Source organism: Zootoca vivipara, chromosome 4 (assembly GCF_965207765.1).
Source record: "Zootoca vivipara chromosome 4, rZooViv2.hap1.1, whole genome shotgun sequence".
NCBI classification, from domain to species: Eukaryota; Metazoa; Chordata; class Lepidosauria; order Squamata; family Lacertidae; genus Zootoca; species Zootoca vivipara.
In genome coordinates this window covers 72,212,015-72,336,953 of record NC_142587.1, presented here as the reverse complement: position 1 = coordinate 72,336,953, position 124,939 = coordinate 72,212,015, and the positions used below count along the sequence as shown (strand labels likewise).

General features: G+C 42.4%; 4 protein-coding genes and 2 long non-coding RNA genes across 9 annotated transcripts; 3 read left to right on the top strand and 3 right to left on the bottom strand.

Moving 5' to 3' along the window:
* Positions 1-4,929: 4,929 nt before the first annotated feature.
* Positions 4,930-47,692, bottom strand: LOC148685999 (uncharacterized). The gene is made up of 3 exons (XR_015949791.1): positions 47,542-47,692; positions 43,801-43,844; positions 4,930-5,064 (listed from the first exon to the last, which is right to left on the bottom strand). It is a non-coding gene; the product is annotated as an uncharacterized LOC148685999 (long non-coding RNA).
* Positions 47,488-58,182, top strand: RMP64 (ribonuclease MRP subunit p64). The gene is made up of 9 exons (XM_035115032.3): positions 47,488-47,829; positions 49,758-49,912; positions 50,668-50,744; positions 51,592-51,723; positions 52,462-52,539; positions 53,849-54,210; positions 55,372-55,439; positions 56,541-56,797; positions 57,675-58,182. Exons 1-9 carry the CDS (start codon positions 47,730-47,732, stop codon positions 58,087-58,089), a joined length of 1,644 nt encoding a protein of 547 aa, XP_034970923.3. The 5' UTR covers positions 47,488-47,729; the 3' UTR covers positions 58,090-58,182.
* Positions 54,212-62,725, bottom strand: LOC118084913 (transcription initiation factor TFIID subunit 13). 3 transcript variants are annotated; one of them, XM_035115036.3, is made up of 5 exons: positions 62,654-62,725; positions 62,337-62,415; positions 60,553-60,650; positions 59,997-60,205; positions 54,212-55,061 (listed from the first exon to the last, which is right to left on the bottom strand). In XM_035115036.3, the coding sequence occupies exons 1-4, from the start codon at positions 62,678-62,680 to the stop codon at positions 60,035-60,037; spliced, it is 375 nt and encodes a 124-aa protein (XP_034970927.1). In that variant the 5' UTR covers positions 62,681-62,725; the 3' UTR covers positions 54,212-55,061; positions 59,997-60,034. The 3 variants fall into 3 exon arrangements, with proteins under 3 accessions (XP_034970927.1, XP_088524910.1, XP_034970926.1); XM_088668784.1 differs by lacking the exon at positions 59,997-60,205; XM_035115035.3 differs by lacking the exon at positions 54,212-55,061 and having other exon boundaries at positions 59,227-60,205.
* Positions 62,726-65,037: 2,312 nt separating this feature from the next.
* GTPBP8 (GTP binding protein 8) lies at positions 65,038-71,707 on the bottom strand. Its single transcript, XM_035115038.3, has 7 exons — positions 71,581-71,707; positions 69,945-70,374; positions 68,120-68,218; positions 67,449-67,579; positions 66,678-66,777; positions 65,356-65,474; positions 65,038-65,253 (listed from the first exon to the last, which is right to left on the bottom strand). The coding sequence occupies exons 2-7, from the start codon at positions 70,278-70,280 to the stop codon at positions 65,175-65,177; spliced, it is 864 nt and encodes a 287-aa protein (XP_034970929.1). The 5' UTR covers positions 70,281-70,374; positions 71,581-71,707; the 3' UTR covers positions 65,038-65,174.
* Positions 71,708-80,190: 8,483 nt separating this feature from the next.
* On the top strand, positions 80,191-100,661 carry CD200R1 (CD200 receptor 1). 2 transcript variants are annotated; one of them, XM_035115039.3, is made up of 7 exons: positions 80,191-80,558; positions 85,005-85,112; positions 85,968-86,276; positions 94,641-94,886; positions 97,557-97,668; positions 98,448-98,505; positions 99,882-100,661. In XM_035115039.3, the coding sequence occupies exons 1-7, from the start codon at positions 80,396-80,398 to the stop codon at positions 99,966-99,968; spliced, it is 1,083 nt and encodes a 360-aa protein (XP_034970930.1). In that variant the 5' UTR covers positions 80,191-80,395; the 3' UTR covers positions 99,969-100,661. The 2 variants fall into 2 exon arrangements, with proteins under 2 accessions (XP_034970930.1, XP_034970931.1); XM_035115040.3 differs by having other exon boundaries at positions 97,609-97,668; positions 99,882-100,063.
* Positions 100,662-100,663: 2 nt separating this feature from the next.
* On the top strand, positions 100,664-101,290 carry LOC148685998 (uncharacterized). Its single transcript, XR_015949790.1, has 2 exons — positions 100,664-100,806; positions 101,198-101,290. It is a non-coding gene; the product is annotated as an uncharacterized LOC148685998 (long non-coding RNA).
* The last annotated feature ends 23,649 nt before the right edge of the window (positions 101,291-124,939 follow it).

The window sequence follows — 124,939 nt, the reverse complement described above, 5'->3', positions numbered from 1 at the left end:
GCAACCGCTGGAATCCAGAGAGATCTGTCCACATATATCAGGATTAATGTGAGCCTTTTTGTTGCTCCTTAAATTTAAGTAATAAAATTTAACCACCTCCCTTTAGACTGAGATAGTGTTTAAGTAGTCACTGGGTGTCTACCCAGATATATGGCCGTGCAATGTGCTGCCTGTGTACTGTGCTAGTTTTAAAGAAACACAAATGAAAAACCATACAGGAAAGGACTTAAAGCAGGGGTACATAGAATTTCCAGTAAAACGTCTTTCCTGCATACCATAACTTGTTCCTTCAAAAACTCACACTGTATCCAAATACCAGTTTCCCTAATCAAATTAAAATGCAACCCTGTATTTATTTATTTTCTTAAAACAGTTTTGACTTAGCTCTTTGGTCCAAATAAAAATACATTCAGAACATGATTGAAAATAATAAAATTGAAGTTATTAAAAGAGCGGCAACACAAGATCAGCACTACGTCAGACCAACATGGCTACCTACCTGTAAGCACAAGATCAGTCTTACAAAAACTGTGGGAAAGACCCTCCCTAGAAAAGGCAGAAAGATCAAAAAGGTCAGTACATATAATAATTAAAAAAAATAGTATTTTGCCTTCTTGGGGAGAGTGTTCCATAAGCAGAGTGTTACCAATAGAAAAGGTTCAATCTTGAGTCACTATTGATAACTTCTGCGATTTGGAGGACTTGGAGAGGAGACTATTTTTCTTAATGAGAGAAGATTACCTTAATAGTGAGGGTGGTTTTAACACAGATAGCTCCAAGGCTTTTTTCCCCAGCCAGAACTCACCGGAACTCAGTTCCAGCACCTCTCAGTTGGGCGCCATTGTCATTATAAGAGAATAATGAGAGGCATTCATGGTGAGTTCCAGCACCTCTTTTTCTACAAAAATAGCACTGGATAGCTCTGTTATGATTATGATCATTATTTAGATATCTTACCCACCCTTACCTACCCTTCACTAGAAGGTCCCAGGGTAGCTTACAGCAATAGAAAAATACCATTTAAAATCAGTTAAAACAGTTTACAATCCCAAGACTAGGATGCATCCTAAAAACACATATATCAGGTAGCATCCTAAAAACACATATATCAGGTGTCAAATTCAGACAAAATGAAATATTTTATTAAAAAATGTATATCAACAGTTGCCATTGCTGCTGAGGGATAAGGAGTGATTGCTATTTACATACTGTAATTAATTCAAATATATGTAGATTGCACAGAGCCATTTAAAATAATAATAATATCATAGCAGCTTGGATAGGGGGAAAGCAATCTGATCATGCATGTATTTCAAAATGAGCAGGTGATCACTCCAAATTCCTACCTTCTTACTGTACCTAGTTTCGATCTTTATATTTTGCCCTTTCCAAGCCTACATGGTAATCTCTACTAACCAATCACCTGTCTGTTTACTTTTTTCCTTAGGCTCCCTCCCATTTTTAAAAAAATAAAAAGGAATTGGATTTCCAAGCTTTTCTTTCACTTTTCACCCTTTTCCCGAGTCTTTGATGTTAATTGTCTGCCATGCAGGAGCACTCCTTAGCTGATTAAGTCCAAGCTTCTTCCCTGGTTTTGTTGACCCATGAATGGGGGCCTCTCCAATGCTCACTGGAGTGCACTATCATTACCCTCCTTTACCCCCCCCCACCTCATTTGACTTGATGGATTAATCCCACTGTATAAAGAAAAGTGGTATGGGAGGGGAAACTGAAGCAGCATGAATTGAAGGGGGGGGCAGAGGAAGAAGGATATCCAGCAAATGCTTGACTGCTCCTGCTTAAAATAACACCATTTATTTAGGCAGGTCAAGACACGCAAAGCCATATGAGAGGCTACTACTGAAGATCAATATTGATATCATATTTATATTTGTAAGAGGCTAGAATGGATTTTTACTAAACTCAAAAAAGTTCAACCCCACCTCCCATCCCATAAAACGTAGAGATCTGACACCCATGCTTTTTGTTTCCTCTTCCTCCTTTCCTCACTTCTTTCTACCAAACCATACATAAAAGTTTTGATCTGGCTATTCTGGTCTTTGTCCAGGCTTTTTAAAGTAAAGTGTGGACTATATGCTAGTGGCTACAAGAGAATGCACATTCCTTCTGGTTTATATATGGTGAGGTGACCAGATCTGTACAGGCAGCAACTGAATCAAGCATGTCCAATTGACGCTTGACCTTGCATGCACACATTGCAGTACTGTAACCTGGAAGTGGCCACAACTCCTGTGAAAATTGTGTGTTGCCTGTACACAGTTTTCTAAGAGTGGTTGCACCATAGACTTGTGCAACGGCATTCTGATATTGGCAGTCTCAGTTTCAATCCATTTCCTAATGATTCCCAGTGTGGTATTTGTTTTCCATGTTTGGACAAGTCTTCAGTTTGGACAGGACAGTTTCTCACCTTTAATAGCATCGTTAACTCTGCTTCTTAACCATGCAGGGTTCCTCTTGGCCCTAGTGGTACCTTTCTTCATCCATGGTATACCTTCAAGCTGAGCTTCTAATATTGTGGTTGTAAACAACTCCCAATGATACCCTTCATGGCCGGTATCCACTGATGGCATTACCCTCAAGGAATTTGTCTTGTTGTTTAGTCATTTAGTCGTGCCCGACTCTTCGTGATCCCATGGACCAGAGCACGCCAGGCACTCCTGTCTTCCACTGCCTCCTGCAGTTTGGTCAGACTCATGTTGGTGGCTTCGAGAACACTGTCCAACCATCTCGTCCTCTGTCGTCCCCTTCTCCTTGTGCCCTCAATCTTTCCCAGCATCAGGGTCTTTTCCAGGGAGTCTTCTCTTCTCATGAGGTGGCCAAAGTATTGGAGCCTCAGCTTCAGGATCTGTCCTTCCAGTGAGCACTCAGGGCTGAAAGAATTGATAGGTTTGATCTTCTTGCAGTCCACGGGACTCTCAAGATTTGTCTAATCCTCTTTTAAAGGCATCCAAGTTGGTGACCCATCAATTTCAGGTGAGAGCTTCAAATGGACCATCTTCCTGTAGCTTTCACTGAATCTACTGGGGAGTTAAACCTCAGAGTGTCCTTTCAAAATCCTCCACCAAATAATATGGGCAAAGGGACTGAAGAGAAACCGAAGCTCAGGAAGACTTCAACCAGATTCCAAGTCCTGAAAATGCATTTTCATTTTACAGAGTTGGCTTTATTTCTTATACAGATCCCAGTGTGGTTCAAATCAAAGCTATTGCTCCACCCAGCATACTACTGTCTTCCCTTCCACACCACCACATAAAGGTAATACCACTACAATATTAGCTGGTCCCCAGTGCCCCATCTCCTTCAGCCTTATTACACAAGTCCATTGGAATCCCCACTCCAGTACCATTCTCGACTACAAATGACTATCATTCCTGAGCCAGAACCAAACCCAAGAGTCCCCGGGAACTTCCAGACTGTCTCTATTTTCAGGCAGGATTCAATCACATACCAGCAAATTCATGTTGCACAATTTCAAGCTGATTTGGAACTCTTGGGTAGGGTTGGGGAAGAGATTTGATTTAGATCACATTTAATGGTGAGCCTACCTAATTCACACTTGCTAAAACAATATGCAATCTGTAGCACAGTAATCCTTTGAAAGCTGCACGTCTCTGAATTCTGCAGTGCAGTTCTCCAACCAAGTAATGTGTACAAAAATGCATATACTAGGTAAACTGTGAATTAAAATGTATCATACAAAACACATCAGAGAAAATTGGTTGCAAAAATATATGTATTAGGAGAGATTGCCATCAAATGCTGATGTATTTTCATGTGGAGTCAGAAAAAGTCACAAAACAATGTGGAAATGTGAAGAACTGAATTTAAGAGAAATTGAAATTGACAGATTCACCCATCTCTGCTCTTGAGCAACAAACTTGGACTTTTAGCAATAAGGAAAGTGATGGAAATGCACTGGAAAGTGTGGGATAAAACTGGCTTTATTTGATGCCATATAACCTCACCACAATAAATAGCTGGCATCATCTAACCTCCCTGCAAACTTGTGGAAAGAAAGTAGGATGAATTTTTTTAAAAGTATTTTTATTAAAGATTTCTTGAATTACAAAGGTGTGTGCAGTGTCTCTCATATTGTTACATGTATCATTTTTGTAAATCAGTTTCATTTGTTAAGACACTAAGAAGAAAGAGGGAAAACGAAGTAGATAGGTGGGAGGGTGGATGGGGGTGAAGTAGGATGAATTATCAATAAATACGTTGCCTGGAAGTGCTCCCAGATGTACTGCTGCAAATCAGATAGAGATGCTTTGCATTTGACCACCCTCAAGTTTTAATTTCAAGAGGTGTTGCTTTTCTCATCCCTGCATGACAAGCTGCACTTGTCAAAATTCTCCCTGCCACACAACCATTAAAGTTTTAAGGGGCCCCATCCTCTCTGGCATTTGGTTACCCTGCTACCAACCACATCATACAAGCATGGCAAATTTGAGTGTGGGTGGTTTTGTAGTTCTGACAGTTGCTCCATTAATACTTTCACTTATGTTGCTAAGACTGTGGTCATCAAACTACTTAACTCCAGTGACCTCTTTGGGACTATTTAAAATAAAGTGGTTTGAAGATTGCAGCTTAAATCACTTTTCCTACAGATCAGTGGTCAAACAAGTTTTCCACATTTAATTAGGTGTTTAACCTTTTCACATATTTAGCTGCAAGCTCAAAAGAAAGAAGGATTTGGACATACACTTCACTTGCATGGCCTACAGTAAATTACATTTTATTTTCTAAGTAAGCCTTCAGAACAACAATACCTGTGCCTGGTAAAGGTCTCACATCCAGCAGTACACATCAAGTCGTTTGTCTGACCCTGTTTGCATTTTCTGTTTTGTATTTGTCATTCAAAATCAGCAGAGAGAAGTGAGCAGTTTCTCCGAGGAGACTTCTCTCTCTTTTCTTCCCCACATTCAATGACATTCACTCTCTTTCTGGCCCCAGGGCATTCTGTTGCTGTTGGCACTGCGTGGCCTTCTTCTCAGTCCAATTATTCAGTCAAATCTGCCAGATGTTCCAGGGCCAACTGGCTCTCTGAAGCAGAGAGAGAGAGAGAGAGAGACTCCTTCAGAGCAAGTTGGCAGATGATATTGTGTTTCCAAACACCAGGAGAGAGAAAATTCTGGCTTTGCAAACTAACTTTAGCTGCCACTATAATGGATACTTTGCCAAGCAAACATAAAAATAACTTTTTTGTCCTCTCACAGATATGGTACTCAGGGGGCAAGTGAAGGAGAATGGGCAAGGTGAGGAAAACAAGTCGCAAGGGACTTGAAGTGATTTGGGGTTCTTTTCAAACTGCTGCCATGTTCTCAGCAGACTCTGCTTTGAGCCATCTTGCAAATTTTCCCTTGGCACTATACTTATTTTCATTAACCAGTTCCAACCAGTACATTTGGAAACCGGCATAAATTGCTTTTCTCTCAATAGAAGATTACATTCCAGACTACCTGTTTTTGCTTGTCTGTCTCCTCTGACATTGTGCATGTGTGTGTGTGGCTCAATGCATGGATATTATTGCAAGCTCCCCAGGACCACTTTGCAGGGTCAACTTATTTGTGGATGGGTTAACATTGGAGAACTGCAGTGTCTTTTGTAGTAAGGGATATATCTAATACCATATAGATTGGGCAGGCAGAAAACAAGAAAGCACACATGGGCAGTGCTTTCCCCAAAGCTGCATCAGTTCTGAACCAATGCAAGAATCTCGGGGAGCTTGCTTCTCCCTCTCCAATCAGCCCCCACAAACTGAATCCCCGCCAGACTGGTTTCAACTCCACTCTAAAAAGTTGAAGTGGGAGAGACTAGCCATTGATCAGTTCCTTATAATTCACTATATAGTGTCAGAGTATAGGAAAGCCTTGAGAAAGGGCCATTTTGTATAACAAAATGTTTGGTTGTGACTGAAATGTGTCAAAGGCACTGAAACGGGGTTCGAAAGACACAGATTAAATTATTAGCTCTGGCATTATAACTTGCCTATTTCACGCAAGTCACCTATTCTCATCAGAATATGATCATTCCCTATTTTCCCCACGTCATTCCACTTCAAAATATTGTAGTCTTGGAACAAATGTCTCCCCACAGATGTCTACTAAGGGTGACTAAGGAGATCGGGGTTAGTAAGTCACTGGCTATCAATGCTGAGTGAATAAGAAGTTGGCTTCCATCACTTGGCAGGATTGTAAGGGTGGCTCGGTTGAAGACATGCGCCATATAAGTGTGCATCTGCCGACTAGTCAGCAACACCAAGCACAGGTGTGAGCCACAATGACACTGCTATGCATTGAGCGCTGGTGGCTAATTATGTGGTTGCACAGTACTGATCACAATTAGTATCTACGTAATAGATGTAACAAGGCCTTCAATCTCAGATGGGGCTGAAATAACTGCTTTTTTTAAAAAGCCCAAATGATTAAAGGCACACTCAAAATTATATGTATAGACTGGAAGAGATTTTAAGTAATCTGCTTTAGTCTCCAACACTAAATTTGGTTTCGTTGGACTAGGCAACAGCCTATAATTAATACTGTACTCACTGTATTAATAATAATAATAATAATAATAATAATAATAAATTTTTATTTATACCCCGCCCTCCCCAGTCAAAAACCGGGCTCAGGGCGGCTGACACCAACAGAACCACAATAAAACATAAAAACAATTAATTAAAATACAGATTAAAATACAGTATTAAAATTTAAAGTGCAGCCTCATTTCAAGTAGGCCATAAGTGGCTGACACCAACAGAACCACAATAAAACATAAAAACAATTAGTTAAAATACAGATTAAAATACAGTATTAAAATTTAAAGTGCAGCCTCATTTCAAGTAGGCCATAAATCCAAGCCATGAGGGAGAAAAACACAGGGGTCAGGCTGAGTCTAACCCAAAGGCCAGGCGGAACAGCTCTGTCTTGCAGGCCCTGCGGAAAGATGACAAATCCCGCAGGGCCCTGGTCTCCTGGGAAAGAGCGTTCCACCAGGTTGGGGCCAGTACGGAAAAGGCCCTGGCTCTAGTAGAGGCCAATCTAGCCATCTTATGACTCGGGATCTCCAGAATATTATTGTTTGTGGACCTTAAGGTCCTCCGCGGGGCATACCAGGAGAGGCGGTCCCGTAGGTACGAGGGTCCCAAGTCGCATAGGGCTTTAAAGGTCAAAACCAGCACCTTAAACCTGATCCTGTACTCCACCGGGAGCCAGTGCAGCTGGTAAAGCACTGGATGAATGTGATCCCATGGCCGGGACCCTGTAAGGAGCCTCGCCGCGGCATTCTGCACCCGCTGGAGTTTCTGGGTCAGCTTTAAGGGCAACCCTGCGTAGAGCGAGTTACAATAGTCAAGCCTGGAGGTGATTGAGACAAAAAGGACATTATTGGGTAAATGTATCTGGGTAGGCTTTCCTGGGTAGCAAGTTTAGTTTCAGTTTCCACCTTCCCTGCTTGCTTCTGTTTGTAAGGTATACAGTAGATCACATCTTACATTGGGATTCAGTTGCAAGGGTTCGGCATATACAGTACATGAAAATTGCATATACTGTAGATGTTGTGGACTGGTTGCTGGGGAACCACCAAGAAAAGAAGGCTCGGGCTCAGAGCCCGTGGAGTGGTGGCAGGACAATGATGAAGGAGAATATTGGGGGCGGGGGAGGTGTTGGAAGCTGAAGAGGTAACAGGGTTTAGTGAGCAGGAAGAGGCTGTGCCAGAGAACAGTCCAGAGGCAGAGGCTGAAGCTAAAGCAGGGGAGTATGGATGCCAAGAGGCAAAGAAGAGCCAGGCTGGTGAAGAGTCATGGGTGTCTCCCCTCCTGCTGCAGCAAGCTCACCTCCCCATCTCCCAGAACCAGAAGAGGCATGGAAAGAGCGGTGGAGAGTTTGGCTTTACACAGGCACAGTTTCCGATTGCTTGGAAAGAAGGCAACTTCGACAGCTGCGGGGAGGTGGGGACTTTCAGTCTTGGTGACTGATCCATGAGGCAAGACCTCCCAGGGATGAGCTACTGTGCTCATTAGGCCTGACACTCCAAGTCTGTACAGATCATGTTCTTGCTAATAAAGAGTTAACGCCAACTTGCACCATGTGATGTACTGCCAGCATTCCTATCAATATCCAAACCTTGGGAGCTGCCCTTGCTTTTTCATTCAGGCAACCCAATCAGACCTGGTGCGAAAAGAGCTATAAAGCTCTCTGCCTTGCTTTCTGGGTAAGGGCTGCTCAGCACAAGTTCTGGGAGGCTAGGGATGTTCATGCAAGATCTTGTGGGAACTCGGATGGCCCCATGATATCTCATACAAGCACTCCAGAACTGACATGTGAAGTAGGCCATTCTCTCCAAGCAAGTCAGAGAGCTTAAAAGCTCTTTATGTGCCGAGTAACCCCAAGTCGACTTGGTGCAAAAAAGAGTTTTTAACCTTGCTTGGATTTAACTTGTACAATTTCAACCAACCATGTATGGTTGAAATCATGCAATCCTACTATAATTGCTGATCATTTTAAGTCTTACAGCCATGTCTGTCTTCCTTGGAATAAGATGAAGAACCTACTCTGCAACAGCTTCCCCTACACTACCTAAGTGCTGTAAAAGGAGATAATGATATTTAGGATCTAGGTATAGTGTTTTCCACAGATACAGAACAGTAATAATCAAGGTTCATTACAAGTGCTGATGGGGAAATAAATACTGTAGTCTGCTAAAGCAGGATGAGAGCCCTCAAGCAAGTAGGTCAGGAATAGGCAAACTCAACCCTCCAGATGTTTTGGGACTACAGTTCCCATCATCCCTGACCACTGGTCCTGTTAGCTAAGGATGATGGGAGTTGTAGTCCCAAAGCATCTGGAGGGCCGTGTTTGCCTATGCCTGAAGTAGGTCATGCTGCAATACAAAGTAAAAGGCACAAACCATTCTGAGCTGGAGGATAATCACTTCCTAATGCCCACAAGCCACATTATTACATCAAATATGATTAACCAGTTTTTAGCCATTAAAACAGTGATAGGTCCTCCAAACATCCATGGACTACAACTCCCAGTGGGGGGTGATAACATTTTGATTTAGTAGGACTGCAATTTCTAACCATGCTGCTTTCATCACAATAGGACTTGGACAGAAAGTGTGCTATTAGACATGTGCAGAGTACCATTCACACCTCACAAAAAAACCCAATTATTTTCTTCACATCTATGGACAGTGGAAGAGCTTCTGTGTAAGAGGGCCCAAGTATAATTCTCAGACAAGATTGACTCTGTACCTCTTATTTAGAAATTAAGCCATTCCACATGACATAAGTTTTTGAATTAATTTATTGTTTACACATCTGTTGCAAAAAAAACCCCTAAATAAACATACAAAAACTTTTGAAATGTGAGGAAACCTTGCTTCTAGTTGCAGACAGTTTTACTCCAACCAAAACTCAATCTAACGTTTCATTATCCAAAACACTTCTCTCCCTCAAGGTCACACATAAACCACTAAACTAAACAAAAAATGCTCCTCGAAGTAGGAAACCTAGGGAAAAAACTGACCTTTAGGGAAATAGCTCTGGGCATGTTCATAACCAATGTATGATTCTCATATACTCCAAGGCTATCATATCTGTTGTCCTGGCTGTGCCGGATAACCCTCATAACAACAGCTGGAGTGGGAGCCCTCCTCGTAGGGCTGAAATTCAGGCAGTCCAATCAGTCACATGGTTTTTCAGTTTAAGAGATACATGGAAGGGACCTCTTTGCCATTTTGGATTAGGATTGGCTGAATGGTGCAGAAATCGGGCTAGCCAGAAGATTGACAGGAGATTGACAGAAATGCTTCTGTAAGTTCAAGGAAGTATAAAATGTGGGGGGACGGGACAGGAAAGTGTGTGGTTTTGAGATCTGAAGGAGGAAGATTTTTTAAAATTGCTTGGCATTTTCAGCAGGAGAGCAGAGCCCCAGGAGCCGCACCTCTGGACAACTCCCATTATCTCCGACCATGCTGGTCACGGCTGATGGAAGACAGAGTCTATGTGGAGGAGGGCCACAGGTTACCCATCTCAGTATCAAAATAAGATCATCCAGATATTCTGGTGTAGATAAAGTTCCAGTTGGTGATATCCAACTAGTCCAAAGAGTTTTAACTGTACAATGGAACTTCCCTTCTCCCTATGCATCATCTAGCACCCCCTAAATTGTTCTGGATTTCCCTGCAACCCTTCAGAGCAGATTTATGGGGGGCGCAGCAGGTGCATAGAGAGAGGAGAAACTGAGGAAGTTCTTTTGCACAGCTAAAACTCTTTGTGCTATTGGAACTGTTTGGTTGGATACCACCCTGGGTTTCCATGTCTCATGCTCAAGTACAATTGAGTCTATGGAAACAAGACCCTTTGCTTCCACTGGTACAAGGTAGTGGTTAGCACCTAGTGGTTATTCAGACTATCCTATCCAGCACATAGTCATTTCCAGTGGATAGGACCAGAGACTGGCAGTGCAATCCTATACATATCTACTCAGAGGCTGGACCTCTTAAGTTCATTATGACTTACCGCCAGGTAAATGTGTAGGATCGTGGCTTGAGCCTGCTGGTTAATCCAGCAATGTCAAAGAGACCATTCTGTCCGTGAGAATCAGCTAAGCTCCGTTCTCATTTTATGCAGCATTTGGCCAGAATAAATGTACTGTGCTGATTTTGGAAGTGAAAAATCAGCATTCAAAACTCTTGCCTACGAAGCTCACAGGGTGGTTTTGGGCAAATCACAGTAAAAACATACTGTGGCCCAAGGCCTAATTTAAGGCAGGAGCGCAAGAGAACAGGCAGTGCTTCCTCCACGTTAAAAAACAAAACAGAACAAGCCTCATTACAAATGGAGAGCTAACACATGGAGATTTTAATTCACAAGTTCATTTAAAAATTTGACCTTCCACACTGCTGTCTGAAAGCGTACAGTCCATTTATCACCTCTGCACACTTACTACCTCATCCCTCTGCATGCGTAGACAAGGCAGACTAGAGGCAAAACCACACCCAACGGAAAGGGAGCTGTGAATGTACTGCAGTGCGCACAATAGTTGCCCTGTGTCATATTTTAGAGTTGATTTGCAGCACACTTGCCAAAAGAGGCTGGGCACCACCAATTTATTATTATGTGCATGTTTAGACTGTGCTGTTCTTGCAAACTACCGTGTTTCTCCTAAAATAAGACGTGCCTCTAAAATAAGCCATGGCACGATCTTTTAAAGGCAAAAAAATGTAAGACATCCCCCGAAAATAAGACGTGTTGGGGGGGGGGTACCGGTACCTACCCGACCCAGCGGGAGCCGGCAAACGAAGCAGCGCGCGCCGCGCCGAGCCCCAGCACAGCGGGAGCCCCAGCACAGCGACACGCAGAGCTCCGACTGAACGGGCCCCAGGACCCGGCAGCGGGCGGCGCGCGAAGCCGCAGGACCCGGCAGGAGCCGACAGCAGCCCCAGCCATGCCGTGCTGCGCCGCGTGAAGCCCAGGGACCCAGCAGCGGGCTCAGCGGGCGGCGCACGAAGCCGCAGGACCCGGCAGCAGCCCCAGCCGCGTCGCGCCGCACCGCGTGAAGCCCAGGGACCCGGCAGCGGGTGGCGCGCGAAGCCCCAGGACCCGGCAGGAGCCAGCAGCAGCAGTGGGCTCAGCGGGCGGCGCGCGAAGCCCCAGGACCCGGCAGCGGGCTCAACGGGCGGCGCGCGAAGCCGCAGGAGCCAGCAGCAGCCTCAGCCGCGCCGCGCTGCGTGAAGCCCTTAACAATGCTGTACCATGCTTAATTAAAAAATAAGACATCCCCCGAAAATAAGCCGCGATGTATTTTTTAAGAGGAAAAATGAATATAAGACGTGTCTTATTTTAGGAGAAACACGGTAGCTAGCTGTGAGCAAGATTCTACACAGGCATATATGATGTGATAAACTTTTCTTAGCGGCTTTCAGCTTCTTTCCCCTTCTTCTGTCAGTTTGCCCCTTTCTACCTCTTAAAAGTAAAAGCAAATGGAATTATTCCCCTCCCCCAAGCCCAAACTTGCAATGCCAAAAATTTCTTCACCACCAACAACTAGATGCTTTCTGTTTCTGTTTGCTTTACTTCCCGGTATTATTTAAAATTGTCTTGCTCTGGTTTAATCAAATTAAATTTGGAACACCTTCCTCCAAGACAACACGATCTGGTTAAAGGGGCCTTCTTGCCAACAGAATATTTTTTCAAGAGCAGGTGTTTAAATGACAAAATGGCATAACATAACGTGATCTGTTAACAACCATTGCTTTTCCTTTTTGGGGGGAGACTTAGAACAACATGAGCTTTGCAAGATCCATGTTTGGTGCTGAAAGCTTCTGCTCTTAATTTATTTAAAAGAAACGAACCCTTTGAAAATCTCTGAGAAAACAATTGCACTCTCCTTTCAACAGTACTCTCTCTCTCTCTCTCTCTCTCTCTCTGTGTGTGTGTGTGTGTGTGTGTGTGTGTGTGTGTGTATGTATGTGTTTTGAGGCTGAGGGGTGGGGTGGATGTAAGATTAACTGTGGAAAGGGCCAAATTAAAAAGGAAAGTGTTCTCTCCGTCCCATTCTCTCCAGGTTTCTTATCATTTGCTTCCTTCCGGGAAGCACACCACAAAGCTGTCCCCGCTCCAGAGTTGTAAAATAACAGGTTTTCTGTTATTGCCAAACTGCAGTGGTCTGGAGTCCTGTGAAGCGCACAGGGCAGCCTAATTAGGCCCATCCTTAATGAGCAGTCCCGAGTCTAGTAGACTTTTCAAAAAGAAAGTGTGGGTGGGGGAGAAAACCTAGCTCAGTGTGTGTAAAACAGATATTGGAACACATGTCCCTCTCAACCCTTTTCCATCCTACTCATAAACCTACCACAGCTTTGGAGCCATGTCAGGAGGGCTGCCAGAGCAACATTTCAAAACAAAAGACCATTGAAGAACTGCAGAGTTTATTTTACGGAGCTGTTGTGCAGCGCTGAAATGAAGGTCTTTATGGAATATCTGGTCACCCCTAGAGCCAAGCACTTCTTTTTATTTCATTGTTCTTGTTGTTGCTGCTGCTGCTGCCATTTAATATTTGAATTTGCACTATGGGAAAATGCACGTTGGGGTTTCCGTTGATGTTATTGTGTGAGAATGTGTATTTTCATGTTTTTGTGATGAACTTGCCTCCCTATAATTGCTCTTTTAGCACTTGTGCATGCCTGCTTAGGCATGTGTTTTTGTCTTTGACAAGAAATTCTGTCAAAACATCACTTCAATTAACGTGCAGGCAGCGCTGCAAAGGTGACCAGATCAAAACCAGCCTACTCTTATGCCTTTACTAGCAGGCTGGTCTCCAGAAGTCAGCATGTAAAGCTTTTCACAGCATGGCAATAAACATCACCTCCTGCTAATGTCTGGAGAGCAACCTGTTGTTGAAGACGCAGCTTTGGAAAGTCACACAGTGCAATATACCAAAGGGCTCTCAAGGTCTTGTTAGCCTTGCTCCTATGAGGCTTACTGGCTCTATGAGAAGATAGGGAGACACTCCGTTGCTCATCAGTTCATCTCCATGCTGGAGAAATGGCAGAGATTGAACTTAACGTGTTTTGATTTGGCTCTTAAAGGGACATGTCTTCCTACTAATTTAGACTGGAGTCTGCCCTACTGCAAAACAACAATACTAAATGGTTCCTGTAAGTCAGTACCACTGTTAATGTATCCAGGTGGGGCAAGCCAAAGCTTTGCTAGACAGCAGTGTAACATGGTGGAACAGTGGAGCAGATCCATCTCTCATGCCTGGGTGGAAAGTGGGGGGTAAATCTCTATGCCAGCGTTTAGGCCCAGATCAGGATTGTTGCCATCCATTCATGGCAGTGGGAATGGCTTGGGATCCATATGATCCCCGGCTAGATCATCTCCTCCCTATTTTGGAACTTTCTATGGGCTACTGTCAGGGATGCAGGTGGCGCTGTGGGTTAAACCACAGAGCCTAGGGCTTGCTGATCAGAAGGTCGGCGGTTCGAATCCCTGCGACGGGGTGAGCTCCTGTTACTCGGTCCCAGCTCCTGCCAACCTAGCAGTTCGAAAGCACATCAAAGTGCAAGTAAATAAATAGGTACCGTTCTGGCGGGAAGATAAACGGCATTTCCGTGCACTGCGTTGGTTCGCCAGAAGGGGCTTTGTCATGCTGGCCACATGACCTGGAAGCTGTATGCCGGCTCCCTCGGACAACAACGCGAGATGAGCGTCGCAACTCCAGAGTCGGTCACGACTGGACCTAATGGCCAGGGTCCCTTTACCTTTACCTAATGGGCTACTGTAGATCAGTCTACATCCCAATTCCAAAGAAGGGCAGTGCCAAAGAATGCTCCAACTACCGCACAATTGCGCTCATTTCACACGCTAGCAAGGTTATGCTTAAAATTCTACAAGGCAGGCTTAGGCAGTATGTGGACCGAGAACTCCCAGAAGTGCAAGCTGGATTTCGAAGGGGCAGAGGAACCAGAGACCAAATAGCAAACATGCGCTGGATTATGGAGAAAGCTAGAGAGTTCCAGAAAAATGTCTACTTCTGCTTCATTGATTATGCAAAAGCCTTTGACTGTGTCGACCACAGCAAACTATGGCAAGTTCTTAAAAGAATGGGAGTGCCTGATCACCTCATCTGTCTCCTGAGAAATCTCTATGTGGGACAAGAAGCTACAGTTAGAACTGGATATGGAACAACTGATTGGTTCAAAATTGGGAAAGGAGTATGACAAGGTTGTATATTGTCTCCCTGCTTATTTAACTTATATGCAGAATTCATCATGCGAAAGGCCGGACTAGATGAATCCCAAGCCGGAATTAAGATTGCCGGAAGAAATATCAACAACCTCAGGTATGCAGATGACACAACCTTGATGGCAGAAAGTGAGGAGGAATTAAAGAACCTTTTAATGAGGGTGAAAGAGGAGAGCGCAAAATATGGTCTGAAGCTCAACATCAAAAAAACCAAGATCATGACCACTGGTCCCATCACCTCCTGGCAAATAGAAGGGGAAGAAATGGAGGCAGTGAGAGATTTTACTTTCTTGGGCTCCTTGATCACTGCAGATGGTGACAGCAGTCCCGAAATTAAAAGACGCCTGCTTCTTGGGAGAAAAGCAATGACAAACCTAGACAGCATCTTAAAAAGCAGAGACATCACCTTGCCTACAAAGGTCCGTATAGTTAAAGCTATGGTTTTCCCAGTAGTGATGTATGGAAGTGAGAGCTGGACCATAAAGAAGGCTGATCGCCGAAGAATTGATGCTTTTGAATTGTGGTGCTGGAGGAGACTCTTGAGAGTCCCATGGACTGCAAGAAGATCAAACCTATCCATTTTTAAGGAAATCAGCCCTGAGTGCTCACTGGAAGGACAGATCGTGAAGCTGAGGCTCCAATACTTTGGCCACATCATGAGAAGAGAAGACTCCCTGGAAAAGACCCTGATGTTGGGAAAGATTGAGGGCACAAGGAGAAGGGGACGACAGAGGACGAGATGGTTGGACAGTGTTCTCGAAGCTACCAACACGAGTCTGACCAAACTGCGGGATGCGGTGCAAGACAGGAGTGCCTGGCGTGCTATGGTCCATGGGGTCACGAAGAGTCGGACACGACTAAACGACTAAACAACAACAACAACAATGGGCTACTGTTAGTGGAAACCCCACCAGCAGTACCTCTGCTGCTGGCACATTTAACAAATGGGATGGGAAACTGTGGAGGCCTGCAGAAGCCAGTAGGGCTAAATGGATGGTAGGGAGGAAGAAATTCTATTCAGTTTGTAGTTAAAGGTGAACCAACCTAATTTAAATTTTCTGAAATGATACATTGGCTCCTCAGTGAGCCAGGAAGCAAAGTGGGGAGGTAAAGAAACTTGATTAACTTGGGCCTAGATAATTTATGGAGGTAGCTATGACCGTATGGAAGGTGAGAGGAGGTGGAGGGAAACGAAGAAGAGAGTTGGCAACTTAAACAACAGACTTCTTTTTCTAAAATAGGAAATGCTAACTACATTGCATGCTGCCTTGGTTCTAAGGCTTGCACTGAGAGACACCATCCAGATCTTGAAGGAAGGAAGAGGAACTAACGTTTTTGCAGGTTCATTTAAAGCTATACACTGGCTGTTACTGATCTGGTGCCCCCCTGATATTTGGATGACAACAACTCCTATCATCCCCAGCCAGTGTGTGGTGATGCATAGACAAGCGGTGGCCATTTGGGGTGCGTCCAATTGATGCATGATCACCGACACGCACATCCTTTTGGACCCAGAAGACGGCGGAATGTGGGCGGAATGGGGCACACTCTCTGCTGATGTGCGCAGTGGCCAAGAACATGCCTGTGTGAAATGGTCTCTGCTTGTACATACCTCAAGAACACATGGCAGGATCCTGGCCATACATCATGGCAGCAGGCCCTGCTCCTAACTTGCACATGTTCATTAGGAGAATAGAAGTTCTCTCTCCCACTGCTCTCTCATATGAAATGGGGAGGCGGGGGATGCAAACAAGTGCAGTGCAGAGGTTGGTCCAACAACATCTGGAAGGTTACCAACTCCACACACCTGCCTCCTTAATGTCAGAATTCCAAATAATAGCTCTCAATGGCAGTGAACTTTAAACAGCAGGACCGGGGAATCTGTGGTCCTTCATATGTTGTTGGACTTCATTATGTTGTTGGATTTCAATTCCCATCAGCCCCAGCCAGCACAGGTTATGGTTAGGAATTATGGGAGTTGTAGTCCAGTAACAACTGGTGAGCCAAAGCTTCCCCTGCCCTGCTCTACAGGGGATTAAATTTTGTGAGCAGAAATAAGCTCAGTGTAATGATGCATATTGAGTACCAAAGAGAATAGCATATGAAAAAATATTCATTTCCCTCCTTAAGTGGTGGCCTAAATCTTTTGATACTAATACATTGTCAGAAGCCCTTATTGAGCTAAGTTGGCCTCAACGTGGCTTGGATAAAAATGAAGTAAATATTAAGTAAATATAATTAATAATAAAATAAATTCCAGGCTGGTCAACAAAATATCAATACAAACTAATTCACACACAACATATAAATATGACCAATAAATAATGTTTTTTCTATCTCTTTATTCTTCTGCCTAGAGTGAATACTTTCTCTTTTTCTGATTGGTGTTAACCATGGTTTAGAATTAGACATGCAGTGATGCCATGTTTAATGCCTAGAGGTATCATAACTATGGTTTGAAAGCCTCTTGTTTGCATAAATCCTTCAAAACTTTGTATGGTAAAAGTACTTATGAAACTACCCAGAGGCCTCCCTGTTCATAGATCTAAGGAGTAGATAGTTTTTTTAAATAAAAAAATCTTATATCTATCTAGTATCTATTAAGATGGGTTTCTGTCCACTTCTCTCTTTTTTTAATCATGCATCCATACTAACGCTAGATGTCAATGACTTATGGCTGCTGCTGACCTTGGCTTGACTTTGAAACAGTAACGCAGATGTGAAAGTGCCAAATGAAAGTGGCTCTTTAATGACATGAGACTAGCTCAAACTCTGAACACTGGGTCTCGGCATTTCTATTTGTTTTCTTACTTGAGAAGCTCAAGGCTTTAAAGCTAACCCTTGAAAGCAATGCATTTCTAATCACATAAAAGTGTCTATGAGCTGAAGAGGCAATAGGCACTTTAATCTTTGCATATCCCTTTCTTTCTTCAAGTATCTCTCCCCGCACCCCACTCTCACACACAACTAACTTACCTCCCTCCACCTTCTATACTATAGTAGTATAATACAAGAGAGTGCGTGCGGGGGGGGGGGGAGAGACAAGGAGGACTGCCTACCCGCCCCCATGCTGAGCCCAAGGAGACTTTGTGAGAAAGCTCCTCTCCATCTGCAGTCCAGCCCGGTGGGAGTCAATTAATTCTGAATAACCTAAACCGACAGAGGTATTTGCATTCACAACCTGACTGATGACCGTATAAAATTGATTTATGAATTGAAGTGCTTCCCCACCCCTTATCCTCGATTCAGGCCATAATTGATTATATGTGCTGCAGCGAAATTAAAGAAAAGGGGGGGAAATTAAATGAAAAGAAAAAAGGGAGGCCCCACAGGCACTGCTCTATATTCTCAAGGTTTCCCGGGATTAGCTGTTCCATTCATCACTTATCATTTTTTATTTTAAAACTTGCTTCCCATCCCCAGCTCTGCAGGCCATCCTTTGCTTTGGCAGTTGTTCTTCCCACTTTAAGGTGCTGCTTGGTGCAAAACAGAAAGAAGAACTAAAGGGCAGGTATAACAGAACTATCATGAGGTGTGGAATTTGGCTGGCTCATGGAATAGGAAGAGTACTAAATATTATATGCTTAGAATGTGTCATGTGTGTGTGAATGTTGTGGGAAATATCTTCTATTCCTTTTTTTAAAATAAAAAAGTCCTACAGATCCAGCACTTATTGTTTATTGTGCCAGGGGCTGTGGGGATATGACACAGACCTAGCTCAGAGGACTACTTTTTAAATTGCTGCCAAGTTAGAGAAGCAGACGCTGTATTTACATAGTAGTTGGATTGCTCTGTGTCAAGAAATTGCTGGTATGGCTTCCTTGCCCCAACTTATTCTGCATGTCTGTCACTCGTTGTTTAAGAGAAGCTATCATTATCTGTACTGCAACAGAATTGTACTTTTTTGCCACACTGAAGCAGCAAATTGCAGTAACTCATGTTGTCTATCTGCAGGCATGCATACGGTAGGAGCCAACTCCTAGGGGCTGAGGTACCTCTGCTCCTAGGGGCTGAGGTACCTCTGCTCCCCAATAAAATATTTAAGAGCTACTTTCCCCCACAAGTTAATGGGCATTGCCATTCAAATGTGGTGTGTGTTCTGCGTCTTGTGATCGATTAGGCAGCCCCCCCTACTTTAATCAAGTTGGAACCCCTGCAGGCATGCAAAGTTTGGACACCACATACACACCAGCAAACCAAAATAAAAATAGTATGCAATCACCTTTTATTCCAGAATGGAAGGTGTAATGACAACACAGGTCTGGTGAAGCAGGCACAAGGGAACACAAATTTTACCAGCATATAGTGATCATGATGGTCAAGCTGGGGGTTAACTCAATATATCTGTTACCATACTTTCGTAGAAACATTCCAAAACAGTGCACCTTGAATCACACACACACACACACACACACACACACACACACACACACACACACAGAGAGAGAGAGAGAGAGAGTAGCCTAGCTCAACTATTCCTGACATGAAATGCCTTACCAGTATTCATATTGGAAGGTGAGGATCTAGTCCTTCAATTATATATATTGATGTGCAACTGAAAATAATAATATGCAGCTGTGCAAATAAAGCAGTCTTCCAGATGTCATTGGACTCAAACTCCCACCATCACTGACTATTGCCCATGCTAGCTAGGGCTGCTGGGAGTTGGAGTCCATTGCTGTTTCTTAACATCAGAAGTCCATTGCATGTTGCTGAACATCAGAAGGCCCACAAGTTTCCCACCAGTGAAATAAAGTATGCAATTTGCTGTTCATCTATTTCTACATCCTGTGGTTACACGCTAAAGTAGAATGGAAATATATGGAGTTTACCAGTTACTTATTATTTTGCAACAATATAAATGCCAGATTTTGTACTCCCCTTTCCCAGGTGATTGGAAGAAGAACAAGGAAATCATAGGGCACCTGCAGACTGGATATGGTACAATAAACAGGAATGAGACAGAGTAGATTATAACAAAATCAGAAATACAATTATATGATGGGAAGGCTATGGAATTAAGAAGCATTGGAAACAAATTCACGGTATTATTACAAAGATAACAGGTTGTAATCTTCAGATAGACCCAATTACAATGCTTTTAGGTCAAATGAAACATCAGATTAAGAGAGAGGAGTTTGTTTTAGTTTTACTCATAGCTACCTGTATTATGTTTGCAAATATTTGGGAAAGTACTGTATTTTCCCGTGTATAAGACAATTTTTTTATTATTAAAAATGTTAAAAATTGGGGGTCATCTTATACATGGATAGTGCAGAGGGGTGGGTGGCAATTGGTGGCAGCCATGAGCAGGAGATTGTCAGCGGCGATTGGCCAGGTGATTGGTGGTTGCAGCAAGGCCTGCTGGCGATTGGCTGCTGCTGCGGCAATTGGGCGGTTGATTGGTGGCTGCGGCAAGGCCTGCTGGCGATTGGCAGCGGCAGTTGGGCGGGTGATTGGTGGCTGCTGGTGGCCAGCGGGCAGACGATTGGTGGCAATTTCCCCCCCATTTCCTTAATTTGGGGTCCAAAAAATAGGGGTCGTTTATACACAGGGGCGTGTTATACACAGAAAAATACGGTACTGTCTACGTCTTTGAGAACTGACCAATGGCTGAGCAATAGCTGAGAAAACCTGGGACATGTTGATATTGAATAAACAATCAAGGGAAGGGAGAACTCAGACAATGGAGAGCTTCCAGAAGAATTGGGCTATTCTGTGTAGATTTAGCATTTGCAAGATTACCCTTGTAGTTCAGGTGAACTATCTGCCCCTCGCTCAGGTACTATTCAAACACTGTTTAAATAGGAGCTCACTGGCAGATAAAAAATAATAACCTGTATATGTGAATTGTACGATAGCCATTTTTATATTTTTAACAGCAGCAGTACAGTGGTACCCTCCGGTTGCAGACGGGATCCATTACGGAGGTCCTGTCGGATCACGAGGTTTCCGCAACTTGAGGACTGCTTCTGCGCATGGGGCAAAACCTGGTAAATACTTCTGGGTTTGCCGTGCGCGCATCCTGAAGTTTATGTAACCAAATGGAGGTTCAACTGTATTTTGTAAAACAACATTTCTCAGCTACCCATTTCAAAATTAATAATAATAATAATAATAATAATAATAATAATAATAATAATAATAATAATTTATTATTTATACCCCGCCCATCTGGCCGGGTTCCCCCAGCCACTTCAAACATTCATAGTTTGAAGAATCTTCAAAACATGCTAACTGGGAATAAAATGGCCAAAAAATAAAATAAATGTTTGCTGGAACAATCCACTGACATAAGAGCATGGGAAACCTGCCAGCAATCTCTGTCATCCTTCACTACCCCACCTCCCATCAGTCCAAATCTGAGTGTGTGTTTTTTGAATGTTTGAAGAAAAAGGCATTCACCTGCAGGGGATTTTCAACCAGTGAGGTCTGTCAGAAAAAGAGACTCAACAGAAGAGCCAGCAGAGTAAAGAATATGAGTTTGAGATGCTTTCTTCAGATTTCACTAACTTTAAATGGAAATCCCATCTGCTTCTTCGTTAGGGTGCCAGGATCCCACACAGAGATACTGCAGCTGACAGACAAGAAGTGTGCATCATGCATTGTTTCATAATTTTAGAGAAATCATGTTTCCCAGAAATAATTTTGCCTCTTAGTCGTCTCACCCCCTATCTCTGTAACAAAACTTGGGGATTTTGGGGGGGGGGGAGAGAAAGAGTTTAAAAGACATCCTTTATTTCTCCCACAGCTGCCCTCTGAGCCTCCCTCCCTCCTCTTTGCTCCAATGCATGCTGGGTAATGCCATGTATTCTTAGACTCCCAATGGCCCCCATTACTGTCAATTAGTTACGGAATGCTACTGGGATTCATGCCTGACAGCTCCGGCAAAGCAGGAGAAATGGTCTCAGTAGGGAGCAAGGGGCCTGCCTTTTTTCTTCCACAAGAAATACCTTTCTCAGCAAGGCTTTTTAACGGCCGCCCCTGCCCCCCATCTACACACGTCCATACACATGTGTGTGTGTGTGTGTGTGCGCGCACGCATATTGTGCTCAATTGTGAGAACTCTTGGTACAGGAGACTCCAAGAAAGCAGACTTACTGCTGAAATAAAAGTACCTTAAAGCCTCATATTTTTCTTCACCGTGGCTAACCTAGTAAAGAGCTCTTGTCACAAATACCTCACCCTGACCCACCTAGATATATCACATTTCTTTCCCTCAGTTTCCAATCTTTTTTAATCCTAAAAGCAAAGGGAAGTCAAAACTATCTGTGCCAAGTTTTAGGAGAGAGGGACACAGATCACAGCAAAACAGATTCCCTGCAGCTGTGCACACTTTTTAGCACTGGGACCTTTTGCAACAGAATGTAATTTGAAAACTCCACTGAGGGAATGGCAATGTTCCTGTGATTCTACAGTCACCAGAGTAAACAGTCTTGTAAATTAATTTATTAATTGTGGCCAACATAGCTGTGGATAGTTCTAGGCTCCCCAAGCTTATCTAATCCCTGTGTACAGCCATCTAAAGGTCAAACTAGACAAGATGTTTAAAACATCACTTGGAATTGTGTCAGTGGGTTGTATTCAGACTAGAGTTGCTATGTTTTTGCTGGAACCAAATCCCATTGCCCTCAATGGGGCTTACTTCTTAGCAGAGCTGTACAATTTAATAGAAGAACTGAGCAGCTCCACTAGTACAAGAATTTTTAGCTGCACAATAGAATTTCCCTGCCCTCTCCTCTACTGTACCTGTGCCAGTTCAGTCAACAGTGGCAGACTTTGGGCTTTCAAATTTCAGTGGTGTGCTGTGCCCTCTGACTCTTGCCTTCCATTCCACATCACTGTTGCAGTGCCTCCTCCGGCACCCTCTCATCTCAGTGCCCAGTGTGAGTGAACCGGTCACGCTCCCCTAAATCCACCTCTGCCTGTGCCCTCCCCAGAAGCCCACATAATCTGCTTCAGAGGGTTTTTTGGGGGGGGACACAGAACAGATTCTGACACCACACAGGGAAAAGAGAGGGCAGGTAAGTTACATTGTGCAGCTAAAAGACATTGCACTAACAGAACTATTCAGATGGATACCACCCTATGTTTTATAATCGGGGTGGCTGGCTGGTCATATTTACACATAGTTACAGGTGCTCATTTTCCTATTTTCACTCTAAAATATATATTATACTTACGTACAACAAAATGGTGCCACGTAAATGCCATGTGTTTAGCAGCAGGGCAGCTGAAGCAAACTTTTTAATACTTTGAGTTAGTGTTATTTTGGTGCTGGAACTCGCCATGAACACCTCCCTCATTCTCTTAGAATGGCAATGGTGCCCACCTGAGAGGCGCCAGAACTGAATTCTGTCAAGTTTCAGCAGAAAAAAAGCCGTGCTTGTAGTAATGATGGTCCTGTGATTTAAATAAGTCAAAAATGCAAAGTTACACATATTCTGCAATTTATTTATTTTTTAAAAAATCAGCATTGGCATTTTTTTGCTCCAGTATAGTAGAAATGTGGACGCTGTTTTAAAGCAAGGAATGGTAATATTATCTGTGTGCTACACAACTGATGTACTACACATGGTCATCCAAAGGGGAGGGGCCTCTAAGACTACTGCATCCAAGGTCTAAAATTACTTAGTTGCACCACTGAAACTTTCCCCAGTATGGAACTGCAATGATAGGGAAGATTTCACATGCTGAATTTCCTCTCGCCATGCACTAGTTAAAGGCACAAGGGCATCAATCCAGATACAGTCATACTTTGGGTTAAGTATGCTTCAGGTCGCGTACTTTCAGGTTAAGTACGCAGCGGACCCAGAAGTGTTTATTTCTGGGTTCCGCCGCGCCCACGTGCGCAGAAGTGTTCTTCGCGCGCACACGCATGCTATCGCTGCTTGGGTTAAGTACTTTTCGGGGTGCGAATGGCACCCCGGAACCAATTAAGTACTTAACCCAAGGTACCACTGTAGTGACCTAAAGTGACCTGTTTTGAGGTTCATCTTGTCTTCCTCATTTCTGAACAATATGCAATAGACTTTGTCTACAAGCAGAAAAGGGAAGAAAGAAAAATGGCAGGGCTTTTGCACTGCAGAGTTTCTTGCTGGAAGAAGGGATGAGAAAATGGGAACATTTATCTCATAGCATGCTTGCAGGGAGTGAGGAGAGGGGGAATATACTAGTCACATGATTTCCAAACTGCTGGTGGGGGTGGGGAAGTAGCTGACAGGAATGTCAGGGCATGAAAAGGCAGAGTGGCCACTTTTAATTAACTCCATTTCACCAGTCTAGAACAGTACCAACCACCACTATCCTGAATCCCACCATACATTCCCCCCCCCCACTCAATAAATACCAGAAGTTTCTTTAAAGGGATAAGCTGAGAGACTTTTATTGCTGATTATAAATATATCACCAATGGGGGTCAAGGGCCCTTGCTCTCCCTACTTTGGGGACAGGGGTGGGTAACTAATTGCCTGGGACTGCCGGCTGCAGAGACAGCCGGCAAATTGTAGGAGAGAGGGAGAAGGGTATGGAAGATATTATTTAGCGTGAAATGTTCCCACAGCAGCAATTTCAATTTGCCAGTGCTATTAGCACGTGACGTAGTGTGAAATGTGCAGGCAACCCATTGTGTGTTTTTTCTCAAGGCGAGAGTGTAACTAACATGTGTGTCCCTATCATACATCAGGCTTTGTTTCTGTGTATGGACTAGTGCCAAGAACAGGAGGGAGTGAAGGGGGCCCAGAGAGGATGAATTTAATCTTCTAGGGAGAAATTCCCCTTCTCTTTTCAGTCCCCATAATATTGACGCCTTTGGGACAGACCTTCAGTGTCCCTCCACAGCCATCTGTTGTAATGGCTTTTGAGGTGATAAATTAAGAGTGGACTGAAGACGGAGATCCCACAAGTTTGAGGCTGATTACAGTGACAGGTTCTATAATATGCTTTGCATCTTTTGTCCTTTTGGAGAATAATGTTTGGGCACTTCGAAAACTAGTTTTCATTGTGCTAGGTGAATATTGCTTCTGCAGTTCCTCATTTTTCACTCATCTTCCTTTCTGCTATCCCTCCCAGTTACTCATGTTTTCTACAGGCCCAGCTTGCGCTTCGCCTCAACGTAAATTTGCCCTTTGGCCTCCCTTGATTAACTGTAACTTTTTTACTTAATCCCAGTGATCTCTCCTGTGTCCTTGACAAATACTGCTTGATACATAAAAGTTCATTAATAAGGTGGCCATTTTTACTGGTAAGAGGTTTTACTGCTGGTGTAGGAGCCTGTAAGTTTTTGAGGTACACATAACTCTTCATTAAAAGGTACACAGAACTCTTTCATTTTATCAGTTGAGATGCACCTGGTGACATAGCATTAGAGTATCCAAGTGCACAACATTACATAAGGTAGTCCTCTAGTTGAAGGACTGTCTGGTCTGAGGCTGCTTTAAAGATAAAGAACTGTAAGAAAGTAGAACTGGAATTTTGAAGTTCCACTTCAACAATTAGCACCTGAGCAACAGACAGAGCAAACAGGTCACCTGATCACCGTGGGTGGTATTCAACTAACTTTTTGCACTAACGCAAGAATTAGTGCTAGTGCAAGGGGTTTCCTCCTCCCCACAGTACACACCCAGTGCTGTCTCCAAAAGAAATTTGGTTTGTGGGTGTGGGAGAGAGAGAACATTCTGACATGCAAGGAAAATAAATTCCTTGCACTGATGGAATGTTCACCTTAGTGCTACAGTGAACACAACCACACTATGATAAAATACATTGCTATTTAAATTATAGTACAGGTAAAGGGACCCCTGACCATTAGGTCCAGTAGCAGATGACTCTGGGGTTGCGGCGCTCATCTCGCTTTATTGGCCGAGGGAGCCAGTGTACAGCATCCGGGTCATGTGGCTAGCCTGACTAAGCCGCTTCTGGCAAACCAGAGCAGCGCACGGAAACACCGTTTACCTTCCCACTGGAGCGGTACCTATTTATCTACTTGCACTTTGATGTGCAGGAGCAGGGACCAAGCAATGGGAGCTCATGCTGGCCACATGACCCGGATGCTGTACTCCGGCTCCCTCAGCCAATAAAGCGAGATAAGCACCGCAACCCGAGTCGTCCGCGACTGGACCTTACGGTCAGGGGTCCCTTTACCTTTTAGTTTCTACATTATATTTGAGCTTTCATGCAATGTAAAGGCCACTTCCAGAAAACTATGGTAATGAAATACAGTGCAAGTTTAGAGCTCATTCTTAGGGAAGTTTTTAATGTTTGATGTTTTATTGTGCTTTTAATAATCTGTTGGGAGCTGCTCAGAGTGGCTGGGGAAAACCAGCCAGAGGGGCAGGGTATAAATAATAAAATTATCATCATCATCATCATCATCATCATCATTATATTCATGAAAAATTCCATTTACAGCTCCCTTAACCTCTAATATTGCCGGAATAGAGTGACAAAATTTGGGGAAGTATACCAGCATACAGAGTTCTTTCTTGCTTTTTTCATAGGGGGAATCATGTGGATCATGCATGTGTGGAAAGGGTGAGGGAATAGTGCCATTGTTCAATGACATTTGTCGTATCATACCACACCCATTAGTGCATATCAGTCCAAAAGCCATAGTTCTATAACAGAACAGGAACTGCAGTGTGACAGACAAATGGGACAGAAATGCTAGCATTACCATCAGGAAAACTAACACAATATTTCCCATATCTGAATGCACCCTTAAGCTTAGGTTTCTATTTCTTTATACTTCTAAAGTATAGAGGATGGCTGAGTATTTTGACACTCAAGAGCAGGACTGCTCAGCTAACATTTAAAAAATGGCAAACACCCACAAAAACGGTAGAACTGCTTCCAACTGATGTTTCCTCTATTGGAATGAATATGTGGAAAATGTTTCTTTGATGTCTTATCAAAACTGGTGACTGCCACTACTAGCCAGATTCCATTCTGCATTGCAGGGGGTTGGCCTAGATGGCTCTTGGGGTCCCTTCCAACTCTACAATTCTATGATCTACTAGTCAGGAGGGGACTGAGAGAAGCATTAGGAATGGAGGGATCTGCCAGTTTTGGTTCTCTCCGTTTCGTGTTTCTCCAATCTTAAGTCCTCCACAGATTGCTTAAAAATAAAAATCCTTATGAAAATTCACCAGCATTTTAGCATTAATTTCTCCTCATAAACACATATTTCTACACTGTTTTGACCAACATACAAATTTTGCAAGCAATTTCCCATGGCAATATCAGTGACCCTTAATATAATGCAAGAGACATGCACCAATCTTCATCTGGCAAACGCTAAAGATTATAGGTGCTTCTAGTCTAGTATTTATGGTTAGATTGGTGCTTCTTACAGGTGCAAGGGGTTTTTTGTTCTTGTTTTTTGCAGTGTCCACACCACATTGTTGGGATTAAAATACCAACCCACAGTCCCCATTTTATGTATTTATTTCATGATATTTGTATACCGCTTGATTGCATTAAATCTAATCCAGATTTATCCTTTCTGCAGAAAACTCAGTTAAAACCTGTTGCTAATGACCTGTTGGCAACATCTGAATCTTCAATACTAAACCCTGGCCTGGAAGCACCTTATAAAAGCCTGTCACCTCCACTCCACCTACATTACCCAAGTGTAAAGTCTTGCAGCAGGTGGAAGGGAAAGTGCTGAAGAATTAAGTGCCTCTATATGTGACAGGAAGAAGGGGAGGAGGGATGTGGGTGGCAATGGCGGTGAAATAACTCTGCCACCCTTAAGTTCAATTCCATCTGATCACACTGAATAAAAAATTCAGACCAAAGAAAACACTTGTTGACTGAACTGTTCTCCAAGTTCTTTCAAGCTGGCTTTTTTGGGGGTGTGTGTTAAAAATCCCTCCCAGATTTCTTATTGTAGGAAGGGGGAAAGGGATGTGGGGGAATCTGAGTGGGGGAGGGAGGGGGAAGATTGCATACTTAAAGTTGAAATAAAAAAGCTCCCTTCTATTGACTCCTGAATGGCAGAGATAAAGAGAACCACATGGGAATCATTGTTTGAAACGAGAGCTCCAGAGCCAGGCCTCCCATTTCCCATTATTGTGCAATTCCCCCCCTCCCCTCCCAGGTCCTTACTCTTCCTCCCCATCCTCTGGGCTCTGGCAGCCCCCAGCCCCATTTTCCCTTGTAAGTCCCAGAATTCCTCCCCCCTCCAAAAACTTGCACAGCCTCAGGCCCCTCAATTTAGCTTGAAGCTCCCATTCAGAGTCACTGGATTGGGTTAAATCCCTTATTCACCCCCCTCCAATTTGCCCTCATCAGCTGAGCTTCAGTTCAGATCCCACAAAACAAAACACAACAAAAACCCAGCCGTAGAATTGATGGATCTTGCAGAAGGGGGACTCCCTCCCTCCTGGCAGCTCCTGCTGTTGCCGCTTCTATTTTCCGTCTCTTTCCTTGTGTGTGTGTGTGTGTGTGTGTGTGTGTGTTGCTCTTCAGTTAACAAGTGTGCACTCTAAATATGGTACCTCCCCCATCCTATTTATTCTTCTCTTTTACATCAGTTAAGACTTCGGGGGTGTTCTGTCAACTTTCTTTTTACACCTGGCTGCTTTCCATAGGCCATGGTGAATGTAGGGTGGTCGCAGTGTTAGAGATGGGAGCCAGAGTGTGTGAAACCAGACTTTTGGTGGTTGGGAGGAGGGGCAGAGAGGAAGTTTTCTGAGGCAATAGAAGAGATAAGAAGGGAAATACATCAGGTGGCACAAGAGACGAAGGTCAGCTTAGTTAACAGGCTGGGTCAAAATTAAACTACATTTTGCTTTTGCTAATTCCTTCAGATTAGGAGCATTCTGTTTTGACTCTAATCCTAATAGATTTAGGTTCTCATTGGCTAAAACTTAAGACTGATTCCAAGACTGGCAGATTCTAGCACCACCCAGTACTTCCTTTTCCACTGTAAGTTACACATGGAACTGAAATTAACTTACCACATATGGGCAAGCGGGGGTGTATATATATCATTTTTTCACATAAGTGGGTGTGTTGCAGCAGCTAAATGGGCAAGGAAGGGGATATTATTATTAGCAGACCGTTTGACAATTTTTCAAAAACCAAATTTTAAGATTCGCACAAAAGCACTTTTTAAAAAAGTAAGCTGTTATTGTGCAATAACTGCAACTGCAAAGATTTCACTGCCATTTATGAGCTCCCATAGAAGCAGCATGGGGAAAATCAAAAGAAAATATGACATGTGAATGTTGCATAACAAGTTAATGCACAAACAATGACAATTGCAGAATAAGCACTTAGTCTGAAAGGACCCCTGGTATCTGGATTTGCTTGAGATGTTTGCTTGATGAGAGTGAATTTCACTTTCTCTTCCACACTCCAATGTGTTTCGATGTGATATTCTCACAAATGTTTTGAGGACTGGACAGTCTGGTCCACTTTAGCTGAGATTAAAAGGCCCTAAACAAAATGTAGGATTAATAAAATGACCAGAATAGAGGAATAGTGCTGTGTCAAAATACAACAGCAAAAATAATATTCACAGAGCGCATGAGCCACAGGTAACTGCACACCTGAAATCAGGGGTGGCCACAAGGTAAATTGGGCCTTATTTATTGATTTGCAGCAGATCAGCAAGGATTTTGACTTCCAACTGTTTAACAATAGGAACAGGAAAGAGGGCATGATCTCCCGCCCCTCTAAATCAGATTAAGATGAAGAGATCTTCTGTTTTGCACCTGGCTCTGGTTGTTAGATTTCAGGGTTTGAGTAAAAAACCCGAACTAGATCCCACAAGCATGGGCGTAGGCAGGGGGGCAGGAGGGGGCAGCTGCCCCCCCCAGAAGCAAAAAATTAATGTATTTTACAGACCATAACCAGCACTTTTCCCCTCCAAAAACTGAAGTGGAAAGGGCTTTGCTTTAGCAAGAGCAGCTAAGTCTCTGCTTGCTGGGGGGGGGGGGACACAGCTGTAACAAAAACACATCAAATAAATAAAGCAAAGGGGCTACCAGTAGTTAAGCAGTTAAGACAATGGAGCATATATCCCCAGGCAAGATTCGATAGCTGACCATTTCACCCTATTGTTCTTAAGTGGGAGTTGTTAATGAGCATTCAGGAGCATTAAGAGTTCTATTGGCGATTTAATGAGGGTGCAGACTCAGAGGATTCAATTTGACTAAGGTGGCTCTGCAAGGCTAAAAAGAAGTGAATAAGAAAGGGGGGGCTGTAGCTTTGACAGACACAGTGATGTTTATAAAAAGCAGTGGTGTTCCAGTCTGCCCCTTCTCCTGCATCTGTATACTGTAAATCAGGGGTGGCCACCTCCCAAGAGACTCTGATCTACTCACAGAGTTTAAAACTGGGGGTGATCTACCCCCTTTTGGGGGGTTCAGGTCAAAGCTGTTGAGTTTTTTTAAGGAAGGGAAGCCCTGTTTTTTGGGGTTTAGGTCAAACTTGTTGAGCTTCTTTTAGGAGGGAGGGAGGCCCATTTTTTGTTTAGGGCTTCAGGTCATAGTTCAACTTTTTTAAGGGAGGAGGAAAATTTTGGGTGAGCTTTTTTAGGGGTGCCAGTGACCTACCAGTGATCTACCACAGACATCCAGTGATCTACTGGTAGATCACAATCTACCTGTTGGACGTGCCTGCTGTAAATCAAGCAGAGAGAAAGCTGCTTACAAGGTTCCTGTACATGCAGAGTTCCAGCATCACAGCGTCACCCAGAGGCACCCACAAATATGAGTTATCCCTCTCTCTATTTCTTCCTTCCTTCCCTCCCTCTTCCATCCTTAATAAAATAGGGGGGGCAGATAAGCCCCACATAGAAAGCCCATCAACATGGGGGGATGACTCTTTCAAATACGGTATTTACCAGTAATTGGGGGGGGGAGGCACCTAGGCCTCTAGGAGTTGGCTGCTATGCCTAGGAGTAGGACAATTCAAGAAAGCAGAATGATGCATATGCTATGGTAATATATCAATAGAATCATAGAATTGTAGTCGGCAGGGACCACAAGGGTCATCTAGTCCAACCCCCTGCAATGCAGGAATTTTTTCCTAAGGTGGGGCTTGAACCATGGTTGAAATATTATGCTGATATGCAGCAACGCCTCGGAGCCGTCGTGGCTGCGGCCGTGCCTTGCCTCGCCCTCGCCTGCCCTGCCACCCCCTCTCGCCTGCCCGACCCTCCCGTCCTCTCCAGCCAAGCAGGGTAACCGCCAACGCTGCCAGCCCCAGAAGCACAAGGTGGCCGCTGCCGCCACGATGTCATCAGGCCCGCTGGCCCTGTAGCCCCGCCCACATTCCCACTTCGTGACCCCTCCCCTCCCGTGCCTTGGCCCCGCCCCTGAACGACCATGGCTTGCCCCCCCTAGTTTTGATCCTGGCTACGCCCCTGCCCACAAGCCTGAAGCCTGCCCACCTCTGCCCTAAATCATAAGGCTGTTGACTACTGATCAAACTACACCTTTCTCTTCCTTCCAGTGACCTAGCCTTTTCCAACCTGGTGACCTCCATATATTTTGAATGCTGTTGCTGTTGTTGTAGTTTACTCGCTCTTTACCTTAAGGTTCCAGGGTAGATTGCAGAATTAAACACAATATATAAAACCGTTTAATCCAAAGCAAAACATATTCTATGTAACTAAAAACAGATACTATCTGATAAAAGACTGTCTGATAAAAGAGCCTCTTTGATGTAGTTTTCCACCTTACTTCGGCGCTGTTTCTGGGGCAGTTCAGTAGAGCTTGTTTGATGGAATCAGAGATGTGTCCACAAAGTTCAGGTATGGCTGTTCTGGCAGTGCTGATTCATGGTCACACTTTCTGCTTTGTGCCTGAGGGCTGGAGAAGGATCTTGCTTGCCACCAGGGAGTGATCTGTGTCGCCAATGGCACTGTAGTAGCTCTGTGTGACATGAACAGAGTTCAGTGACAATCGCCTGGTGACAATCAAGTCCAGCTGGTGTCAGTGGCCTGACCTTGGATGTCTCCAGGACAATTGCTGTTTTGCCTTGGTAGATAAGAATGTGTTTGTGATGCAGAAGCAGTGATACGAGTACAGCTCAGGCAGCCTGTCTGTTCTTGTTCATGCTGCCAATACCAAAGTGGCCTATGCAGTTGCCCCATGTGTTATTATTGTCCCCAACTCTGGCATTGAAATCTCTCAGCAGAAATGGTGTTTGCAGGCTGGGACCCTCCTGACAGCCTGGTCTAGTTCCTCAGAGAATTGATCCTTGGTCTGAATGTCAGAGCCATAGCTGTCAAGTTCTCCCTTTTTTAAAGGGAAATTCCCTTATGCTGAATAGGCTTCCTCACGAGAAAAGGGAAAACTTGACAGCTATGGTCAGAGCACATAATGGGACTGTAGACACTCAAGATGTTAACAGGATCAGAGGTGGTTGAGAGGTGGAAGGATAGCAGACAGAAGAAAGTTCCACACTGAAACCTACACCATGAATACATGGGTTGTGCATCCACAGCAGCGACCAGAGGAGGAATGACCACTGGGAGGAGCACAGAAAGAAGCTTCATGGCACACCTGCATTAGCACAACTGGATCCCTTCATCTGCCCCACCTGCAACAAAACATGTCTCTCTCATATTGTTCTCTACAGCCACAGCAGGCGCTGTAACTCTCCCAACAGTTTGACTTTATCTCCAAAGGCACACTCTTCCATTTTCCTCTGAGGCAGATGGATGCCAACCAACAATAAAAGTGCAGTTGTCACCATCACGACTTCTGCAGAGTAGTCTCAGGAAAGATCTTCTAATGCAGAGATCCTTCAAATAGAAGTCGGAGATCTAGATCAGACATCCCCAAACTCGGCCCTCCAGCTGTTTTGGGACTACAATTCCCATGATCCCTGACCACTGGTCCTGTTAGCTAGGGATGATGAGAGTTGTAGTCCCAAAACAGCTGGAGGGCTGAGTTTGGGGATGCCTGACTAGTTATGACCCTTTGTCATGGAGTGCCTTGAATAATCAAGTCCTTTGCAAATGTTCTACCTTCAGGGAACATTTTCTGCACCAAATCTGCTGAGGAGCCCTTCAGTACTTGCCACTGATCCCCTGTGCACTGCATGTTCTAAGGCACACAAGCCAGTGTGCACAATTCATTAGCCAGGGCAGCTGGGTTTCTTGTTGCCCCACGTGAACTGTGTGTGTTGTTCAAAACATACCCAATGTTTTCCTGCACTTGTCTATTGATGGGGAACATGGATAGTGGTGGTTAAACCATCTTTGAAGGAATCCTTAGTAAGCTTTCAAAGAAAGCAGTTTTAAAACAACTGATCTAGGAAGCAAAGTACTGGCTTTCCCAAAGTTACAGCAACCAAGAACTGGTATTGAGTAATTAAAACCTAGAGATTTATTCCTGCATAGGCATGAATACAATTGTAAATTTACACTGAAATTTACTATACAATGAATCCTTAATAAGTGCCTGATCCTTGGTTCCTGGAAAGCAGGAGAAATGCCATGCGAGGAGCGGATTCTTTAATATTCTGATCTACCTGCACTTATTGTGGACCACCCTGAGATCTTATAATGAAGGGTGGTATATGCAAGTCTAACATATAATAATAGCTGTAGTACTTCCAGAAGATAACCACTAGGGAGTATCTGATCTCAGAGAAACTGACCATATGACAGATGCAGCCTGGCTACAAGAGAAGCAGGAAGGGCAAATGATAGATACCTAGAAAATGAGACAGAAGCAGGAGAAGTGTACTAAAGGGGAGGTGAACCCCAGGGATCGTTATTGCATGGTGTCTGAACAGCACTCATTGGCTAAAAACACTGAACAACAGGTACAGCCAGGCTGACATATTGCACAGATATTGCTTTGAAGGGTGCCTATGCATTTTTGCTTCATCACTTTTTCTCTAGGAGTGGTAGAGTCTGGGTGTGGACTCAATATACAGCACCCCTGTATCTGCCCTGCGAACAACATCTGCATGAGCGCAATTTCCCCACCCATATACTGTATTTTATTAAGTGCTGCGTGGAACCTCAGTTTTACTTCAGAAAAGCAATACCTCACCGGTGCTCTAGTGTAGAATTTATTGAAGGCAGAGACAGCAAAGCTTTTTAAAGAGCCTACAGGAAATCCTGTTGGGAGGATCGGATGCTGTTACATGTAGGTCCTGCTTTTGTGCTTCCCATTGGCATATGGTTGGCCCCTGTGAGGACAGGATGCTGGATTAGTTGGCCATTGGCCTGATCCAGCAGGCTTTTACATTAATTCTATTTGCTCCCTCAGGATAGCGCCAACATCTGTAGAAACACCTGTCTTGTTCCAGGGGATTAATGCCTTCTGAGCTAGCCTGGATTGATTTCATCCCTGCCAGAGTTGCACTTCAGAATCCAGGGGACTGAGCTTTCCGTCTCAGCTGACGTGAGAAGAATTTACCTGGAGAAATCTGATCTAGAAAATATCTGTCAGGCCCCATAATTTCTGTTCTGCTTATATGTGTGCTGTTAGCAAGACCACTAGCTAGATCATTCACTTATGTGGATGAGAAGTCTTTGAGGAATTCCATTGCTTCAGCTACCATTTGTATAACCTCATGCCATTTTAACATTTCTCCATTACACTTCAAGTTCTTTGGCTCAAAGGCGACCCCACCATCTAATCATCTAATCATCTCGACTCACATCAAGACTGTAACCATACACGCTTCTTTCCTTTGGCTTGTGTGATTTTCCTGTCAACCAGCTCCAGCCGTCTGTTGACAAACTCCAAGTGCCTTGTCTGCAATCTTGGAATAAAGAGACCACTTGAATCTGGACTTTTATGCAGCCAGAGCCCTCGTAGGATTGTCTGCCACTAATTAATTGGTGTCTCCCCATCACGGAATCCTTGCCATACATGGAGATGTGTGGAAAAACTCAGAAAGAGCTTTACTTGAAGGAACAGAAGGTTATTAAAGGCAAATGAAACACAGGCTGCAGCAAGCATTTTTTCCCCTTTTGCTGCTTCTGGTTGCAGTTGCAAATTGAATAAACATCTATCTACTTGGCTGTACTGACAGAGTTTCCATCTTGGGATCTTAACAGGCTGGAAGAGGGCTGCTTTTTAGGTGATATCTCCCAGCTTTGTTATGTATCTGTATGAGTATACATATGTGCTGCTGCACTGCTCTTATTCAAAAGTGGAATCTTTTTCATCCGCTGCCAGGCAATTTCTGGACAGAGATCCCCCCCCAAAATTCTCTCCCTTTCTCTCCCTGCACTTAATGTAAACATAGTTCTGAAAATGATCTGTATAAATAGGATTTAATGGGATTTTTGACATTGTAGGAGACAAGGAAAAAATGAGAGCATAATCCCAGTGCTTTTATCTGGTTCAACTCTTGATTAACTTGAGTTTTAAAAAAAACAACCGAAATAAAAATATTATTGCAAAATTTCATTTATTTTCTGGTTGCTTGGGGACTCTGCTTCATAAACTGAGATACTTTAAAATATTATTATCTTCATGAAAACACATCCACACACACACACACCACTCAATAGATCCACATTTACCTCTTTCAGTTTCAATAAGGCTATAGTTTAGTGGTAGAGCATCTGGTTTGTGTGCAGAGGCTCCCAGGATCAAACACTGACTTTTCTAGGTAGGGATGGAAAATATCGCTGTCTCAAATATTGGAGAGCCACTGCCAGTCAGTGTAGTAGACCATACTGAGTTAGATGGACCAATAGTCTGACTCAATGCATGGCAGCTAGCTGCCTATATTCCAAGGGTTGCAAGACCTCCAGGCTTTCCTGCCCCCCTCTATGTGGCAGATGAGAAGCTTGACTCTCAAGAGGATCTAAAGGAAAATGGATTTGGTCATAATAAATCAAAATTTGAAATTGAAATATTTAATAATTAGAAATATTGTCTAAAATGTACAAATTGCTGTTGGAATGGCACTTAAAAGATGAAGAGGTAAAGTTGGTTATGATACATTGGGCCAAAGACTTTGGGTATAACATACAGTTAAAAGATTGGGAAAAATTGTGGAAAGAAGGAATAAAATTTACAGCATGCAATGCCTTGAGAGAAAATGTGATGAAAATGATGTACTGTATAGATGGTATATTACACCAGTGAAATTAGCTAAAATGTATAAAATAAGTAATAAATGTTGGAAATGTAAGGAAAAAGAAGGAACTTTTTATCACATGTGGTGGGAATGTAAGAACGTAAAAAGCTTCTGGGAAATGATATATAATGAGCTGAAAAAGATGTTGAAATATACATTTATTTAAAAAAAATCCCAGAAGCATTTTTACTGGGTATATATATAACAACCATTGTGCATGCCACTTGCAAGCTTCAGCCTGGCAGGTGCTCATTCCAAATTACAGTACAGACACTCTGGGGGACCTGCCCTCCTCCACTCCCCTCTCCCAATTAATCTCCCTTTCCAGAACCCACCCTGTGACATCACCAGGGGCCAGCCCTGGTTTCAGGTTTGGGCCCTGAAATCTCTGGGTCTGGGATCTCCTGACCTGGCAAGCCTATGTTTTCTTGGTTTTGATCTTGCCATTGATAGTGGAGTGACAGAGCCATGGTAGCAGTTTCAGATTACAACACCCTCAAGTGTGGCACGAAAGAAAGGCCAAACTAGACAACATATGAAAAAGGAGGTTACAATTATAGCAGGAGGGGGTCATCAGGAATGCACTTTGTGCTGTCAGGGCCTTTGCTGGGTAGTTCAAAAGCCCCAGGGAATGGGTCTATAGCAAAAATGTGCACAAGAATTACATATGCTCATTTATATTGTTACGGATTTGTGGGTGCCCTGATTCTCCCAAGTTTCTGGGTGCCCTGACTCCTCATAGATTCCTAGGTGCTGAGGTTTAATCAGTGTTTTGAGAAATAAAGTGAGATGATAGGCCTTGGATTTATCAGTGTAAATATACAGACCAAGTTTCTCTTCCAGACCAGGGCATCACCCGAGGAGGAAATAATGAAGGAGTACAAAGGTGCTGATTAATACATCAAAGGAAGATCCTTGAGTCTGGGCAAATGGGGGTTGCAGTGGACAAAGACGTATTCTTGGTGGGCAGGCTGAGACAGAAGGGGAGTTTTGCTGGGCAAGGAGTTTTGTGGCAAGAAGATGGAGGAAGTAAGAGAAAGTCATGCTGGGAGGAAGAGGAAGAAGCCATCACCATGAAGCACAGGCAGCATGGCTGATTCATCTGCTTGCGGATCCGAGCCGGCTCCTCTTAGGAGGGCAACAAAGGACACTATTGTGATGTGAATGCTACCGTGTTTCCCCTTTTTTAAGACACCGTCTTATAACTTTTTTCCCTCAAAAAAACACACAGTGGCTTATTTTCAGGGGGTGTCTTTTTTTTTTAAAAAAAGTGCTGGTACAACTGGGACCCACTGGCTCAGGATGCTCGGTGCTCTCTTCTGCACATTGCTGGGCGCGTTGTTGGCGCTGCCAGTTCCGAGCGCCTGCAGGGTGGGGTGGGGGTGGCAGTGCTTTAAACCCCCAACCCTGTAGAAAGCAATGGAAGTTATGGACCGTAACAATCCTTAAGAGGCACAGGTCTTAAAAAACCCCTGGTATCACCCTTGAAGCACAGCCTTCCAAAGTCAGGGGGGAAGAGGTCTGTTTAGACAAAGGAAAGGATCGGGGGTGATTCTGTGCCCTGGGACCCACAGAACTACTTTAAAAATCCCAACCTGGGGGGGGGTCAAACAGTGAAGCCCCATAGCCCTGTAGCAACAGAAGGCACATTCTGAAGCACCCGAGCTGTTCGGTTCCATAAAAAATCCAGGAATTGTAAAATTAACAACAATAATGGGGGGGGCACTCTATCCAAAGAGTTAAGAAGGAATGGGAAAGTGTTGAGTTATATATGGAAAAATATGGAAAGGAAAGTTAGTTAAAGATAAAAAATAAATAATTATCGCAAGGGGAAAAATAACATCATAAAGGGTAATAATATTAAATATAAAATAGACAACACAACAGAAAAAGCAAGTATATGACTAAATGAGATCGCACAGGAGTGAGGGAAGGGGGAGAGAGGGAGGGGGGTAAGGAATGGAAGGAGGCAATGGTTGGAGGAGGGTATAGGGGGATGAATTAAAGGAAAATTAAGACTGAGAAGCGCATGGTTTTTGTTTTTTTAAAGATGCAAAGGCTTGCAATCAGCCAAAGTATAGAGCCCAACTTCCAGGAGACTGCGATCTACTTGCGGATTTATAAACTGGAGGTGATCTACCCCCATTTTATTGGTGTTCAGGTCAGAGTTGTTTTTAGAGAGAGGAAATATCCCATTTTTGAGGTTAAAGTAAAAGTTCCTGACCTTTTTTTTATAATGAGGAAATGCTGCTAAAACTCCGTTCTTCATTCCACGAAGGGGAGAGGGGGCGGGGCCGGGTGCTCAAAGACAAAAGAAATGGAAAAGGAGATAGCGATCAACTCCAGCCTCGCATTCATGCAGCCGTCGGGAGAGGCAGGGGCTGCAGCCGAGTGCTGCTTCACAAACAAACGGGGAAAAGTGCTTAGAACCCAGAGAATCCAGCTGAAAAACACGAAGCAGCAACAGCAATTGCACACACACCATCCCAAGCCAGCACAGTAACCAAGTCCCAAAAGCAAGAAAGGACTCAGCAAACACTGCTGCGGCCGGCGTTGCTGCTGCTGACTCGGGGAGCTCAGTGATCTCTTCCGCACAGCGCCTATTACTATGGCTTATTTTCGGGGTACGGTTTATATTTCTCAAATGCTTAGAAATGCTGCTATGGCTTATTTTATGACTACGCCTTAAAAAGGGGGAAACACGGTAGGAACTCTCTTCACAGTAGACTCAGATGTAAATATGTACTGTATAAATAAACCATATTTCATAAAGACACTGCAGCCTCCACTGTGCCTCATTTTTCCAAAGACATGGAGACTGGTGGAACATATCCTTCCAATGCTATTAATCTCAGTGCACATGCTTAGTTCTCCCATTGGAAATCACCAAGACTGCTCAAGCACCCACATTTAAGATTATGTTTGCAGTATGCAATGTTTTGAGTCTTGCAGTGACTCCAACTGCACTGTGGCATCCTCCCCACCATAGTTTAAGAGTGAAATCTTGTTTTGCAAATAGCTATATATATGGAGCAGATTGATAACTAAATGCATTTAACATTCTTCCTGTTAGAAACATCTGCATTCCAGCACAACATTTTGTGTTAATATTTTGATATGGTAGCTTTAGATTTTTCTATGGGTGGTGAGACCTAAGAAACCTATACTTCCTTTAGAAAACACTTTTCTGCCTACTCCCCACTCCCATGTTTCCATGCTTTCTTTGTAACTGGCACAATAAGTGGTTACGGGAGGAAGCCACTCACAGCTTTTAACAGCCATGGCTGTGTGTTTGATTTATCTCCATAGATTAGTTTGACAGATATTGTCTCATAAAAACTCTAAAGAACAAAAGAGCCTAGTACCATTCTGGGGGAGCTTGTTATGAGCTAAGTAATTATGGGCAATACGAGGATCAGGCCAGAATGTGTCCTTAGAAGCTGTTAGAAGATAAAGGAATGGGAAAATAGAAATTACAGCTTTGCACTAAGGGGAGGAAACTATTTCTGTAACAAAAGGATATTGCGTAGACAATATAATTTTATATATAATTTCTTTTTTTCCTGTCATCTGTCAGTACACATTGCCTATCCTCAACAGTGTGATCAACAACATTTTTCTTACAGTTACAGAATATACAGAGCCCGACAATCAAGAAATGTGAATATCCATTGCGATCAGACAGGCACCAATTATGGTGGTGTTTCTGATTACAACTGAAGACACACCACCTGTTTGTCCAGGTTCTCCCTGGCCATTAATAGCTGTTCCTTGATGATTTTGCTTAGAGTGGTATTGATTTGCTAGCAATTGATTTTCATTAAATACTGGTGTGCTTGATTATGCAATGAATGGCTTTTTGATGTTTCATGTTTGTAAACAAAAGCAATATAAAATTATAATCATATTGCCATGTTAATAAAAGCCTCCAAACCAGGAAATTGTCCCCACCCACTCAAAACCTAAGTGACTAACAAGGATATTTGAGTGCTGCATATTTACTTGACAACCCAACTTCATACAAGATTGATATGCTCCATTTCGTGCTTCTTTCTGCATGCTTTAATTCATAACACCACTGCCCCCTGTTTAAACAAAGCTAATTTGGAGGATATTATTTCATACTGCAGTCCTCCCATCACTTTTGTGAAGTTACCCTATGAGCACAGATAGGGGACAACTACCCCATTTCAAGTCTTAATAGATGATCAGTTTATGGAGCAATAAATGTCCAGATGTTTTCTATGTGTTGCAGCTCATACCAGGCATGCTGCCTTGCTCCTGCAACAGTGGGTGCCCGGGGCTTGCCAACATCACCTTGGCATGCATGCATGATGCTGACACGCCTGGCTCCTTCATTGAAAATTTGTGGGTGCCTGGGCCCCCACGGCCCCACATAGATGGTGCCTATGGCTGATCCCAACATATTACTTCCTTTGGGTTTCTGTTGTGGTAATAACATTTCCCCAAGCATTAGAACTACATGGTTTTTGTCACTGGGAAAATGCATTTCGTATATCCCGTGCCCCCCCCCCCGGCTCAAGGAAAGGTAGGAAAAGGATGAGCTTCAAGCTGACAAGAAGAAAATTGTAAAATTTATCAATAACAAAAGGGTAACAACAGTCTAAGACGTTGCTTATTCCATTTGCTTATTTAAACCCTCCATGCTGCCATATTGAGCCTTATCAGTTCTTAACTGACAGAGGCTGAGGTCTAATGGTACCAGCTCCAGGCCTAGAAGTCCTTTCACTGCTGGAATGGGAAGAATGGCCTTAAAGTCACTGGACAGTAGTCAACTAAACAGTTTCCCCAGCCCAAGGAAGTTTTAACTCCCCACATGCTCCTTATGCACTCCATAATTCTGTTCTGGAGGATTGGGGGAACCCCTGGAACAGATGCAGGAGTTGCAGAGAGAAGAGAGGGCAGAGAAGTTCCACTGTACAGTACAGCTAACACTCCTTGAGCTAGTTACAGGTAGGTAGCCGTGTTGGTCTGACGTAGTCAAAACAAAATAAAAAAATTCCTTCCAGCAGCACCTTAAAGACCAACTAAGTTTTTATTTTGGTATGAGCTTTCAGCATGCACACGAAAGCTCATACCAAAATAAAAACTTAGTTGGTCTTTAAGGTGCTGCTGGAAGGAATTTTCTTATTTTGTTTCGACTCCTTGAGCTAGAATAGGTATTTAGTTGGATGCTGCCCCCTTCTTTCTACCATCAGGCATTGGTTGAATGGAAGAAAAGGAATATGCTATGGCCTTAAATTGTGTCATACTTTCTGGGAAGATGGAGGCTTAGCAATTAAGAAGCTGTATAAGGCTAAGCTGTGGGTGATGCACTTCTGTCAACACCACACAAAAGGAAAATACATACATTACAGTGTCACTCACACGTATATTCTAAGAGCAAAAACATCATGAAGTAAAATAATTTGGTTAGAGCCTTTCATTCAGTTCATGTTACTCTGTCCCCATTTTAGTTGCTATAGGAGTTCTCTACTGCGGCTGCCCAGGAAAGGGCACTGGAAGAGCAGAGCCTATTAGACTGGTGTAGCATACCCTCCAACATTTCTCAGATAGAAATAGGGATGTCAAATTCCATAATGATGATTTTACTGTTTATACCCCACACATCTTACTGGGTTGCTCCAGCCACTCTGAGCAGCTTCTAACATATATAAAAACATATAAAGACATTAAGCATTAAAAAAAAATCCCTATACAGGATTGCCTTCAGATGGCTCGGCAATCAGATAACTCCATATCCTCCAACATTTATCCAATGAAAATAGGGACATCCTAAGGAAAAGGGGGACATTCCAGGATCAAATCAGAAACTAGGACAGCTTCTGTAAATACAGGACGTCCCTGGAAAATAAGGACGCTTGGAGGGTCTAGTTCAGGGGTCAGCAAACTTTTTCAGCAGGGGGCCGGTCCACTGTCCCTCAGACCTTGTGGGGGGCAGGACTATATTTTGAAGGGGGGGAAATGAATGAATTCCTATGCCCCACAAATAATGCAGAGATGCATTTTAAATAAAAGCACACATTCTACTCAGGTAAAAACACCAGGCAGGCCCCACACATAACCTAGAGATGCATTTTAAATAAAAGCACACATTCTACTCATGTAAAAACACTGATTCCTGGACTGTCCGCAGGCCGGATTGAGAAGACGATTGGGCCGCATCTGACCCCCGGGCCTTAGGTTGCCTACCCATGGTCTAGTTGTATACTAGAACACAAGGACTTAAAAGACTGACATAATAGTAGTGTTTGCTGCCATCTTGTGAATTCATTGCGTCTGTACAGCTACACAGATAGCAAGCTCATAAATGCAGCTTTGCATAAAAGGGCACAGCCTCAGCCACGATAAGTATCAGAAGGCAAAGGCTGTTTAGAAAACAAGCTATGAAATCTTGAGGCAGTGGCTCCTTTCCTATTATAGAAATGGATTGTGCTGGACTCCTCCTCCCCACACCTAAGCAGTAGTGTTAGCAAGGCTTACTTAGACTGTTGGGTAAGAATCCCTTTATTCTAGCAGCTGGTCAGCCCAACCCTGGATAAGAACATCGGTAACTGCCTTTACAAAGTCAGACCATTCATTCATTAAACGATTATTCACACTGACTGGTAGCAGCTCTCCCAGCAGGAGTCTCTCCCAGTCCTATCTGGAAATGCTGGGGAGCTGAACTGGGGAGCATGTGCTCTACATCACAGAGCAACAACTTGCGCCCCCCCCCCACACACATATGCAACACTGGGCTGCGACAAGATATTATACTCAACTAACTAATGGATTCCACACACACACCCCAATGTGGAACCCAGAGAATTAAGGGGTCCATGAGGTATTTAAGAAATAGTGGGTCAAATCCAGAGGAGATCTGGTAATGGCAGGTATGAGGGTGATACAGAGCCACGTTCAGAAGTTTGCCTATAAATTGCTGAAAAGCAATACTAGGAAGATAGCTATGGCCCAAATCTTGGTTGTGGGTTTCTCAGGAGGTACCTGGCTAGGTCACTGCAGGGAACAGAATGCTGGCCAGCAGGTTGGTTCAGCAGAGCTCTTAATAATATAGTTCCTCTGGTCTTATGTTCAGGAGTAACCTTCCCTTTCATTGAGAAAGCATCAATATCACAATCTTCATCACTATAAGAGAGCTGAAAATAATGGCAATATATTTCACATCTGGCAGCCAACGTACCCTTTTGGTTTCAGATAGTACATGGGTAGACGAGTCTAAGAAGCCCGGGACATGAATTTTCCCGGCCCTCTAGCAGCTATGGTGGCTCATTTAACAGAAGTAATGTATTGACTCTGAAAGTTAATATACACCAGGAGGCTTAGTTTGGTCAGAATTGAGTATATGCTTCAATATTTTGCAAGCTGACATGTGACTGTGGATCTATCAATTTTGGTTTCTTTCAGTTTCTTTCCCATTGTTCCAGTCTTAAATTCAGTTCTCCACATTTCCACATGAATTTGCAATTTTTTAAAAGTCCTCTCAAAAATGCATTCAGTTGGCATTTGTTAGTAGTAAAGTGATTTCTAATTACTGTAACAAGCAATTAATGGTTTTATGTATTATCAACCCAAAAGTGGAAAAAACAAACCAAGTCCAGCATTTAAATTAATCTCTACCAAATAACTGCTTGTGGGTTGAGTTGGTTTAAGATGGAGAATGCAGGCCAAAGTGAATTTTATCAAATCCAGGCAACTACCCAACTTTGATGTTCCCCTCCAAGACATCTGTACAATATAGGACTTTACTTGTGACTGTTTCAAGTTATTTATCTTAATGTAGCATATTCCTCCACAAAAGTGCTATCAAACTTATAGTATATCTCTTCAGTAATGAGTGGCATTAGTAAAGTACAGTACCTAATGCATGGGTAGACATACTATGTCGGAACAGAAGTATATACAGAGAGGACTGCATTCAGCGCCAGTCTTACCTTATCTTCCAATCTATCATTTGGTTGTTATTTTGTGTGACTATCTGGAAGAAAGAGCAAATAAAGTTTTAACTCCTATGCTTTTAAACATTAATGCATGTTCAAGGTATGATTAATGGATAGAGCCCCAAGTTTCTTGATAAAATACAGAAGAAATCTGAATAAGATTCCATCTTTGGCACCCAAGATCAGCAAACTTTTTCAGCAGGGAGCCGGTTCACTGTCCCTCATACCTTGTGAGGGGCCGGACTATATTTTGGAAAAAAATATGAATGAATTCCTATGCCCCACAAATAATCCAGAGATGTATTTTAAATAAAAGGACACATTCTACTCATGTAAAAACACCAGGCAGGCCCCACAAATAACCCAGATATGCATTTTAAATAAAAGGACACATTCTACTCATGTAAAAACATGCTGATTACCGGACTGTCCGCGGGCCGGATTTAGAAGGCGATTGGGCCGCATCTGGCCCCCAGGGCCTTAGTTTGGGGTCCCCTGCCCAAGATAAATAGTGCAAGTCCAGTAGCCCATCAAGGTATACAGTATAGGACTGAAGTTGTATAAGGGTAGATAAGCACTCTCACATACAAAACAAGAGCGTGCTCTTACACAGACACACAATGTGTAGAAAGATCAACTGAAGAAGAAGAATGTCCCTCCCAGCTGATCAGATGAGGAATCTGATAATTGGGGAAGGGGTGATTTGCATATTCATTAGAGTGTTGGGCTGGGCAGAGATATTTAAACCTCTCTGCCCACCTCAGTGCTATGCCTAATTTTTCCCTACTTTTTTGTCATCGCTGAAATTTTTGGGTTCTTTGGGGGGTCTGACTACATCAGACCACAGGGCCAATGGTTAGGCACATCTGCTGTACAGCCATACAATTATAAGGGACTTCAAAAGTAATCTAGTCCAATTTTCTGCTTATGCAATTGTTTGATACCGATTAACTTCCAAAAACTAATGATCTGCCATTGGAAGAGATATCACAGCAAGATGAAGAAACCAAACTGAAGATCTCCACCTTCAGTTTTTGTTTTTTTTTAAAATCTCCACCTTTGTTCTTTTAACCCTCTCCCCTCCTGCTGTCCTTACTCAGGACTATTCAACCAATAGCTAGCCTATATCCAGATTAAATAAGAGTTAAAGAGCCTTGCATGAATTGGCCCATAGTTGCATTATAAATTACTAGCTTAGATATATGTTCATATACAAATGAAGCTTACGGCATTGTACCTGGAGGAGCTATCACCATTATTAGTTATTAAATTTATATACTGCCCTTCATCTGAAGATCACAGGGTGGTTTACAGTATAAAACATAAAATACATAGCCTATTGAAAAGGCCATTCATTTGCAATTAACTTTGCTCTAACTTTTGTTTTAGCAGGGTTTCAAATAGATTTTTGTTGTGCAAGTTTGCATTTCTCATTTTAGTATTGCAAAGGGAAAAGAATAAACCAAGCTAAAATAGACCATATTATCACAATATTAACTCATTACAAAAATGAGTGTGTATCTGAAGAAGTGTGCATGCACACGAAAGCTCATACCAAAATATAAACTTAGTTGGTCTTTAAGGTGCTACTGAAGGAATTTTTTTATTTTGCTTCGACTCAGACCAACACGGCTACCTACCTGTAACTCATTACAAAAAGTTACCTATAGTCCTTAGTCACAGAATCAGAGTACTGTATATTCCTGCGTATAAGACTACTTTTTAACCCATGAAAATCTTCTCAAAAGTCAGGGGGTCGTCTTATACAGCGGGTTGTATTTCTTATATTGTGAGTATATACCAAACTCTATATTTTAACTGGAAAAGTTGGGGGTCGTCTTATATGCCCAGTCGTCTTATACGCCGGAATATACGGGTAAGTTTGCAACAATTTCCAATTATTCAGTTTTGCATTCCATCTTTCCCCTTAAACTTTCTTTTGTTTTCTTTTTAAGAATAACAACTCAACTAAATATTCAGAAATCCAATTAAGCTTGATAGGATTTACTTCCAGACAAAACAGGTTAAAGCTATACAATGATAGTACCATAGGCATTATGAAAATAGAAACTCATTTGTAAACCTGACAGTGTAACCGAAACAATTTTTATCTTAATTCTTACCAAAGTTACTCTGTAAAGTGAAGGAAACAGTACCATCAAAATGGATGTAGACATTATCAACATCTAAGATTATCATTCTTAATGCGGAATCCAATCCATGAGCCATCATCTGTTTCATTTTATAACAACACTGGAAACAGATAGCCCATGCTTGTTCCACACTTAAAGGCTGCTCATAATATCTCCTAACTTCAGCTAATAAGACCTTAGTGAAATATTTTCTATATACCATTACATTTAGTGGTTTTCTCTCATTAAAAAAACAACCCAGCAGCTTATGCTTTATAGCTAAAGAAGAAATGCTATCCTCAGAGCTCTTTTATGAGCTCATAATACAACACCTTCAGGTGTGGCTTTTTTGGAGAAAATGGAGCTATCCTTAAAGATAAAGTAACTGGCTGATCTCATATATTTAACCAAACTTTAATTTAAAGTCAAAGTCATGTATTGGTTATTGCACCAATTCCTTATTATATTGGTCTGGACAGAAATCTATCTGTATTATTGTCAATATATTGGCTAAATCATATTAAATATATTGGCTAAATCATATTAAAATTAGATCTTAGTGAAGCAGGCCAAGATCTTTGCTTCTCCTACAGAGCACCAAGAAATTTATAGTGTGTCAATGATTTTATGAGCGCCCAGCTTATAAAAATACATTCTTGAAAGTAATCAGTTTTCATCTTGATGTGATGGTATAACTGAAGTCAATACGTGAACACACATGTGAAACTTGCCTGCACTAATCAGTATTAGTTGGTACTGCACATATACTGGTATTTTAAACTATTGCGGCCTGCAAGTTTTTTCAGGATCAGTTTGTATAAATTTGATTTGGGCAGCAGAAGCCAATGTATCAGCTCAAGTGTACGGCAAATATATTTTTGGGAGAAACAAACTGCCTCAAACTAACTCAGCCTTTAGTTACTTTGATGCAGCCTGTTCTTAGATCACAAACATGGTGAATTGTTTGCTAATAGAGGGATCTGTGCTTTTATACTGTTATGGGTTATGAAAACTTGACTTCCGTTTTACAGATAGGTCACCATTGTTTTACTTGACAAATGTGATGAGGGATCAGAGATATAACAAAAAGCATGTGGAAAACAACCTTCTGGAGTCTCTCATCTGCCTTGGCAATGTGACACTCATCAGGCAAAGCCTAGCAAGAAGTGGAGAAAAGGCGGGACCTGAATGTAAAAAAACCCCAAATATTAAAAACTGCCTGCATCTTTCACTCAAGCCTAACGACGAGAGGGATATGCCCTACATTTAAAGCACATTTCTCTCCCCCGCAATGAATCATGGGAACTATCGGTTTTTTCCTCACGGAGCTACATTTCCCAGATTCCTTACCAAACTACAATTCCCAGAATTTTCGGGGTTTATACAGCCTCTGGCTAAGGCGGTGCTGCTTAAGGCCCTTTTACGAACAAAAGAAAAGCTCTGCTCGATCAGATTAAAGGCGCATCTGGTTCAGCATCCTGCTCTTTAACCAAATGCCTAAAACCTGATGGCCTGCTTTCGGGTCTCTCATAGGCTGGCCACGGGTGCTGGATGAGGGGGAACGTGTGAATCAGTCGACGCGTGTCGACGCCTGCAGCCTTACAAGCGCCCTCTGTCCTCTTCCTGGTCACCAAACAGCTCCTGTCTTCGCAAACCACCCGCCGGGCAAAGCCTCACGGTTGGCGCGCTTTTCCCGGCGCGCCTCCCCCCGCTCAGCCACGACCTTGCAAATAGCTTTGCCTCGCCGCCTGCCTGGGATTTGGTTTAGTCCAGCTCCACCTCCCGGACAAGATGGCGGCGCCCAGAGCGAGCGAGGCGGTGTGGAATCGCTTGGAGGTGCCGTGGCCCGCGTGCAGCGCGACGGTCGCCGTGGCGGCGCAGCACTCGTCAGGTGAGGCGGGGGGGGGGGCGGCGGACCTACTTATGCTCAGAGAATGTGGTTCTTCTCGGTAGAGCTTAGCTCGCATGAAAGTGTGCCCCTTTTTGGTTTCAATAGGTGGAAGTTAAACACGTGCCTTGCTCACCTCTTTTTAAAAAGCATAGCTTTGGCTGAATTTTGCTTCTTGGGGGTCTTTTGTTTCAATCATTCCAGTGAGAGGAAGATCAAATTAGTTAACATCCATTAGTTCACATTCGTGGGTTTTGTTTTGTTTTTGGTAGTGACAGGGTCCTTGCATGCTCCAATTGCACACATGGGGTAAAGATTAAGGTGCAGTCCTGTGCTTAACTGAAGTCAGTGCTTTCCCGTTGAGTTGAATAGGCTCGTGGAAATTAATAATTGAATTGTAGAGTTGAAAGGTACCACGAGGGTCATCTAGTCCAACCCCATGCAATGCAGGACTCTCTTGACCAGCATGGGGCTCGAACTCAGGACCCTAGGAGTCTCATGCTTTAAGGGCTGAGCTATCAACCTAAGTTGATCCTAATAGATCAGGATTGGAAACTCAATTTACGGTCCTATTCCACTTCCTCAGAAGCAAATTCTGCTATACTAGGACCTTCTTTTTGAGTAAACATGCATAGGATTAAGCTAAAAGTTACCTCTTTCCTGCTTTTTGCCATGTCTGGTATGTTGTTAAAAGTGGGTATGCTATTACACAAGTTATGCATGGATATGTGGGGAGGAGAGTTCTGTCTTTTGTTCTACTGTAATTTGAGGAAACATGATACAGAAACTTAAATGGTGAAAGTGAGTTGATAGCACAAGTAACCTGGATAATGGTGGTGTGGTGTGGTGGTTAGAGTGCTGTAGGACCTGGGAGACTAGGATACAAATGGCCACTCAGGTATAAAGCTCACTGGGTGACCTTGGGCCTGTCATTCTCTCTTAGGTTAACCTAGTTCACAGGGTTGTTGTGAGGATGAAATGGGTAGAAGTGTGTATTCCACATTGAGCTGCTTAGATATCAATGCAATACAGTACTTAGATATCAATGCAATACAGTACTACTTTTGAATAAACTCCAGAAACTGCATGGTTGGCTTCATTACCCCCAATAAAGAACCACAACCTCTGGACACTAGTTTTTCAGTGAGGTTTCACAATTGGAGTGCAAGCAGTTGAAATACTGTAACTCCTTCCTGCTATGCTGTCTTCACAAGGCTCATGATAGGAGGCCCATTGGTTTTGTGGGCCTAGGGTGTTGATGACAATTTCAGAGACTGGGATGGTGGTCTGTGCAGAATAATAATAATAATTTTATTATTTATACCATTAAATTATTATTTATAGCATCTTGCAGTGATGTACAACAGAGTTGCTAATTGGACTTTAAGTTCTGTAAATTGATTCGAGTAAAAATAGTGCTTGAAACTGATGTATTAATTTCCATGCTCAAATCGGCAAAGGGGAAAATATTTGTTGTTGTTCTTTAGTCGTTTAGTCGTGTCCGACTCTTCGTGACCCCATGGACCATAGCACGCCAGGCACTCCTGTCTTCCACTGCCTCCCGCAGTTTGGTCAGACTCATGTTGGTGGCTTCAAGAACACTGTCCAACCATCTCGTCCTCTGTCGTCCCCTTCTCCTTGTGCCCTTCATCTTTCCCAACATCAGGGTCTTTTACAGGGAGTCTTCTCTTCTCATGAGGTGGCCAAAGTATTGGAGCCTCAGCTTCAGGATCTGTCCTTCCATGAGCACTCAGGGCTGATTTCCTTCAGAATGGATAGGTTTGATCTTCTTGCAGTCCATGGGACTCTCAAGATTCTCCTCCAGCATATGCACTTGCTAGAGCTAAGTTAGCAATCTCTTGGGAGTTCTGAACGGTTTAGGACTTTAAAGTACACAGTTTCATATATACATATTTGTTTGCCTTTTCCAGTGAAAAGCCTTTCCGCTGTTCTGAAGGGGTGTCATGCTGTGGACGTCCTTCTGAAAGACAAAGCCATGGTTGCAGAACAGACCCTGCTGCATTCAATCATGTATAGTTTTCACTATCAGTTGAGTCACCATAGGTCATTTCGGTCCCTCAAGCAGGTAAGGTTGGGAGTTGTCCGGAAATATATTTAGACTGGGGGTGCTTAAGGAATTATTTGGAATGCAGTCGTCCATAGAAATCCACTGCTTCCATTTTGTATGTGGTGGTCTGATGGCTGTTTTATATTTTGTCTTTTTGTGTGTGTGTGTGTGTCCGTGTCCCCAAAAATTATTATAAAAAGGGGTAACAGCTGTGTTTGCTGCTGCACTCATTGAAAATGGGGCTGTAATAATAATAATAATAATAATAATAATAATAATAATACCTTTATTGTCATTGTACAACCTGTGTACAATGAAATTAAACGAGCCTCCCTCCCTGCCAACCCAAATACTCAATATCATTCCACTCTATGTGCTTATCGAACAACACACCACACATGTTATTTTTCGTTTAACAGCCCACAAATAGAAGCTGTTTTTTAGCTTGTTTGTACAGCTGGTTATACTTCTATATCTCCTGCCCGAGGGTAAAAGATAAAATAGGTGATGGCCAGGATGTGAGTCATCCCTGAGAACTTTTCTCATAAATGCCTCCTGGAGCAATATAGTTTTATTAATGTGCCATTACTCGCAAGGAGACTGTACATGCAGTTCCATGTTCCCAGTTCTTTTACTGTACCTCATAAAAAGCCTTTTCCATAGTTTAATTCAAGGAGAATACACATGCTATGACAGATTGTTCTTCATATAATTCTACATGCTTACTACCATGAATCAAGTCAAAATTTCTTCTTTCCCTCTTTCCCTTTCAGGTAGAACAGTGCTTGAAGCGTTTAAACAGAATGAATCTGAAGAAGCCAATTCAATACCTTATTCTTCTGGGCCCCACGTAAGTGGCATAAGCCAGAACATCTCACTTCTCTAGTTTAGATTTACTTGGTTATTCAGGAAAGTACGTCAGCATATTTTAAACCTGCTGGAAACTATGGGATTCAAACCAGCTGAAATTCAAACACTTATTGGGCAACAGAGTGTCTTGTTGGATCAATCTATGCTAGTGGAAAACAGTAGAAGCTTTGAATCTAGTCTGAACTTTTCAATATAGAATGAACAGATCTTTGTAATTCAAAAACTTGTATTAATTGAAGTCAGTCCAACAGAAGGTACCATGCCTTGCCTTGTCCTTTTTATGTAACCAACAGCACAGTCATAACCAAAAAAGTAAGTCCTAGTTCAAAAGAAAGTCCTAGTGAATTCAATGAGACCTACTCCCAACACAATATATCAAGCCCAGCACAAGATATCAAGTTGCAAGATTATAGAAGCAGCTCATGGCAAAGCATTCTGCTTGTAAACCAGTTAGTATAGGATTCTGTGAGGCAGGGGTCGGCAAGGTTTACCTCGCCTGGGCTGGTTCACTCCAATGGAGATCCCTCCGTGGGCTGGAGCATGAGCACGCGTGCCCACAATTTCTGGCATCTGCACAGACGCGATTTCCGGTGCCGCGGTAGCGAGGCTCTGTGCTGGTTTAGCACAGCACACAGGGACTCCCCAGTTGGGTGGCCCGGTTCGGGGGCGGCTTGTGGGCTGGTTAAACGACCCCCGTGGGCCGCTTGTGGCCCATGGGTCTTAGGCTGCCGACCCCTGCTGTGAGGCCTAGACATACCAGCATTAAATATTGCGGGGTGCCAACACTTAACCACACAATCTTCTTCTTGTCTCTTTATTTTCAATAGAAACCAGAAACCAGAAAATCCAGAAGAGGCCTTGATTCCCAGTCAACCTGTGATAGAAGTGATATTAGTCAAGATCTTGGGTGGGTGCAAGCTGTTGCTGCGTCTGCTTGAATGTTGTTGCACAGCTTTTCTGTATCCTTCTGAAACAGTTTGGAATCTAATTTGGAGGTTCTTGCAATTTCATTTAGTGGTGCAGAATGTCACAGGATATACCACAGATTTGTTAGGGAAAACAGATTTGACGACATTTCATTTGCTTCTGTTAAGAAGTCATTTTGTTATGTATTTTGTGGTGAAGCAGTCCTTTGTGATTCATCTTCAGCATGTTGGTAGAGCACAAGACTCTAAATCTCAGGGTTGTAGGTTTGAGACCCACACTGGGCAAAAGATTTCTGCATTGCAGAGGGTTGGACTAGATCAGGCATAGGCAACCTCGGCCCTCCAGATGTTTTGAGACTACAATTCTCATCATCCCTGACCACTAGCCCTGTTAGCTAGGGATGATGGGAGTTGTAGTCCCAAAACATCTGGAGGGCCGAGGTTGCCTATGCCTGAACTAGGTCATGCTCCCTTACAACTCTACAATTCTATGATTGATTTTATTGATTTTTTTTATTGAGTATATGCCTCCAAAGCAGCATATAATCCTCAGTTTTTTTAAAAAAATCTTAAGGCTCACTACTCACTGAGTTCCACTGTGTGTTCATGCATAAAGTGTTCAATAAGTTCAGTCCTAAGTATATTTGATTGAAAGGAACATGCAGGAATATGTGTGTAGGATTGAAAGTGTGTGTAATTTGGGTTTCTAGCCTCTTTTGTTAGCTGTCCAACCTTAGTTGTTATCCAACCTTAATCAATTTTGCTCATCAGTTTGTCCCTTAAGCATCTGTGTTTGCAAGAGTACATATTGTTGAATACTGTGGTTTTGGGGTTGCTGAGCCGATTATGGTATGTATACCTGTAAAACATTTTAATTCTTTCACTTCCGCTTGTTCACTTCAATGTTTTTAGCAGAGCATTGTCCCTGCTAACACCAGCAGTGCACACCCTTCCCATTACTTCCCTATTGCATATGGAAGGACCTAGAACAGATGTACAATTTCTGTAGTACTAACAACACTTCAGTAATGATTGCGAAGGTGTGTGTATGGGGAATCCAACTGGAAGACCAATTGTATATTGAGGAGGTACCGTAGTGATTCTAACATGGTTACCCTTCCTGCCTCTGTTCCTTCCCCCTCCCTGGCAGCTGTTAAGTTTTTGAAGGTGTGAGAACCTTCTCTGGTGTCCTAATCAGTTGGGAGGTGGTGAAGCCCCCCCCCCCCAAAAAAACAGCTGCCTTAACTAGTTAGGGAGGTTAGTGCTGGGGACCTTCTTTAATGTTGGAAATTTGTTACTGGAAAGTGAGGCATTGGGAGGAGGTGGCTATAAAAGCAGATGGTTTGGGCAGAGTTATTTAGAAGCTTGTGCACGGACTGATCGGCCACAGGGCCATGCAATCTAAGGCTACCTGGGGGAGTCACTTTGCCACTTCTTGAAGGCTTCCAAGTACCAGATAGAAGTGCATGCCTGCTATGTATATATTGCTTGCTGTTTAGGAACCAAATCTTCCTCTCCTCACCCACTCGTGTTTTGTACTGCTTCTGAATGTATTTTAAAAGAACCACCTTGCATTTGGCAAAACAGTGTGTTCCCGTTAACTGACCTGACCAGCTTTCTTCTAAACAAGTAAAATTTTCCAGAGCAAATATAATCCAATAATACTAGGGTTGTGGGGTTGAAATGGGAGAAGCAGCATTTTGCTTGTAAACCATTGATAAAGCAAACAGTGTAGTATCTGTGACCTCAAACATTTCCCTGGTTCCTCTGTCCACCTCTGCCTTTGATTAGGTTAAGGTAGATTCCTCCTTGCAGTGCATAGGGCTGGTGGCAAGTGCTACACATACCCTGAAACAAGGCAGAGGCACTGCCCTTAGGTTTACACATTGAAAGAGAAACTAAGGAAGGAGGTAAAACAAATGGTAGACGAGGGAGTACAGTTTGATAAAGAGCAAACAGGCAACGTAAGTGGTATTTAAATCGAAGCAGGGGCAGGTTAATGGTCTTTTCCATGGTGGCGGAGGTGCAGCTAACGGGGGTCATTTAGTCCTTAGACTGCTGTCCATTTCGTTGAAGGGAATTTACACAAATTCCAGATGTGGAAAGCAGGTGCTGTGTAACGGATATAAGTGTTTTCATCTCATCATCTTTGCCATAGGATCATTTATAGAGGTGTGTTAAAAAGCCTCACTTCTCTATATATCAGGCTATTTGAATTGCTTCGGGAAGTTTCAGAGACTCATCCAAGGCCTTACATTAAAGGATTTGACTTTCCTTCTGATATATATGAATTTCTGGGGACCACTTATTCAGAGATTGAAAAGAAAATGTCCAACAAAACATTTGTAATGAAAAAGGCTGGACCTGGATGGATGACTAGACTTTTCCCAGGAAGCAAAGCTGTATCTCAGTCTCACGCTTTGAGTGCAGCTGTGCCTACAAAAGTAAGAAAGAAGGTTATGAACGCTCAGAAGACCATTGATATTGGGAAGCCAATTCTGATAAAAAGAACTAACCAAGGTAAGAGACAATGGTCTCCTTATTTATTTATTTATATTTATTTCACAACATTTAATACACTGCTTGCTTTTAATAAAACTTCCATGCGGTTGACAAAAAAGAGAGAAAACATTATTGGTTAAAAATTAAAAACTTTTTTTAATGTTTAAAATCAACAATATGCTAAAACAAGATTAAAACACATGACAGCTTCTACATGTCTGGATTGGATTGCCTAAAGAAAATCATTTTTAGTCAGGTGCCAAAAGAAGTACAGTGAAGGTTTCTGATGACAATAGACAGGATTTCCGAAGTGTGTGTTGCTACACTAAGAGTTTGATTTCTTATGAGTATGGAATGAGTACTGTATTATGTGGGCATCTTGGTCAGGTGCTGCTGAGCAACAAGGTGGCCAGTGAGGGAGAGATGAAGGATGGGAAGCCAAGTTGGTCTCATTGGGGATTGGCCATCCTCATGTCTGTAGTATAGCACAATATGCAACTTACTGTGCTCTAAAACTTGCATTGAGTTGCATGGGAGGTGTCTTCTTAATTTGTTGTTACAAATTACCCACACTTCATCTTAATTAAGATTAAAACACATTATTACACAATATTAAAAAGTTTAAAACAACTTAAAATTACAGAAATAAGGGGAGTCCTTAAAAATATGCATCTCAAGTGTCAAAGGTAGCAGGGTAAAGAGGTGCATCTTCAGCATCATCCGAAAGCTGTATAATGAAGGCACCAGACACACCTCTGGGAAGAAAGTTCCACAAATTCCCTCTCCTGGGCTGCCCTCTCCCCTGAGCTTCTGAGGGTGGTGGAACAACCAAGAGGGCACCTTCTGCTGATCTTAGCAGCCAAGCGGGTCTGTAAGGAAGGTATTCAGTGCCTAAGTCATTTAGCGCTTTAAACAGTAACATTTTGGCCTGGAAATGAACTGGCAACCAGTCCGTTGTGCTGATTGCATGGGCCTCATGCCCCAAGATGCTCTGGAAATAGCTGACGACTGTATTGTGGAAGACCTCTGATATTCCCTAGACTTAACCTCAGTAAAATGCTTAGAATATAAATTAAGATCCACTGATTGAAGAATAATTTTGTTACGAATAACTCTGCTTAGGATCATAGCCAAGCTCTTTTTTCTGTTATGACATGGCAGCTGTGCCCTTTCTTTCAGATCTTGGGAAGGAGTTTGCGTTTGATGTCAAGAGCTTATGCAGGTTCCCTAACCCTGCACCACGGGAGGTTTGTTTTTTTCATTCTGTGTTTGTCTGTCTTTAATATACTATGTTTCTGTGTGCTCATTTTTTTCTCTTCTGGGCAGAAAATATTACTGTGCGACTTTCTGCCATGCTTCAAGAGGTGCACCTTTCAACATAGGTCCTTGATGGTTGGGTACACTTGTCTATAAATGTAGCTTTTACATGGTGCACTTGTGGATCTGGATTGTACAGTGCTGTAAATATATACAGTACAGTGCAAAAGTATATGCAAGGTAATTGATTGTTTTGGAATTTGCCATGAATATGTATAATTTAATTTGTCCACCTCTTTTGAAGATGGGAGGAACTAACACAGTGATGCTATGCAAGCTTAATGAAAGCCAGTTGCACTGAAAGCTTTAGAACTTCAGCGGCTAGAATCTGAATAATTTCTCTGGGAAGGGTCATGGCTCAGTAGCTGACCATATTCTTGTAGTTGACCAGAAGTTCCAAGATTTCTCACAGCCTCACTATTAATGATATTTTAAATTTGAAAGATCTCTGCCTGGAGCCTAGCTGATTTTTTAAAAAAAATAAAATTAACTTTATTAGATTAAAATGCATATACAAAATAAAAACACATAAACAAAATAAAACATTAAACGACACAACACTAACAAAACACTAACAAAACTCTAATGGCAAATAAAAGTAATTAACCAAATAGCTAAATAGCTAAATAATAATTCAGCCTAGATGAATTGTTGCTCATCAAAATAGAAAACACTGTACCAGTATCATATGTCCAGTGAAGTTTAAAACAACGGCTTTAAACAGCAGATGCGCCAAGAAACAATTTTTGTTATGTATTGCAAGGAACCACTGTTCAAGAAACACAATTATAAAGGCCGTGTGAGCTTGCAAAGTAGCAAAACATTTGGGGGAGCGGGTATCCTGGTCAGCATGTAGGACAAAGATAACCATTGGCTTAAAAGAATATTTAACATTCATTTGCTTCTATATTCTTTCTAGACAGGTTCCTTCTAGTCAAGGATACAGTATGTAATCTTAGAAATATGAGTCTCTTCATTGAAGATACATTTTTTCTCCTTTACTAATGTCCTTCCATTTTATTTTATTTCAGAATACAAAAGTCACAGTGAGGTTTCCTGGGTCAAAAAAGAGAAGTACATTGGTTTCTTCTAAATCACTGAGGTCCCAGCATCTTAAATCTTTTGTCTCCAAATTTCAAGAAGCACACACCTTCAGAGAACTCTGTGACACACTCAGAACAACAGTTCTGTGGTGCAAAAGCAATAAACTTGGGCCAGAGGCTTTTTTCTTGGGAATGAAGCTTTTGAAAAGTAGGCGGTTACAGCATGTGGAAACACAGGGTTGCAGGTTTGTATAAATGGCAGTGCTGGATTTCTGGGGTAGCAATTGCAGAAGACTATTCTGTGCTTACTATCTTCCTTCCCAGTTCATGAGAAGGCTGCCATAAATGGTGGGAAATGATATAAGGTGCAGATAACTGCAGGATAGATCACTGCCACAGCATCCTGTGATTTGGCACTGTTAGAAGCATAATGCAAAGTGTGCTATGTTGGTTTCCCCTAAACTACTTGCAGTCTATGCCTACCTAGAACTATTATTCTATTCAATGGGTTTTTATAAGAATATAATTTTATAAGAATATAAACCTTGGAATTGTGGCAGTGAAGGAAGGTATACTCGTGGTCTCCATCACTAGCTGTGAGACCAAGGTGGTGGGAAACCTTGACTCACAGGAGGAACATGCTTACTTTCCTCTTTACTTCCCATTCCTTTCTCCTTTTGTATTGGACCTATTGGATAGCCCCTGCCCACAGGCTCACAAACCTAAACTTTTAAAAGAATTATATACTTGTAAGTGCCTTACCTGTCCAACCTATGGACAGTAAATTTATTACTTAACAACATTCATAATGTGGTAGTTACTCTTCCTCAGTCTGATATTTAAAATAAAACCAAAGGGGCAAGTAGAAACATATTTTGGGGGCCATGGTGTCAGTCAAGACTGCAGTGTATTTTAGATTTTGATAATGGACAAAGCTGTTCCAGATGAGCAGACTAGCTTGTGCAAAAGATCCTTGGTTATGCAAAATAATCTACTTGTGCTGTAATGAAGAAAATCCCTCTTGTCAGCTTACTTGGCATTAAACTTTAGAGTGATTACTTTTGAGTAGGCACAGCAAAAATTTCACTGTTAAAGTTGCTAAAATTTATCTTTGCATTCCAGCTTGCAACGGAAACTTGGCTGCATTAAAGCTACTCTCTGTAAATATCTCACGCTTTCAAGCTGCAGAGTGAGACCCAGCCAAAGACTTAAAGCACATTCCCACCCACAAAGACAGATGAAATGCTCAAGGAAATCAAGATGTGTTTCAAGGAGTGCACCATCTTGCATTGTTCCCATACAAAGAGGCACTTCTATCCATTTTAAGGGCAGTAGATATCTTCCTCTTCCTCAGTGCTCTAGCTCCCTGTCTCCAGTTTGGGATGCTGACAACGGTGGTACTACCTACAGTGTTGAAAAGCAATCACATGGCCATCCTTCTGACCTTGTGGGGCTTGGAAGAAAGCCTTCCCATAAACAGAAAGCCACAGAAAATGAAGATGATATTGATGACATTTTTAAAGTAATTGGCCTATAGCATTATGTTCCATTAAACTAATTTAAACTGTTCACCGAGTTTGTGTTGAGAGACGATGGGCGTTACCTACTTAAACAGAATGCATCAAAAACATTTTTTCCTGATTTGAAGTTTTTTGCAAGCATTATCATTACATAAGGTTGACACTCTAATTGTTGTTAATACCGGTAGTGGCAGACTATTAAGCAAAACTAAGCTTTTGTATATAAGCAGCAGCATGCATTTAGCTGCTTTGCTACATTTTGTACATGGAGTGCACTCTCATTCCACAGGGTGAATGTCTAGTGAAAATGCAACACCTTTAGGGGAAAAAATTGTAGGGTCTTACAAACCCATCCAAAATAGTACAATGGTAGGACTGTGTACACACTTTGTAGCCAGAATGCTGACTGATGGGTGGGAAGCAGAATACCAGCGCAATAAGAAATGCACATGCAACCTGAGCAACATTGCACTGCAACATTTGCTTGCATCAGCTATTTCTCAGTCTTAGCACTCCTTAGAATATGCGGGGACAGAACTGAACCTGTACTGCCTAACTAAAAACACCAGCTACGTGCTATTAAACTCAAAGCAGGTAGAAGCAGACCAATCCTCAAAACTATTTGGTAACTAGAAACTGCTGTCAACTCAGCTTCTGCTCAGGTAGTTGTGTTTAGCTAATGCGGTGCATAGTTAAGTTTATATGTTTGTTTGTTTTTAAAGCAAAAGTGCTGGTGTTTGTGTTGGTGTGCCTGCTTACGACTACCCAAATGTGTCCAAAGGGGTAAACTCATGTTAACATAGTCCAGGGGTCAGCAAACTTTTTCAGCAGGGGGCCGGTCCACTGTCCCTCAGACCTTGTGGGGGGCCGGACTATATTTTTGGGGGGAAATGAACGAATTCCTATGCCCCACAAATAACCCAGAGATGTGTTTTAAATAAAAGGACACATTCTACTCATGTAAAAACATGCTGATTCCTGGACCGTCCGCGGGCCAGATTTAGAAGGCGATTGAGCCAGATATGGCCCCCGGGCCTTAGTTTGGGGACCCCTGACATAGTCAAAAGCTGAGGCAAGCCTATTGGCCCTTGATCCCCACTGATGTAGCTTCAAAAATTGTATTGATACCCTTTCAGAAAAGTACAGGAATCATCTTGGTTTCTCCCATTACAAGAAATGCATGGGTGAGAGTGTTTATTCATATTCATTAAGAATTCCAAATCACTAGTATTTACTGTGAAATAACATTTATGGGAAGCAATTCATAAATTGAATCAGTTATACAATGTGTATCTTAACTAAGCAACACAACAACAACCCTTAAAAAGCAAAATTGTTCCAGTTACAAAGTTTCCCTCTCTGAATTAACATTTACAAAACAATTCTTACACTAGTTTGTCTTCTAGTAGCGGCAATATCCAAACATGTTAGCACCTGTTATGGGCCATTCTCCCTCAGCTGAAAAAAAAGTACAGATACAGTGTTTCTTCCACTTACTCAGATAAACAAATAACACTGCCTATGATATATGCCTCAACTGCCAAACTGCAAGTAGCTCTGATCTCTTGACATAATTGCCTGTAGCTTTCACTCCTGTGTTTATAGAATGAGGCACCTCATTTTGGAGTAAGTTCCTGTGATGTGTACAACCAGCAAGATGGATATTTTTTCACAATGTTGGTATTAACTAACCTAGAGCTATGTACACGTTTTCCAATTTTCACAGAACCTAAAAGCCATTGTAGAATTGCCACTTAAGGTATATTTGGGAAAAGAAGGTAAATCACCCACCCACCCTCAAACTGCAGAGATTTGTTCCCATTAGTAAAGTACTACTGTAATTGTCCACACTGTCATGGGGAATGCAAGCACTTCACTTTGGTGAATCCTTGAGGACAACACAAGTCAGGAAAATGAAACGCACCATTCTGCACATACCACCCATCTGCATCACATGAGGCCTTAAGATCCATAGTTTGCTTCATCAAATGCCTTTCTGGCCCGTTTCAATTCTTCATTCATTGTTAGCAAGTCTTTCACACGAGCAAACTTCCGTGGGTCTTTACGGATCAGGAAGACAATATCTTCAACCTGTACTCGACCTTGCCGTCCAATTGACATTGCTTTGTGGGTCTATTGGTAGGAAAGAATTGATCAGTCGCATACATTCTAAGAGAGGTTCAGTACCTGTACCATGGATTTGACCATGTGTTCTTTTGAATGTTTGGATTTCTTCCCTTGCAGAAATCTGTATCATGAAATGAATTGTAGTAAACAGCACTAAAACACAGCGCTCATTATGATTGTAGCATTCTTCATTTATTCATTCATTTAAAGTGGGCCTTATATACATCTTCCCTTCAAGGCTCTGCTCTCTGGTTTTCAAGTAATACACAGTACCACCAAAAGCAAAGCTCATATCCCACAGCATCTGCTTCACCCAATTTGTAATCTCATACAAGCAAACAAGCAAGACCTACCATTTCTGTGATGAATTCTATAACCAAGTCTTCAAGAATATCCACTGACTCTGTGTAAGGATTCTGGTCATCTCCAAATCCATACATCATACATCTTACTGTAGAATGAACAAACGCCCACAGTGAGATGGAATGGAAGCACTCTAGAAAACTTAAGACCTATTCACTATGTTTCTCAATAAGTGTGACTCGGCACACACATATTCTTCCAAATTGTTCAAGCAAGCAGAAGCCTACATCTAAGTTTCTCAACTAATTTTTAAGATGCAAATATTCCCCACTTGGAAGTATAGGCTGGATGCTATAGGGCTCTTAAATCAAAACACTGTCACCCTGTTGATGGCACTATGCATACTTTTAAGGACAATGCCCAATAAGGTGGTTTTTGAATGGAACCTTGATGCCAAGAACTGCAGAAATTATGTGTAACTCCAGTGAAAAGCTGCATGTCCAATTATTGATCCCAAATGAACAATACTAGTCAACAGATCTCTATTCTGTTCTGGTTATATTTAATAAAGCTTAGACTGTTTTGCCAAGTATGCTTCAATGCAACTGGATACTGTCCAATTAGTAGTTGTGTGAATACTGCATTACTGCAGAAAAATGATATTCCCTTGAAGGGAGTCTTCAAGAAAATGGCATCTTTATGACATTTATTTAGAACCCGAATTGAGGGCATTCAGCACAAGGCCATTCTTCCCTTGGGAATGATAGGCTAATGCAGGGGTGTCCAAACTTTTTCAAAGAGGGCCAGATTTGATGAAGTGAACATGTGTGAGGGCCGACCAAAGGGCCGACCTTTTTTTAGGATTGAAGTGGTTGAGCTTTTATTAGGATTTTACCCCGGGAAATAAACTGCCACAGGGACCGGATTAAACCGACCGGCAGACCAGATTGGCCCCTGGAAGGGACTTTGGACATGCCTGGGCTAATGTGTGCTTCTCTTAGCACGTTTTCCCCTTGCGTCCTGAGATCGAGTTTCTTCAAAGCCCATGACACCCATCAACTCCTGCCTGGAAACCAATGTCCCCACTGTGGAAGGACGTGTGGATCCAGAATTGGCCTCCACAGTCACTTACGGACCCATTGTTAAAATCATGTTTATGGAAGACAATCTTACTCGGCTACGAGTGATCACCAAAGAAGAAGAAGAAGAATAGAAATGTGTGCTTCCTAACAGCCACAGAAGAATGCAGCAACAAGGTCAACAAATACGGATGTATTCTAAATGCAGATGTAGCATTCTAAATCAAAATCTGAGGGAGAGTTTACACATACATATTAATCTCTAGAAAACATCAAGATCAAGTGTTGGAGCATGTATGCATGAAATAATAATTTCAGATTAAATACTTTTTATTCTACCTCACATAATTTCACACAATACATTTTAATGGAAATAGTTCACATATTCATCTATGAATCAAGTGGCATCAAATGGCATGCAAAAATGTGTGAATCAGCCCTTAGTCTCAAGCTGGGAATGACACGAGAGGGTTTCTACTTCTATTGATCCTCCAGTCCTTTCTGGAATTTAACAGTGATATCAATATTCAAAAGGTGGTTTATGGAGGTGAGAAAGGGGTCCTTTAGAAAGTTGGAAAATGTGAAGTGGTTAAACCTTATAATAGCATGAAACACAGGGAGCTGCCTTACACCAAAGTAAGATCTTTTAGCTCAGTATTATCTACACCAGGGGTGGGGAACCTGTGGCCCTTCAGTTGTTGGGAGTCTAAATCCCATCAGCCCCAGCCAGCATGATCAGTGGAGCCCCAACTTACATTCCTTGGAGAACAGCCTCTTCCTTTTCCCCTGTCCACCATCTGAGCCTCCTCCAGCCTCCTCAGTATCTTCTTCAAACTAAAGGGGGGGGGAAAGAAATCCCAAACAAGGATGCAAGAGAATTACAAACTAGGAGTAAACTAAGCTAGATTCCCATATTTGATTTAAGAGCTGAAAGAGCACGCAGCCCCGTGCCCGCTTCGTCCCCTCTTTCCCCGAAGCCAGCAAGCGCCTCCTCCAGCCGCTCATGGGAGACTAGAGCGGGAGAGGCTCTCCAAGCGCGGCCAAGACTCCCACCCCGACCTTCCCTACTCACAGGAGGGTCCTCTTCTTCGTCCGCCATGACGGCAGCAGCCACCTTCCCTTCCAGGCTTCCGCCGGTATAAGCAACTCTGCGTTGTTATTGGTCGCGTCAACGGGCACTCTTGAGCATGCTCTCTCGGAGCTAATGAAGCTGTAGACCTTGCCCTTTTCCAGTTCCTTCGTTCCGTAGCTCTGAGGAACGCGAAATGGGAGTTGGGGGGTGGGGTGGGATATTGTCTGGAAACAAAGCTGGCAGCACGCGTGCGCAGTCGGAGCGACTGAAGTCCCTCGCCCTCTTTGGAAATGGATTTGCCGTAATAACCCCATTCAAAGCGCATGGGGAGTTTGTTTCTGGGGCAAGATGGGCAGGGTATTGGATAAAGCTGAAACATATTAAACAACCAATTCCCGCCCTTTGTGAGTAGCAACGGACGGTGCAAACAAGGAGCCTCGTGGCACCTTAAAGATGGACAGGTTTGCAGCAGTACGTTTAGAGTCCACTTCATCAGTACGTTCAGTATTCAAACCGGATATGCTACAATAAATCTGCTAGTCCTTAATGTGCCACAAGACTGTTATTTGTGGTGTCTTTGTAACTTGTTTGCTTTCGAATATACAGTTTTGAGTAGGAAGGAATAAAAAAGGCAGTGATTGTGATATAAGTAAAAAAAAACTGCTCCTTTTCCCTTATGGGGTACCCAAGAGCCCATATACTGTAGAGTCCTTTTATAGGTTCTCTATCAGTAGGAGGAAAAAACAGAATATTGAGAAGCAAAGCAGCTGGTAAGCCTGATCTTTATTAACTGTTTCAACAGAGTGCTTACCCACACACAGGGGGGAGGACCCAGAGCCGTGCGTGCAAGCCCTTATATAGACATTTTAAATTGCCCGCCGTGGAGTCCAAGACCACCCCCAGAAACTGCACACATACATCACAGAAAAGGCGGTCTACAACAGAAATCCGAGTGCGTTGTTTAGCTCCTGTCTGGCAAGTTACCCGATTGCATTATCTGGGTTTTGGTCACTCTTTTGTTATTATAACTACTTGATTCCTGAATCTAGGTCACAGGCTCACACCCTGTTCATATCTTGAATGTTCCCTTAAGACAGGATTTGTGAGGAAAGAGACAATGGGGAGGTTTCCCACTTTGACCTTGCAGAGAAATATTTAAGGTCAATTTGTTCAGGACCTAATCTGTGGGGTTTCAGACATGTTGTTTATATATACAGTTATGATTTATTTATTTTTATAGGACCTTAAAATTCTTATAACGGATGGTCCTGAGGCATGTCTCCAATGCAACAGCAGCTCCTTACTGTTTTCATTCCAGGATGCTGCTTGCCAGCTAGCAGCCAACCCATGTGCATCAAGCATTTATTGACATCAGTTTGCTATAGTGTGAGAGAGATATGCGCTCAGACCTCAGTCTCTTATTAAGCTCAAGCAGAGGGAATGGTGCCTTGCCCCACTACTGGGGCTAAATCAGCATAGCAAAAGTAAGGTGATTTATGTAAACATTTCTCACAAGTAACTGGGGAGCAGCCACTTTGCTTCTTAATTTTTTATGCAAATATTTATGCCACTTTGGGCTCATTTCCCTGCCTCCTGCATAATGATGTATCAAAATACTTGCTAATTGAGGGTAAGACTTCATGAAGGGGACACTAGTCCGGTCAATTTAAGATTATAATTCTAGTTACAGGTAGGTAGCCGTGTTGGTCTGAGTCGAAGCAAAATAAAAAAATTCCTTAAAGACCACCTAAGTTTTTATTTTGGTATGAGCTTTCGTGTGCATGCACACTTCTTCAGATACACTAGAAACAGAAGTGTCAGACCCTATATATATATATACAGAGGGTGGTGGGGGTGGGTGGGAATGGGTGATGGGCTGATGGGAGTGGTAAACCTGTAGATGGCTGTTAATGACTGCTGATGGCTGCAATTAGTCCTGGTGCACCTCAGCCCAGGACTAATTGCAGCCATCAGCAGCCATTAACAGCCATCTCAGCCCAGGACTAATTGCAGCCATCAGCAGCCATAAACTTAGTTGGTCTTTAAGGTGCTACTGAAGGAATTTTTTTTATTAAGATTATAATAAATCTGTGACTTAATTAAAATGCAGTGGCAGCTGGGCCATTTAATATGTGGCGAGATAAAGCCACATAAATGCTTGAACAGTGTTGGCGATCAACTGCAGAGTGGAACTTGCACTCAGTTGTGAGCTGATCCATGCCGGTTAGGATTCCATTATATGCTCTCATTAAGTTTCTCTATCTGGACTAAAGAGAAACACATATTGCTTCTAAGCGTAGACCTTTGGTGCTAAAGCTCTGGTTCAATCAGTCAAGAGTGAGAAAATATGTACACTGTGACATAATTAGCTGAAGCTGTATAAATAACTTAAATAGCATTTATTATACACAAATTATTCACAAAACTTGGGAAAAAGAGAAGTGTACAGAGCAATAAATCTTGTCTCTTTTATTGGAAGAATAGTGAAGACGAGTCATTAAGATTTGGGAATGAAGTATCATCAAGTGGATAGGGGAAGATTTCCAGTAACGTGTGCTATAAAGCATCTCAGCATATGGATTCCAAAGCAGTACAAAGAACTGTAGAAACAACAAGAAAATGTTATTTGATGAGAGTGGAGCATTTGCATTACATGTGCAGTTCTATTTCTGACTGGGTAAGAACCCCTTTTCAAGTTTTACCTGACAGGAAAGAGTTGAGGAAAGCACACTTGTGTCTTTTTGTTAACAAAGTCTTGAATCTCTATCACATTCCTTGTCATCCTTCCTTTTGATGCTTTGTCAATTTTAGTTAATACAATCTGCAAAAACAACAACACACACCCAATATTTTAAACATTGTAGAGCAACTCTTAAAGAAGTCTTGAATTCTTGGTAAAGTCTTTCAAATTTAGCTCTCAGCTTAGGTAAGTATGCTAACATTGTTGATGCATCTTTTTACTCTACAAAACAATTTTAAAGAACCCAAATTGTGTATTTTGTTCTCTTCCAACTTTTCCTCACTCCAGTTTTATACTTATGGAGACTTCTGTGCAAGGGGAAAAACCAGGTTTTCATATTTTCCTTAATAAAAAGAAAAGGATGAGGCTTAGTGGGAACGTTTTAAGAGTCAATGGATCAGACCAATAACTTAGTACTGTATATTTATTAATTTCAATATTTATAAGCCTTCTTTCAATTTCTAAATCTACAAGACAAATATATTTCATTTCTGAAGGTAAACAGAGATCTCCATATCTTGTTAATCTTCCAGTATAATGTTTTGGATTACTATTTTATGTTGGATCCAGAGGATCTATGTTAGGGCTAAGCAACCTGGTTAGGACTGAGGGCAAGGTTGGAAACCTTTATATTTTCAAATTCACAAACATAAAAGCTAAAACAGTATACAGTATTGAAATAAAAGCTAGGAATCTAGGATTCTAACAAATATCAATGCACACATAGTGAAACTTGGGGTGTTAATAGCATACCTTCAGTACACGATAAAGTTGCTTTAGTTTTTAATCACCTATGTTCATAATTCCTAAAAACCTTGCCCGTGTTATTATTTTTTCATCACAGGCTTTTAAAATCTCCTAGTCAAGTCTAATAGTTTCTACTTGCAAGTCATTTTTAAAACAATTATTCAACTGATAATAACAAACAAACAAACAAAAAGGACACTAATGTTAACTGGACAAAGGTATAACTTTGGCGGAATGGTGAATGACATCCATGTTTGTCCATGCACCTGCACTAATGACTTCCTCTTCCTTTCCTTCCTCCTAGAGCCTCCAAACATGCCTAAAACTTGAATTGGGGACCCTGATGAGCAGATTGGAGGAGTTTCACATGGGGCTACAGGAAAGAGGAAAAAAGAAGAGGAGCCCCATTTCACTTGCAAAAGTCTGCTTACATGGCAATGAATACTTCCTCATTTCTGCTACATGCCTTTTTAGTCCTGCTAGTTCAATATATTGACTGCTCACTGCCTTTATTTTTAAACAAAAATCACAACTCACAACGTATGGGATCCCAAATTCTTCCAACATTTCTATAGCAACTTTGTCCATTTCCTGAATTCCGACCAGGCCGTCCACTAATAAGAATGTCCGTTTCAGACTAGAAAATATAAAACCACAGCTCACAACTGTGCTTTGCAGCAATATATATTCTTTATCTGCAAATCCTAAATCTAGCCCAGGAAACCATTATACAGGCAACAATTTGGTCATCCTTTTCTACCTGCTGGGATGATACAGATGACCACACTATCGTTGGGTGAATGAGCTTATTCTGGGGCAGTTTGGTCATTTGTATGGACTCCAATACATCCTATGCTATAAAGCAGGCAATCAGTAGGCATCACAACAATTTTGGGTGACCTCTTTTTGCACAGGGTTTTGTGGAAACTTTTGCAAGTGCTTCCAATCAGCGGTGCATTTGGCCAAGCTGGAGGTTTACCTGCCCTACACCTGATGCATATAAAACAGCCTCATGGGCCAAATGGGAAGGCTCAGTGGGCCTGATTAGACGTGAAGGCCAGAGGTTCCCCACCACTGCTATAAAGAATGGTGCAAGACTATGTTAAAATAATATTTACAATTACTGTGACTGGCTCAAGTTTAAATAGACGCTGCATCTAAAAGCTATTTCACATGCCTTAGTTATTCTAAGACACTTCCCCATTTTGTTATAAAATGGGATGTTTTTAAAATAATATTGCTTAACCGAAATTATTTCCCCACATTCTGTGGAAAAGACTGAAGTGAAATTTCAAGCTGTTATCTTACTTTGCACGGTGATTTAAATAAGGCTCCACCATCTCTGCAAAATCTGTGGGTGATCTGTAACCATAGCCTGGCATATCCACCAAAGTAAATAAATTCCCCACTTTGAAGAAATGCAGTTTCTTAGTGTGGCCCTGGAGCGGAAAAAATGGGAGGGTTAGGGTTGTTTAGTTGTTTGTTTCAACTGTTCCAAAGGAAAACGGGGGTGGTTTCTCAGTTAAGATGATGAAATGTCCCTGTTCCTCATCTAGCCAGTCCCTGACATGAAAGCATATGTAAGTATCATCGGATGGCTGTGGAAGATTGCTGTTCATACAGGGTTTATAGCACAATTTCTCAACACCTGGTCATCCAACAAGGGAGTAGAGATCCAAGAGCATCTGGGACAGCAACCGCATTTCCGGTATAGAAATACTAATTTCAAACTCACTGTGCTAGGGGAGACATGAAAGCTCTGAGTACATACCCTTCTCGGTTCTCTCCTTCCAAACTGGATCTTTTCTACCAGTTACAAACAATGTCACAATATATGTCACAGAACAGATGGCTGTATCTGACTAGTCCATTTATTTCAATGGGTCTGCTCTGAGATGCAACCCAGGAAAGAGCCTGCTTTTAGTTGGGTTCAATTAAATTCCAAAGTCAATGTAATAAAATCTCTGAATGCTACTTACTGGATTTTTGGAAACTCTGACTTCAACATCAGGGGACAATGAAAACAGAGCCTTTATTAAGGAGGATTTTCCAACATTGCTTCTTCCTAAAAAGCAAACCTGTGGGAAGAAGTTACAGTTATTTCACATTTATCTTTCTCATCCAATGATGTGTATTAAAGCAAGGAGTCTTTATTCTCTCTGTTGTTACCCTGAGCACGCTGCACAGTTCAACAGACAGGCCCAGTTACACCAAATAATACATTTCTCCAGAGAATATGGATTTCTTGCTACAACTCAATTCTCTTTTGGATTAAATAACTCTCAAGATCTACGAAATGTGAGGACAACTAAAAGAAAAGAGACTATCTGTTCCTTCTGGAAAAGAGACCTTTCAAATATTACAGAATCCTCAGTTCTCCATGGACAAGATTTTAGCAGTCCCATTTAGGAGAATTAGAATGAGGAACGCATATTCAAACTATGCCACTTTGAAAGGTTTCTTGACTTTTCCAGAAGTTTACATCTACAAAGGAATAATGCGGGAGAGCAACCTGAAATTCTGCTGCTGAAATTATGAAAGTTGCATTTATTTGGCTTGTCAACTTTACAGACCAAGTTTAAACATGCTTACTTGAAAGGAAATGCCTGATGTCAACAGAATGTATTTCTTAATAAATACACTTAGGACTGCAGATTGTTCCTGAATTCTGAAACTAGCAGGACAATATTGAATATTAATTGATTTTGATGGTATTCACTTTCCCAAGTATGCTTAGGATTACTTAAACAGATATGATTTACATATATTTGGATGCACCTTTTATTCTGATGTGTTCTCCCCTCCCCCTTTTTTAAAATGGTACTTTTCCATTTCTTAGCACAGGTGCACTGGGGAAGCAGTGAGAGTAAATAAGATCAATGTATGTAATGCAAAAGGATGGGGACTAAAGGATGGACCTGGGGATTAAAAGGAAGAACAGGGCGCTGTATTGAGTGAAACTCCCTAATTGGAAGGCTGCTCAAATTCCCCCTAGCTTTAAGGCTAAATCCAAAAGCATGTAGCTCAAGAAACACTGGCACAGTCTACACCTGACCACAGCTTGTGCCCCTGAGTAGAGCTTTCTCTTCAGGTTTTCGGGGGGGGGGGGAGTGTGCATGCACACGAAAGCTCATACCTATGACAAACTTAGTTGGTCTCTAAGGTGCTATTGGAATGATTTTTTTATTTATTTTTTGTTTCAACTTTGTTTCAACTTTTATTATTTTTGTTTCAACTACGTCAGACCAACCTATCTGTCTTCAGGTTTTGTTACAGAAAAATCAGTGTCACACCCCATAGTCAAATTCAAATGGACTTAACTGTCCAGGGGTCATTTACCATTTTACCTTTTACAAAAACATCAACACCTCATTTAAAATATACTAATTCCCCACACATAGTGACCTAGCATGGCAGTTATCAGTTATATTTTGTTGGAAGCTGCCCAGTGTGGCTGGGGCAACCCAGTCAGATGGGCAGCATATATTATTATTATTATTATTATTATTATTATTAACATCATTGCCACTGCAAACTTGCTGGTTTGGGCAAACAGCTGCATGTACGAAATTCTCCATCATAAGGACCAGAAATTCTGCTTTAACAGCTGAATTCAAGGCCATATTCTGCAATCAAAGCAAAGTAGGTTTATACAACCCATAGCTTTAGCAACTCCCCTTCCTTTCTCCCCCACCCCACCCCATGACATTTCAAACAATTCAATTTATTCTTCTTTTCCCATAAGCACTCACATGGCAACTGGAGTTGCTCCTAAGGATAAAATTTGCATTTCATTGACCTCACCTCAGGCTGTGACAATTGTGGAGCGTGATCCATTCGGACAGCCGAAGTGAAATAATCAATGGGGTGCCACTGTGTTGAAATGAAAAATGCCTCTGCATCTTTGATTTCATTGTGGTTAGGATTGAAAATCTGGAAGGATGACGTGTCCACGCTAGAGGCCATGTATCTTGCCATTTCTTGGAGAGGGAACGCAACTCCAGTAAACTGTTTTTCATTTAATTGCAAGACTTCTGAAAACGAAGCATGCTTTATGGGGCTGCTTCTGGTTGCAAGATGTCTCCTCAGAAGGTAGCTAATTGTTAGAAGTCTTCTTGGTTTTGCTGTCTGGAGCACCATTGTGCCTGGATTTTCAGCAGCCACACAATCAACTCAGGCCCTTCATATTTTTAAAAAACAAAAACTTCTGTTGTGGGTTCTTGAGTTCTGACTGCTGTTTTAAAGAGAAATAAGAGGAGGATTTAAGTTATTGTAAAAAGGTAAAGGGACCCCTGACCATTAGATCCAGGCGCGGACGACTCTGGGGTTGCGGCGCTCATCTCGCTTTACTGGCCGAGGGAGCCGGCGTACAGCTTCCAGGTCATGTGGCCAGCATGACTAAGCCGCTTCTGGTGAACCAGAGCAGCACATGAAAACTGCGTTTACCTTTCCGCTGTAGCAGTACCTACGGTATTTATCTACTTGCACTATGACGTGCTTTCGAACTGCTAGGTTGGCAGGAGCTGGGACCGAGCAACGGGAGCTCATCCCGTTACAGGGATTGGAACTTCTGATCAGCAAGCCCTAGGCTCTGTGGTTTAACCCACAGCGCCACCTGCGTCCCACTAAGTTACTGTAGCAATTGCCAAAAACACCACCACCAACACAAACACAAATTCATCCCTCAGTGCATTAATCCACTGCTTTCTTTCAAGACTTTCAGCACAGGTGCCAGACAGAACATATACACATGGTGCAATCCTCCACATTTCTGCTCAAAACTAAAAATGCAGTCCTTTGCGTATGTGGTCAGAAGTAACTCCCTCCAAGTTCAGCTGCACTTATTCCCAGGTACATGGGACTATACCCTAAGAAGAAAATTATTATAGAAACAGGGCCAAGCACTGGAAAATTAAAGATTCCATATGCCCCCCCCCCGCCCCCCATCAAAAATCCACAAATTGGTGGGAGGCAACATTTTCATGGATGTCAATTAAAATATACATGTAAAGTTGACATGCATTTCAATATGTATTTTTATAATATATATTTTCAACTGCTGATTTTATTTATACTTGGGGTGGGGTGGGGTGGGGGGAGAGAAATAAGTCAGCGTGCTTTATAGCCATCTGCCATAGATGCTTTAGTTGTGATTCCTGCAATGCAAATACTCTTGGGGTCTTGGACTCTTGGGGTCCTTTCCAACTCTATGTACGGAGTACAAAATTCTGTTCATTTAATTAAAAAGGGGGGCTATTTCAAGCCAATGGAGGAAGTTGGCACCCACTCGCTCCAGTGGCGCATTTTCCAAAGTGCGTGCTCACCCGCCAACCCGACAGCAGCAGCCATAATGGGAAGCTGCGCCCGAAGACTCGCGCTTTTTTCTCCGCACGGGAGACTCTGACTACTTAAAGCCACAGCTGCTGACTCCCCCACTTACCTGGGTATCTAAGGCTAGCCCCACTGAATTCAGCAGGACTTACTTCCAAGCAGACATGCTTAGGGCTTGCAATGTACGCCAGCGAGAGCAGCGCATACGCCGTGGTCTTTCACCCGGAAGCCAGGACGATCGCTCCGCCTCCTTCCTGGTCTAAAGAACCGCGGATAGTTAAGTCACTTAAAGGGTAAGCTCCTATGAGTTGCTTTTAGGTCTCCCCTTCGTCTGCTGCTTGCAACGGGGCGGGGAGTTAGTGCACGGCTGCTTTGCAAGCGCGGCAACAAAGTCAAACGCTCAGCCTCAGGGCTGCTCCCTGCGCTGTGAGGAGTGATCACTGCGGACCAGATCGGCGATCGCAAGGCAATGCGGTCGCTGTGGCTTCAAACTCTTTTTTTAAATTTAAATAGCTCACCATTCCCACAGAGTCAGCTTTCAAACAACATGAATGCGTGCATTTGCACCTACTTTGTGCCTGCAGGGAAGGAGGCAAGACGACGCAATGCTGCCAAATCACAGTCCGGCCGGAGCGGGGTGGGGGGCCTCCACGATGGAGAGAATCGCTTTCATTCCCGCTGTTGAGAAAGAAGAGCACGTGGCGTCAAGCCGTTGTCTGTACATACAGGAATTGTACATTCCTGTCCACACAGGAATCTTACTTGGAATAGGCTTTGTTGAACACTTGAGGCTTACTTCTGAGTAAACATGCTTTGGACTGCTCTGACTGCTAGGTCTGCAAAAGGACCACTCAGACTAGACGTTCTCCTTGGGGAGGGGACCCCATAGCTGCCAAGTTATCCCTTTTTTAAAGGGATTTTCCCTTATGCTTGTTATAAGAATTTTGAGGTCATATATATATATATAATAATTGTTCATAAAACATGTACATGAATGTACAGAAACATGTCTGAAGCAGCACAGGAAAACAGGCCTGACTGACACCATTTTGACTCTCTCTGACCAGGTGTTCCTCTGCAAGGAAGAAGTGGGGTGGGGGGAACCTTCTCATTGTCTCAGGAATTAAAGTGATAATCCCTGGCATCCTAATACCTGACTGCCAGACAAAAGGGTGTGATTAACTTGGCTGGGAAACAGGGAAATGTAAATATCTCTCAATTTTGTTGATTAGGTTTTGGGGGCAGGGGGCAGGGTCCAGGATGCTCAGATTACTGCCACCAGACCTCCCCTTTCATGATGTAATCTAGGGAGAGGGGTCTTGGGCTACACCCCTTCTGTGACATATGGATGATGCTTCTGGGGGGTGGGCTGAAACCAATTTCAAATCTCTTTTTAAGGACAAGACATCTTTGTTTGGGGTTCCTTCCTTGTTCTCCTGTGTGAGAGGAAGGACCCTGTTGCAACAGCAAAAATAAAAGTGCCTTGCTTCGCACGTCCTGGTTTGGTCTCTGTTATTTGGTGGGCAGGAGACGCTTAAACTTTGTCTGCTTGCCAGGATACCTGGACTCTTCCTGGGTCGAGGATCCACTTAATTCTAGGGCCGTGTAGCTCTGCAAAATTTTTACAACATGCTGAATAGGCTTCCTCGCGAGAAAAGGGGAAACTTGGCAGCTATGGGAGGGGAGCACCATTCTGTGTCTCCCCCCCCCCCCCCCCGGTCATTCTCATGCAGCACTGAAAAGTGCCAGGCGTTTATTTTAGTTTCTGAGGGTTTTGGAGCCTGCTGCCCCATGGTGCTGGACAGGAGTGCCAGCTTTGCCCTGGGACCATGGGTGCCATGCAGTGTGCATGGTCCTGTCACTGAAATTTGCAGGTGCCCAACCCCTTCAAGGGGAATTTGGTGGGTGCTTGGGCACCCAGGGCTCCAGGGAGTTGGTACCTATGGTGCTGGAGTAGAAGGAAATGGTGAGAAGAGTAAGGCTGGCCCAGGATATTTTGGCACTTAAGATGGACCCCAAAAACTGTGCTTCCCTCCCTGCTATGGAAGAAGGGCTAAGGGAAGATCTACGTCAGGAAGGGGGGGGGCATACCAGCAAGGCAAACATACTTGGTACACTCTGACCATTAAAACATTGCTGACAAAGAATTGTCGAAACAGGGCCTTGTCCTGGGATTTTTTCCACTGGAATTTATTTTTATTTGCCTATTATACTGGAATTGATTCCTATTTGAATTCATCATTACATAAATAAAACCTTTTGAAGATTTATTTGAAATTCATCTTCCTCCTGGCCCGAGTTCTTGCAATTTACTGTTTATTTCTGGCCTCAGTGAATCCTGCCACCTGAGGCAGGGACCTCACCTTGCCTCATGGGTGGGCCGGCCTTGATCAGGACAGCATTAGAAGCTGAAACGTGGAAAAATTGTAAACCACATTGCTGCAAAGAGATGTGTTGGAGAAACCTGAGGACCATGTTTTTGAAATGAAGTCCCAGCATCAATATACTTTTACAAAACCCTTCAGAGTCAGAACCCATCAGTACCGTAACGAACCACAAGAAGCGTCCACTGTGCATTATTTGAGATATGTCATGTATCTCCAAGCAGTAACGATACAACAAGCAGTTCTTGCTTTCACCATCGGGTGGCAATAAAGGTACATGAAGCACGTTGCTGTGTAGTCAGTCATTCAAAACCGGGAAGGGGATGAAGTTGAGGACGATATTCGGTCCTGCAACAAAATGTTTCTTGCATGTGGAGCGGGGGTGGGGAGATATTGAAAGCAAGGGTCATATTCGCTGCCTCATTTCCAGCTTTCAAATCCCCAGCTTTAGCTGGGATTCTTGCATTGTAGGGGGTTGGGCTAGATGACCCTTGGATTCCTTCCAACTATGATTCTATGAAAACACTACTTTCTCAGGTGTTCTCCGGTTTCATAAGAGAAAGCCATCCCACCTGAGAGCGACAGCTGTGCTTGTGCTATATCCCTCCTCACCTTGTTTTCATGGGACTGCCTGCATTCACCCGCACATTGTTTTTCTTCCTTTTCTTGTCCACGAAGCTTTTTTGAACTTTATGGAGTTCTGCAAATCTTGGACTTACATGCAGATACCTTCCTCTTGTGCATGGCTGGTGCTGTTTGGCTATGTAAGTATCAGCACTCTCCCCGGAAGCTGAGAAATAGAGGAAACAAGTAGGGCCATGCCACAAAAGGTTGCAGTTGAGCTCTGGTGTTCATGCATTACATGAGCCTGTGGCTCGGGTTTAAAAACAACCAAATGTTAGTATCAAACACAGGAGTTCATCTTCTAATCATATGCATAAAAAAACTTTTCAACTTGTTTTTTAGATATATATTGTGTTTACAGCATTTAAAGGTGCCACCTGACTGCGTGTAAGACTTCTGCATGCAACTGAAACAAACAAACAAACAAAATCCTCCCAGTAGCACCTTAGAGACCAACTAATTTTTTCATAGGTATGAGCTTTCGTGTGCATGCACACTTCTGAGAACTGAGTTCTTGATATGGCATGCAAGGAGCTCTGAGAAAGAATGAAGTGGATTGACCCTTGCTGCAACCTGAGGAGTATGGAGCATAAAGAATTCTAAATAAATACATACTGGAAGTGCGTTAAGAAGTGGTGGGATCTAACTAAAGTTTGCTGAAATGAACATTTCATTTAGGAGCCATAAAGGAGCAGCCACCTAGCAGATGTGCAGCAGCAATTTGAGAACAGAAACTCTTACTTGTTGGCATATATTTGTGGAAAGAGGAATTTTGTCACCAGGTCACTGTTGGCATTTATAATGTTTCTCATCGTTGGCACATACAGCTTCTAACTATGTCATAAGCATGACACTGCAAATATGGAAAGTGAGGTTTTAAATAGGGGAAAGAAAGAAAAACAACACCCCGCCCAGAAATAGTTTGGGAATTTAGACTGTTTCGAACACACTCTTGTAAAAGTTCCTTCCGTAAGAGTCACACAAAAAGAAATTCTCATTGAGGCTATCAGCAGAGTGGGTGTTTCTCAGAATAAGCAACACACATTAACTTTTCAAACGCCTCTGCAAAATTTTACCTCGCACAGGAAGCCATGGTAACTGTTGTGTCATAAGCTTCTGCTCCAGTTAAGACTGGGATCTAGCTGCACAGAATTTAGGCTGTAAATTCTGCTTCTAAAATTTCTCCCTGCTGGCCAGTTGCAGCTTCATCCATTCAATCGTCTGGAAGGTTATGGAGTTTTAAAAATTATAAGCTAAGATTTCATTCCTTGTGATTAGGGATGGTAAGACATGTGCTTATCCACACATATTGTACCTTTCCTCCTCACTTCCCAGGCATGGTTTGTGCCTTACTGCTCCATGTCTGAGTGCCTTTTTGTGCTCCAGAGCTTTCCCCACCCAAACTTGCTCTTTAAAGCTGAATCAGAGCAAACAGCAACCTGTGGGAAACCCGATTTGCCACTTGCTCTGAGTCAGCTTCAAAGAATTTTTGCAGGGAAAGCTCCGGGGGGGGGGGATGGGGAGGTGCTTGGACATGCCTGCTCTTGATGGGGTTATACTGCCTCTGAAGGAGCAACTATGCAGCTTGGGGGTACTTATGGGTCCTTTGCTGTTGCTTGAGGCTCAGGTGGCCTCAGTGGGACAGAGTGCCTTCCATCAGCTCCAGCTGGTGGCCCAGCTATGCCCCTATCTGGACAGAGGTAGCCTAACTTCTGTTGTCTATGCTCTGGCAACTTCTAGGTTAGGTTACTGCAACACATTATACAGTGGTACCTTGGGTTACAGACGCTTCAGGTTACAGACTCCGCTAACCCAGAAATAGTACCTCGGGTTAAGAGCTTTGCTTCAGGATGAGAACAGAAATTGCGTGGCGGCGGCAGCGGGAGGCCCCATTAGCTAAAGTGGTACCTCAGGTTAAGAACAGTTTCAGGTTAAGAACGGGCATCCGGAACGAATTAAGTTCTTAACCCGAGGTACGGCTGTATGTAGAGCTGCCTCTGAAGATGGTTCGGAAACGTTAGCTGGTGCAGAATTTGGCAGCCAGGTTGCTCATCAGGGCAAGGTGGTTTGAGCATATTACACCAATCCTAGCCCAACTGCACTGGCTGCCAATTAGTGTCCAGGCCCAATTCAAAGTACTAGTTTTGACCTATAAAGTCTCAAACGGCTCAGGACTGCAATACTTCAAGGACCGCCTCTCTCTGTATGAACTGATCCAGACCTTGCTATCACCATCTAAGGCCCTTCTTTGTGTGCCTCCTCCATGAGTGGTCCGGAGGGTGGCAACACAAGAACGGTCCTTTTCTGCAGTGGCTCCCCGTGTGTGGAATGTTCTCCCCAGGAGGATTTGGCTTGTGCCTTCCTTATATACCTTTAGACACCCAGGGGTGTCTCTTGTGGGAAGGGATGGGGGGAGGGGGTTATGGGTTTGTGGGTTTGTGGGTTTTTTGTTCTTGTTTTAATAATGTATTTTGTGTTTTTACATTTACATGAACCGCCCTGAGATCTATGGATAAAGGGTGGTATACAAATTTAATCAATAATAATAAATTTAAAGTGTGTGTACCTGTGCCACAAAAGGTAAGTGTGCATAAGCCCCAAGTTTCAAACCTCACCAGAAGCTTTTCTTTTAGGAATACTAGGTGCAGAGATACCCAGAGACCAGGGGAGGAAACCTGTTTATGTATGCAATGACAGCTGCCCGAATGACGCTTGCTCAGAAATAGAAAGAAGATACAGTCCCAACCAAGGTAGAATGGCAGATAAAATTAATGGACTATGCTGAAATGTCAAAACTTACTGGACGAATAAGGAACCAAAAAGAAAGAACTTATAACAAAAATTGGGGGAAATATGTGGACTAACTGAAAAACTATAGTAAACATTTAAATTCATTAGCAGGATTAATGAAGAACAAGAAGTTAAGTATATTTGTTAAGGAAACTTTAAGAGTCTAAATAATACTTCAGAGATGCAGTAAGAAAATTACGACATAAGAAAACCACAAAAGGGGGGAGGGAAGTCAAGTGATATATTGTTATTGGATAGTTTGTGCCATTTTAATGATTGTTGTAAAATTGAGAATCGAAATATAAAATTTGTTTTTAAAAGAGAAAATAAGTTTCAAACCTCATCTGCTAGCTAGCTCTTATGCATGAATGGCACTCAGAAAACAGCTGCCGTAGAAACAAGAAGAGAAAGAACCGCATGGTAAACATTTTAAATCTACAAATAGCATCTGTACACATAAGAGGAACCAGCCAGTAAGTCCAGTATTACTCTGACTCTCCTGCCTAGATCTGAGTGGTGTTTGTTAATGCTGTGCTTGCAACTGAGGTTAACACAGCCACCATGCGGTAAGCTTTTTGTGTGTGCACCTACGTACTGCAAAATTAATAGTCACCTATTTCCACCCACACATGCTTCATGACCTCACCTTGTAGTTTCAAACTGAAACTGGCAATTTGACTATGATCCATATGCTAACTGACCAAAGCTCAGTTCCCACTTCTGCACAATTCACTTAGGAATAGAGGAAGGTGCCTGCTTGGGGAGAGGATCGCCTGACGTTGTAGGATACCAGGTGACTGACAGGTGATTGTGATTTGCGCAAAATGATTTTGCAGGCCAAATTTAGATGTCTGGTGGGTCTATAACAAGACCCATGGGCCAGAGTTTCTCCACAGCTGACATAAAACAAGACAGATATCTATAAAATTGATTTCGATTTTAAATTTTGTGTTAATCAACATGCCACACACCCACAATTAAAACAGACCACAGCTGACTCCAGGGCACCGCAGAGTTATTTACATATGTCTTGGGAGACAATGGAAGAGTGTGCCTTTGGGGGTGAAGGCAAACTGTTGGAGAGTTACAGCACCTGCTGTGGCTGCAGATACCCGGAGAATGCCCAGTTATAGGAAGAAGAAGAAGAAGAGTTTGGATTTGATATCCCGCTTTATCACTACCCTAAGGAGTCTCAAAGCGGCTAACATTCTCCTTTCCCTTCCTCTCCCACAACAAACACTCTGTGAGGTGAGTGAGGCTGAGAGACTTCAGAGAAGTGTGACTAGCCCAAGGTCACCCAGCAGCTGCATGTGGAGGAGCGGAGACACGAACCCGGTTCCCCAGATTATGAGTCTACCGCTCTTAACCACTACACCACACTGGCTATCAGGAAAAGTATATTAGCTGTAACACAAAGTGTGATTACTGGTCAGAAGAGGATATTGAGTGCTAATTAATTCAAACACTGAATTGTTACCCAACATATGAGTTGGTGGGTGCAAGACACCCTAAATTCTGGTTAAGCTAGTGTTAGAATTTAATGGAGGCTTCTGTGTTGAAACTGTGTGTCAGACCCCGTGTTAGGACCTATGCAAGACCCATGTGTATTAAGATGTGTGTTAGACAATTTTAATTTACTGGAATAAGCATGTGTGAAAAAACTAATCAAGCTAGGCAAACGTCATAAACAGTGTATAAGACACTTCCAAATCCTGGAGCATCAACTAGTGTAAAAGCTAGTTAAGACAGACTGATTTCTTTTTGAGGTGATAGCCCAGGGATGAGACTCATTAAGACTCAAAGGATCAAGGGGAAATCTCATCATGTGAAATCTACAGTTTATCATATGAATCTTTTTCTGTCATGCTGGAGCAAATGCTGTGTATTAACTTTACAGTGGAACCTCGGTTTATGAACACCTCAGTTTATGAATTTTCGGTTTATGAACGCTGCAGACCCATCTGGAACGGATTAATTCATTTTCCATTACTTTCAATGGGAAAGTTTGCTTCAGTTTATGAACGCTTCAGTTTATGAACAGACTTCCGGAACCAATTACACCCATGCTTCAGTTTATGAACATTTCAGTTTAAGTACTCCGCGGACCCGTCTGGAACGGATTAATCCACTTTCCATTACTTTCAATGGGAAAGTTTGCTTCAGTTTATGAACGCTTCAGTTTAAGTACTCCACGGACTGTCTGGAACGGATTAATCCACTTTCCATTACTTTCAATGGGAAAGTTCGCTTCAGTTTATGAACGCTTCAGTTTAAGTACTCCACGGACTGTCTGGAACGGATTAATCCACTTTCCATTACTTTCAATGGGAAAGTTCGCTTCAGTTTATGAACGCTTCAGTTTATGAACAGACTTCCGGAACCAATTGTGTTCATAAACCGAGGTACCACTGTAAAATAAAACTGTGGTTTCTACAGAATCCTGAGTCATTTCATCTGAAGTGAAAATGCTGTTTTTCTCTGTGTGGGCAAGTTCTGAACCTTGAACACCCACTAAAATGTGAACGGAGGAACCCACCCCTCAAATTAGCTCCTTAATTTGTTCCCATATACGTACTTGTATGAATTCCCCATTAGTGCTCATCAACCCTACCAGCAGCAAGCACCAGGGAACCTGACGGCAGAAGAAATGTCACCTTTTTGTGGTGGAAACTACAATATTTTTCTTGATGCATGAGAATGTAGAAAGCGTAAATAGTGGAAGCTGCTGAAATCATAATGCAGACAGCTCTTCAGCCCATGAATTTTCTTCCATGAAATGGTGTAGCATTATTTTTTAAGTATCATTCAGCTCAAATGAAATTTCCTCTGACATGGAAGCTTGATGGAACAACCCTGTTTTTATCTTCTTGAGTTTTACCGTGGGGGCTCGTCTTCCCAAAGAGAGCAGTCCTGTTCCGATAACCAGTGAGGAAAGTGACTTCATCTGCTTCCTCTGTGTTTGGTTTTTTGACAAGTAAGCACAGGAAACCCTGTACAAGTGGCAAGGCAGAAGGAAGAACCACTCCAACCCAAAGGAGCTAATCAGTCTGGAGCACACAGAGTTGCTGTAGAAACCTAGGGATGTAGAAAGTGGAGCAGAGATGCTAGCTGAGATGAAGCGTTTGCATGAAAAGATGCTCACTGTATTGGTGGTTAAACATACATCAGAATGGATATCGTGGTGATATAACTGTGTGCGCCATGGAAGCCAAATGTGGAATTAATTTTTTTCTGAAGAACTGGAGTGCCTGTACCCTGCTCACTGTCACAGTGGTGATGGCAACCATGGGTAAGTCTTACTTTTCACTGAAGGTGTTGCCTTTTCTTATAAAGTCTTCGCCTTTCAGTTTCACCCACATTAAAGGATATGTAGCAAAGTGGCTAGGGAACAGGCAGCATGGACCGGATCATTATCATCTGCTTATAATATTTAGTCCTAAGGTGCAAATAGCGGCATACATTTATCAAACCAAATATTTTTAAAGAGGAAGAAAAACCTACTTTGAATTAGCTGGGAGTTGGCCTGAGTATAAAATCGTATAATTACAGTATTATTATGCATAGGGATGGGAGACTTTTGGCCCTCTAGATATTGCAGGACTACAAATCCCATCATCCCAGACCATTGGCTATCCTGGCTGAGGCTGGCTGGGAGTTGGAGCCCAACAACATTTAGAAGGCGGCAGTTTCCCCTGCTCTGCTTTAGCAGAGTATATGTCTGAATTTAATTACACAAATATGCTCACTTTATAAACAAAGTTATAATGTCTCTTTTTGAACTCTCTTGGGATTCTGTCTATCACACCTGCTGAAAAGCTTATAACTTTTGCTGGCATCAGTTCCAGCCCATTTGGAAGGCCACTACGTGAAATCTGAATACTTCTCCTTTGGTGAAGGAAAACAGAGGACAGACCAACTTTGCTGGCTGGAATTGTGAGGGGTTGGTTGGGTGCAGGTAGATTGAGTTCACTAAAGTAGTGATCCAAAACACCAGTTTTGTGCAGAGACAATCTAACAATTAGAACAGTTTCTATCTCTCCTGTTAATTTTATTATTATTATATTACCATTTATATGCTGCTTATAATTAAATACATTACAACAAAGGTTAAAACATCTCAAATAAACAGCAAATACAACATTCTAAAAAATGTAATTAACAACTGAACAGTCTCCTCTAGTATCAACATAAACATTATACATAAAAATCAGCTAGAAAACTGCAAGGAAAATTCACAGTAGGCAACTGAACAAAATATCCTCTAAAAATCAGGAGGTAAAATATTACAAATGAAAATAAACTAAAAAGTGTCATTTATAAATAATAACTTAAAGAAAAATTATGGATTGCATGATGGCAGAACAATTTAAAGTTTTACTTGAGGAAACCTCCTTCTTCCTCCCTCTTCAGGCGTTTGAAATGGAGAATAAATAGATTCCCACTGACCACAATAGTCGGAGAAGATGGTAGGCGAAAGTTCAGTGAAGGTTTACTAAAACAGGCGTTGTCTCCATGGTGTTGAGATGGTGGCCTGTCAGCACATTTTGGAAAACTGCTGAAAAGTCTATTGCAAAAGGAGAATAAGCTGTAATTTTGGCACGTGTCAAAACAGTCATAAAAATCCTCAGTACCGATAAATATAATTTGTGTGTATCAACCTTCAGTTTTCAGAGGTGGACCAAAATGGTCCTTTGTGTAGAGGTCTTTCCATTCCTCAAGTAACAAAACTGTGCTTTATCCTTTTTAATATATTGGCTGGAATTTGTAGGTCAAACTGCATTATATACAAACACATGTAATGATAAAGCAGAAGCTTGTTTTTTTTGTTATATGAAAAGCAACTTTGGGAGAGGGCAACTGGAAATGGTGATCCAGTAGGTTCTTAACCCTTACTCTACCTACAGTTTCCTTGCTCCAAATCACCTTCTAAAGAATTTCATCCCTACAGGGTGGTTCAGATACGCATTTGGTCCCATTAAGCACTTGTCTCACAACTGTTTTACAAAATCTACATACCACTTGGTTGTAGTATAACCTCCAAGCAGTTTGCAATAAATATTAAGATTATCAATAAAAACCGTTTTAAAATAAGCCATTAAAAATATTTGAAAGGTAATTAAAAGTAACACTAAAAAATTAAAATGTGTCAACATCTATATTTTATTTTGTTTTAATATTTGCTGGAAGCTGCTCAGAGTGGCTGGGGAAACCCAGCCAGATGGGGCGGAGTATGAATAATAAAATTATTATTATTATTATTATTATTATTATTATTATTGGATGGACTTGCCTAAAAAATATATATTTCAAGCAGGTGCCAAAGGTGTATCACAAAGCTGCCTGCCTAAATGTCAACGGGCAGGGAGTTCCAAAGTGTAGGTGCTACCACACTAAAGGATCAATTGCTTACAATTGTAAAATGAATACTATATAGCACTTATAACAGTGTCAGATCTGCAGATTGAAGTGGTTCAGTGAGCACATATGGGATAAGGGAATCCTGCAAGCAACTGGTTCCAGGCCATTAAGGGCTTTATATACCAATAGTAACACCTTGAACTTGACCCAGTAACAAATGGGAAAGTAGCGCAAATCTCTGAGCAGCAGTGTTATATGCAGACATGGTCTCGTTCTCGTCAGCCACTGTGCTGCAGCGTTCTGCACTAACTGCACTGTTTGGGTTAAGTGCAAGAGAGGCCCCACATAGAGTGCATTGCAACAATCCAATGTCTGAACTATTGTGCCCAAGCTCTCCCTGTCCAGGAGTGGCCAAAGCTGTTGTACCAGGAACATCAGGTAAAAGGTCCACTTCTAGCCACCAAGGCTACCTGGACCTCTAGTGACAAAGCTACATCTAGAAGCACTTCCAGGCCTATCTCCTCCTTCAGGAGGAATGCAGCCCTGCCCAGGTCAGGCAACTGACCATTTCCCTCAGATGCGGGAACCATTCACCCACAGTGCTTCCAAAGTTCTTGGATTCAAGCTCAGCTTGTTTTCCTTATCCACCTCACCACTGTGTCCAGCCCCACACAATCTCCCATTCCATGTTATGGAGAAATTTTCCCGATTCTCTGTTCCTAATGCCTTCTGCCGAGGTGGTATTTTCAGTAAACAAAGGTCCGCCAGACTGCAGTTACGTTTGCTTATAGCATGAATTGGTTCATCCCTCAAATTGCTTTCTAAAAACTCTGGTTCAACATTCACCTTAATGGTTTCTCTAGAAGGCACTCATTATTCTACCACACCCATCTTAGTCTTACAACAAGCTTGGGATGTATATTAATGGTGATTGGCCCAAGGTAAGCTTATCACCTGCGTGGAGAGTTAAACCCGAGTTACCCAAGTCCTGGTCTAGAACTCGGAACCACTACACCAAGATTGGGGAATCAGTGGTCCTCCAGATGTTCTTGAAACCCAGCGCCAATCAGCCCCAGCCCCACCATGGCCAATGGCATGGGATGATGGGTTCAACAATGTAGTTTGACAATGACAGTTCCCCACATAAAAGGGGAGGCGCATTTTGCGCGGTCACATGCAGCCCCCTGGGATCCCTGAGGCAGCCCTGTAAGTTCGGGGCTGGTGCTGCCTTCCCGGGCTGGATACTGGTGGTCTCAGCCCATGCAGTTACCTGTCCAATCCAGCTTGGGGAGGCGTTGCCGGGGGGTTTGGCCAGGTAGAAGGAGGTAACCTTACCTTGCACACGGTTGAAGCAGAGTCATTCCTGGGAAGCAGTCGACGGCCCCAGAGCTTTCCCACCCTCCACTCTCAAAAATTAATGATTTCATTGCAGGTTATTTCCTTCCACAGGCGTACACGCATGCAGGCGCTGCTACAACAAGGTTGCTGTTGAAGGGCCGGAAAGGAATTTCCCTGCATTGGCAGGTTTCGCCTTTCCCGTAGCAATTCGTCACAACTTTGGCGGATGCAGGCCTTTAGTCATCTACATAAATGGGGATGTGTGGGGCAGTGCCCCCCCGCCCCCATTGCAGCGGCGATAACAGGGTTCCTGTAAATGGGGCTAAGGGGGAGGCATTGACCATACGCAATAGGCTGTCATTGCCCTCCCCCTCCAGTGGCTGCGAACGAGGGGGGGCGGGCTATCTGCTTGAACATATGTTCTCCAGAGCTAGCCCAACCCCCACACATGCTGGATTACCCTGAAACTACCCAGATCCCCGGCTGGGGGGCTGGGAAGGATATACGACCAACGCCTGAGCCAAGGTCTCCCTACATCTGAATTCTTAATAAAGTTGTGGCCAATTTTAATCTCATAGAATGTGGTCTTGTGTCATCATTCCGCTCGGGGGCTGCCTGGGGCTTTGGGGGATTCTGCCTGACGGTGCAATAGCTGGATAACCAGAGCCCCCCACCTAGAGACTGCTCCACACTGGCTCCATACCACTAAACACGCACACCTAATTGTGCATTGCAGTGAAATATGAAAATTACAGTACATGTATCCATTTCCAAAAGAAGATCTTGAATGATTTTGGCAGCCTCTCCAGAGGTTGAGTCTTCTCTTGTGGATAAAATTATATGGTCATTATACTAATTAACCTGGGCTACGTGCCTTGTTTAACATGTATTGGTGTCTTATTCACCGGTCTAATCTTTCCCTCAGTTTCTAGAACAATTACGTGAACAGTGTTGATTTATAGCTGCTGCTGCTGCTGCTGCTGCTACTACTATTATACATCATGGTCCATTTATGGTTTTGTTTTATGACTGTTTTTAGGATCATTCCCAGCAAGAGGGTCCATTCAAAATAAGTCTGTCCAGCATCATGCCAACAGTTCAGTCACAGCAATGATGGTGAACAATATTAAACCTCAGCTAGCAGAAGGTAACATTGCACACCTGTATTTATGAATTATAGTAGAGAAGATAACAATGCTATTTTACATCAGTTTAGTTGTTAAGACCCGGAGAGATTAATGAATAAGCTTGATTTAAAAGGAGAGAGAGCTATATCAATATGTGAACACACTACACTACACTACACTACGTTACGCTTATAGGGTGGATTTAGAAAAGAATTTTACCAATATTTGATTTTGTTTAGCTTTTTTAAATGTTGGTGAGTGCCTGGGCGGTCTCTTATGTTTTTATATTGTAAACTGCGCTGTGATATTTGACTAAAGGGCAGTATGGAAATTTAATAAATAATAAAATAAACTATGATGCAGAAAAGCTGGAAACAGATGTTTGAAATAAATGAAATTAAAAATTCAGAGCAAATTTGTTCGGTTCATAATTCCCAGCATTTTATTCCAGTTTCTGCATAATTCTCCTTGCATCTGATAAATTTACCACTTTTTGCAGATTACAGTGTAACAATGATCGGAAGTATCTGAGGGTATAACTTTCACGAGACATATCTCTGCTGTTAAGTTGTTTTGTAGTATATCTTACATCGGTGTGTTTCACAACCTTTCATGGTAGTTTCTTTCTAACACATTGGGAAACCTGTGTTTTTGTGATTCCTTTTGGATTTTATTAAGGAGTATCTGAGGATAAAAAAAACAGCTTGGTCTCAAATGCAGTCCTCAGCACCAGCTAGGAACATAGCTGCCAAGTTATCCCTTTTTTACAGGGATTTTCCCTTATGCTGATTAGGCTTCCTCACGAGAAAAGCGAAAACTTGGCAGCTATGGCTAGGAAAACCTACTGATGGCACTTCTTTTTTGTATCCTTCCAGGCAAGTCAAAAAGGGATGCAGTGGTTGGCACTGAAGTTGTGCTGAACTGCCCCCATCAGAGACCTATGATAATGGTATCATGGAATGCCAACTTAAAGAATGGAACCGTTTGCTATTTATCATACATCACTAAAAGAAATCAAACAGGGGGAAACTGCAGTGAGAACAGCATGTGTTGGTTATCTAGACCAGACAAGAACTCCACCCTTCAGATAAAGTCAGCACAAATGTCCAGTGAAGGAATATATAAATGTTCTACAGCAACTGCTGATGGAACATTCAGCCATGAACATAATCTAACCATATTAGGTAAGAAACTCCATGTTCTTTTCCTTACCTATAAATCATCATATGAGACTGCTACATCTATTTTATCGAATCCAAACATTTAAAACTACTTTTAAGCTACTGGCAACCACTGTGCTTAAAACAACAACAGTGCTTAAAATTGTATGCAATAAAATGTATGCAATAAAAAATAACCTATAAAATTGGATTAAAAACAATTTCTACTTCTGCTCTTCCTTCTACAGCTGCTGTTACAACTACTACACGCTTATTAATATTTTTTCGTTGTGAACAAAGAACATAGAAATGACATAGTCTTTTCAGACATAGGACTTAAAGCTTATTCTGCTTCAATCTGCTTTTTCAATGCCTCTCCTCTGCTTTCTTCTCAGCATGACCAAACAAAATGCTGAAGTACACAAGTTTGAAAAGGCTGACAAAAGTGAAATGGGAGGGAGGGAATAGAGCTTGGGAAAGGAAGGTTGAATATAGCAATATACTGTGCAGAAAATGTAAATTTGTGGTGAGTGAGATGGCATTTTGTTATCCACACCATTAGCAGGATGTGTTCTGAGGGAACTACTGCTCCTAAAATGTCACAAAATCTCCCTTCCCTGTTTTGGTATTCAACCAGCAAAATTCGTGTGTGTGTGTGTGTGTGTGTGTGTGTGTGTGTTTTCATTGACATTTCACCCTTGGTATTCCATGATATCCTTGGCCACTGCAGCTAACTCCAGAGCTTCCTTCAGTACTGTCTGCCATTCTTGTCCTCCTCGGATCTCCACTAGCTCTCTCCTATCAGACTGAAGTGAGGCAGAAGGGATGTGAAACAGGCATCACTCAGGCCAATGCCCATCACTCTCAGCCCCCCTGCCACATCATACAGTGGAAGGTCACCCAAACATTCCACACCATTGAACACATAGGCTGATCACACAGGATCTTTCTTCAAATATCTGATATTCTGCAACAGAAGAAAAATTGGCATGGCGCCTGCATTATTCCAGAATACCGGCAGAATAATGTTGACACCATGTGGAACTCTGCAGGAAAATCCAGAGAAAACATGCGTTATAGTGTTTTAAAAGCCATATGGAGGGGGGCTCGAGAGTCTTTTTCAAGTGAGTCACCTCTTCACACACCTGACTGCTCAGCTTCATAAAACTCAGGCTCCCTCCTCTCCCAGCAGTCTCTAAAAACAGCATGATGAGAGCTGTAGTCTGCATTAGTTCTGAGCTCCATAGACCTTGAGATGGCATCCTGCCACATGAAATCTCATATTATAAAACATTGTTTCGTGCTTCTCGCACTTCTGTCTGTCCTGTCTGCCCAAACTACCCATTCAGACTCCTCACGCTCACTATGTATGTAACCAGCACCACAAATGTCAAATGGAGAAAAGCCTTTACAACTCTGTAGTTCCGGTCTATGCACTATGCCATTGTTGAAGGACGCTGTCATATAATTCCTTATGAAGTTTGGAGGAAATGTACCCAGAGATTTGTCCCACTGCTTTGCCCAGTCTATGAGGACTTAAGACTTGTTCAGATACTCCATTTAAATTGCTCAGTTTAGAGATCGATTTGGTATCCGACTAACTTTTTATTAGAGGACAGATCCCTCTACACGCCTGAAAAAGTTTCTTGTTTTGCTTTTGGAGTGGCAATTTTACAGAGAAAAGTTTGTAGGAACAATGTCAAATTCTTCAGAGGAGCAAACTCTTATCTGACAAAATGTCTGGTTTTAATAATTATTTTAACTGTGTGATGCATTTTATTCTGTTTTATGTATTTTGTTTTTTGTAATGGTTTCAGCTACACAAATTTGTACCACAGTACAGTCTGGCCTGCAGGGCTCAGGGACTGCTCCCTGCAACTTAAAGTCTGTCAGGATGTGCGCTTCTGTGCTGGGAAGAGGGGTTGATTTTTAAGTCACATTGGGGATTGTAGCTCTATGAGGGGAAGGGGGATTCCTAGCAAATTACAGTTTCCAGGATTCTTCAGTGGAAGCTGTTTAAAGTGGTATGCTACAGCTTTCAATGCCTAGTGCAGATGAGACCTAATCCTGCTCTCTGCCCTGGATGAGTCAGTGGCCAGCCACGCTGAGTCAGACCACGAGTTCTTCCTGCTGTAGTGACTCTGCTCATTACATGGAATAGTGGTCAGCAATTCCTGACAGCATGTATAGGAATATGTTTACTCATCAGGTTTCGTAAGGGCCTTATTTCTTCCTTGTCAGGGGATTGTTGCGGCTATACCCAAGTAAAGACGCTCCAGTCCGCTCTGTCTTTAAGGGTTTTATTGTGCATACTATTTACAGTGCAGAGATAACAGAAAACATGACCTCCTAGTCACTTGCAGAATCCGGCAACGGTGCCCTTTTGCTTCTGCGCCAGCATAAAAGCTTGGGCACCCCAAAACGTTGCCCTCTAACCCTGCGTTTGGGCACACGCCTCAATTCGGGCGCCAGAAGAGGCTGTGCTCCCTCTTCTACTTGTTGGCTAGGGCAGTGCTGGGGCTCTGATACCTTGCTAGTGTTAGGTTTTTCCTTTAAGACTGATGTGGTCAATGGTGCTACACAGAGATGTGTGTTTGTAACCTTGTTCTGAATGATAGCACACCTGTGAGCTTTTGCTAATTTGAATATTTGAAGGTAGAGTTTGCTTACTGTAATGTGATTGGGTAATTGACTATTTTGAATTCTGTATTTAAGCTACCCAAATGGTTCATGGGTGTGGTTGTGGTGATGTATTGTGAAATGAGAGGAAAGGAGTAGAGGAGTGTGGTGTATATAATTGTAAATAAAAGCAAGCAAAGAAACTGAGGACTTTGTTATTTCGTCGACCCTGCCGCTGTTGCCACTCAGTTGGTGCGTATTTTGCCCAACATCCGGTTATGGGCTCAGGAACTGCGCATGGGTGTTTGAACTGCTTGCTAAGAGGGCTGCGAAGCTGAGCTGTCTGCCAGTCGAAAAGGAGCCAGAAGTATATCCAGGATGGATGACGGCGAAAAGACGGCGCTTACCTTTCCTCAACTAACTGATGGTAATTATAGTCTTTGGTCCTTTAGAATGAGAGGGTTACTCGAATGTAAGGACCTGTTTGACTACGCCACAGATGACCCTCCTCAGATAATTACCCCTGAATGGATACGGGGGGATAACAAAGCCAAAGCTTTTATAAACTTAGCAGTGTCCGACCAGCAAGTTGTGTATATCAGAGATAAAATGTCGGCTAAAGAAATGTGGGAGAGTTTGGCTGCGGTCCATTTGAGAAAAGAGTCTGCGTCAGCCTTGGCGTTTTACCGCCAGCTTTATCAGGCAAAGCTGCAACCTGGCGATGACTTGGCAGCTCACCTGAGACATTTACAAGAAATCAGGTTGGAGCTTTTGAGAAGAGACGTTGTGGTTCCTGTTAATCAATTTTGTTTTATAATCCTCTGCTCATTAAACAAAGAGTATGATGCAGTCGCAAGCCAGCTTGCTTTGGTCCCTCCTGACCAGCTGAGTATTGAAGGTGTGACTGCAAAACTGATGGCAGAGCTGGACAGGCGAGATGCCTCAATCATGCAGGTTCCCAAAGAGCAGAATGTGCATTCAAATGACTACAGGGATGTTGTAGCTTTAAGAGCCAACAAGAAATGCTTTGCCTGTGGCCTTTTGGGACATTTTGCTTCGGAATGCAGAGCAAAGAGTAAAAAGACTTCCTCTAGGTCGCAAAAGGGACACACAGTCACTCAGGCGTGGAAGCCTTCACAGCGACCGCAGCGAGGTAGTCGACCCGAGCCGAAAGCATTCTTTGCAGAACCACAGCCTTGTGAGGTTAAAAGAGGTAACTGGGACTTTTTCATCATCGATAGTGGCGCATCGCAGCACTTGTGCAGCAATCGCAGTCTCTTCATAACCTACACACCAGAGACTGGAAATGTGCATTTAGCGAATGGAATAGTTTTGCCCTCACTTGGAAAGGGGACTATAAACCTGCATAGTTTGAATATTACTATATCAGATGTTGTTTATTGCCCTGAATTGTGTGGGAATTTATTATCAGTTTATCAGTTTGCACGTCAAGGTATTAGAGCTAAATTTACTGAAAAAATGTGCCGATTTTATCGGGCCAACAAGCAGGTTCTCTATGCAAAACAGACTCATGGGCTTTACAGACTCAAGTTTCACTCCTCTTCAGGAGGAAGCAATAGCTGTTGTGGTGTAGCCAATAGGAGCAGGCAGGGGTTGGCAAATTGCCAGCCACATAAAAACTGCTTACATGAAGCTCACCGCAAGCTTTGTCATAAAAACTTTGCAGATGTTTTAAAAACACGGGATATAGTGCATGGTCTAGAGATTAAACCGTGTAAATTTTACATGAACTGCCTGTCATGCTGCAAACATAAAATTAAGGTGGCACGAAAGGGCAAAAGCACTATGAGAGAAGTAGCAGAGCCTTTTGAAAGGGTTCACTGTGATCTAGTAGGACCATTGCCAGAATCTCTTGGAGGGTCCCGATTCTGGCTAACACTTGTGGACCAGAAAACCAGATATGTTTGGACATATGCAATCTCTAAGAAGTCTCAAGCACTAGAAATGTATAAAAAGTTTTGCAACTGGGTTAAGACTCATTTTGGTAAAAATATACAAAATCTGTACTCTGATCTTGGAGGTGAATTTATGTCGCAGGATTTTGAAGAGTTCCTAAATGCGCAGGGAACAGTACACCAAGTGTCCTCACCCAGGAGTCCCTGGCAGAATGGGATTGCTGAGGTTGTTAACAAAAACCTACAATCTGGGATAAAAACAATGCTCCATGATGCTCAACTTCCTGATAGCTTCTGGGCTGAATGTTTGAGCTGTTACACGCATGTAAAGAATCGATCCTATCATTCTGCATTAACAGTAACACCTTATGAAATGCTTTTTGGAAAGCGTCCCAATCTAAAGTATTTGTGTGTTTGGGGCAGTGATGTTATGATGCATTACCCAGCTAAAGGGAAGCTGCAGGAAAGAGGTATCCCAGGTAAATTTATGGGATATCAGCAAGGGAATTATCGCATTTATTTACCAGACACAAAAAAGTTTCACCTTACCCGTAGCATTATACCTTCAGTACACTGGGATGGTGTAGCTGAGTTTCAAGATAGTGATGGTCTTAAAGAAATATCCCCAAAGAGTACAGCTGATGCTAACGAGCAGCCAGTTGATACCGATCCTGACAGTAATCAGTCAGAGATTGGAGGATGTGAGTTTAAAGGGGAACAAGAGGCAATGGACAACTCAGACCACAATGTAAGTCCAAAGCCCTCTACTAGCCGTATTTCTGAAGTTTTGGAAGGAAATTTAAAAGCTGACAGTGAAAGTTTACCAGAGCTTAGACGCTCCAGTAGGATAACTAGACCGCCTCAGCGTTACATCAATGAACAACAGCTACAAAGGCAGAAACGACAGGAGCAGTTGTTTAAACGTAGAAACATTGCTACTGTTGATGAGGAAATAGAAGTTGCAAACAATGTATATTGTAACCAAGTTAATTTTGAACCAAAAAGTTTTAAAGAGATACAAACCATGCCAAAGTCACAAGCTCAACAATGGATAAAAGCAATAGATTCTGAGCTTGCATCTCTAAATCAAAATAACACCTGGACTTTTGTGAAGCAAACACCTGATATGCGGGTCATAGACTCAAGATGGGTGTTCAAAGTAAAACTCAATGATAAAAATAAAGTAGTGAGATATAAAGCTAGGTTAGTAGCAAGGGGTTATCAACAATTGGAAGGCATTGATTATGAGAATGTGTTTTCTCCGAGTGTGAAGTTTGAAAGTTCCAGATGGTGTAGATGCTGCACCTGGGGTAGTTTGTAAATTAAACAAATCTCTGTATGGCCTGTATCAAAGTGGCAGGAATTGGCACGAAACTTTAAAACAAACCTTGATTGAATTTGGGTTTGCGCAGGGGGAAGCTGATAATTGCATTTTTACCAAACAATGTGGTAATTCTGTTGTCAAATTGGCCGTTTATGTTGATGATTTATTATTTTCATGTAAACATTTAAAGGAATACCAGTTGTTTCTTTCTCAACTTTGTAAACGCTTTGATGTAAAAGATTTGGGGAAAGTTAAGAATTACCTGTCCATGCAAATAGACAGGGAAGCAGATGGTTCTTTTGCTGTACACCAAACTGCAAAAATTAAGGATTTAATAGAAGTACTAAATTTGGAGAACGCAAAAGGAAAAGAAACCCCATTAACATGTGGATTTACTTTTACTGAAGAGGATGCACCTTTTCATGACAAAACACTTTACAGGTCGATATTAGGAAAGCTGAACTTTATTCAGCGCGTGTCCAGACCAGACATATCTTTCAGTTTTAATTTTCTTTCCACATTTGTGGAGAATCCAACCAAGCAGTGTTTTCGAGCGTTAAAAAGAGTGGTGCTTTATCTTAAACACACGCTGCATTACAGGTTACATTTTAAGGCGCATAATGATACAGGGTTCGATATTTTTTGTGACGCATCTCATGCGTCTGAACTTTTCAAATATAAAGGTGTGTCCGGTTTTGTTTACAGATACAATGAATGTCCATTTGAATGGAGAACGCGCAGACAGCGTATAATTTGTATGTCAACCACAGAAAGTGAACTTTGTGCATGTTCTGAAGCCATAAGGGACATTGAATGGTTTTTGCAGTTGTTTGCAGACCTAAAAATAAAAGTAAAATTACCAATACCTGTGCACATTGATTCCCAAAGTGGAATAGCCATTTTGACATCAGAAGGCAATACCCAATGTACCAGAACGTTACGGTTACGTTTGGAGTTTGAAAAACAAATGATTAATGAAAAACAAATGATTAATGAAAAAAATATTACTTTTGAATATGTAGCTGGACTAGAGCAAATAGCAGATATTTTCACAAAAGCTTTGCCAACAGCTACGCATCTTAAACATACACAGAAGATGCTGAATGTTACTGCTACGCATCATTGACCAGCAGGGGGTTGTTAGGTTTTTCCTTTAAGACTGATGTGGTCAATGGTGCTACACAGAGATGTGTGTTTGTAACCTTGTTCTGAATGATAGCACACCTGTGAGCTTTTGCTAATTTGAATATTTGAAGGTAGAGTTTGCTTACTGTAATGTGATTGGGTAATTGACTATTTTGAATTCTGTATTTAAGCTACCCAAATGGTTCATGGGTGTGGTTGTGGTGATGTATTGTGAAATGAGAGGAAAGGAGTAGAGGAGTGTGGTGTATATAATTGTAAATAAAAGCAAGCAAAGAAACTGAAGACGACTTTGTTATTTCGTCGACCCTGCCGCTGTTGCCACTCAGTTGGTGCGTATTTTGCCCAACAGCTAGAGCCTTCCCTCCTCCATTCCACTTCCTCTTGACCTGCTGCTACCGCTCTCGCTGTGCGAAGTGCTGGTCAGGGTGATGGGGGGAGGCTCCCTGTAGGAAGTCCCCCTGACATCCCTCAAATGTGTATTTTGGTGCAACATGCCGTGTTTCTCCAAAAATAAGACACTGTCTTATATTTATTTTTCCTCAAAAAAACCACACGGTGGCTTATTTTCAGGGGATGTCTTTTTTTATTTATTAAGTATGGGACAGTTTAACCCACAAGGTTAAACTGCCTATCACTATGGCTTATTTTTGGGGAAACACGGTATATACCAATAGAATATCATACCTTCCACCATTTCTCTGCTGAAAGCAGGGACATTCTTTTAATTTTATTATTTATACCCCACCCACCTAAATGGGCTGCCCTAGCCACTCTGGGCAGCTTCCAACATATATAAAAACATAAGAATACATTAAACTTTTTTTTTAAAAAAAATACTTCCCTACACAGGGCTGTCTTTAGATAGCTCAGGAGGCAGATAACTCCATACCCTCCAACATTTCTCTGATGAAAATAGGGACACCCTAATGAAAAGTGGGACATTCCAGGATCAAACCAGGGTGGCTTCTGTAAATCCAGGACTGTCCCTGGAAAATAGGGACACTTGGAGGGTCTGGAATATGCAGATCTGCTACCTTTTATGTCCGTCTTTCTATGCCAGAGGTGGGGAACCAGATATGCACACCCTCTAACATGCTGCAGCGGAAAACACCCATTTTATGGGGCTACAGGACAGGAGGGGCATGAGATACGGCTATCAGCTGCCTGCTTTAAGTGTGTGTGGTTGTATGTCTGGCCCTGCTCACTGTGGGATCAAGGCACCCCCACTACTCAAATGCAGTTCCTGACAGGTTTACACTGCGTTAATGCTGCCCACAACTGCCCAAGCACCCTCCATTTCCCACTTCTAGTCTAGAGCAGACCTCATCCCACCACTTTGATAAATTTAACTGACTCTTCGCCTCATTACTTTGTTCCCTCCAGTACCTCCTGAGGCGTCCCTGATTCATGACGACGTCAATGGAACTGCCATTTGCAAGGCAGTTGCAGGGAAACCAGCGGCACAGATCTCATGGTCCCCAGGAGGAGAGTATAACACCAAGAGTGAATATTTGCTTAATGGCACACAGACCGTCACCAGTATATACAAGGTCAACAGCTCTGAGGGGAGCGAAGTAACTTGCTTTGTCTCCCATCCTGCATGGAATGAGTCCCTCACTCTCTCATTAGGTAACCCTAATAATCTTTCTCTCTGTGTGTTAATTTGTGGTTTCCACTCTCTGATACGTTTTCCTGAGAGATCTCAGGATCACCCCCTTTTCACACGTATTCTTTTGTCAACTGGGGACTTCTCTTTTCTCCCACATTTGCAACTTACGGTATATGAAATCTTGATGACTGGGTGGTTTGATGTTCTGCTGCACTTTCCAGGTTACATCTCCCATTTATGTGACACTGATCTAGATTTAACTTGTAATTTACCCTGTTTTATTGTTTTTTCATACACACCAGGTTACATCTCCCATTTATGTGACACTGATCTAGATTTAACTTGTAATTTACCCTGTTTTATTGTTTTTTCATACACACCCTCTCTCTCTCTCTCACACACACACACATTTTTAATTGAATATTTTTGCAATGGGAAACAAAACAAAACACGGGACACAAAGGTACAGGTAAGATATGGGATACAGAGGACCCCCCCTTCCTTTTTTCCTTTGTCTTTCTGAATTTTTATTAATTTTAATTTTTCAGATCGCACATAAGACAACATAACTCAACACATCAACCACTTTGATTAAAAGGATAAAATCAAATTCTTACATTTCACTCCCAAAAATCTTTCCACATATTAACAAGAGATCTTAGGGGGTTATAAACAAAATCTGCTTGATGCTTATAATCCCAAAATGGGTGTCACACATTATAGAACAGATGGAGGATGGAATTCCCTTTGGTTGCATGAATCTGACACATCAGCTTTTCAGAGAACGATGAAAGATACCACCTATGTAAGAATTTCCAAGAAGATTCCCTTAACTGGGCCAAAAGTGTTTTAAAAGTTCCCCATTTTTCATTAGAGATTATTACTTGAAGGTCCATTTCCCACGGACTTTTTTTTAATATTTTGAATTTATTATTTTTCTTTATAACATTTTGAGTGCATTTTTTTTTAGCTCAAAAGGCAATTCATAATGTTCCTTTTCAGTATTTTTTAATCAATGTTCTTACTGTGTGCCACTCTGGATGCATTTGTGTCTAGAAAAATGGGATAAAAATAAAATGAAATAAAAATCAATTTACTAATATCCACTATTATCCTTCTTCTGGTGGTGTGTTCCAGGGATCTTGGGTTTGGGACTCACATTTTATTTTTGGCCTGTAATATTTCTAAAAAGTAGAAAATTTCCCCCAAATGGTTGTAGTTCCTTTTTCTGTCTAAGGGCCAGGTCTGGTGTAATGTTTTCCTTCGGAGGCAGCCCTTTGGAATTATTCCCATGGAAAATTCTGCATGGAACAGTTTAGGTCAGCAATGGACATTTAATATTTTGTTGAGAGCTGCCTAGAGTAGCTGGGGCAACCTAGTAAGATGGGTGACGAATAATAATAATAATAATAATAATAATAATAATAATAATAATAATACTTATTGCGGCAGCTAGACTGGTGACTGGGAGCAGCCGCCGAGACCACATAACACCGGTCTTGAAAGACCTGCATTGGCTCCCAGTACGTTTCCGAGCACACATTCAAAGTGTTGGTGCTGACCTTTAAAGCCCTAAATGGCCTCGGTCCAGTATACCTGAAGGAGCATCTCCACCTCCGCCTTCTGGCGGTTCCCTCGCTGCGAGAAGCCAAGTTACAGGGAACCAGGCAGAGGGCCTTCTCGGTAGTGGCACCCGCGATGATCTGGAGGTACCAATAGTATTGCAAGTCATCTGCGGATGCCTTTGGCCACCATGAATCTGGCTGCTGCAAACAGGAATCAAAGTAGCTCTTTTTGGGCAAAGATGTTGAGCTTTTTTTTGCCCAAAGTGGTTGAGCTCCCCCTCCCCAAGTTGTTGTCAAAATCTAAACTTCTGACATGGGTTGTCATGGATTCTAGCGATTTCTGCACAGACACTGCTTCTAGAGGCTGAAACATTGTCTGGGAAATTCCGGACATATGGCAAGCCTAACTCAGGACATCGGAAGGGTAGGTATCTCCTATGGATATGTTCATATGCATTCTCCCAAATGTGCACGGATGGGGTTTGAAATGGGGGTTTGTTCCACAGGCTTGCCATGTTTTTAAATCAATTGTCTTGCCTAAGTCACTTTCCCATGGTTGTCTTAAGCTATCTTTAAAGCCCTAACGGCCTCGGTCCTATATACCTGAAGGAGCGTCTCCACCCCCATTGCTCAGCCCGGACACTGAGATCCAGCGCCGAGGGCCTTCTGGCCGTTCCCTCACTTTGAGAAGCAAAGCTACTTGGAACCAGGCAGAGGGCCTTCTCGGTAGTGGCGCCTGCCCTGTGGAACGCCCTCCCATCAGAGGTCAAGGAGATAAATAACTACCTGACATTCAGAAAACACCTAAAGGCAGCCCTGTTTAGGGAAGTTTTTAATCTGTGATATTTTAATGTATTTTGGTATTTGTTGGAAGCTGCCCAGAGTGGCGAGGTATAAAATAATAATAATAATAATAATAATAATAATAATAATAATAATAATATCTGTAGAACCCAGTGAGGTTTCCAAAAGAATCCTATATATACCTTGTTGTTTGGACCTGAGCTTCAGGCGGTACATACAAATTCTAATCTGCAACTCTATCTTTTGTTGACTGATCTATCGATTCCATCCATTACACCCATGTCTCCTAACTGGCATTTCTTGCACTTTGCATATTTCCAGGTGGACAAAGAAAAAAAAAGGAAGATGTAACAATCACCATTCTATTTTCCAGCCTTGCTGGTGTCTTGGGAATTCTCCTGCTTTCAATTTTCATCTACCTCCTCTGTGGAAGGTATGTATGCCAAAGTCCTAACATAAGCCAATTCCACAGCTCTGTACAATTGCTCAGCTGCCACAATGGCCATGAATTCAACTTACTACAGAAAAACAGCAAGGCATTATTTATACAGCTTTCTGCCTCTGGGACTAGAAGGTGGTTCATAGGATAGAATGTAGGAAGACCTTTCAGAGACAAGAAAACCAAGAAAAGCAGTTGTGACTAGGATGGGGAGAAATCCATTTAGTTCTTTGAATTTCAACATGAACCTACTTATGGTAATTTGCACTTCCCAAACCAATTTGTGAACCAAAACGCAGCCATCCTTAAAAATTCACACTTCTCTGATTTTTTTCAATGTGTTCTCCAACCAAAACAAACATACAAAATTGCATATATTTGTGAAAATAATAAGGAAAATTCATTCGGCTGGGAGAAATTGTTTGCAAAATTACCTTAAAATGTGTGCAAATTCTCATGCACTGGGTTTTTTTTAATTGCCAGCCGATGTGGAAAATGCTATAATGAACTGAAAATTGAAAAACATGGGAAACTGAGATAAATGTTAATTGACAGATTAGTTAGTCCCTAGTTCTAACACAGTAGTGGTGATACTCTATATATTTGCAGTGGAATGTGTACGTTTATTAGGATCAGTTGTAAGATATATCAATGGGTATACTAGATCTGGAATTTTCCTAGGGTCTTATAGATGACATGTTGATCCAAACCCATTTTGCATGGTATCTGGAAGAAGGAATCTAATTATACTTTCCCCTCCCTGCTTACACTAGAAAAAAAGAAGTTGCTGCATCCAAAAGTCCTGAAACAATGTCAAGACCAAGCATCCAGGTAAGAGGTACCACTTTAGCTAATGGGGCCTCCTCCTGCTGCTGCGCCGCCGGCACATGATTTCTGTTCTCATCCTGAGGTAAAGTTCTTAACCCGAGGTACTATTTCTGGGTTAGCGGAGCCTGTAACCCGAAGTGTTTGTAGCCTGAGGTGTTTGTAACCTGAGGTACCACTGTACTGCTAATCATATTCCATACTTTAATAACTTTGATATTGACATCCACAGTGTATTTCACAATATAAAAACTCTGCAGTATAAAGGGAACATTTTTTCATTACAGTGGTACCTTGGTTCTCAAACTTAATGTGTTCCGGAAGTCCGTTCCAAAACCAAAGCGTTCCAAAACCAAGGCACACTTTCCCATAGAAAGTAATGCGAAACGGATTAATCCGTTCCATACTTTTAAAAACAACCCCTAAAACAGCAGTTTAACATAAATTTTACTCTCTGAGACCATTAATCCATAAAATGAAAGCAATAATCAATGTACTGTACTATGAAATAAAATAAATAAGACAGTATTGTAGATGATGAAAATTAAAATTATTTTTTCCTTACTTGCTCTGATGATAGTCATTGTTTGGAGGGGGGACTTTTATCCATTTTCGCTGTCACACAATCAGTCAGTCAGCTGAACTCAGTCACAAAAACAAATTAACCAAAAAAGCCTCAAAAACAAAAACACAAAATAAATACCAAAAGCACCAAATACAGTGGTACAGTGGTGCCTTGCTAGACGAATTTAATTCATTCCACGGGTCTTTTCTTATAACGAAAAATTCGTCTAGCGAATCCCATAGGAATGCATTGAAATTTTTTTGAATTTTTTTTTTTGCCCATAGGAACGCATTAATTGAATTTCAATGCATTCCTATGGGAAACCGCGATTCGCTAGACGAATTTTTCATTAAACGAATTCGTCTAGCGAGGCAACCTCCACTGGAAAAAACCTTTTGTTAAGCGGAAATTTCGTTAAGCAGGGCATTCGTTAAGCGAGGCACCACTGTATCTTGGTTCTCGAACTTAATCTGTTCCAGAAGTCCATTTGACTTCTGAAATGTTCGAAAACCAAGGCGCAGCTTCTGATTGGTGCAGGCGCCTCGGAGACAATAGCTGACAGCCACATTGGACATTCGGCTTCTGGAAAACATTTGAAAACCGGAACACTTACTTTCAGCTTTTTAGTGTTTGGGAACCAAGGTACCACTGTATTTCTCTTGGGGTGGTGCTAGGGGATAAGTCAGAACATTTTTCTGCATATCATGAGATGAAAGAAACAAATGGGCAGCTTCCGTCATGTTTTAAAATGCTTCAGAGTTTTACTTAGGTGATGAGCCATGTATTTTTCTCAAAGGGGTGCACTTCTGTTTTGTAGGAGAGTGAGCTGGAGCCATATGCCATTTTCGTACAAGTGGAAAATGTGATCTATGAGAAATCAGGTGACTTCCCACATAGTGAATGACACTTCCCACCAGAGCTCTTCCCTTCAACATGAAACGGTGTCTGACTTGAACTGTGTAAGAGAAAAATACATTGGGAGGGGGAGGGTCATTAACACTTTACAGTGACCCTCCCATGGACATGGGTACATTTTGGCTTTCTGTATCCTTCCCACAAACCCAATGGCCTGTTGTCTCTCTCTGCCAACGCCCCATACAGTCACTTGTCAAAAACCAGAGTCAATTATCTGTTTGTAAAAGAGGCTGAGCAGTTATGCACCTTTTCTCCAGGCTCTGTGGAATTCTTCCAAGAATGCTGCTGGCCTTAACTGTTCTGCTCTGCATCATAACGAATCTTCTTTTTCTCACATTGACTGTATTTTTCCAGTCTAAGCATTCAGAAAGCTGTTTCGAGAACTATGAAAAGAGGCGATTCTAATTAATTGTCATCATCTTTCTGCCTAATCCAAACAGACCATTCACTTTAATATGGGGCATTAAGTACAGGTTGAACTGGGAAGGGCCCTCGGGGCCAAATCACTCTTTAAGAGCACTGTTCTAAAAAGGGGACCATGTGTTGAGATTCCTGCAATGCAGGGGAGTTGCACAACTAGATGACTACAATTCTATGATTCTAAGGACCATATAACCAGCATTCCAAGGAATTGCGCCACGGAAGAAAACAACTGATCTTTCTCTGACTGACAGACCTGGAAGCAATACATGCTCCTGGAAGACCGCATCCTGCAGAAGGACAGCTTCTTCCTAAAGTTCTCTGGATTATGTTCTATATGTCAGTGAGGTTAATAGGGAGAGAGAGCAGGTATGGTGTTGTCAACTGAGCCAGACTTTGAGAGAGAGGTAAAATAAAAAAATTCCTTCAGTAGCACCTTAAAGACCAACTAAGTAAGTTGATTGAAGAGGGTTCTTAATTCTAAGACCCTTAGGTACAATGTCCAGGTTTTTGCATTTAGACAGAAAGAGGATGTCAGTTTGTACCTGGGCAAGTTTCTTGGTGAGGTTGATGGACTTCCATTTCATGCGGCTCAATGTGGTGCCTTCCATAGTTCTGGTTACAGGTAGGTAGCCGTGTTGGTCTGGATCGAAGTAAAATAAAAAAATTCCTTCAGTAGCACCTTAAAGACCAACACGGCTACCTACTGAAGGAAGGTGCTACTGAAGGAATTTTTTTATTTTACTTCGATCCAGACCAACACGGCTACCTACCTGTAACCAGAACTTTGAGAGAGAGCTCACCTACCAAATAGAATTGTTGTGAATGGGCATGTTGCCCCAAACTCCTTGGAAGAGTGGAATTAAAATATAATAACTAATAGTAATAGAACTAGAGATAGCTCAGACTCTTTATCTCGGGGATTCGGGTTCGAGCCTCACACTGGGGGAAAGATTCCTGCATTGCAGGGGTTGTGGGACCCTTGTGGTCCCTTCCAACTCTACAATTCTATAATTCTTCTCAAAAGTTAATGGCCGTATGTTGTCTATACTTTGCCATTAGTGAACAACTAGCTCTTCACAGATCAAGAGCAGAAAATGGTTTCTGAGGTTATGCATAGGAACTGAAGAAGAGCCCTGTGCAAAAGCCTATCTATATGGCATCCTGTTTCTCACAGTAGCCAAAAAGATTTCCATAGGAAGCCTATAAGGAGGACACAAGTGCAATAGTGATTTCTCTTCAGCAACTGGTATTGGAAAAAAATGTCCCCTCCAACACAGGAGATAATACACAGCCATCATGACTAGCAGGCATTGATAACCTACTATCAATGGAATTGATCAGCTTTCTGCTGTTTGAGACTCATCAGCTGAGCATGCAACAATGTTCCTTGATTCTCTGAGAGCTCTAAAGTAAGAACTGGATCCAAATGTAATCAAAAGAAGAAAAAGGAGCCCAATTGAATTACAGCAATAGAGATGTGAATCAGGACTGGGTTCAGGGTTGAGGGGGTCCTGGGGAGGGGGGGTCTTCTGATTAACCCCATCCTCTGTCAGTGGGCCCTAGGAGGCTCATCCAGCTGTGGTAGCAGGTCCTAGCTGCACTGGGACACTGGGTCTAGCCACCCAGAGCAACACTAGGCTTGGGGGAATTATAGGAAATTTAAAGGATGACTAGATATGGCCTCCAGCGCAGAGGCCCAGGGAAGACATTAGCAGTGAGCCTTGGTTGCTGCCCAAGGATGCCATGTACCTTAGTTCTGATATGAATGTAGCTTTAGCAGCAGCAGCAACAAAAATAATAATCCATAATGACCTTATATTACCTTGTCAAGAGTCACTAGGTGGCATTTCAACCTCATGGTCAGTCATGTCGTGGGAGAAAAATATTGTTGTTTACATGGCAACAGGCGTCTCTGTGCATACCTTGGCTATGGTTTCCTTGGAATAAAGGTAGCCAGGGACTTGTGATGTCTTTGTGATATGTGCTTCTATTTACATACATATATTGTTGCTGTTTAGTCGTTTAGTCGTGTCCGACTCTTCGTGACCCCATGGACCAAAGCACACCAGGCACTCCTGTCTTGCACTGCCTCCCGCAGTTTGGTCAAACTCATGTTCGTAGCTTCGAGAACACTGTCCAACCATCTTGTCCTCTGTCGTCCTCTTCTCCTAGTGCCCTCAATCTTTCCCAACATCAGGGTCTTTTCCAAGGATTCTTCTCTTCTCATGAGGTGGCCAAAGTATTGTAGCCTCAGCTTCACGATCTGTCCTTCCAGGGAGCACTCAGGGCTGATTTCCTTAAGAATGGATAGGTTTGATCTTCTAGCAGTCCATGGGACTCTCAAGAGTCTCCTCCAGCACCATAATTCAAAAGCATCAATTCTTCGGCGATCAGCCTTCTTTATGGTCCAGCTCTCACTTCCATACATCACTACTGGGAAAACCATAGCTTTAACTATACGGACCTTTGTCGGCAAGGTGATGTCTCTGCTTTTTAAGATGCTGTCTAGGTTTGTCATTGCTTTTCTCCCAAGAAGCAGGCGTCTTTTAATTTCGTGACTGCTGTCACCATCTGCAGTGATCAAGGATACATACATATATAGGCTGAGCATAAAATAGAAGGTTCGCAGCATTAACACTCCAACAACAGATCTTGCTCCCCATTGGATTTCTAGGGGGCCCACCAAAGCCATCGCTTTGGATTTCCACAGTAAACAGAACAGGCCACTGGGTGTTCCCAGCTCCAGCTGTGAGAAGGGAATGGCTGTTCTTCTCTCACATTAACTCCCAGCTTTGGGATGTGGGGAGGCTCAGCCCTGATTTCCAATGGCTTTCCTTCCAGAACCACCCATCTATTGACAGACACCTCCTTAACAAACTATGGTCATTTACTGCTCTGCCAGGTCCATCAGGGTAATCTGGACCATTCCTGATTGTTCCAATAGCCCTCTCAGCATTAGAACCTAAAATTGCAGGGCTGTTCAGATGGCCTCTAGACCAGCCCTTACCTCAAAATGGACAATGTTTCTTAGATCTCCCTCTTCCACTTGCTTTCCCTTAACAGGTCTGGAAACTTTTTTATATAATTCTCAAGGAACCTTCATTGATAAGCCAATGTGGTGTCATAGTTAGGGTGTTGGGAAGCCAGAGTTCAAATCCCCACAATGCCATGAAGCTCACTGGGTGACCTTGGCTGGATCTAGACACATCAAAAAAAGCAATTCAGTTCAACGGGTTGTAAACTTCATACAGGGAAATCCTGTTGGCGGAAGACGGGACTGCACAGTGCCATCTGGTTTCACAGTGTTAAAATGCATAAAACGCTTTGTCATAGCATTCGTAGCATATAAAGCTTGTGACAGTCACAGCCTAACTTACCTTGCAAGGTTGTTGTGGGGATTAAATGAGGAGGGGGAGAACCATGCATGCCACCTTGAGCTCTTTGAAGAAAAAAAGTGGGATGTAAATGCAACAAATATAATAATAATAATAATAATAATAATAATAATAATAATAGATTCCATCCATTTTACTGAATGTGTGCAATCTAATTTGATATTTCTGCAACTGTAAATTTAGAACAAATAAAAAATATACATGAAGTTTTCCCTGAGGCCTAGACCACCATTGCCTCCTGTTGGACCATATATACCCCAGTGGAAGTGTGATCACAGTGGAGCCACGAAACAAGGTCTCTTTTTTTGCACATTAGGGGAAATGAAGTAGAGAAATGCTGAGTGGTTTTCCTAAAGTCACACAGGATGTCTGTGGCAGAGACAAGACCCATGGGTGCAGACCTGTGAAGAGAACTTGAGAAGATGTGAGCTCTAAGCTTCCTTGTCTGTTTGTTCCATCTAATAGCCAACCAGCAGAGCAATGAAATGGGGCCATGCTCCAGACAACGTGGGGGTTTCTGTACGCTCATGGGATTCCCCAGATATGCAGGAAAATATTACTTAGTTAAAAAGAAATGGAGACAAAATCCCCTTCTGTGGATGCATAAAGTCCTTCCATAGGAACAAAACATTCAGAACAGCAAAGGCTGCGTACACACACACACACACACACACACACACACACACACAGCATTTTATTTGAGAATCAATGGAGTCAGAATACAGTACTTGTTATTTCTACGTAGTCCACACACAATCTACACCCACTGCATATTTCTGTTGCCCCTGAAAAGCACATTATGCAAATAAAATCTCATTGCAGGTTGTTTCTACATTACACCCCCCCCCCCCGTCTGATGCTTTAAAAACAGATGTAGATGATGCCAGCAATGGAGGGTGAATCCACACCTGACCAATGATGCTGTGGGTGAGCATATACCAAGGTGGCAAATGCCACCTCAACAGCACCCTTCAAAAGGTGCCTGCATCCAGCACTGAAGGCATACGACAATGCAGTGCGTGCACTTTCTAAGCCACCACAAATTCACCACAGACCGAACTTTCATAACACCTCATATCGCCTCAGACACTATACTTTCCCAAGGAGTCAGTTCATACATGTATCTGAGAGTCATCAAGTACTGAGTAAGCAAGCAAATGCAAAAAATTATTCATTCAAAAGATTTTAAATATATACATTTTTGACTTCCCTACTAGGGCAGCGTATAATAAGGATCACAAATCACCAGTATAAAATCACATATAAACAGCTGAGCAGTCAGTGGTGTAAAAATGCACAAGTTTTGCTGTTGGTAATAGCATTTTGGAGGCCAGACTCCGCCATCAGACGCATAGCTGTCAACCCCGGATTTGAAGATAAGGAATCCTATGGGGCTGCCAGCTCCCAGATATGAAAGTAAGGGCGCTGAATAAGGGAATTTCCCGCAAAAAAAGGGGAAAGTTGACAGCACTGATCAAACGGCCGACACAGGTGTTGCCAATTGCTAACCCCTTATTTAGAGGAAGTATTGATGGAATACTTGAAACATTAAAAATAGGGTTATGGGCAATATTTTGGACAAGAATCAACATCTGAACTGAAGAAAATCTAGTGCTTGTTCTTTGATTTAATATACAGTATTGGCCCGAATATAAGCCGTACCTGAATATAAGCCGCACCTTTAAAATTGGAGAGGGAGGGAAAGAAAGAAAGAAAGAAAAAACATACCCGAATATAAGCCGTTCCACTCCTTGCTGCTCCTGGCTCCATAGTGGGCAGGGGGAAGCCGCGCTGTGTTGCCGGCGGCCTTTCCCCTTCCTCTCTCTCTGTCCCGTCCTGGCCTTGGGGGAGAAGACGGGGGACTTTGCTGCGCTCATTGCGCTGTTTGTCCCACACTCTTGGCTGCATACTGTAAGGTCGCGAATATAAGCCGCACTTTAACTTTTCACGGTCAGAATTTTTTTTGGGGGGGGGAAGTGCGGCTTATATTTGGGCCAATACGGTACATGTAAGTTTATACATAAGAACAAAAAGAACATAAGAAAATCCCTGGTTAAAATATACGTGTGGAGTGGCCCTAAAACAAGTCGTCTGTCTTTCCCCTTATTGCAAAAATCTGCATCTGTGGACTCCCCCCACCCACTTCGTATTCATAAGGATCAGATTGTTTTGCCTGATGGCAGCTTTAGCGAAGGCCAACCCAGTTCCTATGCAGTCCTTTTAACAAAAACAACACCGAAAAATAATACTCCGCAGACCTCAGAGGATGTGCCTTTTGAATAAATTGAATTTACAGCAATAGGAGAATTCCAGATTCCTGCCTCACGTTTATATGGTGGTGTGCTTCATTCTGGAAGAGCCCTCCTGTTGCTCTAGAATTGCTGCATGACTTCATTCCCCACTGAAAAGCAGCCCTCTTTGCGGCTGAACACAGCCGTTGTTTAAATTGGTAAGCAACTCAAGTATTTCAGAGCAGGAAATGAAGAGCGATTATTTCAGAGTGGAGTAACAGGAGGGAATTTAGGTGGGCGAAATGCCCTGCCTGCATTTGGTCTGTGAGCTACATGTTACATCCTCAGAAAGGATAGAGAGTTTTCAGTGGACCAAAGGAATAACAGTTGTCTTTTCCCTGAGAGCTGTCATTTTGCATGGTTAGACCAATGCCACAGTACTCAGCTGACTCAGAGGGAAGGCAACACATGGGGCTGTTAAATGTGCTGTTTATAATTGTGTAGGCTTTATTTTAAGGACTCCCACCCAAGCGTTGATTTGGCACATCGGGAACTGCAAGGATAAAATCAGACATCACCTGAGAGAAGGATAGGAGGTCACCCCCATTCTGCTTTTCAGCTGTCTCACTCATTCCATTAAGGTTGCAAACATCAGGTCACCTAGCGTCTCTCGTGTGCTTGCTTTGTAATTGCTAGCAGTCTTTGCTGCTAGCAATTACAAAGTATTTGCTGCTCTCTGGCAAAGGATGAAATGAAATGACCACAAGAACAGTGAATGTTTCATTGATTCCAGGGTCCTCCTCAGCCCTGCCACAGATTTCCTTCCCAAACACACTAATTTAAACTAATCTGCAAGAAGACTGAAATCATAGCAAATCCTTCTGCAGGACAATAGACTGGATTAGTACTTTTAAAAGTGTTTGCACGTGGTTGGCGCACACAGATTTCCCCCCTGAGGTTATTTGTCCTGTGCTAGCTTTTTGTTTTTTATAACATGAAAGCAAAGGATTGTAGTTCTGGAGAAATAAGGTTATCCGAGGTAAACCATCTACTTTCATCAGTCAGTGCTGGTGGTGCAAGGATTGGTAATATAACAAGAGACTCTTCATGTCTTCTGGCTCATCTGTTCGTATTCATGTGTCTGGCCGTTTTACAGAAGCTGGGATTGACCTCTGGAATGGAAAATGTCCTAGGTATTTGACAGAATTGCTCCTTGATGCAATCATGATGAGAGAGCTTCGTCCAGTTTGAAAGTATTTGGTGTTTTTTTAAAAACTTTTGAAAAAATATAAATGCAAGTTTGTGATTTCCCCCCCCCCCCTGAAAATGGAGGGAAAACTTTACAAACTAATTTAGAGTTTCAGAGGCATTGCTACAAAAAATGAGACAGGCTGAAAAACAATTTATAGGCATCTCTTATCAGCCACCTGTGTCCTCACCTTATCCATGCCTCACGCAGTTCAGTTATCTAAAAGGTTTGTCTCACACTGCTTAAACACAAAACACAGTCCTAAACTGGCTACACCTCAGTTACATGAATTTTGCAAGGCATATGAGGAGAGCATTTGCTGAACTTTGGACAAGGACATATTGTTCTACCATCAGCAGCTTATATACACAACTGCTTCTTCTTAGGAAATATCCTGAAAGTGAGATCAGCATTGATCCATTTATTGTACCTTCTCCTGGGGCCTGTTTTGTGATATTAGAAAAATAAATCACTGTTAAATAAGTTCATGTCTCAACTTACAACAGGCCAGTTATTTCCCTCCCTCCTTAGGGACTCCCCCCACCTTCCCATCATTATTTGTGAATGAATAAGCCTTAGTTATACTGAAATAGAGTAATTTGTTTTAATAGCGTCTGAGCACACACTGAGGTAATATGTGTCTGATGCCTAATCGCATTTCTCAGGAAAGGAATTTGCAGTTTCAGAAGAAGGTTTATTTATCTTTAAAGTGCCCTTTCGGTCAGAAATGAGCCTGGACGAATGGCATTGTGAAATTCCACGCTTATTCGGTGTTATTGCGGGGAGGAGGGGGAAAGTTTGCTCTATTTGCTTAAAAGACCATTGGTGGTGATTCTGGCAGGCAGTTCTGAAAACATTACAGGGGCTAGCAGTAGCAAAAGAAGCTGCAGGATCTGCGTTTGAAGTGGGGTGGGATGGAGTGGGATCTCATTCCACTTATTTTCAGGCAAACCTAAAGCCACTTTTTAGCAGACACAATTGAGTCTTGCCTAACATGAAAGCAGTGGCGGAGGAACCCTCTCCGGCACCCAGGGTGGGACGCCGAGGGGCGGGATGAACCACCCGGTGATGCATGTGCGGCATCCCGTATGGACTGCAAATGTGCGGCATCCCATACAGTCGCCATGCGAGAGCCAGCCTATATGGACGGCGCATGAGAGTGGTAGCCCATATGGATGCCATGCAAGTGGCGCCCATACTGACTGCGCGCGCCCTCAGCCGCTCTACAGCTGGGCGGAGGCAGGGGCCATCTTGTCACACACCCCCCAAGTGGCACCCAGGGCGAACAGTCCCCGCCACCCCCCACTTCGTACACCCCTGCATGCACATTCCAGTCAAGCATTGCATAGAAACACACATTCTAGAACAGTCGTGTTATTCTGTAGTAGGATAGCTAGCTAGACAGATAGATAAAATCCAAAATTACTGTAATACTTCATTGAACATGTGGGGAAGGTAAGAGGACGATGCCCCTGCCTGTATTATGCCCTCTGGCTATACCCCCTAGCAACTGTATGTTAGGTGAAAAGAACATGAAAGGGACTTATTGTTCCTCATCAATTCCTGTACGCAGGAGCATCCAATATACATGGGATAAAACACTACTATGACAGTAAAATGCTATGCATTCTCATTCATTGTTTAAAACAAAAAAATTCCTTCAGTAGCACCTTATTTTTTTTTTTTTACTTCGATCCAGACCAACACGGCTACCTACCTGTAACCATTGTTTAAAACAGTATTAGGGCTGGTGCACCAATTCCAGACTGCCGTCATTTCCAGGTGGGATTCAATCACATAATGGCAAATTCAAGCAGAACAATTAAACCTTATTTGGCGCTTTTGTGAAGCAAATACACTTCCCCAAAATGATAGAATTCTAGAGTTGGAAGGGACCCTCAGGGTCATCTAATCCAACCCCCTGCAATTAACAATTTTTCCAATAAGGAAAGTATCATGAACAACAACAACAACAACAACAACAACAACAACAACAACTTCAGAAGCTAAACCCAAGTTGACCTAAATATAATCAATATACATATATAAAATAAACAGTTTACAAACTCATTTAAATAAATAAATAAATAAAATGCATTCGGCAACTTTACAAAACAAGCATTTATTGTTTATGAACAGTTTCCTGCTGAAGATTGTATCCTGTGACTTTGTTCCCTTGGGGTTTATTGTATGGATTGTATCATGTGGGTACATGTTCTGTCCAGTGCAGTTGTGGTTGTGGTCAGTGGCTAAAAGAATAAAATGTTGAGTCTCCCCCCCCCTTTTTAAGTGTCAGGAAAATGCACTGGGAATTATGAGATAACACTCAATCATTCTTCAGACAAATAAGTCTAAATGTTCTTGAAACAAATAATCTGAAAGCAACCTTCTTCTATGTGGTGACTGCTTTAAAATGTTCCAACCTTAAGCACTACACAGGATTTGCAGCCCCCTCTGGCGCAACCCATCTGTTCCTAGGATCCTACCCCAGATGTGGAATTTAATGGGCAATAATTTAAATGAAAGGCTGCATAGAGAGTTTCCATCTCTAGGTAACACTGAGCTCCAGGCACCAGAATATTCTTCCTTCCTAAGGAGGTGGGGAGGGGGAGTAGAAGGAAGGAAGACTGGGGTGTTGGGTAGGGGAAGGTGGGACCACCCACCATATTTGGTGAGCATTTAGCTAGCAAATGCATAATAAGTATTTCTGGTCATGTAGCTTTGAGGAAGTCCTTGTGGAAAGGAATGCTTGTTAGACTAGAAACTGCTAGGTAAAAATAAAATAAAAGTGCAGGCATATTATATAAAATGCATAAATTAACTTATTTTCATTTCTCAGGAACATTCTGGCAAAAACAAGATGTCCTGCCAGGGACAATATTGGTTAGTTTGCAGTCAGATGGCTGTAAATATACTGGTTATAATCAGAGCTCTCTGGTCTTTGCCTCATATACAAGGTTTTCTTTCCTCACACAGTTAAGTTAAAAACTTCATCTCATTTTTTTTTAAAAAACCAAACAAATATAGTTTGGTTTGCAGACTGAGGTTTGCTGTTGGGAACGGCTTAAAATATCTCTTAGGAGCGGCACTGTGTTTTTTTATTTAAAAAAAATATCAGGACTCCATAGATGGGATGTTTTTCTCATACTATACAGTCTTGCTGAAAGCTGAATTTTTGGTCCTAGTATGAAGAGCTCTGACTTACTGGATAGGACCACTAGATGGCATTGACCACCCTACGATTGCCAGATGAAACAAAGGAACAAGGCTCCTGTGCTTTAAATGGTTATTAAGAAAGTAGCATTTTGGTAGCTGCAGCATCTTGAACAACCATATCACTGTAGGAGCAATATCGGCTCCCTTCTACTAAACTGTTTCAAGCATAAGAGGCCTAGACTTACATTTCCTGTCAGCTGGTGTAAGATACCTGATTGAGAACACGGATGTTCACACATTGCATTCAACAAGTGTATAATCTGTGTACAAAATACTATATACTCATACAGAAATTCACACGTAATGTTCAACAAGTGTAAGGTAAAACGCAATGGTAAAGGACCCCTGGGCGATTAAGTCCAATCAAAGGCGACTATGAGGAGCGATGCTCATCTCGCTTGCAGGCCGAGGGAGCCAATGTTTGTCCACAGACAGCTTTCCGGGTCATGTGGCCAGCCTGACTAAACAACTTCTGGTGCAATGGGACACCGTGACAAGTGCCAGAGCGCACAGAAACGCCGTTTATTTTCCCACTGCAGCGCTACCTATTTATCTACTTGCACTGATAGGCTTGCAAACTGCTAGATTGGCAGAAGCTGCGACAGAGCAATTGGAGCTCACCCCGTCGAACAGATTCGAACCATTGACCTTCCAATTGGCAAGCCCAAGAGGCTCTGTGGTTTAGACCACAGTGCTACCCACGTCCCTTCAATGAGTGTACAGTCCATGTGCTGTGGTACACAATAGCTGAGCTGTTCACACATGGGTAGAGACAGCTTATACTTGTGCTCAGTGCAACATGTGAACAAGGCTACTGGGTGTTTGCCTCTTACTTTGTGGGCTCATTTACATATTTTGAGATAGAAGAACCCACATGACGCAACTTTCTTTTTCAACCTGTAGACACAACATTATTTTTTCAACTGCCTGAGGTATCAGAAAGCAAGCTTCCTAAAACCTTTGCAAATGCACCTTGGACCAGACAGAGTTTCCTTTAACGTAGTTCCTTACTCTCTTGCCCTCTCCAAAGCAAGGGTCACCACCCTCTCATGTCCACCAGTGCTTTTCAGGAGGACTACAACTCTCTTGTTGGACTAGATGATTGTCCCTTCCAACTCTATGATTCTAACCCTCTTAACATCTGCCAATTACCAACGATGACATCTTTGTTACATCTGCCTGTCAGCCTTTGCAATAATTAAGAACCATGGAAAAGTGAATTTTGGGGTAAGAAAGCACTAGGGAACCAGATTTAGAAGTAACACAGTTTTTCACTTAGCAAACAATAGAAAACTAAACTAAACATAAGAAGTTACAAAAGCCCTAATAAGAAAGGCCATTTGAGCTCTGCCACCTGAGATCCTTTTAAAGAATGCCTGGGATTGCACCTGGACTCCTGTGCATGCCAAATACTTCCTCTGCCACTGACCTACAGCCAAATTGCCTGAATACAGCCATCCAGGCAGCAGGCAACTTCCCCCACCGCCAGGAGTGTTTGCTCTCTGTGGGGCGCATGGGAGTCTGCAGGGGTGGAGAGGAGAGGAAGGGAAAGTCTGTCGTGTCAGCAGATTTCTACCTGTGCAACACTGAGCATCACCCACTGGGTTTTTGGTTTGTCAGGGCATAAAGTTAATAAGCTATGGTGAAATCCACTGTGTTTTATTAAGGGGAGTGCTAAGGACTTGAGATCGACACTTACTGTCAAATTTAAAACTTTAAGCAGAGATGTGTTTGCACCCCTAATGTTTGACATGAATGCATATTTATTATTAAAGACCTTTCACAATTTTTGCCTCCTTGTAAATTACTCTGATTTACTGCTTCTTCCCATATGAAGAAAAATCAGTTTTAAAAAGTTTGAAATATTTATTGCTGATAGTTTCAGTGTACTACAACCAGAAACATAAGACATAATCACATGTAAAAACAATACTTGTATTATACTCCCAATTGTAATGAATCACTACCTACAACAGTAATAAACAAAATTTACAAATACTGTAGCCATATATATTGGAATACCAAGTGCACCCAATGCTTCTTTTGTGGTGCACGCATCCCAATTATTTATTTTCTTCTATGTATTTAGATTGCCGGAATTAAGATTGCCGGAAGAAATATCAACAACCTCAGATATGCAGATGACACAACCTTGATGGCAGAAAGCGAGGAGGAATTAAAGAACCTTTTAATGAGGGTGAAAGAGGAGAGCGCAAAATATGGTCTGAAGCTCAACATCAAAAAAACCAAGATCATGGCCACTGGTCCCATCACCTCCTGGCAAATAGAAGGGGAAGAAATGGAGGCAGTGAGAGATTTTACCTTCTTGGGCTCCTTGATCACTGCAGATGGTGACAGCAGTCACGAAATTAAAAGACGCCTGCTTCTTGGGAGAAAAGCAATGACAAACCTAGACAGCATCTTAAAAAGCAGAGACATCACCTTGCCGACAAAGGTCCGTATAGTTAAAGCTATGGTTTTCCCAGTAGTGATGTATGGAAGTGATAGCTGGACCATAAAGAAGGCTGATCGCCGAAGAATTGATGCTTTTGAATTGTGGTGCTGGAGGAGACTCTTGAGAGTCCCATGGACTGCAAGAAGATCAAACCTATCCATTCTTAAGGAAATCAGCCCTGAGTGCTCCCTAGAAGGACAGATCGTGAAGCTGAGGCTCCAATACTTTGGCCACCTCATGAGAAGAGAAGAATCCTTGGAAAAGACCCTGATGTTGGGAAAGATTGAGGGCACTAGGAGAAGGGGACGTCAGAGGACAAGATGGTTGGACAGTGTTCTCAAAGCTACGAACATGAGTTTGACCAAACTGCGGGAGGCAGTGCAAGACAGGAGTGCCTGGCGTGCTATGGTCCATGGGGTCACGAAGAGTCGGACACGACTAAACGACTAAACAACAACAATGTATTTTAGCTATGGCATTACATTATATATTATCTATTATTGTCTGACACAAATTTAAGGATGTCGATGCCATGGTTCATGTGCTGGGTGCTGCACGAAAATGGTCAGTTGCCATTTTGAAAAATGGCTCCCACAGACTTATGGCAACCTGCACATGATGTCTAATCTATGAAGCAAAGTCATGCTGAGCAAAGGTCAGTTTTCCAGCAATGCAGAGTTCAAAGTTCAAAAGGGAATTAAGTACGTGTGTAGCACCCTGGACAGATCCAAGTGGCGCCTAGGCTCTTAAGCAACAAGGCAGGCTGGAGTGAGTGCCAAAAACTAGCAAACCTAGCAGCTTCCTTTGAGCAGCTAGCTACATGCCTTTTAAGTGGAGTCTGACAAAGAAGCCCAGCCTGTTTTAAGAGCTGTGGACTCCCACAGTACAAGGGAGGCTATAATTCTACTAAGTTTCAGTCATTGGTGTCTGAAGTCAGTGATGTGACCTCTTTAGAGTGGAGATGTGCTGGCAACTATAGACTCCTATGGTGCTTGCATTTCCTAGGAGGAAGGGGATTCAATGATTGTGGGTTAAAGCGCACATTCTCCTCCCAGTCCAAGATGTCCTATGAATATATGGGCTCTTCCCCTGAAGATGAGGATTCAAAGCCCTGGGTTATGACATCAGTACAGTAAGAAATAGAGACTAAAGATACATTGCAACATTTTGCTCCAGTCCTCACTGAACTGTGTGGTAGTAATCCTTTTTTCCTAGGCATATGTTGACCATATATTCAAATGTAAGTACAAATATCTTCACAGGTACATAGAAATTTATTTATGTGTGTTCGTCTGACATACATTCTCATGCCTAGGAATATTATATCCCTACCCAGATAGTAATATTAAGCAATCTGGCAACAAATCACATTCATGTTTCTTCCAGCAGCTGCTTAAGGAAATGGAGGCTCCGCAGTGAGGCCCAGCCCATGTTTTTGTAACCTAATAAACTGGGTTGAATATGAAGAAGGGTGGCAGGAAAACAGATGTAAGAGGTTTTCACAGGACTAACCAGGAAAGAACTGGTGCTAATAACTTTCTTGGGCTTGAAAGGGAAACCAGAGGACTCCTGTTTTATGACTAGCCCAATGCATGCTGAATTTCAGAAGGCCTTCCAGTAATGAGACCGGGCAGTTGCCAGACAGGCACTCCTACCCTGGTAGCTGGGGATTAATGGCACTTCTATATTAAGTGTTGGTAACCATAAGTTTGATGTAGAATGAAGTATTTATTATGTTATTTCAAGGGCTACATACTAAGAAACTGTGAGTTCCCATAAACATTTTTTCATTGATATGAGCAAGATGAACATTTCTTGAAAGGGAATTTGGGTTTTTTTCTCTTTTTTTCTTTCATGAGTTGAGTTTTGCCCTAACAGGTCTGGAAACTGAGGGCCTCTATTTTATACAGACAAAAATTAGAAATATTTTACATTTTATCAGGCCAGCTTTTTTTGTTTTTTTGTTTTGCCTAGAGTAAAACTCAGTGGAGCTTGAAAATTAAATATTTTGGCCCAGTGTGCACATTACCCTAAACCATGGTACACAAATCGGAAAAAAGCCAAAGTATTGTCCACTCAACAAACACTGGAAAAATTATTGTGTCCCTTATGATTTGCTAAAAGGTTCATGTCCTAGGGCAGGAATAGCTAAAGTGGTTCTCTAGACGTTGTTGAACTCCATTAGCCCCAAAATAGTTGGAGATGATGGGAGGCATAGCCCCAAAATGTCTGGAGGGCACCATGTTGGCTAGCCATGTTCTGGAGTTACATGAACGATTTAAAAAGCCAGCGTGGATTCTTGATGATGATGATGATGATAACTTGATCTATTCACAGCTAGGCTAGAGATCTCCAGTACTGACTGTCCTCCCCCCCCTTTCAGACACAGGCACCTTGCTGACACCACTGCCAGCAAGGGGAGGGGAAAGCATCTGCCCTTCTCTTCTTTCCTTCCAGAAGGGTCTTCCCCATTTCCCTAGCTTACATTACAAAGCAGATACTTAACTGACCTGGCTAAGCTATTTACATACAAAGAAACTAGTTTGACAATTTTAGCAGTCTCTTTGTGTGGAAGCCAGTATTACAGCCAGGATTGGGGAGGGGGACCTCAAAAACCATTTAGTTTAACCTCAAGTTCATTGAGATATTTTGTCTTTCTTTGCCCTCTGTGAGGGATGCGGGTGGTGCTGTGGTCTAAACCACAAAGCCTAGGGCTTGCCGATCAGAAGGTCGGTGGTTTGAATCCCCGTGACGGGGTGAGCTCCCGTTGCTCAGTCCCTGCTCCTGCCAACCTAGCAGTTCAAAGGCACCACTAAAAGTGCAAGTAGATACAGAGGCGTAGCAATCCCAGGTGGTACCCAGCTCTGGCTCTGGCGAAAAGTGAAAAACATGAATTGCAAAAGAACTAGGGCTTACAGAACAAAACCAACTTCAGATATGAAATCAGCATTGAAAGAACATATAAGAACAGTTGGAAAATCTCATGCAAAATAAAATAAAAAAAATGTTCCCCAGTGGGGCACGCCGAGTGTCACCCCCCCCTCCAGGGTGGCACCCGGGGCGTCCCGCCCCCTTGCTACACCACTGAGTAGATAAATAGGTACTACTCTGGCGGGAAGGTAAACTGCGTTTCCATGCACTGCTCTGGTTCACTAGAAGCAGCTTAGTCATGCTGGCCACATGACCTGGAAGCTGTACTCTGGCTTCCTCGGCCAGTAAAGTGAGATGAGCTCTGCAACCCCAGAGTCGTCTGCGACTGGACCTAATGGTCAGGGGTCCCTTTACCTTTACCTTGCCCTTTGTAAATAAGAGCATATAAGATGATAAAGAGAGCCCTACTGGATCAGATGAAAGTGCCATCTATTCCAGCATCATGTCCTCACAGTGGTCAATCAGATGCCTATGGGATGCCAACAAACAGGTCACGAGTCCTCTCCCAATAGAGATTCCCAGTTACAAGGTAGGGAAATAAAAAAATGGGACGTATTGAAATTGCTGCCGGGGTGTGTTTGTGTGTGGACAGAAGACATTTGAATGGAATATTAGTAGTCCTACCTCTTCTGAAATCTAACCTTAAGATTCTGGCAGCCATTCTAAAATCTGTGGTGTTTTTGACAAACTTGTTTGTAAGTCGCATTTACATGAACAAATGGCATTTACTTTTGCCACATCAGCATTTCTGAAGCATTTTCATGCCAAAACAACTTGGTTCTCATTTCGTATACTTTTTTTTTACACAAAACCATCTGTATTTTCATATTTTAATCCATTCTTGCCAAGTCAACTTCATTCTTGTGGTCAAAACATACACGCATGACAGCCAAACCATCCATAGTCTCATGATATTTCAATTTTTATCTTGCCAACCCATCTCCATTCTTGTGGGCCAAACATGCACATGTAAGAATGGTTTCAGTGAGGCTATAAGAGAAAAGCATATGAACAAGCATAAAAATAATTTATACCTGATACTCTTCTTGGAATATTAGATTGAACTAGATGTCCTAACCCACAGCTAGTGATTAAAATAAAGGAACTCAGGTGGGTTTCTCTGTTCATAGCATTTTTATAATTACAAGCCATGGAGAAAACTGCATAGCCTTTTGAGGTCAAAATCACTAGTGGCCTAAACTGGTTTGCTGTTGTTTTAAAAAGGAAAATAAATGTTTTAAAAGAAAAAAAATATTATGGCTGAAACTCTTGCACATGATTCTTAAGCAGCAGAACACTACAGAATTGAAAGGGTGGTAGCTGCAGTTATGAAAGCTGGATGAGTCACAGTTGAGTTATTTTTTCATAAGCGTTCTCTACACAAATATAATTTTGTTTATATCCTCCCAGAGGGTTGGAAGGAGAAGAGGGTCTCATTGAGATGAATGATCTAAAAGGCCTACTGGCCTGCTTGGAATGTGCTAAAATGATACCAAATATCAGGGAGATTAGATGGTGCCAAATAAACGATACGAAATAGCAGAGAGGTTCATTCCTTACATGCCATTTCTACCTCCTCCAGCACTCAAGTTTTGCTCCTTATCCTTCTGGAAACATTCCAGGACCCAGGTAATTCAGGGATTCAGGGATTTAGAAGGGTCGCTGATCTTTGTTATGCCATCCTGATGTGCATGTTAAAAATCCCAGTTTCAGCTGGTGACAGATGCTATAAAGCTATATCCCAGGTGGTGCAGAATGAACTGACAGAAGGAGTCCAGGGCGCATGAAGTAATTTCACATTAAGAGGGCAAGGGACCTAATAATTTCATTATTTGGTACTATAGGCTCTAGGCAATATACAATAGTTCTATCCACTCACCATCTATATCATGATAGAAACAAGCACTGCTTTGACAAGGGTTTAGCACAGGAGTGATTGACCTGTGACCCGTCAGATATTAGAATTATAGAATCATAGAGTTGGAAGAGACCACAAGGGCCATCCAGTCCAACCCCCTGCCAAGCAGGATTGCAACCTCCACCAGCCCCAGCCAATGTGACCAATGGGGAAGAATGATGGGAACTTTAACCTAGCAATACCTGGAGGACCACAGCTTGGTCACCCCTGGTTTAGAATGAGCTCATCCTCCCAAGAAGAACTTCTGCAGCCCCCTAAAGAAGACCAGCTTCCAAGAGTGATAGCAGGTGGTTAGAGGGATGTCAGCATGTCAGATAGCAATTTTGAAGTTTTAAGTTTGTAATGATTGCATTTAATAGATATGTTGATCACCGGTAATTCACCAAGTGCATGTTTCATCTATAATATTCACTATAATATCAGCAATTCTGAGAGATTTTATAAGCTTGTAGTTGGCGAGTCCCAACATATGCAGTAAATGTGGGTGCATGCCTGGATTTTAAACATCCATATATACAGTACTTGCATAAGGAATTGGGATCTGAAATTCTTTTAATCTTCTTTATGGGCATAAAGAGCTTGCTAATAAAATTCTGATTCAGGGAGAATGACAACATTTCTTGTAACCCTGTGAATAATTAGACACTGGGATTGCTTAGGATCCAGCTGTTCAAGCCATCTGGCAAACCAGTGTACAAATGGAACTTAAATTAGCTATCATGGAAGTTACAGCATAAGGGTGGAGTGCTCTTGCCATGTAATACATCACAGACGCAGAATGGCTGTTAATTAAGTCAGAATAATGCACAAATGTAAAAAGTGGGGAAAGGAAGAACTAAATAGTTCTACAGATGTCTTGCGATGGAAGCAGCAGGTTTTTTGATTGAGGAAGTACCTATTTACACTCCTAAAATGTATGATCACAACAAATGCACTCCCCCATCCCAAACTAGCACTGCACTGGAAGAATAGCCATTGTATGTTGTGTAATTTCAGTTTACTGTGTCATTAATCTGCCTGTTCTGTTTTGATTCAGGAAGAACACATTTTGTAATATGGAATTGGAAGCACATGTTTCTGAACTATCCTCCCCTATCCTGCATATACCAATTGGCTAATACCGGTAGTTGTCTGGTGAGGCTTAAGAATCTCTAGGTGCTCTGAATATGTTCCTGTCAGATGTGGGGACATACAAAATGAGGATTTCCAAATTCCCTAATATAGCTAGAATATCTGATAACCAAAATAGTATGCAGGCAATATACTTCCTTTGCAAATCCATTTGTATTTCAGATAGAAAACTGTCTCCCGAAATGAAATTGTTTATTAGACTTTTCACAACCCTGCCTCCAGAGACAGGGAGAAGGATATTCGGCCTAGCCTCTGCTACCACGTAATGGGCCACGGGTCCCTGAAAGATTGCACACCCACTTTCCTGGAAGGACAGTGGAGTAACCACCTAAGAAGTGCCCCCACAAAAAAAGATGATAGAGGATATGGATTTGCATAAATTTTCAAAAACTAATTTATATGCATGCATACCAATTTAGATCTGTTGTAAGATACAGTTCCTTACTCACACTGGCATACATGAAAGGATTAACTCAGGTTAGCAGTGGGCGTGGCTTAGCAGGCTCTCAGCAGGTTCTGCTTCCTCTTTTTCCCCTCTTTGTGGTTTCTGGAACCACAAAGTAAAGAAGGTCCAAAGGCTCCCTGCAAGTGAAATGAATTGCTCCAAAAGGAAGATTTTATAGCCTGCATCTTTGTTAACCCAAAGACTGCATAATCATTTATGTAAGGAAACAAAGTTAGTTTCTTTTTAAGTCACTTGGAACTTTTTTCATCTCCATTTTACTGCCAACAGATGGAGACTTGCTTGCTGGAAACACTGTGAGTAAAGACTTCACTTATTTGGAAAGCTAAGTATCTGTGATTTATTCTAGCCTAAGTATTTTTATGGTAATCGTTTGTTTAAAGGTGGATGAGGGCAGATGATTAAATCTAACGAAGTTTTAATATGATTGGAGTGATCACCATTGTGCTTAACTTTGCTATGAGAGAGTGTGAGATCTCTCTTCAAATAATAATAATAATAATAATAATAATAATAATAATAATAATAATTTTTATATACCCCACCCATCTGTCTGGGTTTCACCAGCCACTCTATCCAACACAGTCTTACCAGACTATTTATTTAAGTACTATGCTACAGTATACTAAACTCAAAAAAGCCAACATGAAATAATCTTAACTCTAAACCAGCAGGGTTCTTTAATCATTAATAGACTTTATTCAGCCACTGGACTATCCTAGCCTACATACCTGCCTAGTTTGTTATACATTCATAATATACAGTTGGACGATATGCTCTGGTAGTAGCTGAGAATAAGGAACAAACCATCAGCTGGTGGAGATAATTGGGTAATAAGTGCTGTTTAAGACTCTACGGTCTAGAAGATGAAAAGGTGAGGAAGTGCTCCTCCGTAGGGTATAGATTGGCTCCTTATTTGTCACATGGAGCTGTTCCATTCTGCAGACACTCTGTTGGGTACCTTATCTCTGCTTGGGGAACACTTTGATCTAGATTGCCTACATTCATCTGAGGGACAGGGTGGGTGAGTGGGTTGTCTTTTGGAAATGTTTTTCACTTGGTAGCCTAGTAAACTCCTTTCCATAGTAAACTCCTGTGTATAGTAATTGGGTCTGAGGTATGTGTGGGTTTGACAGAGGGAGTCTGTTCAAGTCTTATCTCTTCTGAGAAACACCAATTGCTTCTGCGTTGTAGCTCACTTGATCTTCCTTTTAAATCAAATCCTGAGCTGTTTCTTGCCATGGTACACAAAGTCACCTCAGAGGTGCTAGAATGCATGACTAGCGTCTGCTGTAATTAAGATATACTATTCTTTAGGGAAGAGGATAAAAATGTGAACTCACTGAGCTCTGACAGAATCTAACCTTTGTCAGATTTCTGTGGCATGATGTAATTGAACTGGACAGAGTCCTAGTGACTACGGTACTTGTCTCTGACTAGTAAAGTCAGAAGGCACTAGTACACAGGTTTGTGTTGAGCTTATAAAAGTTTGCTGTCAGGACCCGGGTAAGGGAGGTGCACCGTGAAATATGCAACATGGAAGAAGTCTTATAATTAATCACAGTCAATTAATTTGACAGGCTGTTGAGTTCTCTAATCTTGTGGAATTATAAAACAAAGCAGCAATCATTCAGTTTGCCTCCTTAGCCAGAAATAAACCTCAAACACAGCACTAGTTGTCTTGTTTTGGGGGCAAAGCCAAGCCCCAGCTACCAACCAGTGGGGCTTTTCGGAGCAGCAAGGACAGGGCTGCATCCGCAACCCTGCCATACATGATGGCCAGGGCAGAATTCTTTTGGGAGAGGAGGATTGCTGCACGAGCCTGGAGCTGGTCAGCTATTGGACCCAATGGAATCACACAATTGCAGTGGGAATGACTTGGGAACTAAGAAGTCCTGGACCAGGTCAGCCGTGGGGCATTTTGGTGAGTGGCCTCCTGAAGCCTCAGTTTTGACCATAGTGAAACATGATGGGCTGTTAATGTTTGCTTTTTTTTATTTTGCACACTTGGTGTTCCTCTTTTAAATGTGCACATATCCAAGACAGAAAAAGTAGTGCAATGTGGGGAAGGAAGGATTGAGGAGAGAGACAAAACACACAGCAACTGAATACACTCTGTGAACTTCTATTAGGCATGGGTGAATCTGTAAATCTCTTAAGTTTCTCATTCTTACAACTTTAATTTCACTTCTCAGCATCCAGCAGGCTGTTCTCATGTTCAAATACATTTGCGATCTTGTCATTATTATTTTTTAAGTCCTCATGAAAATTCACCAGCATTTTAGTATAAATTTCTCCTAATACACATTTGGCAAAGCAATTTTCCTAAATGTAATAATGCATTTTATGGTTTCATCACTAATATATACATGCATAAGTATAGGTATTTTTGTACACATTACTTGGCTGGAGAATTGCATTACAAAATTCAGAGAAGTGAGAATTTCAAAGGATGGCTTTCTTTCAATTCACATATTGCCTTGAATTAGGTAGATTTGCCTTTAAATGTAAACAAAATCAAATCTCTCCTCCATCCCGACATTCCACCTGCTGATGTGGATGGCAAGTGATGGAATAGCACTGGACAGTGTGTCTGAGGGAGCGTGTAGACACTCATATGGCAGTTGTGCAAACAAAAAAACTAAATCTGAATTGGTTATTAATGAGATAACACATGTATCTGGAAGCATTCCTGGCCAGTGTGGATGAGGGCAATAGCATCACTGACAAGAACTAGGCCATAATTGTGCAAGAGAGAGAGAGAGAATCAGTTAAATGAATTTAAATATATCACACAATCTGTTTTTATGTTCTGGCTGTTCACTCCCTTGGTTCTCCTCATTGAATTTCTGAATTTAGGCCTAATGAATGCTGCGGTGCTTTCAGCTGTAGCTCAAGGAGGCCGCAATCCTGCCTCCATAAATACATTAGCTTCTCACAATAAGTTCCTAAAACTTTTGCCAAAGTCGACTGGAAAGGCTTCTCCCTCCTCCCCCTGTAGTAGCTCAGTCTTCCAAAACAATTGCCCTAAAATGCCTGGAAGACACAAGAGACTATACAGTAGTGTAATTCCTAGTCTGTGAAGTCAGCTTGTAACCATGGCAGCAGTCGCTGCCAAAGCTGTACGTTACAAAAGGACCCAGGCGGATGAAACGTAGGCCCAAGTTAATGAAAATCAATTTTGAAGTGCACTAGATATATGGAAATGGAAAAGAGGGTGATTGATAAAATATTTTGTATTTCCTCTTCCTCCCTGGCAGCCAATTGCCACAGGGGCCATAGAGTTGAAAACAGGATGGGGGTATTTTTCTTATTTGGGTGCTGCTGCTGTGTGGGAAGGAGCCGTCCTTCTGAAGAATACATCAACAAGGGAGCACCTATTCACTGCCAGCTAATTCTGGCACAGCTGAGCAAAGTTATCTTTTAGAGGGGGTGGAAATTCTTCCAGCTTGATGTGCTCATATCATTAGACCAGCTTCTCTGCGGGGAGAAATGAGAAAAAGACAGCATTATTTGTGTTAGTGACCCAGGGCCAAGAGCTGACAGCATTCACCTTTTAGAGCAAGGGAGAAAATGACCATCTACCTGTAAGTGTTCCAAGCTTGGAAGCATCTCAAGTTCTTCAGTTTTTTAAAAAGTAAACATAGAGCTAAATTGAAATACCTGGACTCCAAATGCCCCCAAACCTGGTTTTTATCCCCGAGGATATGGAGGCTGAACACTGACCCACTAGCTAGTTATACAAAGATTGAAGTGAAGGATTGGGTGGCATAATATTTCACCTATCCCAGACCTTTTTAAAAATATGATAACATTATTTTTGAAATCTAAGATATAATGTAATTGACTACAATGCCCACATATGTAATATTATTTGTATGTTGTCTGCAAAATGTAAGGGGAAACCCAGATGTATGGCAATGTGATGGAAAAAGCAGCTTAAAATCACTATATTTGTGTTGGGTTTCCCCAAAAAATGTTTGCGGGTGTCCAGAATTATACTTTTTGAAATATGGAACCCTACCATTGCTGCTATGATATCAAGTGGGACCACATTTTTTGTGTTTTCTCTCCTCCTGCTTTCTGGTGCTCATTGCTTTAGAGCAGGGGTGGCAAGGTTTACCTCGCCTGGGTTGGTTCACTCCAGTGGAGATCCCTCTGTGGACTGGATTACACGCGTGCATGAGCGCACATGCCCACGATTTCCAGTGTCTGCACATGCGCAGATGCAGTTCCCGGAGCCGCGGAAGCAAGTCCCAGCGCCGCGGTGCCGGTTTAGTGCAGCGCGCGGGGACTCGCCGAGCGGGTGGCTCAGTTTGGGGACGAGTCGTGGGCCGGTTAAACGAGGCCCAAGTGGCCCATGGACCTTAGGTTGCCTACCCGTGCTTTAGAGCAACGTGATGCTTAGCAGGAGGTTGGACTGGATGGCCCTTGAGGTCTCTTCCAACTCTATGATTCTATGACTTTCTTTTCATTAAAACAATCTGCGAGGGAAGCTAGGCTGCAATTACCCCTGCAGGAGTTGCTTCTTTTCCAGGGACCGAGGAGAGGATCTTTTGGCGGGAATGCCATTTTTTCCTGTCAGTGGTCCATTAACAGGGTTTCAGGGAGTGCTTGTTCTTTTCAGTTTGCTCCTTCCCTCTCCTCTTTATTAGCTGTGACTCTCCGTTCCCTTTCTTAGTTGCTCACACACTTTGCAAGTGGAGATAGAGCTCACACCCAAAAAGATGCAGGAAGCAGAAGGAGGTGATTTCAGCAGTGACCACTGCACCTTCAGTTCAGTCTCCACCCCCCCCCTTCAGCTCAAGTGACACAAACAGACTGTGTGAAAGAGCACGATCTTCTTCAGTGCAAAGCGCTCTGTCTCCAGTGGCCCAACCTGAACATACCAAGAACATGCATATAATAACCCAACCATTATTGATAGTTTAGAAAATTAAATCCATAAAGTCCCTCACACATTTCTTGGGTGTTATATTTACAGGAGTCTCGAGAGCTGAATGTAACACTGGCATTTCACTCTGTCAGTGTTTCCACTGCAGTAATATATCATTTCAGGAGATAGATTTTTTTTATTATTTTTTTATTTTTACGAAGTTTAGAATTTAGCTCCAGGGGCTTTATTCAATTATGAAAATCTGAAATGTGAGGATGTGGACTGTTCAGGTGCTTTCTGGTATGACTTCAAATTAAGTTTGTTCTTCCCACAAGATATTTCATGCCACTGGAATGCAGTGTAGTCTGGAATTGTTATACGTTTGGGATTAAGAAATTGCCAAAATGTTTTTGTGTTCGAGACAGCCTTCTGTAATGTAGATCTATTGATTCTTCCCCCACCCCCCAAAACTATTTAAATGAAACCCTTCTGGTAAGAGTGGAATAATTTAACAACAAAAAAGGACCCATGAATCAGAGCTCTGCACAGCAATGTGGAAACTGTGCCTTCTCATACATTATATCTGTTCCTTATTTTCTTAGCCAAGTTTCTTCCATTCCTCCATCCTCACGCAAACCTATCATTTTTTTTCAAGCATCTCCCATAGTCATT

Excerpts from the sequence above, each read along its gene's own strand:
- RMP64 (XM_035115032.3), top strand. The coding sequence starts at position 47,730 with ATGGCGGCGCCCAGAGCGAGCGAGGCGGTGTGGAATCGCTTGGAGGTG. Across the intron at positions 49,913-50,667 it reads CATTTCGGTCCCTCAAGCAG|GTAGAACAGTGCTTGAAGCG; the intron begins GTAAGGTTGGGA and ends TTTCCCTTTCAG. Across the intron at positions 56,798-57,674 it reads GTGGAAACACAGGGTTGCAG|CTTGCAACGGAAACTTGGCT; the intron begins GTTTGTATAAAT and ends TTTGCATTCCAG.
- LOC118084913 (XM_035115036.3), bottom strand. The coding sequence starts at position 62,680 with ATGGCGGACGAAGAAGAGGACCCTCCT. Across the intron at positions 62,416-62,653 it reads ACGAAGAAGAGGACCCTCCT|TTTGAAGAAGATACTGAGGA; the intron begins GTGAGTAGGGAA and ends CCCCCCCTTTAG. Across the intron at positions 60,651-62,336 it reads GAGGCTGTTCTCCAAGGAAT|TAAGATGTATGATGTATGGA; the intron begins GTAAGTTGGGGC and ends TTCATTCTACAG.
- GTPBP8 (XM_035115038.3), bottom strand. The coding sequence starts at position 70,280 with ATGGTGCTCCAGACAGCAAAACCAAGAAGACTTCTAACAATTAGCTAC. Across the intron at positions 68,219-69,944 it reads CACAATTGTCACAGCCTGAG|GTTTGCTTTTTAGGAAGAAG; the intron begins GTGAGGTCAATG and ends TTCTTCCCACAG. Across the intron at positions 66,778-67,448 it reads TATTTAAATCACCGTGCAAA|TCTGAAACGGACATTCTTAT; the intron begins GTAAGATAACAG and ends TATATTTTCTAG.
- CD200R1 (XM_035115039.3), top strand. The coding sequence starts at position 80,396 with ATGAAAAGATGCTCACTGTATTGGTGGTTAAACATACATCAGAATGGA. Across the intron at positions 80,559-85,004 it reads AGTGGTGATGGCAACCATGG|GATCATTCCCAGCAAGAGGG; the intron begins GTAAGTCTTACT and ends GACTGTTTTTAG. Across the intron at positions 97,669-98,447 it reads ATCTACCTCCTCTGTGGAAG|AAAAAAAGAAGTTGCTGCAT; the intron begins GTATGTATGCCA and ends TGCTTACACTAG.